The sequence below is a fragment of the Patella vulgata genome, chromosome 3, assembly GCF_932274485.2.
Source record: "Patella vulgata chromosome 3, xgPatVulg1.2, whole genome shotgun sequence".
Taxonomy (NCBI): Eukaryota; Metazoa; Mollusca; class Gastropoda; family Patellidae; genus Patella; species Patella vulgata.
In genome coordinates, this window is record NC_065881.2 from 39,654,883 (window position 1) to 39,799,061 (window position 144,179).

Consider the following 144,179-nt stretch of genomic DNA (forward strand, 5'->3'; position numbering starts at 1 on the left):
AATAGTTCGCATTAATATATAAATAAATATACATTTTGCATGCACTTACCTCCGTACCAATGAAGAAATGGGTGTATTGTGTTTGAACCGGTTTCAAATGTCAACGTAACTCACGTTAAGGAATTTTTATATAGGGTAAATGAAAAAGTGAAGAAATGTACGTAAGAAAACCTAAAGATTGCGAATATCGTCTCGTTTTCTGCTTGCATGCACCATATATATTTAAGCAAACGTGTGGCTGCGCAGTTGTATGAACAAACTAGCTACAGGTTGCTAATCTACGTTTATTTGTGTAATATTGTAATCCAGTCTACTCATTCCAGACATAAGGCCATTATGACACCAAACCCAATACCTATAGGACAATTATTTCATGTATTCATTGTGACAGTTACTCTTATAATAAAGGAAATATAAGTAAAATAAGTATTTTTTGGAGAGGTGAAGATTTGTCGGTGACATTTGTCCAAAAAGGTTTTGTCCAAATCTATTGTGTCTATTGAACTCAAACCAAATGACACCAAACCCAATACCTATAGGACAATTATTTCATGTATTCATTGTGACAGTTACTCTTATAATAAAGGAAATATAAGTAAAATAAGTATTTTTTGGAGAGGTGAAGATTTGTCGGTGACATTTGTCCAAAAAGGTTTTGTCCAAATCTATTGTGTCTATTGAACTCAAACCAAATGAAATATAGCGGGTGCAAAAGGGTTTCCTGTCCTCGAAGACCCAAAAATTCCAGGGTTTGGTATAATAACTAATTAACGGGGATGACAGTTTACACCAAACAATATTATTTTTTTTAATATATATAAAAGTCAATTTTAAAAAGGCATTAATAGAAGTTCCGTAAAAGAAGTTTCAAGAGAGAATAAACTGCATAAAATCGCATTATCGGTGAACCCTTAAACTTAAAACCCGGTAAAAAATAATTCAGTCTCACTTTCGGTTGTTTTATCCACAGGCTATAGTTATGTGTTCTAATAAAATTACGTCAATTCATTTAATTGCGATTCTTGAAGAAAGGGTCTCTAATCTGCGACTGGTAATTGACGTCATTAGAACTAGGGTTAGTTAGTCAACATTACTGAACCCCTGACATGAGTAGAGAACAGACTGTATAATATTTATAAAGCTGTATAATATTTTAATACGAAGGATATAGTCTGATTCAAGAGTTTTCATATTCCGTTCAAAGAAAGGTTGTCAGTTGCCCTGGCCATGGGCGTCACACATGGCGGGGGGGGTCCGCCCCCACCAAAATTGTTTTTCTGGGGGGAGGGGGGCTGAATATACTTGGACCCCCTCCCCCCAACATTTACATAGTAGGCCCTAACTCCTATTTATTTACAACAATTATTAGGATTAGTTAAGATTCTATTTGTATAAAACAATGTACAAATTAAAACACATACACTTATGTTTACTTTTTGAAATCCATTTATAATACACAAAATGTACAGAATACTTTAAATATCTATACAACTTTCTTGTAGATGTCAATGTGTATATGTATATAGTATTGTAGTTAACAAGGTGATTGTCAAATATGCATCCTCATAAACTAAAGTTATGTGATCAAGGTTTGTTTCATTTGGATCCTCCTCATAAAAATTCCCCTACTAAACTCTCTTTGTCGTGTTGTACATAACTCAAGCGTAACATTCAATATGTAAAATTCATGAAAAAAATATGAATACGGCACCCCCTGACTTAAACATGACAAACATTGTATTGGTGTGATGTTTTAGTTTAACCCCGTAAAATATGCCAAAACAGTGTTTACAGATGACTGAACAGATTTTCAACATTTTATATAATTTCATTTGCGGACTCCCCCAATATATATTTCACGGCTACGCCTCTGACCCTGGCAACGCTATGTTTTTAAAATAAAATGTATGTATCGCTTCAGGCAGTTGCAAACTTCATTTCCTGTCCCAGCTTTAAAAATATGATTCTCTCTTACCCCAGCCATAAGACGCACCTGCCTGCAAACTTTTTTCTTCTCGCAAGCTCTGTGAAATGTTTCCGTATTTACACCTTGTACGTCAATTAACTACTGAAATCGTATATCAATTGCCGGACAGCCAGGGTTCACAAACGTGTATGTCTGATCCATAATCCCTATTCAGGAAAAAAAATAACTTAATTCACAGTATTATTTTCAAAACAATTTATCAACCCTCTGTGAAATCGATCACCCGCGTTCATATTCATGATGGGCCTAATAAAGCAACAATTCCCACTCTGCTACATTGATTCAGGGTGGAAACATAAGGAATATAAATCGTTTATTATATTTTATTTTTCTGAATAACATATTTTTATATAAATTAGTTAAGAGTTTTATAAAGAGTTTGCTATTCTTGCTATAATAATTCAAAAATAGATGATAAAAAAAGAAAATGTTGAAAATTTCAGTGAAATTACTTTGTCCTGAACGGAATTGTCACTATTGGAAGTTTGGACTAGAAATAGGCATCAATTGCACCGTCTATGAGAATTGGCGATCGTTTGATTGACAGACGATAACTCCACTCACAATTCTCGATTATCAAGTAACATGCTCAATGGCTATGGTAGCCTCTCTTGGCAGGCCTTTCATCGCCAGTTTCCGGTAGTGACATCAGCGACTAACGGTAAACGTTAGCTTGGTACGCCATTTATTGATTTAATTTTAAATTGACGACTGTTTAAATCCAAACTGTATCCAAGCTATCCGTGGGTCTACAGAGTTGATTCTGGGCTTGTCGTGTAAATAAAGGTCTAAGTAATAATCTGAAGCCTAAATAAAGACTTGCAATAGGCAGATTTAGCTCTCGCATAATGTATGTTTAAAGCACGTGGCCCGGAAAAGATAGATAATGATGACAAAGTTCAAGCTCTACCCTTGTTTGCGTTATCAGATCTTTCAATATGGCGTCCCAAAGCTTAAAATGGCGATGTTCAAGTAATTTGGCCTAGACGTCGGGTGTTCGATCCCTGCATTGCCCGAGAAAATTCATCCAGATTTTCCGACGTGGTTCCCCCTTGTCAGTGATGCAGGACGGGGGACCTGACAAGGACAGCTGTCTAGTCGTTCGGGTGGGATGAATAACCGAGGTCCCGTGTACATATTGGCGTGCACGTAAAAGATCCCTTGACAGTTAGACTTCGATATAAGAGTAGGCCGTAGTGCCGCTGTCCGGGCAAAATTTCCCTCATAGCACACCGTATGGCGTATGCACGTCTTCATTAGCCCAGTTCGGAGCAGAACAGTAGGACGTTAAACCCCATTTCATTTCATTTCATTACCCTTTGTATCCATTCGTGACTGTGGTGGTGGGTATAGTCTAAAATTTTGGCCTCGGTATGCTGATCAAATGTTTTCTCTCTGAACTGGTTCATCGCCCCACCCCACCCCACCCTTAAGTGAAATGAAATGAAATGGAGTTTAACGTCCTACTTTTCTGCTCCTAACCTGGGCTAATGAAGACAGGCATACGCCATACAGTGTGCTATGAGGGAAATTTTGCCCGGACAGCGGCACTACGGCCTACTCTTATATCGAATTCCAACTGCCAAGGGATCTTTTACGTGCACGCCAATGTGTACACGGGACCTCGGTTTTTCGTACCATCCGAACGACTAGACAGCTTTCCTTGTCAGCCCCTCCGTCCTGCATCACTGACAAGGGAGAACCACGTCGGAAAATCTGGATGAACTTTCTCGGCCAATGCAGGGATCGAACATCCGACCTTCAGGCTAGCGAGCTAGCGTCTTACCCACTTAGCCACGTGATCCCCCCACCCTTAAGGATCGGAGATTATTTAGTAGGAATAAACAATTACAAGCAAACAGACTAAAGCACAATACTGTCATTGTCATCAATGGAAGAAATTACTCGTTGGTCCAATACTTCCTTTGTCGACGATCGCAATTCATTCGATCATTACAATCACTTATTAGTAATCAAATGCCGTTGTGGATAATTTCACTTTTCAGGCATTTCGTTTTTGTGCAATATTATTTTATGTTCAAATTAAAAGCGCGCATAAAAGCCATTAGTATTTTGGAGATCTTAGCCCATCGATAACAAAAATCTTTTTCATTTTTCATCGTTTGACAATACTGTTCCATCCAAAAGGTAAACCCGGTGGGCGTATATCGACATCACTCCTGTCACCAACGGCCCGCATCCCTTTTGGGATAAGAAGCAACGTGCAAATCAAAATTTAATTAAACACCTTGAAGCATAAAAAAAAATCACATAGAAAAAATCTTTGTAAAGCCAAGGGCTAACGCCTCTAAAATTAGATGGGAAATACAGAGGCGTTTACATTGAAGGGTGATTTAGTCTTCGGTACTTAGTGGTGTATTTGGGGCCCTAAAGGTTATAATCCGACCGCGGGTACATTAGTAAACAATCTTTGTTAACCCATTTGTTAACAGTTTGTTTTTACAAACTCCACATTTAGCCCTGGTTAGTGTTGTAACAAGATAGCGTATCGTGTGAATTTAATGTTCATATTTTTAGATCAAACTTCTTATATACGTGTGAAAAAATCTTGAAAATCCCACCCAATCATAATCTTACACAGAAGCTTCGGGCAATCGCCAAATAAAATTCAAGTACAATATACATTTGGTTATTATAGATAACAATTTTTTCTTTATTAATAAAATTGTTTCTTTACTGACATACAAACACAGTAACCTGTCTATTATATCTTTTGGGACAAAGCGAATTTAAAGAACGGCGTTTTCCCCCATTATGGGCCACCTTACTTAATGGATTTTTAGTAAGTAAATATTTGTTTTATTTTTTAACTTATGAATTACTCAAAGGGGTGACATCCGTCTCAAAAGTAGCCTACTGGCTTGTGAAAACATTTGACATCTGACATTAAATCGTAAAACGATTCTGATACAAAATAACATCTTATATAAGGTACAAAAAGCCTGATTGCTTACTTTATGTTAAAATTATTTTCTGAATTTGCTTTAAATACTACCCACCAAATTCTACCAACTCTCATTCATTTACATCATGGGGTCATTATATTGGTTGTCTGTTTACTTTGGTTTTCCATTTAAAGTGTATTTTAAAGTAGTGGTCATTTCGAATGCTGATTTTAGTATTCGAATACATTATTCTCAGGTCAAATATTTAGATTTCCAGAAATTATGAACCTTTCACGACAATATGTTTTCTTATAATATGTCGATTTATTCCTTTTGGTTACCAAATTTCTTCTTCAGTTCAGTCGTCCCATGCAAACATCTCAAATTTCCATATTAAAATGTTGTAGTGACAATTAGCGAACGCCAAAAGGCGCGAAGTCCATGAATAAGTTCGTGGTTCCCTGAAAAAACGTGGAACGCCGTGGATGCCCTTTCCTACCAATTCAGGTCCTGTACCCGCAAATTAACCTTTGACGCTGGATCCTCACCTGCAAAACATCTTCTTCCTATACACAAAGTATTACCTCAATCACTTGTTTCATGCGAACAAATGGGGAAAAACAAATGTATGGTTCCCGACAACAGAAATATGTTTACCGTTCAAAATTAATTGCGTATATCACAATTATTAACCAACATACGATGTGATCGTTTTGCCTGGAGATCGGGTAGTTGCTAGATTTTCCATTTCAGTCTCTGTTGTGATAAGCTGTTAAAATATATCTACATGTATGTGCATTGAGAACTTTGTTAATAATCGAACCCTTACAAATTCATCAGTGCAACAGAAGGAAACGGGACATAAAGTTTAAATTTGAAATAAGTACATACCTGTCAATCCGTGACACATTTTTCCAATCTGTTTTCCAACTGTCTGAGTTTGTTGTCAAAGTTACCGGCAACAGGGTGTGTGGTTGAGGATCGTGATCTTGTAAATCAACATTAAATTACCTTAAATAGAAAGGAACTCCTGAAAATTATGTGATTCGCGAGGAATTTTTAAAACACCTTGGGAGAAAGGTTATCTTTAATAACAGAATAACGAATGTCAAAACATCAAAACTAATATGAATACTAAAATATTTGACAGGTAATATTTTAAACATTATAATAGGCATATTTTAATCAAATAAGTTAACCTCTTCAAACCCATCATCTATCGGGTTTCGATTGATTCTAATCTGCATGGTAAAATTCACCATTCAATATTTATGTGTATACAAGGCAGATTTCGCCAGCAGACTGTGATGCATCAACTACCGTTATTTTATTTTTAGAGGTGGGGGCACGGGGGGAGGTTTTGTTTTCGATTAATGTTGGTGCAATAAAGTAGGACGTTAAATCCCATTCCATTCCATTTGTTTTATTGGGAGAGGGAGGGGGTCTGACGTTAAACCCCCATTTCATTTCATTTGTTTTCGATAAATTGTTCAGCTGAACATTTGACATATACAAATCGTTGCTTTAGGCGCTTGTAAATTCGTCGTTAATAAGTTTAGAAGGTGCGCTAATCAATAATAATCTTTATAACCTGTGCACGTAAATTGCTCATATATTTCATTTTCGGTGCAATTTTGCTACTTTTTTTTAAGAAATAAGAATATAAACAATGTACTGACCAGATTGTTGGCTGTGTGTTTGCATATCACAGTTTTATAACAGCATTACGTCAGTCACAATAACAATAACTTGAGTAAGTGCAAAGAGAGTAGCGTTGATTACATTAATCATTTCTAAAGAACATGTCAAAACGTTTCTTTTTATTCATTCAAGAAAAACTTTTACTTTTATCACTCACGCAATTTTGAGAAAATGGAGTTGCCCAAAATGAATGCATGATTTACGCACGTCACGTCTGTTATTTTCATTATCTCATGACCTAGCCACACAATTTGATATAGTTCTTGACATGAAGGTCAGGGCACAGTCACACCATCGTTTTTCAAACTTATCCCAATAAATGTCAGGATTGGCATATTATTTTCCAACACAGAATAGAGGTCCTTGGATACAGAAGTCCGAAATAAAATATATTACTTACAATACAATTTTGCATTGTCAGTGAACCTTTAACGCGCACACCCGCGTGTTATCATATTATAGGCTATATTATAGCACAGTAGTGGAGTTTGAGAATTGGCATTTTGTCTTCTTGTTTTATGTAGTCGCACTTTCATCGTTCTTGGTAGAGGGCTGGCTGAAAAGTTCTAAGCCTATCTGTGAAAGACCTGTACAAAGTCGATGGTTTCCATTTATTTTTCTACATAGTCCGAAGCCATCACATTTCCAGCAGAAGGAACTGACATGGCTTTTTGTGCGGCTGGCGATTCTGTGTGCTTCCATTGCCTAGACCGAATTTTTGATTCTGATTGAAAGTGACCAACTCCGGTCTCATCCATTGTTACAAATCCGGCCGAAAAAATACCCATCTTCCAGAAACTTTTGTCATCAGTGATAATGTGCTCAACCCTCTTATGAGAGATGCCCACACCACCGGCAATATGTCGAGTAGCCAATCGTCGATCAGTCATCACCATGGTATGCACCCAGGTAATGTTTTCTTGAAAGGCTGCTGTTGATCGCCTTCCAGGACGCGGGTCGCCGTCAAGGGTCTCTCTGCCGCTCTAAAATTCTGTGGAAAAGGAAGGGACATCATCCTCTAAAAGTGGAGACCATGCCGGCATGTATCTGCGTTGAGGTTTGTCCTTTTAGTTGCGGGTACTTGTCCATTTCTGATGTCCAATGGATAGGTTCTTATGTCTATGATTCATTCAATGATTGTACTTGTCGGCGGCTAATAATTCATATGTTCAGGGTTTTGTTTTGTTTTGTTGTTGGTTTTTTTTTTTTTGGGGGGGGGGGGGGTAAATGACGACGTGGGTTGCACAACATGGGATAATATTATTATAAGACACGCATGCTATATATATCCCTTGTCTACGTTTTGCATTACCTACTTGGTCGATTTCATTGAAATCATCGGGTGGTCTAGATTGTGGTTATTCAGTCCTAGTTGACACGAGTGGGTCTGGGGCACCATGAACAGGGTGGATGGGTTGTTAGGTCAGTTGCTTGAAGATGGCTGACTCCATAAGGATTTGGTAGATATGTTACGTAGGGGGTTTATTTGTCCTATTGGGTTCTAGAATGATAGGTATTTATTTATCAGTATTATTTGGTTACAGACATATAAAACGATCTAAACATCCAATACTTTAATTTAGAGGTGTAAATTATCACTTAGGATAAAATTATTCTTTAATAAACCGGAACATAAAGATACATATATGGTCATACAGTTGTCCAGGACTCAGCGATTCTCCGTGTCCCTCAACATCCAGTAAAAACAGAGCTGGATGAGCTACCTACCTTGGAAGAAATCATCAAATCTATTTAACAACTGAAGAGTGGCAATGTAGCTGGAGTTGATGGGATACCACCAGAGATCTCGAAACACTGTGGACCACCACTACTCGAGAAGCTCCACGAACTCTTTGTCTGTTGCTGGAAGCAGAGTATACTACCGCAAGATCTCCGTGATGCAGTCATTGTCACCTTGTACAAAAACAAAAGAGAAAAGTCGGGCTGCTCCGACTACCGGGGAATAACCCTACTCTCAATCGCGGGAGAAATCTTTGCACGGATGCTCCTGAACAGACTGGTGACCAACTCCCAGAGAGCCAGTGTGGCTACAGAGCCAACAGGGGCACTACAGACATGGTGTTCGTCCTCAGGCAACTCCCAAGAATAGTGCCGAGAGCAGAATAAAGGACTCTACGTAACATTTGTCGACTTAACTAAGGCGTTCGACACTGTGAGCAGACAGGGTGTGTGGAAAATCCTCAGCATGGTCATCCAGTTGCACGACTGTCAGCGTGGTCACGTCAGACTTAGCAATGACCTTTCAGAGCCCTTTACCATCGTCAACGGAGTAAAACAGGGTTGTGTCCTGGCATCGACTCTCTTCGCCGTCTTCTTCAGCATGATGCTGAAGCGGGCCACTGAGGACATTGACGACGAAGACGCTGTCTACATACGCTATTGCCTCGATAGCAGTCTTTTCAATCTCAGGCGATTACAGGCCCACACGAAGACCATGGAGCAAATGATCCATAACCCTCTGTTCGCCGGTGATGCTGCCCTCGTCACCCACACAGAAGGAGCCTTGCAGCGCTTGACATCCTGCTTCGCAGAGGCTACCCAGCTCTTTTGGCTTGGGGTAAGCTTGAAGGAGACGGAAGTACCGGAGGGCTCTGTCGTCGAAGTCCTGGAGCAGGCATGTCTCAACTACGCTGGGGGTGGGGGGCATGTCTTCAGGGTGGAGGACCGCCGGCTGCCTAAGATCGATCTGTATGGCGAGACAAAGGGACGCCGAAAAATAGATACAAAGACACGTTTAAAGAGGCACTCGGCGTCTGTCTCACTGAGCACTACCAGTGATCGAATCTTGCTGCACACCACGAGGTATGGCGATACACGACACACCAGACTGTCTCCGTCTTTGAAGATTCTTACAGGACTAGTCTGAAGAATAAGAACCGAGAAACACCAGCATCAAATCTAGACCTGAACTTCACCTGCAGCCGCTGTAGTCGGGATTGCCTGTTCCGAATGGGGCTAGTTAGCCATGTGCGTGCCTGCAGCCGATGTGGACCACCCCTTTGATCGTTCTTCGTTCGCGAAGCAAGGCCATGATGGTGACTGACAGGCTAGTTACTGCACTTATTATTAGTGAAGAACGCTAACTGGCGACTGCCGTCAATGTACAAATTTGTTATTCAGGAAAATCAGATACTAGGATTAAAGTAAATGCCGTAACTAAAACTGACATAGCGATACATGAATAAGACAAAACTATTAAACAATATAATAAATAAACAAAAACAATAGATGGAATTAACGTCGTTACTCAATGTCGGCTTGAAAAGAGGTGACTGGTTAACGACTTAGTAGCCAGTTAATCTTAAAGTGGTTTCATTAATCTTTTAGCGATTGACAGATTATCACACTATTACAATTTCCTTTGTTTTAGAAAAGGCGAATCCCCGCGTCTTAATAAACGATACGTATGATTGTTGAATGATGTAAAAAAGATAATATTTTAATATTGCATTCGTTAAAGAAGTTGAAGCAAGGACTTAAATAATTAAACAATTGAGCAAGAGAGAAACAATTTGAATAGAAAACACGAATACTGTCTATAGCCAAGATTATCACACTATTAAACTGTATTATTTGGTTAGCTAAAACCGGTTGAAATAAGATCTACAACTAAGCATAATTTACCCTTTTTCAAAAATATGAATGCATATATATATAGGGGTGAAACAATATTAGGGTATAGTCACGATACATGGCGAAATATTGTTTTTGACCTAATAGAACAAAACCAAAAATTTAAAAATATTTAATCGGGATCTTAAGATGAAACAAATCTTAGGGGTCATTGACGACAAATCATTGAATTAATATAAACATAACAGATTAAATAAACACAGCCTCGTTAACGCCCAGTTATAATCATTCTAACATTATTGTGAAAGTGCGTTTTTTTTATTAAAGTAATCATATAAAGAAAATGTTTGCGAACTTTGTAATGTGGATATCACGAATTTATGGATATCCTCATTTATGTAAATAAAAGGAGTGATGGTCACTATTCATTACCGAATCATTTGGGCAGACTTCGAGTTTTTCAGACAATTGAATAATGGTGTAGGCTACATAGATTCAATAGAGAGGATGCGTGTCTTTGTTACTATACATGTATGTTCAACCCATATCGATGATGGATAAGCCTTTTCACAGACGGGTGCGTATAGGGCAATCGTATGCATGGTTTTGTCAACAATACACCATTGAAATGTCGTCAAGGTGTGAAATATATAGCTATAGCCTACATGGCGTTGTCATCAGTGACGAGTGCCGGTGACGTCAAAAAGCAGACGATGGTTAAGCTTCCGGTACATATTTGCCTCAGACGCTCCTCTATATTCGTAATCAGACAAAGCAAATCAAAATTGAAAATGCATGGGTGTTACCTATTTTATAACCTAAATAGCTACTATTTCACTTTACATATCAGTGCTGTGTCAGCTGTTAGTGAGAGTAACATGTTAATAGACATCTAACACAATTCATTTACGGATAACTCATTCCTTAATAGTATATTATATTGTAAGTACTAAGCCTAAAATTATTTTCTGCGTGTTATATTTATTTTTTTATTTTATTTTTCAAAGTAAACCCTTGACTTCCAACTTTTCGGAATCCTTTATTTACAGATCTTCATCTGGGAAATGAAGTTCACAATATTTATATCTTAGCTATGGCAACAATGTTATAAAATGAAATGAAATGGGGTTTAACGTTCTACAGTTCTGCTCCTACTGGGCTAATGAAGACGGGAACAATGTTATAACATAGGCTATGTATTTATTTGATATAGGCTACCTATTCTTTTTTATTTATTTATTTATTTTATTTTATTTATAAGTCTATGTTTGAGTCTATTAGTTTTTATCAAACATGTTAATAATATATTATCTCAATGATCCTTACCAGCGAGCATCATACTTTTTATGCATTAGCCTACCTTAGAGTAGACTAGACATGCGTTACTTAATTTGCGTGATAAACCTCAATTATTGGGTATATATTCATGTCAGACGTTGTGTGTATTAACATCGTTTCATTTTATTATTCTTTAAAACGTGGGCTATATACCAATCTACTAACTTCTCAGTCCGGATTCCTTGCACATTCTTTCCTTTTACCTGGGCTGCAGTGTGCTTTATCTAACAATTGTCGTGGTGCAGGACAAAGGGCCTGACAAGGACAGGTGTCCAGTCGTTCGGATGGCACGAAAACCCGAGGTCCCGTGTACACATAAAAGATCCCGTGGCAGTTGGAATTCGACATGAGTAGGCCGTAGCGCCACTGTCCGGGCAAAATTTCGCTCATAGCACACTCTATGGCGTATGCCCGTCTTCATTAGCTCAGTCGGAGCAAAACAGTAGGACGTTAAGAAATTTCACTGAAGTGCTGGGTAGATATTTGTTTTAAAAGGTGTCTCCATGCGAGTCAATAATAGGAATACAAAACCTCTCCATAGCTCTTTTTCATAAGTTTGTCTTGATATAAGCATTACTCAAGGGTCGCGTTTGTGCTCAATACAATCAGTAATAAATGTTGATGGTCTGTTCGTATGTTTTTGTCTTTAAGTATCATCTCTCAAAGAACACACATACATTATTTCAAAACAGCCGCCTCTATCGATCGTTCAAAGAATTTCAGAAATTAAGTTGATACACGGACCTATAAATCCATGGTTGGGGCCTGTATTTGCCTGTTTGAAATGAATCTGTAACAAAGGGTGTAAAAAAGAATAGATAAAATAAATGGAAAGCTAGTCAATAATAGGCCATAGAAGGTGGTCTCCACAAAGTGACTTAAGAGCACAATTACTTTCTTGTGTACCACTGCCTTAAAAGACTTCAAATATTACAACATTTGATCACTCGTGGATTATGCTTCCAGTTAAAATCAAACAGTAAATGTTTCGGCGACACGTATTTACAAAAGCTGGATAATGTTGGAAAGTTTTGTTTCAACGCCCAACAGTAAAAATCCGCAAAATCTTAATGAAAATAGCTGTGAATGTGGCTATGTTTATTTAACGATTTTTTGGTTTACCACGCTTTGTACTGGTGATTATAAACAAACATACATTTTGAAAACGCAGTAGGAGTCAAGTTTGATCTCCCAACGCTTTGCCATTTTCACTGACCAAAACCGTTGGAATCTTGTTACCCTTGCGATTTTCAGAGGCATAGTATGATCATTATAACTGTATTTGTCTTGATATCCCCAAGCACAAGCGGTATCTGATTTTAAATAAAGCATCTTTATAATATGAAAGAAACTTTCCTGGATGTCGAGAATGTGTTAACGTTAAACAAGCTTTAAGACAAATTGTACCGTCTTCGACTGCCATGATGTCCATTCTTCATATCTAAAAATGTATTACCTACAGCGGACCTGTACCAGAATGCTAAACTATTAGAGGCTCGCGATGATGGTGTTGACATATTGATTGTTTGGTGTAGAAATCCGATGGATACATTTGATAGTTATATAGAATTAGATATCAACGTTTAAATAAACCTTGCCACCGATGACATTGTGGAAATCCATGTCGATTTTCTTGTTACATTTCCTTGTGTAGCTATGTTCTTGTAAAGATCATTGGAAAATTTCTTAAATCATTTGACAAGAGAGAGTGATAAGTTCAACACGTCTATGTAAAAGGTCTGTAATGATTTTGGTATATGATATTATTAGAATCTTTATTATCTGTTTATTCATAGTGGGTTTTTTTATTTTAAATACATCCTTTTATCATGTGCTGGTAGATTTAAATAATATTTTCTATTTAGAAAAATAATAAATTAAATAATTGTTTTTAACGTTTTTATTTTGACGTTTTTTACGTACGATTATAAGTTGCGTGAAATATAAACTGTTACGTCAGATGTTTTGTGTGTGACCTACAGGTTGACATATAACTGGGTGTATATGTCAAGATAAGTATTAAAACTGGCGATTTTATGATATAAGTTCAAAAAGGTAAAGTATGGTGTTCTAATTATGATATATTACCATTATGTTTTATAATTCTTGCATTTCTTATGTTTCTTAATAAGCATTTAATGGAAGAAAAAGTAAAAGTAAAATTTTAGTTTGTTGACATGTTGTCGACGAATTATGTTGGGCGGGTATTACTTTTCAATTCTTTATACGTCTATGGCAGTTTATCACTAGTTTAATTTCCTGAATTTAGTTCACATATTTTCGAGTATGCGTAAAAAAAAACCTGTGTTCGCCATGTTTCGGAAACAAATGACGTGTTGGGTTTTTTTTCTCTTTTAATTAAAATGTAAGGGCAACACCTAACAGTCTGTGTGAATCATTGTGTGTTTTCGTATTTCGTGCGTTCTTTTGCTGAAAACTAACAAGTACGATAACTAGTGTTAAGTTTCTCTTGTAACCTCTTCTATCATTTTATCACTTTGTTAGTCAAAAATAGGTCTTCAACCGTACTGACGATATTCACTGTGTTTTTATTCATAAAACACAATTTTAACCTAAATTTATAGCCCGTCGAGACTTAAACATGTATTCAAAAATTTTTCAATTTGAAACATTTTAAAATGCTAGATATTCTAACATATTTTCACAAAATTATGTATAGCTTGAATATTAAAATATACATATAAGTAATACTATTCTACTTTTGTTGAATTCTCATACTCTACTTAGGAACCTACCACAATATTTGAAGTATTTTCAATTGGACGCGTTAATGCTCTCTTTTGAGTGAGATGTATCACTTAGAAGAAAACGTGCAGATATCGTTCAGTGCCGATCATATATCCTTCAGAAAAACGCGGAAATATTAATCTTTTTTGAGTGAGATGTATCACTTAGAAGAATCGAAAACGTACAGATATCTTTCAGTGCCGATCCTATATCCTTCAGAGAAACATGAAATATTAATCTTATTTCAGCTTTGTGATATATTCTCCCATAATTTCTCAGAATTCGCCTCTTACATTTTAAGTTGACACCATGACTTTAAATTAATTGCAGGAGAACATATCTTTCGTTGCCGATCCTATCCTTCAGTCGGAACTCCCAATATAAAATGGTTTCTATATTTGGCCGCATAATAAATATATTAATCTTAGTATATAAGACAGCATTACGATTTTATGATTTCCTTTAAAGAGTGACAAGGAACTGTAACCAATATACCTATGATTTACAACCCGCCTATGTTCAGTTAGATCTATGAATGGATGTTACATTCAGGTAATTGTTACAAAAATAAAACAATATATTTCAAGTTTGACTCATTAGAAGTATATTAATTGCACCGGGAGATAGTGACATAACAAATAAATGTCATATCTCGAAATAACTGAAAACGTTATACACTATTGTCTAAATCATTATTCATTCATTCGTGTAAGAAAACATATTTTCGGGCCAAATTGATACGTTAGATCATCAATTTAGCCTAAGTGACATTCGGTGCACTTTTGGTTTTGCTTCTGCAATATCTATAAACAAAAATTAAAAATTAAGCACAATCGACACTAACGCGTGGTCCAACGGACGAATTCGTCAAAATCGAGTAGCGACAGCAAATGAAAAGTGATTAATGATTTCTATAAAAATAAAAAAAACCCATTAAACAATAGAATACACAGACACGAGTGGGATAAAAATGTCATATATTATGTTGTCAAATAGTCTAGAAGTTTATTTTAATCCCATCTATGGGGACTGTTTCCGTTTGATATGACAGCGTCTGTTTATAAATGATCAAAGGCATCAATATTTAAATGGAACGGCATAATTCGTAAATTTTGGTTATACATTAGTGTATAAATGCATTTATAGAGCACCTGAAATCGACGCCCTGTAAAGGTGACGCTATTACATTTTCGACAACACCAAAAGTCGTACATTAACAAACAACACATATTATGATCGCCAAAATTCAGCAAATTTAAGAGTGTTTGTTCAGGCAACTAAACCTCCAGCATGGATATTTTATTTACCAGACCATACATAAATACACACAATCAAACCCAAACACTGAACAAATATCAATCAGATACACGGAAATCTGGCATTGTGTTTATTCGTGCTACTGAGTCGCCAGAATGTACGTGAAAATTTCATTTAATAATGCCAGGTTCCCTCTATCACGATTTGTGCTGCGATTGGAATCATGGATTTAATCGTGGAATAATCGTGGTGATCCTATCAGGTCTTATCATATATTGGGGTCAGTCGTGGCATTCCTGTTGATCGTAAAGAAACGTATCCGAACGCATCTGCACGTAGCAGATCGTGGTGGCCAATGATCGCCGAGTCACGCCAAGGTTTTGCCATCTGACCTGGAAAAGTGTGAGAACGTGGTGGCGTCGCGAAGGTCGCGAAACAAGCGTGGTAACATCTCCATGAACGTAGTACACACGCCGTACACACGTGGCAAATACGCTGCGAAAATTGTAACAATTATAACGGCGACTTCATGGCGTCTTAACCACGATCCTCGCATGTCTGCCACAACCCCGCCAAACGTTCTTAGGGCGTTGTCGTGGCGATATTACGATGATTTCACCTCTGTTACGCGATTGCACCACGTCCACATGGGGCTCCCAGTGCGATCTTATGGGGCTCTCACTGCGTTTATAGAGTTCTTAATAAGACCATGGCGAGGTTACCAAGCTTGCATTACGCTCCTATGGCGACAATGCTTTTCATGTTCGACTTGTTATAAAAACAGGAGATTCAAAGTTCATACATCAGTGTGCATGTCGTCTTGAAATTTCCAAAAATCTGACCAGCTTATATAGTCGCCGTGATTACGTGACAGAAACGCACGTGCAGTCGCGATACACGTAGAAGACGTGTGGTAAGAACCTAGTCTCTAGGTTATCCATAACCTCCGAGTCTTCAACGTACGGAAGGTCTGGGACCGTTGTCAATATTTGACGAAAAGTACATTGCCCATGCGTAACCGGGAGTTTGTCTTTTTAATGTAATTGATTATCCTGTATCTTTGACCAAGTCGAGTAAGAGTTTTGCCCCTTCCCGCAATAAATCCCATAATTCTTGCATTAATATAAACAAACATGAATCGTGACGACGAATTATGATTAATTTTAAAAAAGCATATATTAAATGGCCCATGAAGAGAGAAATTTTACAATAAAAAAAATTAAGAGTGTTGGATATTGAACTTGCAATGCAATCAAATGGATTTTTTGAAATGGCATTCTTAAATTAATTTCATGGGCGTCAATAGCTTGTTTTGGGACTAGTTACCTCCCTTAGACTTTTGTCTATGATAACGTAAAAGACCAGATAATCTAGCCGATGACTAATTATTCTCAAGTGTTGACAACACATCCAGATTAATACTAGTAGAATATTTTTCTGGATGATAGAGATTAGTAAGAACCGCATTGGCGTGGTAAGAGCGCCGCGGCTTCGCCTATGATCGCCGTTGCCAAGCCAATACATATCAATAGAAACGCCATAAGCGTCGAGAAGTTGTGACAAGCGCGACGTGTGAAGGCGGTATAATCGAACAGGTCGCGGTAAAAGCGCGATTTTTTTTCAAGTTTGTAATTTTAGGGGGACTCTTTCTCGCGTTGTGTTCACGTTTGCCGGCGACCTTTTGCATTTTCTGGTCGCCGTACGGTCGCAGCAACGCAGTAAGAACGCCACCCCGATCTGACTGGGCCTTAAGGCATCGCACGACAGTGGGAACCTCGCATTAGCAAGAAAGATAGTAGTACGGAATGAAATACATAACTCAATTGGATTTAATACGGAATAAAATACATAACTCAATTGGATTTAATCATGTGGCTTAATCGCCAGCAGGACGAAAACTTCGGTTAATAGCTGAAGATTAGCACTCAAAGAAAAACATAACTTAAGGGGGTCTTTTCTCAAAAAATTATATGTGTTCAAGATTTCTTACAGCTGATCAGCTATATTATATAATTATGATTGACATAATGCTAATAATATATTATTCAAGATTGTAAGTATTCCATCTTAATGATATATGAATGTAAACATTGTTGTTAAATGGTTGCACGGATGACGCATCTTTCATCTATCAGATCTGTTTATGGGTTGTGTAAATATTGTTTTACGAATGCGTTCGATACCTTGGTGATCAGTATAAACTTTGAAAATTTAAACTTTTGTTTATAACTTATTATGTAGTGCATATGCATGGACCCCAATGATGTACCCTTATGTGATAAACTGCATGGCTTTCTTTTATTAAATTGTTTGTTGAGTAGAATGTAGGTCTTTCGTGTACGGAAAGGACATATCATCCCTTTCTTTGTTCGCACTGGTTTATAATTTATCAATGTATGTGCGTGCATGTTCTTAGCTCAATCATATTTGTGAATGCATTGTTTTCGTCCAGCTTTTTATAAATTATTTCAGTTATCTTCACGAAATGGAAAGGATGATTTCCCACACGAAATTTGATCAGCTTGCTTTTCAATATTTCTATTCTCATCGTTGAAATGTGGTGAATTTGAGGAATTATGATCAATATTTCACTGTTTTTGTTTAAATGAATGGTTACTTCTACAAGTATGCTTGAAATCGTCTCTGATTATTGACCGTCATGTCAATGATTGTTCCGGTAATGTTTATTACAATTTGTCAGTTGTATTGGCAGTATAAACACTGGAGTCAATCTGTCCCCCCAATAACACTTTCATACAATAGATTTCTATTTATATTTAGGTGGCCTTCGGGTGGATGTTATCATTCACTGTCATGTTTTTGGGTGTTTGATGATAAAATGTAACCGACTGTGATGTAAAGTTGTTTAACATGTAATTATTGAGTCTCCAAGCTGTGTTGATCCAGTTAATCCCTTGTTTTAATCCCCCGTTTACCTACATTTTTACATTAAAAAGTCAACATGACCGAGAATACGTTTTTACTTGTCAGTCAGATTGACATTTCGAATGCAGTTACGGGAATATTGATAAAGGGAGCGGGGTGCACCCTGGAAAAGAGGGATGCACAAAATAAAACCGGTCTCGACAAAAAGGGAAATACCCATATTCGTCCTTGCATTTTAGTCCGTGTTCGTCCTTGTCATTATTCACAATATAGATACATGCAATTTAATACAGTTGTTAATAAGTCATTTTAACGGTACAAGGTATTAACCTACAACAGGGGTGTAGTAGTGTAAACGTCCTTATAAGACACATATAGTTAAATACCCGCAAAATTTGTTTCGGTATGACCATAAATGATTGTTCTTTTTAGGAGGGGGGGGGGGTCATTTTTGTCTGGAACGTTGTTGGATGAAATTATAAAGACTTTGGGGACAATAGAACAGGCATTGGAGGTCACGTCAGAACAGATTTTGAAGGAATTTATTCTGTTTAGGAATGTTTTAGGAACTGGGTTTGCTATCTTGAACCATCATAATGGTTTACTAACACTAAGTAAATATCTATAGTGCTAGTAGTATCAACTTATACCAAGCCACGCCAGTAAGCTAATATATTATAGAATAGTATTTTAAATAATGAACTGGGTGGGGGGGGGCAACCCCTATAAAATCTTTTATGATATTAAAAAAAAAATAAGATTGTATCTGGATTATCAGTGACGCAATAAAACAATTCCTTCTAAATAATTCATGAATTAATTGGCAACTTTAGATAGATTAACGCCCTGCCCTTGGGTCGCACTGGATAACACCAGGCATAAAAAGTGAAATAGTTTTCTTCGGGATTTGCATACGCGTTATATTTGAACTAAATGGTCCGGTATATTGAAATACAACAATGGGGGTAGACTGAAATTTCTTATTCTACAACGTGGCGTTGACAAATTCGAAATATTAGTGCCAATGAAGCGGGTTGTCTCAGTACCCGGTTTGGCTCTGTTATTTGTGCATCAGTTATATATCTAATTGGTTCCTCGTTTCCATATATATTGTAGATCATTTTGTATAATAGCAGAGGATTGATTTATAATATCGCTTCATTTATTTCAACGCCTTTGGGGATCACTCTGCTAGAGAGAGTTTTAACAATCAAACTGTTTATTATTCATATTATTATTTTCCTGCAGCTAGTCCTACGGTAGCCGCAAAAGGTATTTTTTTTTAAAAAAAAATGTTTAAGTTTCAACACTTACTTCTTTGAACATATTTCATTAATTCGGAAAGCAGATATTTTTAATAACCCGAGATGGTATGCCTGGGTATTATTTTATTATGCGTCATAATAATTTGATAATTATTGTATTTTCTTACAACCGCTTTTATGTGTTGCATGTACACTAAGAATGAATTGCGGTAGGCTTGTGTATTTATTTCCGGCTATCTGAACATCTGCGGTTAACCTTGTTTATTTAATGCTCTAATTTATTTTTCAGCATGAAAACTGTTCAGAATATATTAATATATGTGTTCAATATCTAAAACGTTGTATATCTGTTATTGTCGTTTAACATTTTAGAAGGTCCTTTCTATATAATATCCATATGTTCTTAAGTCTGTTACGCACAGTAATACAATGTTACTAGATGATGACTGACAGCTGCGTCAGATGCATATAATACAGTTAGTAGACCCAGTAACTATAATACACGGTAATGCCATTAGTAGACCAATAACTATGATACATGATAATACCGACCCAATAACTATAATACATGATAGTACCATTAAGTAGACCCAATAACCATAATTCATGATAATACCATTAGTAGACTCATTAACTATGATAATACCAATGGCTAAATATAAAAATATGAAGAGGTCATGGCCCTGTGTGTAATACGGAAAGAAAATATCTTAAATATTCCGCTAATATACCTTTAATGTACTTTCAGAGGAAATAGATCAAAGTGATAACAAATTTGAAGATGAACAACTACACGACTATCCTGTTTAACATGACGACGTCGCAAACTACGACGGACCTAATTAACACTACGACAACATCTACAGAGGTTTTGCCCGAGGCTATGAACGACATTACTTTCGACAGCGGAGTAACTTCGGCTGAATTAGTCGTCATCGGTGCAGGCATAACAGTAGGAATATTAGCGGTTAGCGCCATCTTATTACGTTTAATCATGCCTTTAGTGAGAAAATCTTATCACAAGAATCGGATGCCGAGTAAAGAACCCATTGAAGACGACAAAAACAGGTTAGTAATTTATTACATCGCCTTATTTAACATACATTATGCAAATTTCTTTATTGCCTGAAATTTTATAGAATTTATTAATGAGACATTAATTAACTTATCCAGACCATAATTTAGCGGATTGGAATACATTTTGTGAAGGATGATTAAACGTAAAAATGGATAATCGAGACTTTGTTTTTTTATCGTACCGACTTTAGTGATGATGATCGAGGCTAGCCTAAAATTCAATTGCTAATATCTCGGTTCAAAGTGGAGCAATTTGGTCTGAAAATTTCAGCATATTCTATTTATGTTATCTTTTTAACTATTATAGCGAGAACTGCCAACTCTTTATATTACTTCGCAGAAACGAATCCTTATAGAAAACAAACTGTCAAAGTTTCCATTATGAAGACTAAAATAATATGTTTTCGAGATTTTCTCTTCAATTACCCGGAAGACATTTATTAAAACGACTCCAATGAAATTTGTTTTTCGTTTTTTTACATTTTCTAGGCGTTTTTGTTTTTTAAAAAAAAATCTTACATAAACCTTACAAATCCATCTCATTCGCCCACAGCCTGATTCAGTTCATCAGTGAATTCTTTAGTCTCTATAAAATTGAGTCTGAAATACTTTTAGAAAATGTAGCTTAACCTCATAGTTTTATTGCTCACGAGATTTATCATTTATCATTTATCAATAAATATGGTTAATTATTTTATACATTCATGATTTATAATTGGCAACAAGCTTTTTCATCAGATATAGAAAACGACCGAAAAAATTATATATAGTAACGTTTCCCTATATAACAATTTTGAAAGGCTATTGAACTTTGTGGTGTTTTTTTCTTTATTTTGTCGTTTGGTTTAGTGATACACGTGTCTGATAAAAATTTAAGCTTTAAGCTAAACACTCAGACACCAAATTAGCTTTCATAAATCATTGACAACTTTTTTTCTTTCCAGGCATTTATTTGCACCAAGTACACCCACCTCGATGATGTCAAGATCTTCTCGATCATCTAGTCGTACTGGTGAATGGTCGGATAGTGGTAGCGATAGGACCAAGACTACATATGCGTCAGAGGCTAATTTAATCCCCCAAAATTCTTCTTACGGCAATTTACGGGCGCAAAAACTGGTCTATCCCATGTATTTACCTGAATCAAAGTAAGTTCTTTATGATCATGACCGACGATCTATGCCTTTTGGGCACAAAATTCAATTCCATAACAAATGAAAAACATCGGTGCATTTGAACAAAAGATATAAATGTGTTGCATAAGGATCAGAACTACAATTTATAGATCGGTCAAGACTTTTTAGATTGGAAAAAATAAATAATGCCACTACCTTTAGGAAGGGGGTTTGGGCGGTCTAATATCATAAGATCTGCCACTGAGTCAAGTGGCGTGGGTTCAATCCCACGTGTAATATGGAATAGGGTCGCCTGCCCAACATAGTGGGTTTTCTCCGGTTTCCTTCAATATCTAAAAATAATTTTGAACCTATAATTATTCTAAAAATGACCTAGTTTGTGTCGAGTTGACGTTAACCCCCAATTGCCTATCTCTCCCACTTTATAGGACAATGTTAGTTGTTAGTTGTTTTCAAGAAACTAATCATACTTTTTGTCGATTGTTATCAGACTAGGTCGGGATGTGCTTGGAGCCATTATTTAAATATGTCTACATAAAATTATATTTCGGAGAAGATATTTAATTCAAGTCTTTACTGTGACTAAATATGCGCAACTTTTTTCAGTTCTGCTTCAATTGCTGATGCCGACAGATTGAACGACGATTTGATATCTGTTATATCAACTAATACGTAAGTTTTGCTAATATGTTTGGATATATACACGCACAATTATAATTACTATATACCTCTCTGATTTAGGTCAATATGTAGTATTGAATTGGTTGATCAGCACACCTAGAACTATCTACTTTGAGAATAGATCTCTGTCCTGAATGGCAGCTATAATTGGAAAATGAGTGTACTATTTTGTTATGCGAAATGTCTTGGGGGCCATGGTGGCTCAGTGAGTATGGTTCTGACTTATTAACGATGAGGTCATGGGTTCGATCCTGGTGTTGGAAGAGCAGATTCAGCCAGATGTTCCAGTCTGGTTTCCATTTGTCCGTGGTGCCGACAGGATGATTGGACGAAAAACCGTGATAGAAAGAAACCTTGTTAGTTGGGGAATAGGCGGAAACGCTGCTGTCCCTTACTGTATGGCGGATGTCGGTCTTCGTTATCCCCATTGGTGTTAAAGAGTAGGACGGTCTACTGTATATAGCCAAATCACGCGTCGACACGGACCATCAAAGATTTCTTAATAATCACCACGTAATGGATAGGCTATCGTATTATGATTGCTATTTGTTTATTATTTCAGTTTAGAAGCAGCTAACTTTGGAGACGCGTACAGACAAAACTGGGATCAAACCTTCGATCCTTATTTACAGAATGACTCAAGGTCAGTTGATATTACTATGTTTCTATAGCTTGCGATTGATATCTCCCTTCATTATAGAAAGTCTTTATAAATTTATAAAACCAAAATAGCGTGATTGCTTGAACAACGCGAATGTTCAAATCTATACAATATCTCAGTCATCCGATTGTCTAGAGAGTTGATTATGGGCTTGGCATGTGAATAAATGTCGAAATGATCATTTATATTATAACATCTGAAGCCAGAAAAGAAAACTGTAATAGCTATTTTAGCTATTTAAAAGTTGTTTGTCGTTACGTTTATCGTTAAGGCAACATCGTCTTGTGTATGCAATGAATTCTCCTCCTACTTCGCACCCGTTGTGTCATGTGAAACAAACATGACCTCTTTTGGTCGATTTTTTTATAGCCGGGTATTCCCTGACAATTGCAATGTTTTGAGAAGGATTTGAAGCAAAACTATCATAAATTAATTAGTTTGAATATGTTTTTAGTCCAAATATATCATCAAATCACCCAATTTGTACCCGGGAATGTATATTAACAGTAAGTAGAGTTATATGTATGTTACTTATTAAAATATACATACATATGACATGTAAGTAATTGATTATACCTGTATACATATATAGTTGATAAACTTGTCCATTTCTTCTTGTCAGTTTAAGCTACATTTCCCATCCATCAGAAAACCGTAAAATACCCGATAAAACTAATGAATGGTATGCCTCTGAAAGCCCCATGAGAAGAGACTGGTGAGTTAAATGTATTATTAACATTTATTATTGTTAATATGATAAAGGGTAGGCCTGTTATTCGACTCTCTTACATCTCAAAATAATTCCAACGGGTAAAAGCATGCAAGGTTCGTAACTTACATCACTGAAAAAACATGTTTCCGCCAAACCCGATAAATGAGCCCCTTATCCAGACCTGTGAGAGGGGCGAATGGTCTAACAGTCTAACGCGTGCGGTTTAGATCATTAGGTCTCTAAATTCGGCGAGTGGTGTGGTTTCATGCCCACACGTGTACGTGACAACTGCTTCAGACCACTACGCGCAGGCGAATTATTGAAATAAAATTGTACCAAATGACCTCGTTTGTTTGAGTGGACGTTATATCCCACCCTGTCTCGCTTCATGGATCCACAGCTGTAATTAATATTCTTGTCTATTAACAGTGTATTTTTTCTTCTAGGGAACGAAGTCAAATGAATGGTGAGATGTACAGACATGACATTATGCCAACTAAACTGACAAAATTATGAAATCAATAGAGAAACCTATAATCATTTTATTGAATGTCCCCATCATTCTCTTCTCCGGACCTCCATTGCAATCGTTCGACAAATCATGTGATATCATTGATTGCAATTATGCTCTTCGATTATTGAAGACTATTACTTCTGATAAGAAGTATTAAATATTTTCGCGTGTCTTGGATTATCATCCAGTAAGAGAGACGGTATTCCTGCCTTTGTAAATAATTCACAAATAATTCCCCTTAGTTAAATCCATATCCCGCTAAAGAGTAGTCAACCATCTGTGTTCATAAGAATTCCAAGCAGTCTATATGTGATGCTATGTTAGTATTTTCATTCCTTAAATCATTCTGCACAATTTTCAATCCTCAAATTAAATACAGACTTTAATCACATAAAGCTTACACTCTCACCAATGAACACACATGCAATATATACCCAATCCGACCCCTTTTGTCACCTAAATAAAAGCATAAAAGCGGTTTGGCTGTAATAAATCATTTCCAAAATGCCAATTTAGTGCTTGAACATATTATATATATATTGTCACCAAGTTTAAGTTATTATATATCCCCCCCCCCCAAATGCTTATATCCCAGTGCTCTGCTATGTGATATTGTTATAAAGTTCTTTATATAGTTATTATGTAAATAAACGATTTGTTAAAAATTTATACTCTCTTATTCTACTTTATTTAATTTTCAGTGATTCAAATTGACTTAATTCACTAAAACAATACATAAACCGGACACATTTCTTTCATTTTATTTTCGGTTATTTATACTTTATCGTGGTCCTGGGTGCGTTCAGTAATGCGACAACTGTTTCTGGTCAACTCTTCTTCATCCCACCAATCCAAACCCATGATACAGAAAATTCCGCAAAATTTTTTGAAAGGTTCTTATTACCCAAACATTTGATTGGTTATCAAATAATAGCCTTTCTCAAACGTGTCCTTAGATTCTAATAAAGTGTCCGACCTAGTAAATGGAATGAAAATTAAATCTCGAAACTGACAACAATAAAACTGACATTCACGTGATTGATAAAATGAATGTTAAGAAGAAAAATGTCTACAATTAATTATAAACTACTTGGATTAAAATTCATTCATTAAAGTCATTGCAAACTACTGTATGGTGAAAGTTAAATTACGGTATTACAAAGATATGATGAATTAAAAATTTGTCAACATTTTGTGGACCTCTTTTTAATTAAATGTTAAATAATCAATTTGAGTACATTGTGGATTAAGACGTAGAAAATGACACACAGTTCTAACTAACGTTCACACCATTCCCGTTATGACGTCAATAATGGAGTCTGGCAAGTACGTTTTAAGTCGGCAGATCACCTAAAAAAAATAAAAGAAAACAGGAATTGATCAAGAATTTGTTAAAACAGGTGTATTTATTCTATTGTATTAGCTGATTTCCCCACCTCAAAACGTTTAAATTGCAGGTGCTTTTTTTTTTATCTTCAACAGTTAGTTTTAACGTTTTGAAAATAAGAAATAAAGGATTAAATTCCGGATATTAGTCAAAAAGAGGAGGTGGGGCGGGTTTAACGTCCATTTAAGACAAGCGGGTTATGTCTAAACTATTATTATTAATATGGACAATACTAACGCATTGATTGGAGACCACAGACCCAAAGTGCCACGCTTTAGAGCTCCATAGCAAGATCCATCAAAATTACTAATGGGCTTTTGCTTTTGAAATGGTATCTCTCCCGCTGTGTGGTGTGAAATTGAGTTCCTATACATGTAACTTACAGATCTGGGATCCACAAGACCATTCGTACCGCCAACCAAATACCGTTCACGTGGGTTAGGATCAACCAATGCACTGGCCATAACATTAAGTAATGGTTGAAGGTGGGGGAAGCCGGTTGCTATGGAACCAACCATGGCATCTAAAACTGCGTCAATATCTTGTTGGCAGTATACTTTCTTTACACCTTTTACTACATCTGGTGAGTTTTCGAATTCAGTTTCCATTAGTTTTCTGTTCCTATTAATCTGTAAAAAATCATTAATTTCATCACATGAAGATAATACTAATAGTAATTACAGGAGGACCGCACCCCATGCAAACAAAACCCACACACCAGCTTACAAGACACACAAAGTAAACATACATTGCAATGAAAAACAAACGGACATGTCATATCAAGTGCGGTGCACAATTCCGGGCCTGTAAGGCTACAGACTTCACTCAAAATGAAACAAACTCACAATCAAAATAGAGAAAAACTTGGCAATGAATACAAGAAAGGAGAAATGATGCGACCGATCTCGAAGGTGGACGTCTGCTGAATGGTGTTTCTGCCAATTGACGTCACAGGGGCGATAATCCAGATCTAATTTCGGAAAACGATAAAATGATAAAAAATAAATAATTTATGAATAAAAATAAATAGGTAAAAATAAATAACTTGGGCATGGTGTAATAATCATTTACGTGTTTGGTAACCTACATGAAATGTGATCGACCCAGAGTTCCTGATCAACCATCATATTAGGTAAGTTCCAGTGATCATGTTAATTATCTTGGGGTAATCACAGTAATCGTAGGTTACATTGAAATGTACCCAGGTCAGTATAAACTGATACCCTGTGATACCATTTACTTTCAACAGCGGACATCAAAACTTACAACAGGTTGATGAAGAATTGCTGTAGCTTGACCAAAATGTCCCGGTTCTATGATGCTAACCATTACACCAAATCTAGACATTTCTAGACGAAGACTGTCAGAAAATGCTTCTACTCCTGCTTTAGACATACAGTAGACAGATGACATAGCGGGAAATCGTATAGCTCTTTCACTTGACATGTTCATGATACGACCTGTTAAATATAGTAAGATGGTCTGTGAAACAAATGAAACAGTTTCCAGTAAATTCTGAATTATTTGTATCACATGGGAATGATACATTGAAAGTGTAAGACATATTTCGTAGTAAATCTTACATGTTGACATGACTTATATCCAACCCTAACCCTATTGAGTATTTAGATAATTGATAAATAGTAAGTGTTTTGACGATGACTCCGCACATTTTTGCCAAGTCAGATATACGTATCACAGCAAAAATAATACGTGACCTACCTTTTGATTGTCGAAGTAAAGGGATGAAGGCTTTAGTGACACGAACTGTACCATACAGGTTTATATCACCAACCCGTTTATACTCGGAGATATTCAGTAGTTCTATTGGACCTTCTGTGGCTATTCCAGCATTATTTATTAAAGCCCACAGTACCAAACCTAGCAACACATCGAAGATGAAAATATTGAAGCCTATTAGTAAGTGCAGGAAAAACGCGCATAACATCCAAATAAATACCCAGAAGACAAATAAATTGGCGGGCAAAACAATAAAATACATAACACGCACATTTTAAATAATAAGTGATAAAAGTACTACCAAAGGTGGATGGGACAAGCCGTAAGCGTCCATTGCGCTGTGCAGTCCCTGCGGTTACACACATTTTACTTAAAATGAAAACCATCTCACAACAATGGAGGCAATTCATAAACACAAAACACTAAAAAGGAAACATTTACCAAACAATGTATTCTTTCAGGGTAAATCATCATCAAACTGATCCGGTGCATTCGATCACACTCTATTCTCGAAGGATATCGCGTTACTGTTACCTCTGAGGAACAGATTTGAAGCACAGTGGTAACTGAAAAAAGGGGCCATAACCTGTACAGGAAGTGACACATTTTCAGTAAATATTCCGTTATTTAGTTCAGTTACTTGCAATTGAACTTTTTTTTCTGGCTTCAAATGTTATAAATTATTATTTAGAAATTAATTCACACGACAAGACCATCATCTCTCTACATCATCGCATGGCTTAGATATTGAGTGGATTAAACGATGCACGTCATATTTATGGCTATTTCTTGTCAAACTTTGAACATTTATAACTTCTTTCAGAATAAAGTAATTTGACTGAAATATTTAATATATCCATTTTTCATAATCTATTTTTGAACTATTATATCAAGAACGACCCACCCTTTCTGTACATCTTGCATAAAGTAGCCTACAGATAAATAAGGGCAACTGATATGAGACATACCATTTTCTTTACATGTATTTTTCACATATTGCAGACTGTCTTCTACTTGTTCATCGTTAGTTACATCTAATTTAACTATATGAATTCTCTTAGACGACCTTGACCTTAGTATTTCAGCACCATTACCATCTGGATCCAAGCAACCAGCAAATACAACAAATCCTTGATCATTAGTTGTTAATGCTAGTTCGTGCCCAATACCTAGAAAAACAAAAACCTTGATCATTAGTTGTTAACTAATGAATACCTTGAAAAACGTATCCCTAATCATTAGTTTTTGGGGGATCACGTGGCTAAGTGGGTAAGGTGCTGGCTTGCTAGCCTGGAGGTCGGGTGTTCGATCCCTGCATTGGCCGAGAAAGTTCATCTCGATTTTCCGGCGTGGTTTCCCCTTGTCAGTGATGCAGAACGGAGGGCCTGACTTGGACAGCTGCCTAGTCGTTCGGATGGGACGAAAAACCGAGGTCCCGTGTACACATTGGCGTGCACGTAAATGATCCCTTGGCAGTTGGAATTCGATATAAGAGTAGGCCGTAGCGCCGCTGCCCGGGCAAAATTCCCCTCATAGCACACTGTATGGCGTATGCCCGTCTTCAATTAGCCCAGGTTAGGTGCAGAAGAGTAGGACGTTAAACTCCATTTCATTTCATTTCATTTCATTAGTTTTTGATGCTAGTCAATGTCCAATATCTGAAGAACAAAGCCTTGATCAATAGATGGTATGCTGGTTTGATTATTAATGATCATTAGTTGTTAAATGCTAGTTCGTGTACAATTCAGTGAGTAGCGGTGGATCGCTTAACTGAAGGTCCCGGTTCTATCCCGGTGTTGGCCGAGGAAGTGGTGCAGGACGGTCGGCCTGGCATGAAATGGAGTCTAGTCAAGGGCGGATCCAGGAATTTTTGCAGGAGGGGGTTTGCCAGGTTCCTGAGACAATGTATCCCCCCCCCCCCCGCATGGTCTCTATCGTCATTTTGGAGTATATACATACACATTGAGCTTTTTAAAGAGAGAAATTCAAAACCTCGTTTGACGTCAATTTTTATGAATTAATACAATGACATTGTGATTCAATTTCATGGATGCAAAGCATTAATTGTGATATCACATAATGTCTATATCATTATTTCGTGCTTTGAGTGCCCACCCTGTCCCACATCTGACGATAAAGGATAAAGCACACGACCGAGAAACTTTTCTCATAAAAAGTGTTGATTTACAAAAAAAATATGTAGCTGAGCAGTGTCGCCCCCCCCCCCCCTGGATCCGCCCCTGCTAGTACATGTAGTTCGAAGGCTGTGCACACCTTGGTATGCACGTAAAAGAACTCTTGACGGTTGGATGTCAATACTGCCCTCTGTTACACTGCATTTGATCAGATTAGATTTTAATTAATTTGGTGGGGGTGGGGGTATGTGTTCTTAAACCTAGGGCTTTTACATGGTTGTCTTCTTCCTTATGGGCACAAATCTTAAAATATTGGATTTCTTCGTGGGTCTATTATAAACAACGCTTTAAACATTTCTGGCAAACTGGATAGTAATAATTTTCGAGGACCTAACTCCAAAATAAGTGGATAATAAACGTATACTCGAACGTGTATATATACATTGGCTAGAGCAGTTAAGGGGAAATAATAAACAAAAGGGATTGAATTTCAACCGGTTCATGTCTGTATCAGTGATTCTCAACCAGTGTGTCGATATAATAGATAGTATATAAATATTGATATTCTTGTTGGGATTGTAAGTTTGTTTGTCTGCGGAATGGTACTTACCAGTATCGCATCCAGTTATAAATATAGCTTTTCCTGTCACATCTATTTTAACTTCTTTATTTCTTTTGTATATTGTATAATGATAAACACCATATAACACTATAGATAGCATAACCATACAAATCAGTTCATATATAAACATCCATACCATTACAATACCAGACCATATCATTAGTCTCTTATAGTATGACGATGGTATGATCGGTGGGGTTTCCATCATGATGATAAAACGCCACTGATAATAAAACATAATACCTAGATATATCAATCTTAAAGATAAAGGATTTAATGACAACTGCAACCGGTCGATCTCCCGTGAACACTTTGGTGTACACGTAAAAGACCCCTTGAAAGTTTAATTTCGATAAAGAGTAGGCAGGTAGGCCGCTGTTCGAGCAAAGTTTCCATCGGTGCAAAAAGGTAGGATGTTAAAGCCCACTGTATTGCGCCCGCTAGACCTCGTAAGGATGCATCTACTGATAGGTAGGGATAGAACAATTTTAACAGCACAGCGGGTTCAAAATCGCAGAAGAATTTAGGGGCTTACACCCAGCTCGTTTTTCGTGACTTTCCTACCTACGGTCCGATGGTTTGACGCTTCTTGCGGCAGCTACTATAAACCCAACTTATGCGTTGATACAAAATATGTTATAGCTGAACCGGTTACCCCTTCGTTTGAAATATAATTTTAACAGTATAATATATAGGAGCCTACTTACACACACGTTATACAGGTCAAATAAAATAATCACATGACATAACAGATACTCGCTTAGATTACCGACATACGATTATCTTGTCCGTTTATGGTTATGGTTACAGTCAATAAAGCAAACAATACAGTATGTCCTGTGATAATTCACCATCACCAACAAGCAGCAGAGTCATTTTGCTTTGGACCTCGAGTTTAACTTCCAGTACCAGTACATGTACCTTTTTTTGTCATAACTAGGTAAATACTGACTACTGTCAACATATAAACGTATAGCATGCTGGCGCAGAAGATTAGGACATTTCATTGGATGATATGACGGCGCTTAGCTTGTCCTTCTCTCTACACAATCATATGCCTTTAGCAGCACACACACGGCTCAAAATAAAGCAAGACAGGGAACAGACGAGTGTTATCGGGGTGCCATAGTTCACATGAGTCTCTCCTGATCAGGACAGAGAATTTCGCGCTCCCTTTTCCGCCCCTGTTATGATGGTCTTTCGGTTGGACTGACGTGATATAACCCTAGGTGGTAGCGGACGTAAATCCCTATTATATATGGGTGAAAATACTAATACCCCGTTGAAAATATTGTGTTTTTTTCTTTTTAGAACAATTGAACATGAAGCAAGTATTAAAACAACTTTAATACAATTCTTTAAATGATATCTAGAAGTACGGTTAAATGATTTTAAGGATAACTTAAATCTGTTATCAAAGTTTCAACTGTTAGAACGTTTACGGTAAAGTATATTCGAACTAAGTGGTTATAATGACGTCAGTCGTCTCCGTGTTCCACATTATGTTGACGTCGCCTAACGTGAGTATTAGCCTTGACAAATTGTGAAACAATTTAATAAACTTTGGAATTTATTTAATACCGTTCATCGATAGGCTATTACTTTTAACCTGGGACAGATCAATTCATAACATTTTAACCAATCCCAACCCTCCCACAGGTATCTCTATAGATGTGTTGTCTCTGCGTTTCATTTTATATTTTCAGGTTAATCCGATAATTGGTGTAAGATAATTCCATCGGCGTTCCAGTGCTTTACCAGGACAGTGGTTTTCAAGGCATACCCATGTCTATCAGTTACTAGTGCTACTCGTGGTTTCTGTATCCCAGATTCCAGCGGAATAAAAGATATCAATAAATGCATGGAATGGCATGCCATGGTAGACAATCTGTCAGTGGCCATTTTTAGTTGAATTAATATATTGTTTATTGTTTAATAAATGCCTGAAGAGCCGTTATCACGATGAAAAAGTTAGCATAAAAATGTAGTTTTATTTTGCCATCTTTAATTTCAATTATATATTACCAAAGAGCAGCTTTGTCTACAATCAGGCAATGTGTACAATGCCTGAAATAACCAGTCAATGCGTACATTGCCTAATGAGGCAAGTCATTGTGTAAATTGCCTAAAATTTCCAGGCATTGTGTACATTGCCTGATTAATTAGCCCAATTATTGTACACATTGACTGATTGTTGAAGAGCGATTATTGAGAAGACTAGATTACCACAGGTTTCGTTCTGTGATCACATAGGCTTCATTTCATATTATAAAAGATACTTTAATAAGTTCTTTGTCGGTTATCATTTGATTTAAAAAATGACTGATTTTAAAAATGACTTTGAAAATAAAATGACTTTGAAAGGAAAATGTACTTCATGATTAAATTGACTTTGATTAAAACATTAATATAACAGGATTGTCACTAGAGTTGTTGTTTTTAACTAAATAAATGACAAATATCATACACACTTTGAAGGATGAATTGACTTTATTTCACACAGTATGAAAATGCATGAATTTCTGATTTCCCGATAGAATACATGTGAAATACTGAAATACTCAGACAAATGGTAACATGTACATGTCAACTTGATTACAACCATGATATAAGTGGCCATGAAATATGTCAAAAAAAAATTCTTTTGACAATTGATGCCGTTGTGGCATCTGCTGTTACATAACAAACCCAACTTGTAACATTTACACTTATTTGTGGCACACTGTTTCCCACTTTTAGAACAGTAACACCTCGTATAACCTTGGTCTCCGCATTTTGATTCTGTTTGAACTGCTTGCCTAAGTCCAATTTCTTTCTCTGTGGATGTCTGGGTTTGCCATGCACCAAGACCAAGTCAGACCACATGAGCTTCAGTTCAGTGATCACGGAGGCAGTGAACTCAGATCCATTGTCACTTTGCAAAATCACAGGTGTACCAAGCAGCAGGAAGATATCTATGAGTTCATATGCAACTTCACATGCACGTTTAGAGGTGTGCGGACGAAAACACAGAATTTGGTAAAGTGGTCTTGGTATACCATGATCCACTTTTGTGATCCACTGGCCATTGACTGCATGTCCACAAGATCCACCTGTCCACGGGACAAGTAATCTTGTTACATTAGCATATTTCACTAATGCTTTCACCATTTTGTCTCTACCTCCATGACTAGTAGATATGTGGGCACGCTTAAGGATGTCAAACATCTCATCAATATGGGTGAAATAACCCACTGCAGATTCTGATTCTGGTTTTCTCTTTTTGATCAACTTCTCAATGTCTCCGCACTGCAAGATCTCATACCTCCCAAGAACGTAGTACTGCCGGAACGTCTTCTTCTCAGCTACTAGTGCAACCTTGACTTATTCTAACAAACTATAATACTCTTCTTTCGTCAACAATACTGACTTTGCATCCGACCGTCTTCTGTTCAGGAGATGCCTACGAAATGTGGACTCCATGGTGTGGACAATCAATTATTAGAGGAGTGGTGATTATAGTTAATCATATTAACCGACAAAGAACCTATTAAAGTATCTTTTATAATATGAAATGATGCCTATGTGATCACAGAACGAAACCTGTGGTAATCTAGTCTTCTCAATAATCGTTTTTCAACAATCAGTCAATGTGTACAATAATTGGGCTAATTAATCAGGCAATGTACACAATGCCTGGAAATTTTAGGCAATGTACACAATGACTGGCCTCATTAGGCAATGTACACATTGACTGGATATTTCAGGCATTCTACACATTGCCTGATTGTGGACATTGACTGTAAATGAGTTATTATCAGTAAATATTGAACTATCAGTAAAATTTCATGTTGATGGGTTATCAGTAAATATTAAACTATCAGTAAAGACTCAGATGTTAATCAGTTATTATCAGTAAATATCAAAGCTGCAATTTCATATTTTTAAGTTATATTTTTAAAATTTATTAAAATAAAGCCCTAAAATAGATGGTATCTATAAACAGTCCTACCTTGTTAAAGAATAATCCTATTAATCCTATAATTCACTATTGCCAGTTGAGAAATTGGCAAAAATATCATTTTCAACTTTAAATTCAAACGTTTGAAGATAGCTATTCCATGGGGGGAATAGAAAAACAAGGGAGGGAATTGTGTTATTATTTCCGGGGTCAAAGGATTTTTAAGAGGGAGAATAATACCTATAATCGTATAATAGTGAGTTGACAACCTATTGAGCAAAAGACATAGAAATAATTATATTTTGACTTTCTTAGAAAATATGAAATTATCGCTTTAAACTATCAGTAAATATTTAAGTAAAAAGAATGTATGTTAAACTATAGTGTATAGCTTATATATAGCTATTAGTAAAATATTGAATAGTAAGTAAAATTTGATCTATCAAGTTATAATTCACCAATTAAGCTGTGACCAATCATGCCAATAAACCTTTATTCCCCAATTTACTCGTTTGTCTTTGATAACTATTCATAACAAAATACAAAACAAGGTATATTTGGATATAGCTAATTCTCTATTAGTTAATAACGACGTTTCGTGACACATACAGGTCACGTTTTCAAGTTAATACACACTTTAATACACACATAATGATTGACTACAATATTTTATTCTTCTGCATTGTAGACTACTTATACCATTCCAGTTATTATGTCAAGAATGGAGTCGGGCAAAAATGGCTTCATTCTACAGATTATCTGAAAATAAAATCATATTATTTGTGTAGAATTGGTAAAATACCTGTAACACATAATTCTAATAATAACATTTAAACTATTTGTTGTAAACATCGAGGTTCCGGGTATGCGTCACTTAGGGGTTGGATAAAATTCCCCACCAATGCACTGCGTGGCGTATGTCTGTCTTAACTTATTTCGTGCAGAACAGTAGGGCGCTAAAACCCATTTCATTTCCCATCTGACTGACTATACACTTTCCTTGTCAGTCCAAAAGGCACCACCTCTGGCCGGACTTATAACAATAGTGATTTAGCTGATTATGATCGTTACAAATGCTGTAGCTAATTTGTGGACTTGGGGTGTCTAATGCCTTTACCTGCATAACTTAGCTTTATCAACTTACTGTTCTTGGATCATAGTAACCATTTGTACCAGCAACCAAATAGCGCTCTTCCGGATTTGGACCAATCAGTGAATTAGACATGACAGCTATTAAAGGTTGTACATGAGTTGAACTATTTGATACTGAGTCTACCATAGCATTTAATACAGAGTTAATATCATGTTGACAATATACTTCTTTTACACCTTTTAAACAGTTCGATGAGTTTTCATATTCGGTTTCCAATAGTTTTCTGTTCCTATCAATCTGTAAAAAGAGTGTAAAACGGTGTTGATTTTGGAAATAGGGCACAGGCGATTCTCAGGACGACAACTACTAAATTTTAATGAAAGCTATTTGTATTTGTCTAGCCAAAAATTATGAAGAGGCATTGACAATCTCATAAAGATATAATTGTAAATTATTTTGAATTATACCATAATTAAAATAACCTTCGACCCTCCAAATTACCCATAACGTACCCTAGACTCAACATGTTATCGACATGTCTGTCTCAAATTGAGCACACATCAGATTTGAACTTCAAATCAAGTCATGTAGAAAACTTTTTATCCAGCGAGGACGAAAAAGCGAGGTCCCGTGTACATATTGGCGTGCACGTAAAAGATCCCTTGGCAGTTGAAATTCGATATAAGAGTAGCGCACTGTATGGCGTATGCCCGTCTTCATTAGCTCAGTTTAGGAGTAGAACAGTAGGACGTTAAACCCCATTTCATTTCATTTCATTTTAACAAGTGGTGAATACTTACAACTGGCTTTTGAACTATAGAAGTAGCTATACCAAAATGTCCTGGTTCTATAATGCTAACCCTTACACCAAATCTAGACATTTCTAGACGAAGACTGTCAGAAAATGCTTCCACTCCTGTTTTAGACATACAGTAGACATATGATCCGTAAGGAAATCTTATACCCCGTTCACTGGATACGTTCATGATACGACCTGACAAAATCATAAAAAAAACGTAGAAAAGTTATCTACAAATAATATGCTATTCTAATAATATCCATGGCATTGAAAATGAATTTGCGTTTTTGACGGTACCTGAGACTATGCGGTATTAACTGGACGTGGGGTGAGCTTTCTGGAAATTGTGAGTGCATTTGCATCCAGGAAAAATACGCGGCTGAGTGTTATTTTCCCATTGTTTTACGTCCACTGGGGATTAGAATAATATAGACCGTTCTTGGTTCTGTGTTATTTGGACCACAAAATCCGACCCATCGGTAACTTTGCATTGTTTCCATGGATAAGCTTACCTTTTGATTGCCGAAGTAAGGGTAGGAAAGCTTTAGTAACACGAACTACACCATACAGGTTTATATCCCCGACTTGTTTATAAGCAGATATATTGAGTAATTCTATTAGACCATCAACTACTATGCCAGCATTGTTCACCAAACCCCATAATACCAGATCTACAGAAGTAAAATGGTAATCACTAATTTAAATAATCTTAAGAGATAAAGGAATAGTGTATCTGTTGAATATCAATTTAAAGAGTCCTCCTCTCCATATACACGTATGGTACAGAAATATAATTCACCCGTGAACAAATAATTTTGGTCCACATCATCGGAGTAACATGATTTACAGTAATAAAACGTGTTTTCTTTCAAACACGGTTGTGTCCTAGATAATGACCTCAATGGACGTAAAGGCGCCCAACACTTTCTATACAATACACATATCTATAAAGACATACCACTTTCTTTACATGTATTTTTCACATATTGCAGACTGTCTTCTACTTGTTCATCGTTAGTTACATCTAATTTAACTATATGAATTCTCTTAGACGACCTTGACCTTAGTATTTCAGCACCATTACCATCTGGATCCAAGCAACCAGCAAATACAACAAATCCTTGATCATTAGTTGTTAATGCCAGTTCATGTCCAATGCCTAGAAAAACAAAAACCTTGATCATTAGTTGTTAACTAATGAATACCTTGAAAAACGTATCCCTAATCATTTCGTTTTTGATGCTAGTCAATGTCCAATATCTGAAGAACAAAGCCTTGATCAATAGATGGTATGTTGGTTTGATTATCAAGTTTTAACTTCAGGTTGTTGGGGGTTTTTTTTACCAATATCTGAAATTTCAGGAATATGCCTCCTGTTTAATATACAGATTCCATGGGTCGTATGGAAAGTTCAACCCAAACAGTATCATCTGCATACTAAGCGAAATCATATAATTATCATTAAAAGATCATCCCACGGTTTTCAAATAAGCTGCATTAACTTAGGTATTTTCGTCCCGTTCTTAAAATGAAGCCAGGTGGAGTTGGGGCTAGAGGGGGAGGGGCTCCAATACTTTTGCCGCAAGTACTTCTTTCTCCAGGTTATATGCGGCTAGATACAACGACGCCTGATTTTAACATAGAAGTGAAACTTCAGAAGAAACTCCTGCTATGCCCTATACTGATCCCTTGGTTGAGAGACCCCAGTTGCGGGGTCACGTCAAGTTAACTGAACAGTCGATCTTTACTTCAACCCGATCTCACTTCCGTTGTATCTATGACAGATTAGGTAATTTTAAAAAAGATAGGTTGCCAGGCAACGAAACATACGCCCACAGCAGCTAAATCGTCCGGGCAGTCAACAAGAATTGTCGCATATTTTTACTTTTTTCGGTAATGAAACATGTATAATACACTAAAATCTGATTAAGAGCAAAAACTCATGAAGTAATTATCAGAAAACCATTATAATTTGTTTGTTTTTATAAAGTTCTGCCCCATGCTAACGTTTTGTATACAAAACTTTTAATATCATGGATTTAGCTGTTCAAGACATAAAAATTCATTGAAAATCAATACTTGTTCGTCTCAAGATCTTAAACTCTGTGTATCAATCTGAAGTCAATCGGATGATAACTTTAGCCTTTAGAGCGTCACAAAGTGATCAAGGGCCATAACTTTGGCAGTAATTATCGGAAATCGTTGAAAATCAATAGGTTTCTTCGTCTCATGACCTTAAACACTGTGTATAAATTTAAAGTCAATCGAATATTCACTTTGGCCTCTAGAGCGTCCACAAGATTTTTTGAAGTGATCAAGGGCCACAACTCTGGCAGTAATTATCGGAAATCGCTGATAATCAATAGGATTCTTCGTCTCATGACCGTAAACACTGTGCATAAATTAAAAGTCAATCGGATATTAACTTTGGCCTTTAGAGCGTCCACAAGATTTTTTGAAGTGATCAAGGGTCATAACTCTGGCAGTAATTATCGGAAATCGCTGAAAATCAATAGACTTCTTCGTCTCATGACCTTAAACACTGTGTATAAATTTTAGGTCAATCGGATAATCGGATATTAACTTTGGCCTCTAGAGCGTCCACAAGATTTTTCAAAGTGAGTAAGGGCCATAACTCTGGCAATAATTATCGGAAATCGCTGAAAATCAATAGGCTTCTTTGTCTCAAGACCTTAAACACTGTGTATAAATTTAAAGTCAATCAGATATTAACTTTGGCCTCTAGAGAGCCCACAAGCAATTGTGGACGCCGGACCGACGGGCGGACGGGGGCGACGACAATATACGACCACATTTCAATGGGGGCGTATAAAAACGACGGGATAGAGTCTTTCTCACACTCATTCCTTATGTCCCTTATCCATCAAATAATTCACTGCTATCACTTAAGATCAGTTGAAACAAGCGGTTGTCATGCAAGATACGCCCATATTTTGCAGGAAATGTATGGGGAAAAGGTAAACTCAATAGGGCTCATCTTCTCATTCAAGATCTTTTGATCCTTAACATATTTGTTGAGTTTCTCCAGAATTGGACAATATTGTAGCTCCGCTGGAGGGCCTACAAAATTCATAAATATTTCACATTTTGCATAAAGAGCAGGGGCCATAGCTTTAGAATGTAAGAGAGGGGGAGAAATGGGGTTTAACGTCCACTCGACACAAACTAGGTCATTTCGGGACTAACATATGGTTTTTAAATTTTATTTCAATAATTCGCTTGCGCGTAGGGGTCTTTAGCAGTGGGAGGAACCGGAGGACCCGGAGAAAACCCACGAGGCTGGACAGGCGACCCTACTCCTTGTCACGTACAACCGGGGATTCGAAACCACGCCAGTTGACTCAATGACAGGCTTTATGATACAGCGCGCACGTGCTAACCATTCGGCCACACACCCCCCCCCCCCCTTCAGAATGTAAGGTATGATGCTAACCAAAGTCGAACTCATCCAAGATTGATCCTTAACACATCACATCACATGAATTAGACAAAAATTGTCGCCTTGGGAAGGTCCACATTTTTCATTTATATTTCACATTTTGCGTAAAAGGCAGTGGGCCAATGCGCTCCAAACCTCAACTCGTCCAAAAACTAGTGATACTCGTTTTAATTTTCATCTAAATCGGAAAAAAATTGTGACCTCTAGATGGTCCACAATATGAGCATTACGCGCTTTTATTCTAATTGTGTAAAGGGGAGCGGTCATTTTTGGCCGACATTTTCGGTCGGATTTTCACGAAATTCGGACTCAACCATAATTATTATTTAACGGTGATATATTTAAACGGTTTTGAAAATAATATATTGGTGAACCCTACAGGGTCCACAAGCTGAAAACGTGATACATGTATTTCGTACAATCGGGTGTCATAATCCAGAAAGTTACGGTCCAATACGCGCCAATATCGAAATTTGCACGCAGCCGTAATTATGGTGTAACGGGGATATATATATTTGAATTTTTTTTACAAGGGTCCACAAGCTAAAACTGTATATACAGGAAGTGATGGTCCTATACGCGCCAATATCAAAAGAAACCAAAATCTTTCGGTTAATATAAACATACATTGTCAGTTTGATCAGGCTGACCCCCCCACCACCACCACCACCACTACCACCAACACCAAAAAAACCCACAACCCATTAAAATTTTATTAAATTCTACAAAGGTCCAGGACATAAACTTCAGTCCGTGTATGTACGATCATACCCCAAACTTTCATTTATCTTGGTCGCTTTGCATAAAAGTCATGTTCCTTCCAAAATATGCTCTAAATGGCCTCCGCGGCGTTGGGGGAAAACTTACATACTTCGCGCAAAATTGTCAATTACTCGAACACATTTTAAGAAATTTGTTGGACATTTGTAGGATTTAATAACATTTTCATGGGTCACCCTGTATAAAGATTGTGACCTCTAGAGTGTCCACAACTTTGGTATTATTATGCATATATTTGTCAAGCTCAGTATCGCATAAAACCACATTGACTGTGTTTGCATGGTAAGGGATTTAGAAAAGAAATAAAATCTCACTTAATTTGCTGAAGTATTTTATTAGCCGTAAAATGCTCAGAAAGCCTTTCTAGTGATCTAAACCCCAGGGAGCATCTGGAGCCGAAGGCGGTACCTGGACCCTCGCCTAATGTCCTATGATGGTAGCCCCCCCCCCCACCCCCCACCCTCCTATCAAGAATTTCTTCCGCCGGCCCTGAAAATGCTCTGTATAAAGATTTGAAAGGCTTTGAGTTGGCAACTAATACGTTTATTTTACTATTGACTTTACCCTTACTTACCAGTATCACATCCAGTTATAAATATAGCTTTTCCTGTCACATCTATTTTAACTTCTTTATTTCTTTTGTATATTGTATAATGATAAACACCATATAACACCATAGATAGCATAACCATACAAATCAGTTCATATATAAACATCCATACCATTAAAATACCAGCAGATGTGGCGACGCCTTTATAATAAAATGTGGGTATAACTGGCGGTCTCTCCATTCTTCGAAGCCGCCCTGCCTAATTCTGGTAATAGAAATAGTATGTTATTCGAATATATATTCCAGCTAAAACTTTGGATATTTTTCAGCTAAAACTATTAAATGAAGTTGGTCGGTGTTTGTTGTTTTTTGGGGTTGTTTTTTTTGTATTTTATCTTTTAATTTATTTTGTGTGTGGGGGGGGGGGGGGTATTTCTATATAAATTCTTTGATGGAAATGTAATTAGTCTAATGATCGAATAGCTTAAGTTCCGACAGCGTCCATCGCAATAATATCACAGAGTATTTTTACTCTGTGATAATATGAGTACCACCCCCTTCTACTGACCTTGACCTTGTAGATTGATCGCGTAAATTATTAATTCCCGTCCAAGTCCGGACTGTTTTATAAGCTTCGTCTTAGATCCCATATAAGGTATATTATGATAATTATGTTCTAATATGCTAAGTTCTTTTATGCATTTGTCTATTATGCAAAATGCAGAATGGAGAAGTGTAATGTGCAAAATAACTATTATACTGTATTTAGTATTATTAAAAAGTGTATTCTGTATTTTAACACTGTGACATTGGTATCGTGAAGCAATGTAAAACTAAAATACGTATTTTGAACTGCTGACATGCAGTTTGTACAGTGAACATTGAAATAATATTGGCAACGTTATCCTTCCATACCCTAATAATAATATTATTAAAATAATACATCCATGTTATAAAACATAGTCTATAAAGATACCCTTGAGAGATGAATATGGCTATGGCCCAGCTCTGAACGCCCTAGATGGGTTGTTCTTATCGCTCATTGTTTGTGTTGGTTATTTGTTTCATTTCAATCACAATTTAATAGTTGTATTTAACACGAGTACCCTGTATCGAAAGGGAGTGCACCATGTGCCATTATTCCATGTTTATTCATGGAATAATATTGTACCGACAATAATCTTCATATTGTAGGTAAACAATATTATTTCTATGAATCACTGTGAATACTTACATTCCATCTGGGTCATTAAAACATAATCACATGACTTACGACCCGGGGTTAACAATAGGTCAGACTGCAACAGCCGAGTGCAGATACGGAGGCGGGTGCAGGGGTGTGCCTCCTCCCCCCACACACCTCACCCCACCACCTTTTTGTTTTGGAATTTATTTTATTGAATATATACGAGCTCTAGGCCGGGCAATACAGCTGTAGTATCAAATTTCAAGTGAACTATGGGTATTCTATTATTCTATCCATAGAATTACAGTATAGGCTGCACAATAGGCACCTATTATGTTAGACGCCTTATGTTAGATGTTTGAACCGGCGCCTAGGCTTGTAGGCGAACAAATAAACCAGGCCTCTTTCAATCCGTTACCCGGGTATAAAAGGGTAGGTCCCAGGAAAATGGCGATATATAATGCAGCCTCTCGTACCATCAAGAGCTCGAGCTAATTTTGAACTAGTTCTTATTCCTATAGCGTAATGAGGTGGACAACCCCTTGCTTTGTGCTGATCCTGGTGCCGCGGTGTGGTAGACGATGTAGTCACGTCATCAGAAGACGATGGTCTCTTTCTAATCACAAATGCATCCATCGTCTTGTCTTCGTCGCTGTCGAATTCCCAATCTCAAAACGTTCAGAAATGTTCTGCCAGTTCTGCCAGTGCAAATGGCAACACTGGACACGAGTCGGATTATGCTAGGCCGGTACGACTACGCGAGACGAGAGGAGCCGCGAGTATGTGAGTGTGTAGACCAACACGCCTCACACACAGTAGTTATCGCACGTATGGTATCAAGGATTCAAGACAAGAGGATCAGGAGGTGATGATGACAGGCAGGCCTCGGTGGGCCATGCAACGAGCCTACGGCTCGCCTACCAATTTGAACACTCCTAAAAAATCATTATTGTCGGCGACATATTGGGGGGTGGGGGGCTAATTCGATTTGGGGGGGGGGGGGTAGCCACCCCATAGAAACCCCTTACGGGCCAACCCAGGACAATCTGATTAAAACACAGATCCTTTTTCGTTTCGTTTTTATAGTTCAAAATTTTGTTTTACTTGTCTTTACTTAGTGTAGGCCTGTAGGCCATCGAAAGTATAAAAAACGAAACGAAATATAGATCTGTATTTTAATCAGAAAGCTGCAAAGGATGACAGGTGTTTACACATCGATGATAAAAAAAAAACCAGAAAAAAAACAGACACACACACAACAACAAAAAAAATATACGCTACGGACAATTATATTGCAAATAGTGTTCAACGTACATACTTTTCACCAACGTTGGGTTAATACAGTATATATATATATATATATATATATATATATTGTACGAACGTTGGGAAATAAATCCACTTTGTCATGAGGTATTTCTCGGAAACGTTCGGCTGGGCGTTTATATATTATTTATATACCGAACTTACTAAGCTTCAAGGAAGTTTAAATGTACTTTTATATACTATACAATGTACCCTGAACGAAGCCTCATAGTCATTACCTATAATTACAGAAATCAAACGTGCTAATTGGTGCCGTGTCGCTGTCCGTGAAAACTATTGGTTTCTTTTATTTTATAAGAATCTGAATGTTTGTATTATGCCCATAATAATATTATACTGTAGATAAATCGTGGTGTAAATGCTTCGGTGGTGTATTAAAGGAGCTAAATCGCTATTATTTGGAACCTAAAAATTAACACAAAAGGATCGCAACGCATATATATATGTAATAATCATGAATGTATATGAACTGATTTATATAAGAGATTCCGCTCGGTCGTCGTGGGGATTCGATATAGGCCCTATATAGTGCTGCTATCCTGGCAAAATTTCCCCCATGCACACTGTATGACGTAGCCATGCCCGTCTTCATAAGCCCAGTCGGAGCAGAACAGTAGGACGTTAAACCCCATTTCATTTCATTTCGATACAGAAGACAGCCATCATCGATTTATTATATTTATACCCATTCGTCATACTTGTGTTGAATGAACATATGTACGTCACAGTATCAGACCAGTTTGAGGTAAATGTGTATTCTGAGATGATTATATCATACTGTTTGTCCTGTTCATGAATGGTAACCTAGATTAAAATTATCATTTGTCTTGTTTGTAAATATATATATTATTTGTCATATTGTTATAAATGTATGTACATGTTTATATTGTAATATTATGCTGTCCGCAATGGATGTTTCGATACAATAAAATCTTATCTTATCTTGTGGTAGTCTGGGGACTGGTTGTACGAGGCTACCATTCAGAGGCCTGATTGACCGAGATTTGCATTGACGTCAATGGAGATTAGAAACTAGAATGGTCTCCCTTACCACAATGGCTGCGGTTGTAAATAAAAATATTTGATTTTGTTTTGTAATTTTTATATTTATAGCTTGTTGGTGCAAAATATACCAATTATCAATGATATATAATTGCTGGTATTTTAAGAATGGATACAGCGTCCATTGTAGTTGGTACTTGTCTGATGAAATGTCCACAACCAGAAATAGAAATGTTAGTTCTCTGAATTTCCTTTAGATCTATTATTTATTATTAATATGTAACACTGTTAGTAACAGGCATTGCGGGAGTAGAGCGAAGCTGATGTTTTCAAATATAAAACCTTTATAATTAAGGTTCTCAAATGATACAAATAATGTTAAATAAATTTGTTTTTCCAAATTGATTTTAATTTAGATCCAAATTGTATGATTAATTTTGTTTAAAAAAAAAAAGTGTGAGAATTATTTTCTTTGACGTCAAAAATATGTGACGTCATTGATTAAACACGTCATAGAAATAGTTCTATGAGACCCGTAATCTCGCCAAGTAAGTTGCCATGCGCATTGCCAGTTTTGCCCAGTGTATCCAGTTCCAGTCTGAATATTTTTTTAATCAACAGTCTGTGGCTGACAGTTTTTAGTTACGCTCCTGTGTTACCAGAAAAGAGCTTTGCTAAGCACCGCGCTTCGCGCGATGCTTTTTAGAGCTTCACTCTATTATTAAATGTACTTTTGGGGTTTTTTTTGTAGATACTTTTCCACAAAAGTATTTATTGGGTGGTCATTTCCAATAAAAGTATGACAATTTAGGCATATATGGAAAGTGGAGAGACCCAATCTTACTAGGAAAATACTGGATTCCTTGAAAAACACCCATGCCATGGACTCATGAGATGAGTCATGGAGCACGCACAGGACAAAAATGAGAGGGTGTCACTAATTAGAAGTTTGACAATTAAGGGCTGTTTGCTCAAGTGATGTCAAAGGTTGCACGTGAAGATTATCTGATCTCTCAGCGATAGGGAGCGCTTGATGTGTATATGTATATTGTATGGGCTCTTCTCTCTACTATGTTACTGGTGAATGCTCTATACAACTAATATGAAAATAAGGCTTTGCCCCCATCTCGGTTCAAAGGCTACTTAGAAATCCTTACTGTTTAGTTTTCACCGTGATTCTTCTTTGATCGCCAAAAGGAATCATTTCTTGCCACGTCCGACACAAATTTATAAAAATCCAACACTATTTTCATGTAGAATTGTGCAATACAAAAACACAAACAACTTTCATTTAAATTGGCCCGCCCTTATCAAACTCACGCTCAGCCAATATACCAAATTTAGGAATGGAATTTTACCGTAAACGAAAAGCCTTATTTTCATATGACGTCATGTAATTGTATACTATCTCATTACCGGTATTAAATGCCTGATGATCCCCTTAGTGGGTGAAAGCACTAGCTAAGATGAAATTAGTTATTTTCTTTCTAAAAACCTCACTTTTCTATATATATATTAATCTTTTATGTCTATAATATAAGCTAGTCTTCAGTTGTATTTTTTCGTTGCCCATTGTAATTTGTTATTGCAAAACGTTGTCAAAATAGCTAAGAAAAATTCTGACACAATAGATCTTGACCCAATTTTCTCTTATTTGTTTAGGAGGGAGAGAGAAGGATTACTGCACCATTTCGAAATTGTTGAAGGCCAGGAACGTTTGAAAAGGTAAAACATATAACTGAACATGAAATCTAATGCCAAAAGAGAAATAATAACTGCAGTAAAACCAGGATTCACATGTTGATACAGGCTTTATGCCTTAACAGGAAACTCAAACTGCATGCACGCTTTCCCAGATTTTTTGATGCAAGAAATACTACTATCAAATGAAAAGTGTTTCTTAAGTGGCATTTTTTTAGTAATTTCCATCTCCAGGACCCAGCTTATTTAATTACTGTTGTACAACACTGAACAACAATAAAACTCACTGACAAGATCAAACAGTCCAATAAAACATGTTTATTCAGTATCATATTTGTACAAAACTTTTCTCGACAGTCATGTTGGGATAGTTTGACCTATTTATTTACATCCTACCCTCTCATTAAAATTTAGGAACCTGATTTAAACCAAAACGAAATGTATTTTTGTTACTTGTTGAATTATGTTAGGAGGTTCATATATCGGTAGCTTCAGTTACAATATTTCCATGTATTTATTATAATTTTGGAAGTGAAAATCAAACCTAAAAATGAGTTTTTGATTTGAAGGCCAAAATGTGTAATAGACAGAATGGTGAAGGAATACAAGAGGCCTGCAGCTGGTCAAGATGTGGCAGATCCAGAAACACTGAGACCAGTACCTGTTTTGCATCAAACAATAGACTATCTTTATAGGTAAATACATACACAGACATTACAATATGTACCTGTTTAACATCAAACAATCAAAACGATTGTACTATATATTGTATCAATGATGTATCCGAGATAACATAATGGTATAATGAATATATTAACAGAAATTTTGATACAAATGTGCTTTGTATTTTGTATTTATATAAACTGCCAACTATAGTTGAATTAATTAATAAATGATTCATCAAAACCATATTTGATATCAATTTTTTGTCCTCCACCTTTCGAAGAAAGCAGGGGACTATTAAAATGGGTTCGTCCGTCTGTCTGTCTGTCCGTCACACTTTTTGGGACACAATAAGTTTTCTTCTAATTGAGCTAGAATGTTCAAACTTGGTGTAGGTGTTTATTAGGTCAATACCTTGATGAGCATTTTCTGCATAGGGTAAGCAGAGATAAGCAATTTGATTGGTTGATGCTTTGGGACAGAAAACTTTAGTTCTTATTAAGTGAGAGTGAGGACTCTTGGCGTATAGCTTTATTACATCAATACCTTGACTAAGTGCGATAATGAACATTTTCTGCTGAGGGTAAGCAGAGCGATAAGCAATTTGATTGGGCGAGACTTTGGAACACAATAACTCTCCTTCTAATTGAGGTAGAATGTTCAAACTTGGTGTAGTTGTTCATTAGGTGAATGCCTTGATGATGATGCACATTGTCTGCTTAAGCGGAGATAAGCAGTCTGATTGGTTGATGCTTTGGGTCACGATAACTTTGGTTATATTAAAGTAAGAGCGATGAAACTCTGATTATAGATTCATTATATCATTACCTTGACTAAGTTCTATGGTGAGGATTTTCTGCTTAGGCTAAGGAGCTATAAGCAATTTGATTGGTCAAGACTTTGGAACATAACAACTCTGCTTTTAATTGAGGTAGAATGTTTAAACTTATGTAGATGTTCATCATTAGGTGAATGTCTTGACTGAGTTCAATGATTAACATTTCGAGCTGAAGCTAAGCAGAGCTAATCAATTTCATTGGTCGATGCTTTGGGACAAGATAATCTTGATTCTATCTGATAGAGAGTGATGAAACTTGGTGTATAGTTTGATTGCGTGATACTTTTGAAAAAAATAAATGTGCAATTAATTAATGTGTCATCTATTGATTTTGAGATTTCGGCAGGGGATGTCAGCCTCACTGTTGGCTTGTTATTTCAGCATTGTGACTAGACCTAATTCAGAATGGTATCATATTTATGACTATGTATTTGATAGATTACGGGCTGTAAGACAAGATATAGTTATACAAGATATACAAGGTTTAGATGCTATATCGTTACTAGAAAAAATCGTACGATTCTATGTTTTAGCTGTTTACAGGTAAGTGCAGGTATTACTGAAATGAAAATAGGTTGCCAGGAAACTAAACGTCACAGTTTAATCAGTTGCTCACTTTATTAACATCTAATGTTTTAAGAAAAAGCATGTACTGGGCCTGTGACAACTAATACCTTTGACCTAGCCAGTCAAATGTGTACATAATGAAAGAGTTTCAAAACGTTTTGTGAAATTTTTGATATCACAGGCTTTAATTGGTAAGTTTTGGACTTGACCAATCGAATCAGTATGTTATTCAACTTGGCCTTTAAAGAAATGTCTTACGTACAGAATGAGGTGGTGTAATCCACCATAAAATAAAATGTTGGTAGAATTAGAATGCTACTGTGCTACATGAACTTACCAGGATTCCTTCAGATGAGTTAGTAACAAATAGTATCAGGTGTTCCATACAACAGAAACATACCCTGCCTCACCCCTTGTGCATGATACTACTTGTTATAAGGCCAGATCTAGCCAGAGTTATGGATGCAACAATGCCCCAATGACTAGAAATAATTTGTTCTGCAATCTGTATTCATGTTTTATATATATTCCAGAATGGGAAATAAGATAACTCCATCGTTCGACCCAACAATAAATAACCAACATACACAGGAATGTTTAAAACGACTTTTATCATTATATACTGAAGTTGATGGTCCACATAGTAATCAGATAGAGTTTGAAAGTATTTATTTAATGTTTAATTTAGGAGATACATCAGCTCTTCTTCATTACTTGGATTTACCAACGTTGATAAGGTTAGTAAACTGTGTTATTTTATTTTCAAGAAGTATTTTGAAATATATTAGGTAACACAAATAAAATAAGTTGTTTCTCGGTTACCGCCCGCATGCAAAAATGGTTGTACAGGCAATTTTTTTTATTGGTCTTGATGAAAATAATAAAAAAAAATCGTAACTTTTGCCCGAACATCAATACGCAGGTCATAAAAAAATATGTATTAAACTGATTCAGATGGATCTAGATTATGGATATTAAAAGAATCTCCATTTTTATACGCCCACATTTTCATGTGGTTAAAAACAAAGTCTTGGGTATCACAAAACCATCTTTATAGAATCTAACGTTTCGTAAGTGTAAAAACTTACTTCTTCAGAGAGTACAAGCTACACAAATGATACAGTTGCAGTACAAGGTTAGTCATGGTAACTAGTGATGTCATAATGTTAATAGGCTAAATATAGATAAATGATGTATGGTTAAAAAAAAAGGGGTGTAGAATTAATTTGCAGGCATTTCATTTAAACCACTAGGCCATACAGTGTTTAATCTGTGGATGTGACTGGTGGTTTCAACAGTAGCACACGCTTTACATTTAGGTCTGTTACATGGTTTACATCCTCTATAAAAATCACTGTCAACTACAGGCATTTCAGGTGTTTTCAGTCTATTCACTTGTATCAATTGACCAATAGTCTTACATTTCTTCTGGTCATGAATCTTATGTCTGCACTGTGCTCGATAAAATCCCTCAGAACGACCAATTGACCAATAGTCTTACATTTCTTCTGGTCATGAATCTTATGTCTGCACTCATAGGCGTACGGGGAATTTTTTTACTGGGGGGGCGGTGGTGGTTGGTGCCCCAAAAATGTAGTTAGGTTCTTAGTATGTTACATAATAATCATAATATCTTTTTTGCGATGAATAAGTTCTTAATTTCTAAATCATCAATAAAAGAGAACTAAATTTTATTTACTTGTAATATATACAACTAAAAACAGTTGTTTATGTAACTGTAATTTGTGGCTAACTGTACTCCAAACAATAGAGGGTTCGAGTCTTAAGATTTCTATTTAATTGCCTAACTATAGACACTCTGAATTTAAATTCGCTGTTAAATTGGATGCATTCAAGAACACAATATTTTTCTATACAACTTTTACAAAGTACAATTGTGTGCCCAAATTTTCCCAGCCTATGTCTGCACTGTGCTGGATAAAATCCCTCAGAACGACAGAGCCAAACTCAATATTGCTGAATCACTTTGGATCCACAGATTAAACACTGCACCCCTTTTTTTAACCATACATCATTGATCTATATTTAGCCTATTAACATTATGACATCACTAGTTACCATGACTACCCTTGTAGTTGTACTGTGTAGTTGTACTCCCTGAAGTAATAAGTTTTTACACTTACAGATTCTATAAAGATGGGTTTGTGATACCCAAGACTTTGTTTTAACCACACCTACTACTGGTGTCACCGTATCAAGGTTATTTTGACTTGGATCCCATCTAAGTTTATGTTATTCAAATGGTTTTGGATTCTTCTCTCTTTATATTTATTTGGATTCACATTTTCATGTGCACGTATATTGACATCGCCCCTGTCCGTCCACAATTGTTTGTGGACAATCTACAGGTCTCAATTCTTATCCGATTTTTACGAAACTTGAAATATAGGTTTATCTCCAAAAGATCTTGGTTGCTTTCGATATTGGCATGTATCGGAATCGTAACTTCCTGAATTATTTATGGCCCATGATTGTACGAAAAATCGCGTTTTTAGCTTGTAGACCCTATAGAGGTAGGTATAGGCAACGGCTAAGACAAAGCGGTGGAATGTGTGACATTGTCGCTAATTAGTAGAAAACATGGTCATATTTCCATGATCGTCACTAAATAACTATCGTATCAATTTTGAAATAAATTACACCATTGCAATCGTCTTTTCTTTCTCTTTATCACTGATACACTATTTATATATTTATTGCAAGAGAAACAGTAAAAAGGGAATTTTAAATGACTCGTTTCAGCCGCAAAGGCCGTAATCCATGTCAACTTTGTTTTTTTGCAAAGCATGGGTTCTAGAGTTTCGTAAAGCGCTCGCTTGCAAATTCTCAATGAAAAATGTATTGGCTACCATATTCTAGCATGTCCGTAGAGCTTTTACCACATACCACATTGTCCGGCCGTTGGATGCCAAAAAAATCGAAAATTTTAAGTAGTTTATAAAACCTCAAATTTAGCAGCAAAATAAGCATAGAACCCATCAAAATAATACAGCAAAACTAGGTACAAAAATGTTCGTTATGATCTTTAGATTTTATATTTTTTCCGGTTTCTCCGGCACCTGTTGTTCCAAGGTAGCGCAAGCCAAGAGCATGCAAACTGCCGTACGCTAGTGACGTCATTGGTCAAATAGCTGTCGGTTTTTAACATTCCGGCCCCTCTAATTGCAGAAATATGTAAGTAAAATCATGATTTTATTGATAAACGTATTAAGAATAAGACTATATGTAAAGCATATCCGTAAACTATTCCCCATATATTTATATTTGGCGTGTTCTGACGATGTGTAATTTGAAAATATATCAAACGAACAAAGCACTTGGTAATAAAACACTGGTTTTAATTTTTTTTCACGGCTGAATTCAAGCATTCTGGCAACATAGTCAGCTAGATATATGAATACATATTCAGCGAAGCTAGGATTCTGAATTATCTATCGTCTTCATGAATTTAGAAAACGTCTTTTAACAGTAACGGGTAGTTTTCATTTTCGACCTGTGACTTCAGTTACTTTCTGTTTACTTTTCCACCAATCAGGTATGTATATTTTGTCACGTGACTAAGTCGACGAAATACCTGATTGGTGGAAAGGCTCATAAATATGTAAATTTTACAACAATATTTCTTTTCACACTTTGAATTGAATTTATAAATGTTTCTGTGATAAATTTAGTATGAATACAATAAAGACAGCATGGATTTTGAAATTATTTATTTTAGTTCTCAAATACACAAAAATATATTATCCATTTCTGTAAAGGTGATGTGATACGAGACGGGGCTAATGAAAACGGGCATTTTTCGGCTTTTTTGCTCCCGCGGAGCAAAACAGTGGCTGGGACCATTTTCTGTGTCTGATATCTTTCTTTAGGGCCTTTTCAAGGCTGTCAAAAGAATTAGAGTTACTATGGGGGCCATTGTCAGCTGATATGTGGAAGGAAAAACCTGCGGTACACTTAGAATTAATTTTATGGAGGGGTCAAATGGCTCCAGAAGCAGATTTTGTCATGGGCAGTGGCTAAAAAATGTCATTTTAAAGGGTCAACAGTTTCAACAGGAGTGAAGACACAGGCATTTCCTTGCATTTATTCCAACTAGGCAGTAGGTACTCTATGTTAAAGAAGTTACAGTTGTGTAAAAAGCTCACTTTTTGATATATGGGGGGTCAAAACCACTTATTTTTGCTATGTCCGAAGTTGGTGGGTACCCCAAATCCTGTAACTGGCCATATTTCACAAACTACTAGAGATAATCAGTTGAAATTTTCAGGATGTTTTTATCTTAGCAAAATGAAACTATTGATACCGCAATTATGTGTTTTTATTCACTTTATTGCTTGCTTGCCTATACCTAATAGAGGTCATAATTTTTATCCGATTTAAAAAAAACATTTTAGTATATACCGTTACACTCTAAGGATGGTTGAGTTTGAATTTCGTGAAAATCGGCCCAAAACTGACAGACAAAATGGCCGTCCCTCGTTCTCAAATAGAGTAAAAATATGGTATATCAAGGTATATCAAATTTTCTTCTGATTTTGATGGAACTTGAAATGTAAGTTTATAACCCAAAGATCTCGGTTCCTTTCAATATTCGTGCATATCGGACCGTAACTTCCTGAATTATGGCCCCCTCATTGTACGAAAAATCACGTTTTTAGCTTGTGGACCTTATAGCAGTCATAATTTTTATGCGATTTAAAAAAACGTATGAATATATTACCGTTACACCCTAAGGATGGTTAAGTTCAAATTTCGTAAAATCGGACCAAAACTGACAGACAAAATGGCCGCCCCTCGTAATCAGATAGCGTAAAAATATGGTATATCAATGTTGTGGACTCCCTAGAGGTTACAAGTTTCTTCTGATTTTGATGAAACTTGAAATGTAACTTTATAACCCAAAGATCTTGGTTCCTTTCGATATTCGCGCATATCAGATAGTAACTTCCTGAATTATGGCCCCTGATTGTACGAAAAATCGTGTTTCTAGCTTTTGTTCCCTCTAGATGTCACAATTGTTATCTGATTTAAAAAATGTTCAAATATATCTGATTCACCGTAATTTTGGTTGAGATTGAATTTCGTGAAAATCGGACCAAAACTGCTGGATGAAATGGCCGCCCCTCGTACACAATTAGTGTAAACATCTGGTATATCAAAGTTGTGGAGCCTCTAGAGGTCATAATTTTAATCTGATTTTGATGAAACTTGAAATACATGTTTATAACCCAAAGATCTTGGTTCCTTTCGATAATCGCGCATAACGGATCGTAACGTCCTGAATTATGACCCTTGAATATACAGAAAATCACGTTTTTAGCTTGCCGTCCATGTAGAGGTCCTCGGCAGGGATTGTGAATCGCTACGTCAAGGACGCTCCGTACGAATTCCAGGTAGATATTAAAATAAGAATTGGATCATACATTTTAGGGTTTTGCTGACCAGTTGTTAGTTAAATTTAAATAGTCATTCAATAATCCCCGGATAGAACACCGAATATCCCGAGAAACAGTCATAATAATATATTTCAGACAATCTCCAATACAGAATCCTGATGACACGTGACATGCATTGGTTGGAATTAGGTCAATATAAACCGGTGACGCTAGGTTTAGTTTTTTATAGCATTTACCGTTATGTTTTTTTTTATACACACCCACCCCTCGGTATAATTTTATGCAATAGCTTAATTTTATTTTGCACCAGCCCTCTGCTCCTACATTTTCAGCTGTCAGTTGCCTAAGAAACAAGACAATTATTTGGTTAGCCTTATGCAAAAAAAAGTGTTTGTGGTAAATATATTGCATTAAACATACATTATGCAAGAGCAAAATCGGCCTATTGTAGGTCTTTCTTTAGGCCTGAAATGTTATAAAAACTATTAATTAGACATTAATTAACTTATCCAGACCATAATCAGCTCTCGATGTCAAGGCTTGCCTGCGATATTTGTTGGATTACAGTCCGATTTGCTGCAAAACTTTCCTTCGTGATTAACGATTAAATGGATAATCAAGACTATTAGTTTTGTCTTATCGACTTCAGTAATGATGATCGAGGCTAAGCGGAACTTTCATCCACTTGGTTCTCGGTTCATAGTGGATCAATTTGACTGAAATTTTCAGCAAGTTGCCTTTACATTATGTAGTTTTTAACTATTATAGTGAGAACTGCCAACTCGTTATCTAATCTCCCATAATGTATCTTTAATAAAACAATGCTTGTATTAAAGGAGCTTAACCATGTTAATTTGGGTTAAAATAAAGTGCTGAATTGGGTTGATCTCATACATAAAATGTCCTTAATTTGATCATTTATTTTTGATCCAAATCAAAGTGATCATGGGTTTTAAAATAGTAATGGTGTCATTATTTATAACAATACAATGCTGTAAATAATATCATAAGAATTTATGTTTATAATAATATTTTCAACTTTAGGAATTATCACCATTTAAAGTTAGTATATTGTGCTAGTATCAACTATTTACTACAGAATTATGTGAAATGTTTACGACAAATAAAAAAACTAACCAATGTTTTATGTCTGTGTGCCGCACATCGACACCTGTGTAAAATCCAACAGTAAGTAGAACAATTTGATTTAGTTTTAGCTGTATTATTGTATGGTTAATCTGTCCCTTCAGCTAGTAATGTTTAAGGTTTGGGACATTGTGAAATCTAGAAAGTCTTGCATTATTGTTATCAATTTATTAAAGATGTACACCTCATATTTTATGTAATTTATGAATTTTTTAATTTCAGCTGTTTATAAACTGTTGCTAAACTTTATGCGTAAATAATTTGTGAAATAATAAGTCTTACAGTTTTTCATGAAATTGAAGAATCTTTATGAACTTAGTGAAAATTTCAGCTGTTTGAAAAGTTGAGAGTAAAGAACTTGTGAAATCAATAAATCTCATAGTTTTCTTATTTTGAAAACCTGCCACTCTAATTTTGAGACTGTATCATTAATTTATTTCAATTCTTTAGTTTTAATCTTGAGATTAATGATTCATAGTTTTATCATGGCTGTTTCATTTCTCTAGGCTACTAAATTGTCTCCTTTTTTGAGAATATTTCATAAACTTGATTTGAAGAACTAAATGATACACTTTGACGTAGATTTTTAGTAGATTTTTCCATGGACATTAAAAGAGCTAAACCTCTAGTTCAATATTATCCATAATATCCGAAATTAAAAACAGAAATGGGTCATTTCATGTCAAGTGGACCAAATTTCGGAAAGTTGGCAACATGACCCCCTCCCAAAACATTATAACCAGCGGCTGCCAGGCAGGATGCGCCCACCTTTTGCAAGAGATGGATAGAGAACAAGCTATACAAAAAGCGATTTTTCGTACAATCAGGGGCCATAATTACTGTGTGAACCTTGCTATTTTATAAACGGATTTCTTCGATTATGAACAAACTATTTAACTTTGGTTATTATAAACTTACCTGTGTGTTTGAAATCAACTCTGGTTAAATAAAATCCATTGCACAATTAAATATCCCAACGAATAAAAAAGTTCTCTCTTGAAAAATTGAACTCAAACAAACTTTTGACATAGGGCAATACAAAAATGGAAGCCGGTTACGTCACTCTTCGGGAGATATCATTTCTTATAAAGGGGTGTCAGCATGCTACATCGAAACATTTTACAGTACATTTACGACAATTCGTGGTATTAGCCTCGTCTTGGTATTGAGTTTGGGGGTTCGGCCCATATCTCTTTACACATATTTTATTACGGTACTTGCAAAGTTTATACATTTTCTTTTGAAATAATATAATTTTGTTTTAACTATTGGCCCTTTCTATACAGAATTTTTGCAGGAGGGGGTTTGCCAGGTTCCTGAGACAATGTATCTCCCCCCCCCCCCTCCCACGTGGTCTCTATCGTCATATTGGCGTATATACATACACATTGAGCTTTTCAAACAGAGAAATTCAACACCTCGTTTGACGTCAATTTTTATTATGAATAAATACAATGACATTGTGATTCAATTTCATGGATGCAAAGCATTAATTATGATATCACAAAATGTCTATATCATTATCTCGTGCTTTGAGTGCCCATCTTGTCCCACATCTGACGATAAAGGATAAAGCACACGGCCGAGAAAAAGTATTGATTTACAAAAAAATTATGTAGCTGAGCAGGGGGGGAGGGGGGCAACCCCCCCCCCCCTCTGGATCCGCCCCTGTGACTGTGGATATTTTCCCTAATTACGCTCCGGTCAAAACTGTTGAATTTGGAAGTAAATGTACGCTTCTTACAAGGTCTTATAGGTTTTTTGGCATTATACACCCACAGAATTGGCACCTTCAGGGCTGCCGCAACACGCTTGTATATATTGCTGAAATGGTTATCATTTCCTCGAAAGAATGATATTAAGTTAACGATGCACTCGGAAACTTCGGTCGTGAGCTTCATGTTGTTTCTTTAAATTATTTATAATACATGTATAAAGAAGATAGGGAAGGTTTAGTTTAAATACGACTTTATTTTTACGAGTATCCGTGCAATCATTGATATTTTCATTGTGAATAAAATTTGGTAGACTGGCCATCAATGGTTTCAATATATATCTTCTATGTAATTGCCTTTAGTTAAAAATTTTCGTCGCCCAAACTCAAGCGATCGAAACGATCGCGGTTTGTTTTCATAGCAACACGTGGTTGTCAAACTCGCTGTCAAAACTAAACGCCCCCACAACAATTTTAATGGTTTCGTCCAACACGTGACGAAAACCATGTTGTCTCCCACTTAGTAGAAAATATAAGTAAACACGTCAAATTTTTCAAGAGATAACTTTTTTATTCGTTGGGATATTTAATTGTGCAATGGATTTTATTTAACCAGAGTTTATTTCAAACACACAGGTAAGTTTATAATAACCAAAGTTAAATAGTTTGTTCATAATCATAGAAATCCGTTTATAAAATAGCAAGGTTCACACAGTAAGGAAGTTACGATCCAATATGCGCAAATATCGAAAGGAACCAAGATCTTTGGGTTATAAACTTACATTTCAAGTTTCGTCAAAATCAGAAGAAAATTGTGATCTCTAGAGGGTCCACAACCTTGATATACCACATTTTTACGCTATTTGAGAACGAGAGACAGCCATTTTGTGTGTCAGTTTTGGTCCGTTTTCACGAAATTCGAATCCAACCATCCTTAGGGTGTAAAGGTGATATATTCAAACGTTTTTTTAAATCAGATAATAATTGTGACCTCTAGAGGGTCCACAAGTTAAAAACGCGATTTTTCGTACAATCAGGGGCCATAATTCAGGAAGTTACAATCCGATATGCGCGAATATCGAAAGGAACCAAGATCTTTGGGTTATAAACTTACATTTCAAGTTTCAACAAAATTGGATAAAAATTGTGACCTCTATAAGGTCCACAAGCTAAAAAACGTGATTTTTCGTACAATCGGGGGCCATAATCCATGAAGTTTTGGTCCGATACATGCCAATATCAAAATCAACCAAGATCTTTTGGAGATAAACCTATATTTCAAGTTTCGTCAAAATCGGATAAGAATTGTGACCTGTAGAGTGTCCACAAACAATTGTGGACGGACAGGGACAGGGGCTACGGCAATATACGTCCACATGAAAAAGTGGGCGTATAAAAGCTAACAAATCCGAAATTCTACCTCTCTAAGTCAAAAACTTTCTGAGATATGGTCATTTGAAATTAGTGTGCTGAAACGGATCATAAATTCACAATTTTTTTCAGGTTTTCAGGTGCTTTAAACTCACATTTCTAATAGATTGAATGTATATCAGTTTATATATATTAGTATTATATTATTATACGTGTTGCGACCCAATTATGTCAATTTCTAGGTTCCAAATAAAAATTTTAAGAATTGAAAGTATATCTCTTTATGTACACTCCTTATTACATTAATACATGCCTTTAGACACATTTTCGTCAATTTTAAGGTTCCAAAGAAAAGCTATACAGCCTTTAATAGCATAAATTTCAGGTTTCATTTCTACCTAGTAATAGAATCATTAACTCTGGTTTCCTCTGTGTGATCTTTCATTTTCTCTGTTTTTTTATAGAAGTAGTTTGTATATAATGAGTGTGGCTTATGGCAGTAAAAACTGTAAATATCCAACATGTAGTCTGGAAGATTTACTGTGTTTTAACTCACAAGATGAAGTAGAAAATACACTTGAAAAATGTGGTTTACCAGTTAAAGATGGTAGTGTTTGTTTCCAGAAATCTCTCTTTAAACAAGAAGACAAGGTATTGCTACATTTGTATGGATTGAAAAATTAAGATGTTGATTTTCACTTCAATGTAATAAAATTGCTCTCACAAGGTTTATGCAAGGTTTCTGAAAGTGGAGGATAAAAGAGGACTTTTGTAAAATGTCATGTAAAGATGCCCTATCGATTACCATACTGTTGTGCTCATCTATTTAAACTATTATTTGAGTATAACTAATTTTTAATTTCAAATTTATAGTTTATATAAATTTCGGGACTAACAGATGGTTCAATTTTATTTTAATAATTCGCTTGCACGTAGGGGTCTTTAGAGGACCCAGACCCAGAGAAAACCCACTAGGTTGGACAGGTGACCCTACTCCTTGTCACGTACAACCGGGCAATCGAAACCACGGCATTTGACTAAATGACAGACCTTATGATACAGCGTGCACACGCTAACCATTCGGCCATCCAACGCCCCCTATTAAAATATATAACATACCATTAAATTAATGTAAAGATAAATATATACAGTTTGTTCACATTACTTTTTATACGCCCACATTTAAATGTGGTCGTATATTGTCGTCGCCCTCGTCCGTCCGTTGGTCCGGCGTCCACAATTGCTTGTGGACGCTCTAGAGGCTAAAGTTAATATCCGATTGACTTTAAATTTATAATCAGATTTTAGTGTATTATAAATGTTTCATTACCGAAAATTAAAAATATGCAACAACTCTTGTTGACTGCCCGGACGATTTAGCTGCTGTGGGAGTATGTTTCGTTGCCTGGCAAACCTATCTTTGTTTTAATTCAAAATTTACTTTACAGGTGTCATGGAAACCATGGCAACAATTGGAGAATTTATTGAATCGCTGTAATTTAACTGGTATCCTCCTTGGAAAATCAGACAGAATACCGCTACCAGATATATCAAATCTTTCTTTTAACGACAGATGATAGCACATTTGTATTTCATCTCATTATCACTTTAAATTATTTACAGATTTTTATACATTACATATTTTCATGATGATAAATAACCAAAAATGAAATGTCTTTCAACAGATCACATAATGAATTTATTTTATATCAAAATCCATATACTGGAATCATTAAATGTATTGACAGCCATTTTATTTTTATTTTAAAATTGATTTTTAATGGACACTACATTGAAATTTTAGTATTTTAGTGCTTAAATATTTTATGAATTATTTTATTCTGGGAATAGAATTTTTATAGTACTGTTATTTGATAAAGTTGTATTAGTATATCTGTATGATGATAATTTATGTATATATTGTGAATGCTTTATTCATCTATAGTGTATTAAATGTTATATAAACTCATCAAAAAAATGTACCTTTGTTTTTGAACCAGATGTGAGCTCAAAGCCCGATTCATCCATTGATGAGGGAGCCGTGATAGCTCAGTGAATAAAGTGCTGGCTTGTTTACCTGGAGGTATCATCGAGATTTTCTGGCACTGTTTGCCCTTATCAGTAGTGCAGGAACGAGGCCCTACCTGGAAAGGGACAGTATCTAGTCATTGCCATGCACATAAAAGAACCCTTGACAGGTGGTATTCAAAGTAAGAATAGGTGGCAGTAGCTCTGTATGGGCAAAACTTCCATCATAGCCCACTGTATGACATATGCCCATCTTCATTAGCCCAGTGGTGCAGAAAATTGATTGGTGAAAATATCAGTTATGTTGTAATAATTCACCTCCTAGTATTTGTTAATCACCCACAATAAATACAGCTATTTATTCTAGTTGCAATTGTCACTTATACACTTCTATGTTAACATAGCTCTGTCTAGACCCAATTTCAATGTTGCCTGACAATCTATAGGTTGTTGAAAATCTGTTAATCGGCTGTACCGGATATGGACAAAGTTGAGTATAAGTTCAAAAGTTTAATTAGATGACTGAGAGATTCAAAGTTAGATTTGAAAATATAAAAGTCATTCTCTAGGACTTTATTTGATCCACAATTGGGGCCCCATTTTAACACCTGGCCCGCCTTCGGTTATCGTGATTTCCTAACTATGTTTGAACTAACTGAATCCGAATTTCATTTAGTCCGGACCATAGTCCGAAAATACTGAACCATGCTATTGTGGTGTCGATGAAACCAAAGTGTAGAATATTTAAAAAGAATCTATTTTTGTTAAGTATATGATTTTAGGATGGCTTGGATGAATTTTAAATGGTTGCTACCTCTATGATCAGATATTTTTTGTCTCGTATGTTATGTCTGAATCTATGTAAGTCTAAAAATTACACATAATTTCAATACTTGCGCTATGCAAAAAGTAAAGTCAAATTACAAGGAATTTTGTCGCCTCTAAAATTAATTTAACTTCATGAAAGTATTATTTGTTTATTAAACTATATAATACGGAGAGATTTATAAGGTTATTGTCGAGGTCTAAAGCAGAGTAAAATGACATCACCATGTCCCTGGGGGCAGCCATCTTTGAACAGACGATGGTCCGGACCATCAGCGTTCGGTTTCTAGTTCCGACCTCTAGTTGTGAAAAAATTATAACCGAAGGTCACCTTGACTGTTGCATTAGATAGAGCCCCATTTATAACAAAGATAGGTTGCCAGGCAACAAAACATACGCCCACAGCAGCTAAATCGTCCGATCGGTCGACAAGGGTTGTCGCATATTTATTCCTTTGTAGGTAATAATCAGATCAGATTATAAATTTTGTCGTTTGAGGGTTTACAAGGTTCTACAAACTGAAACAAGGGTCTCAACTCTGGTAGTAATCTACAGAAATTGTTGAAATTTGACAGGCTTTTTCGTTTTACTAATTTAAATAATGCATATAAATTTCATACAGATCACATGATCACTTTTGTCATTCAAACGTTCACAATCGCCATAACTCTAGAAATTATTGACGGAAATTGCTGAAATTCAATAGACCTGTTTCACAAATTTAAATGATGCATAAAAATTTCATACATATCGGATGATAACATCCATCAATCGAGCATTAACAAGGTTTAACAAAGTAAAACAAGGGCAATAAATCTAGAAGTAATTATTGTAAATTGCTGAAATTTAAAAGGCTTTTTCGTTCACAAGGATCAATAAAGTGAAACAAGGGGCATAACTCTAGACGTAATAAACGGAAATTGCTGAAATTCAATAGGCTTCTTCGTTTTACTAATTTAAATAATGCATGTAAATGTCAGAAAGATCGGATGATAACTTTTGGAGTTAGTTACAGATCGGTTGATAACTTTTGTCGTTAGAGCGTCCACAAGGTGCAACAAAGTGAAACAAGGGCCATAACTCCAGACGAAATTAACGGAAGTTATTGAAATTAAATAGGCTTCTTCATCTCACTAATGCAAACAACATATATCAATTTCAAAACAATCAGATGATAAATGTAGTCTGTAGAGTGTTCACAAGAAATTGTGAACGACGGACGGACCGACGGCAATATACAACCACATTTCCATGTGGGCGTATAAAAAGGGTTCTGTGGGTAATTTTGACTTTGACTTGAACTTGGCAGAAAATGTTAATACAAATATAATAGGCTTTGAGGTTTGCTCTGAAATTTGACGAAAGTTTATGCATTGATACGATTGACTAGAGTTTGTAACTTGATCGACTTCTTGCAAAGTTTCCTCATATACCCTTTTATTGGGGACTGTATGTCTTTAAAAAGGACTGGCTGGGATTCGTGCCTTGATTGAACTTTGTAACTTATGTTCTAATACTAAAAAGTACTCTCCCAGTATATAACCCAGAAATCACCAAAACCAATCTATTTTTCAAAACTTTGCACTAAAACTGGACCCTACACTAATTAACTTGTCCTGGGTTAAACTGACCCTGTTAATCAGTCTTCATTTGACACAGAACACATTCGGGACTAACATATGGTTTAATTTTATTTCAATAATTCGCATGTGCGTAGGGGTCTATAGCAGTGGGAGGAAACCGGAGGACCTGGAGAAAACCCAAGAGGTTGGAAAGGCAACCCTTCTCCTTGTTACGTACAACCGGGGATTCAAAACCACGCCAGTTGACTCAATGACAGGCCTTATGATACAGCGCGCACATGCTAACCATTCGGCCATCCAACACCCACACACACACACACACACCCACACACCCACCCACCCACCCACCCATAAAATGCACCCATAACAAGATTTGAATTCCCATCTTCAAGAACTTATTTTTTTATTATTTGTCAGAAATATTTTGCCCACCTACAAGGATGTCTGGGCTTTGTAATAGTACAAATATCAATGTTGCTTGAGTTGTGTTATTTATCTTTGATGAACTATTTGGTAATATTCTTACTATATTTATTGTATAAAATATAAAAATGATCTCACAAACAGAACATTGATAACTTATAAAATATAAATACGTAAAAAAAAAAATAAAATACAACCCATACATGAAAAATATAAGTAATATTTATTTATACAAATATTATGTTAAAACAATTTGTGCACCTTTTATCTTTTATGAAATAATTACAAATTTAGTTTGAAATAATCAAAGTAAATCATTAATGAAAACCTAAAGTATACAAATGCATTGCATTATGTGTGATTTAAAGGGGCAATAACACTCTTGCTGGCTTGAAAGCTCCAGAAAATAAATAATATCTCTATCTAAGTACTAGATGTTTAAGTGTCCTACCTGTTGTGTAAATTATCCATTACATCCTATTTTACTTGTCCAGAGGGTTCGAAAATATTTTTAAATCGAAGTTTCATTTGAAAAGGTTTACGTTACACGTTTCAAACCATTATGTTGAATTTTTCAAAATTTTTAAATAAGGTGTGTTAAGATGAAATTTGTATCATCAATTAATTGAAATATTCTAAAATAGTACAATTTTTTGACCAGAATAAAGATTGGGACATATTATTCAGTTACAACAAGAGTGGTATTGAGCCTTTAATGGTTGAGAGCGAGACATTGAGTAATATATTGAAACGTCACTTGTGTTGTTTGGATATATTACACTACATCTTAAGGTCGAGACCATTAAACAACTTAAAATACAGACACTCCACATGCTTTGCAATGAAATATGTCACACTGGTCCGAAATTTTAACTAGTATAAATTATTTACGCTTGGCACATTGCCCATACCATTATTTGAAATAATGATACACCAACATCAAAGGATGAGGTCACATCTGTATTTTAAGATGTGATATTTTATTAATTGCTCAGAATTAAATTGTACAAAGTATTTAGTACATGTACATGTATTAGGCAATTTTAGAATTTTAACTTAAAAGATCAAAGCCATTTGACCAATGATAGCCTACCCTCCTACATCCTGGTCTAAAAATAATATTTTGAGGAGATTCTTACTACTGTCAGATGTGAAAAGTACTAATAATTATCATTTAGTCAATTAAAAACTCACTTTCAGGGAATATACGATTATCCACATCTAAATTATGAAGTAAGGTTACCTTTTTAGAGTATTCCTACCTAAGACTACACACCAGGAGCTACATAACCATTAATTGTGTTCAACCTCTAACTGTTACACAGTGTCAAACTGATATTCAGGATCATAAAAAAAAAACTGAACATTGCCTGTGCTCTTGAAATTAATATCAATAAATAAAATAACCTTATCTGTAGAGCACAATCTAAAATTGTATTTGTACATCCACTGGCAAAGACAATAAGTGCATAAATGAAAGTGTATTTGTCTTATACCAGGGATTCACTATTGACATTCTGATTTACCCAATACCACCGAATACTAACTAAATACTATTAAATACCACCACATACCTCATATCTCCATATGCTCACCCAATACTACAAAAAACAACCACATACTACCTTATTTATTATCCCAAACTGGCAGAATTCTTCAATTACTGCAATATCAATGAGTTAATTCCAACAAAAAGTGTAAACATTTGAAATATTTTTTTTTACAGTATCAGTGAATAAATAATTTATTTTCCTCTAACAAACATATTGTTATCCAAATAATTGTACTTCTACCTCATTTTTTGTAATATTGGCCCATTATTTTACAGAAATGGATGATTCTTGATAACATGGTTTAATATTTCTAAGTATTGGGTGATCAAGGGAGATAATTGGAATAGCGAGGCATTCAAAATCACATTTGTCATACAATTTTTTTGCATGTTTTCCACAAATTTATTTTATATAATTACATTATTATGTTAGTTTTTCACAATAAGCAGGTAGTATTTGGTAGTATTTAATTGGTATTAAGTGGTATTGGGTAAATCACAAGGTCTGTCACTGTCAAGTGACCCCTACCCTCAAGCGAATTAATTATTGAAATATTTAACCATATGTTAGTTCCAAAATGACGAGTGGATGTTAAACTCCATTTCTCTCTTAGCTCCTATAGCTTCAAAAACAGCCATGCATGCATACACACACCTACCATAAACAAAATCTAGCAACGGTCCTAATAATACCAGTGACAAATCCATTATTGTTTCTATGAAAGTGTAAATTTGAGCTTTTCATTCGTTGGGGTGATACTGCAGTATACATGTACTGAGGTTGTAGCTGATTAACATGAATGTCATATTCAGGTCCAGATATGCACTACAAATCTCCACTAATCAAATATCATGCATCCACTACAACCTAATAATACCAGTAACATCAACTTAATTTATTTTGTTACAGGGTTTTAAAATTAATCAACTATGGCAGTTATTATGGAATGTTAAATTGATACATTTATTATGAAATATGTTAACTCAATGAATATCTTTATTAGTTGTATTAGGTAAACGTATTGAAACCAGTCCACCAAAAGCTAATAAGGCTGCCACTAATAACATTGGTATAGCACAATGAACGTCAACTAGTTCACCAAATATAATATTTCCTAGAATAGCTCCAACACGTGCTAGTGCTTGCTGAATACCCATAGCTGTTGACCTAAAATAAAAGAAATAAGAAATATATTTGAGCAAAAGAACGCGTGAAATTACAAGTTTCTATTTTGATGGCATATTCTTGGGTTTATGGTAATATATTGAATGGGGTTTGTGTTTAAAAAAGAAAAGAAATAAACAAGCTAAGAAATGTCAACAAATATTCCGATTGGAATAGTGTACATGTAAGTAGCGTGCGAGTGCTATTATTTAGCAGATGTTGTCACTGGCTCGGTATCATGGAGCGACGGCAATACGATTAACGCTTGCCAGTCAAATATGTTTTGGAACTTGTGATATTTGTCTATACACATGTTTAAAGGCTATAGTTTAACCAGCGGCTGCCAGGCAGGATACACCCACATTTTCCAAGAGATGGATAGAGAACAAGCTAAAACAAATGCGAAATTTTGTACAATCAGGGGCGATAATCCAGAAATTTATGATCTGAAATGCGCAAATATCAAAAGGGACTGAGATCTTTGGGATATAAAGATATGATTTAAGTTTCATCAAAATCAGATAAAAATTGTGACATCTAGAGGGTCGACACCCTTCGTATTACACACTTTTACACAATTTGCGTACAAAGAGCAGCCATTTTGTCGGGAAGTTTCATTTCCATTTTCCCGAAATTCGAATTCAACCTTCATTATGGTACAATGGCGATATATTTAAACAGTTTTTAAAATCAGGAAAAAAATTGTGACCTCTAGAGAATCAGCAAGCTAAAAATGCAATTTTTGAACAATCGGGGGCCATAATCCAGGAAGTTACATTCGGATATTCGCGATTATCAAAAGGAACCATGATCTTAGTGTGTAACTGTGATATATTCACACGTTGTATAAAAATTGTGACCTCTACAGGAACCACAAGCTAAAAACGTGATATTTTGTACAATCAAGGGCCATAATTCAGGAAGTTTTGGTACGAATTTCACGAAATTCAAACTCAACCAAAATTATGGTGTAACAGTGATATATACGAACGTTTTTTTTAAATAGGATAATAATTGTGACCTCAAGGGACCACAAGATAAAAACGTGATTTTTCGTACAATCAGGGGCCATAATTCAGGAAGTTACGATCCGATATGCACGAATATTGAAAGGAACCAAGATCTTTAAGTTATAAACATGCATTTCAAGTTTCGTCAAAATCGAATCAAAATTGTGACCTCTAGAGGGTCCACAACTTTGATATACCAGATGTTTACACTATTTGCGTACGAGGGGCGGCCATTTTGTCCGGCAGTTTTGGTTCTATTTTCACGAAATTCGAACTCAACCAAAATTACGGTGTAATGGTGATATATTCAAACGTTTATTTAGCCCTTAATTGGTCATTGTCGACTATAATCACCACAAGTTTCATCAAAATCGGATCAAAACTGTGACCTTTAGAGGGTCCACAACTTTGATATGCCAGATGTTTACACTATATGTGTACGAGGGGTGACCAAAATTACGGTGTAACAGTGATATATTCGAACGATTTTTTAAATCGGATGATAAAAACATGATCTTTCGTACAATCAGGGGCCATAATTCAGGAAGTTACTATCCAATATGCGCCAATATTGACAGGAACCAAGATCTTTGGGTTATAAACATGCATCAAAATCGGATCAAAATTGTGACATCTAGAGGGTCCACTTTGATATACCAAATGTTTACACTATTAGCGTATAAGGGGCGGCCACTTTGTAACAGTGATATATTCAAACAGTTTTTTAACCCTTAACCGGTCATTGTCGACTATAATCATTTGAGTATTTAGTTTCATATTTAATTGATATCGCCACGCATGCGTGTCAGACAGGAAGTTGTCTTGTCAAGTGCATTGAGAAAAACATGTCTTTGTTCAACATTTTTTGACGAAAAACGTAATTTAACGATGTCGGGAAGGTTAAAGACGCTCGAGGTGGTTGAAACTATTCCGACTCAGATTATATCGATGACACCGATTCTGAAGACGATATTTCTGATGAAAAGGATTTAGAATGATTTGCAAATTATAGATCAACTTATCCCCTTCAACTTTTTTATTGGTGTCAAGAGTCTATCACTTATAATTATTCCGCAGTTGTCGATTGAAATAGGCATACAAAATATTTTACGTCGGCCTTTATTTAGCCTGACCACTTGACATCATGACGTCAAAATGACTTCGACCAGTTACGGTTTAAATCGGAATAAAATTGTGACCTCCATAGGGTCCACAAGCTAAAAAGACATGATTTTTCGTACAATCAGGGGACATAATTCAGGAAGTTACAGTCTGATATGCGCGGATATCGAAAGAAACCAAGATCTGGGTTATAAACTTACATTTCAAATTTCAACAAAATCAGATAAATATTGTGACCTCTATAGGGTCCACACGCTAAAAATGTGATTTTTCGTACAATCAGGGGCCATAATCCATGAAGTTATGGTCCGATACATGCCGATATCGAAAGGAACCGAGATCTTAGGGAGACAGACCTATATTTCAGGTTTCGTTGAAATCGGATAAAAAATTGTTGCCTGTAGACTGTTCACAAACAATATACGTCCACATGAAAATGTGGGCATATAAAAAGCATAAGAATTAGACATTCTTGTAAAAAAATTAACTATTTATTTAAAGTGACAAGCCTGTGAGGCAGCATATAATTTCTTACCTAACTTCTGTTGGAAAAGCTTCAGCTGAAAGAACATCAAGTGCATTCCAGCCTACTGTTGATACCATACCAAATAAACAAGACATAACTAAATTCTCTACTTTAGTTTGAACAAACCATATAAAAAATACACATATACCAGATATGACCATACTTGAAGCTAAAAATATACAAAAGAATAAAAACAATAAAATAGAATGAGAATACTTTCAGCAAAGATTCAATCTCCATCAATAAACATTACAGTTTTACTGTATTTGAGACAGATCAGTGTTAGTAACTAAGTAATGGCTAAATACTTACAGGGTTCGACCTCTCATAATCCCAATTGATTAAGAACTGTAGACTCCATTGCATTAACAAGGTTTTTGAAAATGGGGAAGTAATAACTGTAGCCTCTATTGCATTAACAGGTAAAGGCTAAAAGCTAAGGCCCATTGCAGATTTAGTCATAGGTTTGAGATGTGAATAGGGTTAGGGAACGGGTTAGGGCTAGATCATGGAGTGCTGAATATAGATAGTGTTCATCCTACCATCAACCCCAATGTGTCACCTTATTCATCTGTCCAGATCTCTAAAACTATATAAAGGATTTTCATTTACATTTTATTTAAATTAAGTGAATGAAGAAGTAAAATAAAACATACCTAATAATGTCTTTCTACCCAGTCTATCCATCATTATAATAGTAAATATATTAGCAGGCAGATTGGATAAAGCAGTCATGAAGCCTTCAAAAAATACCCAATCATTAGGTGTTCCACAATCTGAGGTACTATTATTATATGTTGCTGTAGTATTGATAACGCCTGGGTTACATGGTGTACCACCATATTTATCTATTCTGTTAAATAACTCAGGAAACCACATAAATAAGCCATAATATCTGTTCAAATATAACATAATTACAATAGTTCAAATTATTGCTCAATATAACTGCATACCAGTATTTACCTTCACCAAATCAACACTAATTCCTATTACTATAATAAATATGTGCATCTTTATAGCAATGCTAACACTGATTAAAGGAGAAGTCCCATATAAATTTTAGTAAATAAAACTGTTTAACTGAGGGCCAAACTCCGGGAAACATGTTCCTATATGAAACTGTCCGAAGATCTGTGATACTAATGAAAATGGGCATATGTCATACAGTGAACTAGGGGGAAAATTTTACTCCGACCGTGGTATTTTTTCCTACTCTTATTTTGATTTCAAACTGTTAAAGGAATTATCTTTAAAATGCTGACAATGGTATAAACGTGAACTCGGTTTTCCATCCCATTTGAATGACTAGATACTTTTCCTTGTCTGATCTTCCATCCTTCACCACTGAGGAAACCAGATTGGAAAATCCAAATGAACTTTCTTAGTCAATTGTATGTATGATATGATAATCATGCCAATCAGGAAATCACAATACCACAATAACCTAAGCAAGTATGGTTATCTTTGCACTTGACAATAGCAAGGAATACAGAGACTTATCACTAACCACATAGAATCTTAAAATCTGTGTGTCAATGAAAGAGTTGTAGTGGATTAGGTTAACAGTTTTTAAGAGTCTTCCACACAGAATTAATCTGTTTGATTCACTAAAATAAATCTAGTATGGATCCTTTAAATTGAATTAAATAACAGATCATCTAATACTCACCCAAACGAAAGAGTAAAATTTATGATTAAAAGTATAATTGTAGGTTTAACTAAACTGCCAGTAAATAAAGTTTTTGTGGATACCAGTAGCTGGAAGAAAGAAAAGATATTCTCTGAAGGGCAACCAGTAGTACCCCCATAGTAACTTTGCATGGATCTTTCAACATTTTTATAGAAACTGATATATAAGCAATAGTAAGTGTAAAAGGCCTTTTTCAAAAAACTGAAAATCTGACACCGTTAATAGAAGTTTTATTAACAACCTGGTTAAAGTTCACCACAGAATAATAGTAAAATTATAGTAAAATAATAGTAAAATTATATAAGTAAAATAATACTAAAATTATATGAATAAAATAATACCAAACTTATATGAGTAAAATAATATACTAAAATTATATGAGTAAAATGAGTTGCCTTACCTGTTTAATAGATTTTATATTTATACATTGGTACCACTTTGAATTATTAGTGTGTTTATTTTGTTCATGTCTATCTGACATACCCATACTATCAATATTATCTTTCTCGTTATCTGATAGTACTAGCGCTTGCACCTTTAATCACAAAATAAGAGCAATATCATATATTATTTCAAATCTACACAAGAAGCTTTCCTGTTAAACTTAAGTCTGAAATACTAGTAATTGTTCTTTTTTCCCTGATTTTTCTAGGATAGTGCCTGGCCTGTAACCCTTATACTTAACACAAGGTACAATTTTATGAATACACAATTACTGAGTTTAATACACGTACATATGGTGTTCTGGGGTGAGAGGGATTCAGAGTATATTAGAGTCCTGGTGTGATCTGCATTTGCCCCCTCATAAATCTTGTCTGGCCTCTGTTTGCTCCCCCCACCCCAATAATTTTGGAAAATAAAAAAAAATTACTTGTGATACGTTTCGGTAATCAATACCTTCTACGGTGATTAAATCCCACATCCCCACTCAGTCATAGACTTGCATGTTGTAGAGTCTGAGTGATTTCTTACCAAGCCCATCCTGCTGTAAACCTACTATAAACAATAACATGTGAACCACTTGAGAAGTGCTTTTTACGAACCTCAAAGTATTTGGGTATATAGGTTCAAAGCAGCGAGAATATGCATTCACTTGATACACTCACTCTGTTCGTTTGACATTTCCCTCTCTGTTCGGATAAGCTGGTGATTTGGCGACGAACAGTATCTGGTCAGCTCTATTTCTGAAATACTGCCTGGCTGCATTTCCGGCAGTCTATTTCACAAAATACTGTGGCGAAAATATTCATTCACTTTGATTCACTCACTCCGTCCGTTTGAAACTTTCCTCTCTGGTCGGATAAACTAGTGATTTGGCGACAGGCGGTATCTGGTAAGCTCTATTTGTCTCAACAATCAGTGCCTGAAATACTGCCAGACTGCATGTCCGGTAGTCTACTTTTCAAATTTTCGGGGGCTTTGTTGAGGTTCGCAAGTCCGTTCATTTGACACTTTCTTCTCTGGGGTCAGATAGACTAGTGATCAGGCAACAGACGATATCTGATCAGCTCTATTTTTCTCGACAATCGATGCCTAAATACTGTCAGACAGCATTTCCGGCAGTCTATTTTTCAAAACTTTCTGGGGGAGGTCCCCCATACCCTCCGTAAGAATTCCCTACTTTGGCGCTTGTGAGTGGGCTTCGTTGAGGTTCGGTCGTTTGACACTTTATCCCAACGATCAGTGCCTGAAATACTGCCGGGCTGCATTTCCGGCAGCTTGTTTTTCTAAAAATTTCTGGGGGCGGCCCCCCTACCCGTAGTTGAAGCTTGTGCCTTTGCCCCCTTAACCTTGGACTTTGCCCCAGCTTTGCCCCTCCAACCTCATCGAAACGTCGCTTAGTATTAAACTCAGTAATTGTGTATCCATAAAATTGTACCTTGTGTTAATATGTTCAATTACTAAATGCCAATCAAGAACAAATTATACTTACTTTGAATGGTTCTTTGTGTTTATTTGTGTGATGTACTTTCTGTAAAGTTCTAATAGCTTCTAATTCTTTACCTGTCTGTAAAATAAATTTAACTTGCCAGGAAATGAAGCATACTCCCACAGTTGCTATGTCATGCGAGTAGTAGAAAGGTTGTAATATATTTATTTTTTGTAGGTAATGGGAGCAATTAAAAGACACTAAAAACTGTAACACATAATTATTTGAAATAATTAAAATTTGATTGGCTTCTAGATCTTATTATTATTATAAAACGTGTACTGTAATCAGATGATAAATTGAGCTGTTCAAGTTATTATTGAAAATCAATAGGGTTCTTCATCTTATGAACAGAAGCACTGTGTATAACCTTCAAGTTAATCAGACAATAACTTTAGCATCTAGAACTTCAACAAAACCTTTCAAATTGATCCGCACAATTTTTGCATGAGGTGGACAGAAAACAAGCTGAAAAAAAGCAATTTTTTTGTACAATCAAGTGCCATAATCCAGGAAGTTACACGTGTAACTATCGACAGAAACCCAGATCTTTGGAATATAAACATCAAAATTGTATAAAAATTGTGACCTCTAGAGGGTCCACAGCCTTTGTATTACATACTTTTACACTATTTGTGTGAAATTAGAACTCATTAATGATGACATTTTTAAATCAGATAAAAATTGTGAACTATAGAGTGTCTACAAGGGGCCATAATACATGGAGCTATTGAGTGTCCATAAAAAAATTGTGGACGGATGGACAGGCGGACAGAAAGGGGCGATGACAATATCCGTCCATATGAAAATCACTAAGGCATTTTTTATATAAACAATATTTTATTCTCAGAAAAGGATTGAGGAACAGGCTAGGCATATATTATGTGCAAGTATTGACAGAAACCCAGATATTTGGAATATAAACATATATTTTAAGTTTCATCAAAATCAGATAAAAATTGTGACCTCTAGAAGTTTGTTTTATATACTTTTACAGTATTTGTGTACGTGGAGCGGCCATTTTGTCTGTCAGTTTTGGTCCAATTTGCATGAAATTCAAACTCAACCTTCAATATAGTTTAACGGTGATATATATAAACAGGGGCGATGACAGACGACCCTACTCCTTGTCATGTACAAGTGTGGGATCTAAATCACTCGACTTGACTCACTGACAGACATTTTGATCTGAAGCATCTGCATTAAAATATATCTTTTTACACATACTATTTGGTTCATTGTGTTTTAATTTGAATGTTTTCTCTGACAATATGTTTCTAATTTGTAACTTCTGTGTACTGAATTCAATTAACGTTTGTTCCGCACTGTCAAATATATGGAAAATAGAATTATATGTTAAATATTATTATTGACAGGACTAGCATCACATATGCAGATCATCATGTTAATTTATCTATCTTTACTCATGATCAATTATTATTATCTGCTTGAAAGAACAATTGTTAAACATAATTTATATATCTTATATTTAAGGTGAACCTGACAGAAGCATGTAATTAATGTATTTGTGTAGGTATAATAAAATATTATACTTTCACACATTCCTAATTTTATTCAGGTTAATGAACTAGGTTTGTTTTTCATAAACAATATTTTATATCATTTGAAATTGGATTGTGGAACAGGGTAGACCTATGTTGACTCTTCTGAGAAGTGGTATTAAGTGTCCCAGTTTAAACATCAGATTCTACATGTCTTATAATATTCTGTACATAATCAATAAATTATCTGTGAATGGTTGCACTGTAGTTATTATTTAGAATTCTAGTATCATATTATCATTGAACCTATACATTTTGGTTGTAATCAATTGAGTGGGTTAGGGAAAAGGGTCAAAATACTTTATTTCAACAAGTCTTGAAACACATCACCAGTGGCAAGCAGAGATAGGGGACAGAGGCAGGGGCGCCGCAACGGCAGGGCTATGGGTGCCAATGCCTCCTCCCCCCTGCCTCCAAAAGCCTGGGGCAATTGTCCCACTGCCCTTACTTTTTTGCTGACTGTCCTTAACCAGCTGCTGCCAGGCAGGATACACCCACATTTTGCATGAGATCGCTAGAGAACAAGCTAAAAACAAACAGGATGTTTTGTACAATCAGGGGCAATAATCCAGAAAGTTATGGTCTGAAATGCACAATATCAAAAGGGACTGAGATCTTTGGAATATAAAAATATGATTTAAGTTTCATCAGAATCGGATAACAATTGTGACCTCTAGAGGGTCAACAACCTTCGTATTGCATACTTTTACCCAATTTGAGTACGAGGGGCGGCGATTTTGTCTGTCAGTTTTGGTCCAATATTTACAAAATTCTAACTCAACTATCCTTAGGGTGTAATGGTGATATATTCAAACGTTTTTTAAATTGGATAAAAATTATGACCTCTATAGGGTCGACAAGCTGAAAACACGATTTTTCGTACAATCAGGGGCCATAATTCAGGAAGTTACGGTCCGATATGCGCGAATATCGAAAAGGAACCGAGATCTTTGGGTTATAAACTTACATTTCAAGTTTCAACAAAATCGGATAAAAATTGTGACCTCTATAGGGTCCACAATCTTGATATACCATGTAACGGTGATATACTAAAACGATTTTTTAAATCGGACAAAAATCATTACCTCTATAGGATCCACAAGCTAAAAATGCGATTTTTTGTACAATCAGGGGCCATAATTCAGGAAGTTACAGTCCGATCTGCGCGAATATCGAAAGGAACTGAGATCTTTGGACTATAAACTTACATTTCAAGTTTCAACAAAATCGGATAAAAATTGCGATCTCAATAGGATCCACAACCTTGATATACCATATTTTTACGCTATTTGAGAACGAGAGGCGGCCATTTTGTCTGTCAGTTTTGGGCCGATTTTCACAAACTCGGCCGTCCTTAGGGTGTAACGGTGATATACTAAGACGATCTTTGAAATCGGATAAAAATTATGACCTCTATTGGGTCCACAAGCTAAAAACGTGATTTTTCATACAATTAGGAGCCATTATTCAGGAAGTTACGGTCCGATATGCGTGAATATCGACAGGAACTGAGATCTTTGGGTTATAAACTTACATTTCAAGTTTCAACAAAATTGGATAAAAATTGTGACCTCTATAGGGTCCACAACCTTGATATACCATATTTTTACACTATTAGAGAATGAAGGGCGGCCATTTTGTCTGTCAGTTTTGGGCCGATTTTCACGAAATTCGAACTCGGCCGTCCTTAGGGTGTAACGGTGATATAATAATACGTTTTTTCAAATCGGATAAAAATTATGACCTCTATAGGGTCCACAAGCTAAAAACGCGATTTTTCTGTACAATCAGGGGCCATAATTCAGGAAGTTAAATGTCCGATATGCGCGAATATCGAAAGGGACCAAGGTATTTGGGCTATAAACTTACATTTCAAGTTTCATCAAAATAGGATTAAAATTGTGACCTCTATAGGGTCTGCAACCTTGTATACCATATTTTTACGCTATTTGAGAACAAAGGGCGGCCATTTTGTCTGTAAGTTTCAACAAAATCGGATAAAAATTGTGACTTCTATAGGGTCCACAAGCTAAAAACGTGATTTTTCATACGAATAGGGGCCATCCGATACATGCCAATATCGATAGCAACTGAGATCTTTTGGAGATAAACCTATATTTCAAGTTTCGTCAAAATCGGATAAGAATTGTGACCTGTAGAGTGTCCACAAACAAATTATGCACGGACAGGGGCGACGACAATATACGTCCACATGAAAATGTGAGCGTATAAAAATGTTTTTTGTACAAATGAGATTGTCTGACCATCCTTCTCGCAGCAGCGCAAAATATACCTCGGTTAGGTACATGTTACCATACTATGTCATGATAAGATTTTATATTTTTGAATATATCCGATGAAATTCTATAAAAACAGGATTCAGGTGATTTTGTTTGATATGCTACGTCGAAATCAGTTATTGATTCTAGTGATCTGTGTTGTATTTTGATCTGATAGGTTTTAACTGATAACCTGCCAGAAGACATCAGATTTCATTGTTTCTACACCAGATTTTCACAAATTTTCTTGGGGGAAGACCCCCGGACACCTCTTAACCCTGGTTTGAGATACACTCACCATCTGCTGCAACCCTCTTGCCCCCCTGTTTTTATATAATAAACGACGGGTTTAAGATGAAAACGTATCATGTATATTGAGTTAGTTGCTCGGTCCAAAGGTAGAAGATTTTAATGGCTTTTAACATAAAATTAAGCAGTTTTATTCTCCAAAATATAGTCCAGATCGACCCTTTATATAAGAATCCAGACGTAGGCTGGTCACCTGAAGGATGTAAATGTAATTATCATTTTTCATATAGTTGTTCGCATCGCCCCACTTTGCATGTCATTAAACATAAATTGTGTCTATTTCATTTTTTCAATGGATTTTAATTTAATTGCTTTTGCAATTTTTATACATACAAATGAGTGCCAATTACATAAAATTTCATGAGATATATTAAATATATCGTTTATTATATAAAAAAAAAAAGAACAGCATATTTGTAATTAATAATATTCAAAGGCCTAAAAAACAATTATTGAGTTCGCACCGCTTTGGACTTGGCTGATTTTCATTTTTCACATCTCTTTGTTGGAAATATTGTGTGAACATATGAAACTGCAACAAAGAATGTAACAAACTCTTTTATGCAAGGAATGTCATTTCTAGTCGACTTTGCCTTGTGTTTTTTTCTCTACATAATTGCTTGAAAGTGTCACCAAATAATGTTATGCTGTCCTCGATACGCTCGATGAAACTTTGGTTTGGCTGAACCCCACCCCCAACTCTTTTGAAAAATCATGTATCCAACCTTGTGAACAGCCTCGTTCTGGTCAAAATACCTCGTTCCAAAAACATGGCAATTTAAAAAAAAAATACATTTTGGAACTCCAGACAAACGTGGCATTTCGTTTTTACTACGTTACAACTTGGCAAAATTGTGGCAAAAATTTTATTAGCACGTTTTTGCTGCGTTTGGACAAAAATGTCGAACGAGGCATTCTGAGGTTTATAGTGTTGATGATAGCTGCTAGGAATATCAGGGTGAGTTCTACTCAATTTCACTCAACACCCTCTTGTATAACCCCCTAGTTTCTGCACGTCATAGACTGACCTAGGTGTTCATTTCCTTCCCAAATATGGAATAAGCACCCCCATTCTCCCCAAACCAGGGGGAGAACATTACCTTATTTGGTCTATCAACCACATGTCATAAACAGATAGAGACACATGGACAGAAGCTCCAGAACTAGACCCGCCAAGTTTGTTAACTAATTCACCCAATGCCAACTTAAAGATTGAAATTCATAGTCAACGATTCGCACTATAGGTGCTATACAATCAAGGAATTGGTTCAGGGCATCACAAACCTTTGCATGCAACTGAGCATCACCCAATCTATAGCTACCTACCTACAAAATTTGCTTGAAATCCTAAAAGAATTCCAACACTCCTAAATTAAATTCAGAAAGACTGCATCATAATTGAAGCCCCTATGGTACAAACAAACTACTATAACAAAGAGGAATAATATTGGAAGATATTACTGAAAGTTTTGAAAATCAATAGTTTTCTTCCTTTCAAAAGAATAGACAACATAAATATAAGAAAGTGAGGTTAATAATTGCAGTATCAAGTTATAACAAGATTTCATGACATAGCAACTTCAATTTGGTTGTGATTATCAAAAAACGTTGAAAACCAGAAGTCTTCTCCATTTTAATGGGATAGACAATCAATTTCAATAAGATATGGATTATTTTATCTTCCGGAGTGGTGCCTAGAAAAATGTTACTGACAGGAGTGACAGCAATATAAAGAATATAAAGAAAAACTCTAATATCAAAATCAAATATTTTATTGCTTAATGCTGTTTATTTATTTCATATATTAACTAACCAAATGAGAAGCAGCAGCATAGGTTTCAAAAAGCATAAGCATACCCTGCCGCATGCACAATACATACCACTACCTATAGCTAATGGGAGTGGAGGATTGGGTCTGGATTTTGGACTTAGGTGTTCTAGAAAAGCATGCCTTGCATTTAAAATTTATCTTTTAAAAAAGTTTGAGATGCAAACCTCATAAAATTTGCTTTCCAACAGAGCGAAACGATGGTATCGATACTATATATTTTAATGTTGATAAATGAACTTACCCGAAGAAGAAATTTGGGACTCTCTGGCATGAGAACAAACATAGCTGCTGATGACAGACTAGGTATGGTACATAATGCAATAAATATTCTCCAACTGTTATATTTAAATGTAGGAGAGAAATAGCCTAATCCTTCATGTGGTATAACTAACCAAGCTAACCCTGTAAAATATATATTACAATGATGTACATTTACACAGAGCTAGATCAACACAACTCAGTTGGGCTTTAAAGACGTCCATGACTACAATTTAACAAATTGTATAAGTTACATAATATCACATTCAAAATAAACTTGGAATCACCAAATTAGAGCAAAATCAAAGTGCTGAACTAAATAGATTGAGCAATGTACTTTGCACGAATTATCTAATTTGACACTACCCATATAGAGCCGGAAATAATCACAAATGATATTTAAAACATATTAATCACAGCAATGGATAATCTAATGTATGATTTCCCCCCAATCATTTCCCTTTTTTTAAATATCAGTGTGGTTTTAAGGTTCATGTACATCTATATCCTTGTCATCACATGGTGCTTTTCAGGTCTTTGATGTTAAATATGTCTGTTAATTGTTTGAACTCTTCTAATCATTAGTAATAAGAATGGTTTCACATTGTACATATATATAGACCCTCAAGTTTACTGAATGTCATTGTGCTTGATAACGATTAGAGAAAACTCATCGAAACATTGTGCTTGTGTATAATAAACCAATGATTGTTGTCCCATATAACTGTGTCAGTTTTGTAATGGATAATCTGATCTGTCTCAAATTTTGCACATGATCAAAATTTGATTACATCAAATAAATTATAAACTTGAGCCCAATCTCTGTTTAATTTCAAGCAATTCACATGTACTTTAACATCATTAAATGGATCTAGAAAGATTTTGTTAATTTCTTCATCAAATAACATATTTCTACCCCATCTTCATTAGCCCAGTTGGTGCAGAAAAGTAGGGCCTTACCCCATTTGTTTCATTTCATATTCCTACCTGCCGCTAGAATATTACCACCCATCCAGAATGTAGCCAGCAGACTTATCATAGAGCCTCTTTTATTTTTAGGTTGAAACTCGACAAAATAAGTAAATATAACAGGTATACTACCACCAACACTGTCAAAAAATAAAAGTCATATAACCTTATGAAAATTTTAAAAAAGGGCTAAGTTAACCCAATAATTTATCAGTGAATTCTGCCTTCACAGGAAGGATGGATATTACAGTGAATGCAAAACACACCTATCAGATTGAAGTATAATAATTAAATGTGCACACATGGCATTGATATTAGTACTCTGGCTAGAGTCTTACTATGAAGATATATTCGTGAGATCAACCACTTATAGTGCTGTAGGCTAATTAAATATGTACAGATGACATTGATATTTGAATTTTTTTGGGAAAATACAAATCCAAATTTTAGTAGACTAATGTGGTTTTTTCCAGCTCTCACAAACCAGAATATTTATTGTCTGGGTTATTTCAGTATGAGCTGGCCACGATTGATAAATATAAGACTGTACTTACCCAATACCACTGATAAATCTTAATATAAGAAACAACCAGAAGACTTGTGATGTACTAGATAACAAACCACCTAATCCATTAACAGTCAACGACCACATTAATACAGATCTTCTTCCTAAATTATCAGCTAACGAACCCCAAAAATACCCTCCTACCATCATACCTTCAAATAAACAATAACAATACAGGGTTACAAAGACAGCTACCATATTTACAGATGAAAGACAGAGGTGACGGCAATTTAAAAACACATAAAAATGTGGGCTTATAAATGAATTAGCTTATAAATAAAGCTGTAGAGAATATAATGATTTGCGTGGGTTTATCAAGACACAATTAGGAGATAATAATTGTGTCTTGATAAACCTACGCAAATCATTATAGTAGGAGATAATTGTGTCTTTATAAACCCACACAAATCATTATATTCTCTACAGCTTTATTTATAAGCTAATTCATTTATAAGCCCACCACATTTCTATGTGGTTTTATATTGCCGTCACGTTAACCTGGTTAACCCTTCCTCTTGCATGATGTTCGAGTATAAAGTACACCGTAAATTACTGGAATTTACAAAGTTGGCAGATCGGAAGTCTTTGATTACAATATTTCTTCTTAGTTAATATTAATTTGGAAATGTCACATAGTTAGACTTTGAATGATTTTAACTATTTGAAAGTTTATAATGAATATTTACCCACAAATACAATAGCATTCAGCCATCCTTTATCAGATGAAGTAAGATTGAGATCACATGTTGCTGATGGTAGTAGAAATGATACAGATAAGACCTCTACAGCATCACTAGATACAGCCCAACCACATAATAACACCAATAATACTTGAAACTTTCCATAACCTAAATATGATAATTCATATATCCTGTTACTACTATTCAAGTATACATACTGATAGTTTGCCGGGCAACAAAACATATCTCTTTTCCATCCTCCCTCTCTTTTCACTCCCCAATTAGGAAACAAGCCAACATCTACATCAAGTTTAAACATTCTACCTCATTTAAAAGCTGAGTTGTTATGTTCCAAAGTCTTCAATAATCAAATTGCTTATCGCTTCTTAGTCTGAGCAAAAATTCTCATCATCGAACTTAGTCAAGGTAATGATATAATGAATCTATACTCAGAGTTTCATCACTCTCACTTAATTAAAACTAAAGTTTATCATGCCCAAAAAGCATCAACCAAACAAACTGCTCATCTCTGCTTACCGAAAGCAGACAATGTTCATCATCGAACTCCATCAAGGCATTCACCCAATGAACGCCTACCCCAAGTTTGAACATTCTCGCTCAATAAGAAGGAGAGTTATTGTGTTCCAAATTCTCGACCAATCAAATTGCTTATCTCTCTGCTTACCCTCAGTAGAAAATGTTCATCATCGATCTTAGTCATGGTATTGATGAAATAAAGCTATACACTAAGTGTCCTCACTCTCACTTAATTATTGTGTCCCAAGGCATCAACCAATCAAATTGCTTATCTCTGCTTACCCTAAGCAGAAAGTTCTCATCTTCGAACTCCATGAAGGCATTCACCTAATAAAGACCTACGCCACGCCATGTGTGAACATTCTAACTCAATTAGAATAAGAGTAAGTGTGTTACAAAGTCTTGACCAATCAAATTGCTTATCACTCTCCTTATCCTGAGCAGAAAATGCTCATTATCGAACTTAGTCAAGGTATTGATGTAATGAAACTATACACCAAGTTTCATCACTCTCACTTAATAAGAAATAAAGTTATTGTGCCCCAAAGCATCAACCAATCAATGAACAGACAGACAGACAGACAGACAGATGGACGAACCCATTTTAATAGTCCCCTGCTTTCTTCGAAAGGCGGGAGACAATAACTAGAAATGGTATAGAATAAAATACCTGTCTGAACTATAGCCTCCTCATATGTATAAATATCACCTGCACGACTTTCACTTCTTTTACGTTCTGCAGAAGAAAAAAAACCTACATTAATATATTTTTTTTAAAAAGTGAGTGTCTACCCCGATACATGTAATTATACATATGAGCCGTATATAACAAAATGAAATGGGGTTTAACATCCCACTTTTCTGTATCAATTGGGCTAATGATAGCAAACATATACGTTACGCAGTGTGCTACGAAGGAATTTTTGTCCGAATTGCCTACTCAGTACACTGTGCCTTGCTACTGTTTCTCACAAGGTGAAACCTGGAAATTCCTGAGGAACTTTCTTGGCCAATAACAGGAGTAAGCCCAAAACCGCCTCTTTAGCATGCAAATTTTATATAATGAACAGTAAAAAAAATAGTGCACAAATACAAGCTAATATAAGTGCAACTAAAGATACATGTAGGGCTACTGCTAGGCAATATGTGAAATTATGAACATCGCAATAGCGCATAAACAAGGATAATAATTCTGACAGTAATCCCTGAAAACCATTAGGTTTACCAGTTATATCGAACTGTGTAAAAAAAAAACAGATAAAAGCTTTGTGGACAATAGACTTGGGCGACAACAAAAAACATATAATATTGTTAGCTATTTACGGTACCAATATTCTCAATACCGAAAATTTAGATATTGCGATATATGTCACTGTATCAACTTGAGGACCATTGAACAAACCTCCCATCGGTCCATTAGTTGAATAACGGATGGGCAGAGCAAAGCACAGTGCTGACCCCTAAGAAGTCATGTTTGTGTCTTGTTGATATTCGAGTCATAGCAAATAAGCAATGGTTGAAATTTGATGTGCGATCACAAGAAGTTTACTGTAGGCATACTAGGACTAAGTGTACAAATGTGTTGATATAAATTATTTTCATACGTATTGATGATGGATTTTGGGTTAATTTGGGTGGATTTATGTAAATCATGCTACCCAATAAAATGATCATCATGGGTAGCACGATTTACCCAAATCGACCATTATTTCAACTTATAAGACAATAATTTATGTTATATCCTTGCCATCTGTGCCAATATTATATGTTGTTCTGTAATAAAGTAGTCTTGTGTTATATATCAAGCCCATGTACTTACATAGAAGTCCATAATTGTGGCCCATCTAGACATAACAATTTATATCGATATTCTTTATGCCAAATTGTCATTTTTAATTTATAATCATAACGTTTTTGTGTCAAAGTTTGAAAGTTGTACCCAAATTCACCATTATTTTAACTTTTATCACAAAAAAAATTTTATATCGATATTTGTTAGTATACCATTCTTTATGCTAAATTGTCATTTTTAATTTAAAATCGTAACGTTTTTGTGTCAAATTTCCCCCTCAAAATGCAATTTTCAAGCAAGTTTGGAAGTTGTAAGCAAGGGACATAACTGGTGCATTGCACGAAATCGCTTGCTTGGGAATTCCATTTTAAATTTAAGGGACATTTTTGAAACAAAAACGTTATGATTAAATTAAAATGCCAATTTGGCATAAAGAACAGAATATTATCAAATATAGATATAAACTATTATTATATGAGTTGAAATAATGGTGGATTTGGGCAGATTTGGGTAAATCGTGCTATCAAACGATCATTGCAAATTTCAGGTTGATCACTAGCATAAGGAGCATTAAGTCGCTAACTCAATATCATCCACAATATCAAACAAGACTTATTCGTCAATTTAATCAACATTGATGTCCAATATTTATGATAAAATGAACATTTTAAAATTGGCACACAAATCGCGTGCCAGAATTAATGCTTTCGACTGTTATTTGTAATGAAAAGCTAGATGATCGAGGCTAAACATACCAAACAGGAGAATACTACCAGTGTAGACTGGAATAACCAGATGCCAAAGACTCACATTCAATTCGGACTCCTAGCGTCTTTCACCGAACTTAAAGGGACTATCCTGAATTGAACAGAGTCTCAAAAATAAAAGTCTGAGTACGTATGAAATTTAAGCGCCAAAATATAAAGGAATGGTGTATTTACCTTGTCTCAAAATTTCAGCTTGAAATATTGAGGCATTTGGACGTGAACGTCAAAGCTGCTTATCCGGACACGTATTACCCTTTTAAGATTTTGGGTCAATTCTTTCGTTGGGTGACCTGATAATCGATTCCTGTTCCTTTAGAGGTTTATACAGTGAATGACCCATGTGCTGTACTTGATAACGAAAGGTAAATTTCACCTACACATTATTCTTATAAAATAAATGTCTGGTTTTATCCAGACACCGCAGAATACAGCTTGGGGCACCGGTCCCCACTTCCAGATTAAGACTGACGGGTTTAAGTTGTTTGAAAACGTATCAAATATATTGAGTTAGTTGCTCGGCCCTAAGGTAGAGGATTTTAAGGGATTTTAACACAAAAGTATCCAGTTTTATTCTCCGAAATAATATCGGGATCGGCCCTTTAACTGATTAGAAATTACAGTAAAAATAGAAACGATTGAATGCAAATATCAGTTTATATACATTCATATATTATTATATGCGTTGCGACCCATATTAATATTTGTGTCCATTTATATAGGTGCCAAAGAATAGCGATTTAGCTCCTGAACTGACGTTTATGAACTCAACATTATAATTATAAAACTATACACCATGAATAAGTTGCTGGTCTCCATCTTCATGGAGTCCATCCGAATCGTTTTCTTCTAACAGCCATTTTGTTTCATTTTCTGGGTCGTTGTCTGCCATGGTAATTCAGCATCATATGATATTATCTTTATTCTAATAAATATCGGCTTACATTTTTACATAACTCTAACTGATGTGTTTACGTATTTGGACGGAAGCGACATGATGACGATAAGTTTGTTGTGATAGGCATACTATAAATAGTAACGTAGCTGGGCCCGACGCAGCTAGCGTTATAAAAATATATCTGTTGATAATTTTTTTTTTTTTTTTAAAGAGATATTTTATTCACTATAAATGAATGGGAGATTGGGGATCAGCCCAAATACCTATGTCAGACCCCAAACATGTAAAAACATGTCTTCAGTGTAGGATACAAATGCATCTGGAAATTAGCCAGATAGAATGATGTAAGCGACCATGATTTGATTTTATTTCGGATAAGAAACAAAATATTGAATTTAAGTCAATGTTAAATGAAAATCAAAAGGCAGGCTACACGAAGTTATGCATTTAATTTAGAACAAATCATATTAATTGATTTAATCACACTGATCAACAATGAATATTCGCTAGGCCGCTACAATCACTGATAAGATGACATCAATGCGACTTAATGAATGAGCCTCAAATATTAACTTTTTTCCACCGACAAATTAAATTCTAAAACATTTTTTTTTATGTATTAGAAAAATAAATAAAGACGTTTGACGTATTTGTAGGTAAAAATTATTTCCTATTTTAATTTAGTGTAATGGGTATTAAAAAATGAGTAAAAAAGACAGCATTCTGCCCGAAGCAGGAATGTCTTATGTAAACAATGCACGCGCCAATGAGCCAATGATTGACGACGCGTGCTGTGACGCCACGTGTTGAATGCAGTCATCTTTTACAGAGATTATTAGAAGACTTTTGTAATCCATGTGTTGGGATTGCAACATGATGATGTAAGCGACCGTACACCTGTTGGTCTCAGACTGGTAATTATTTGCCCATTGACTTCAATGTTAATTAAAATGGCTGTAACGTCACAGTCTGTTGCTTTTTGCTCAACATTCCGTTGGTTCCAATCTTTATAGGCACAATGGGGACCACATTTGGCAATATCCTCGTCATAATTTTGTAGGGGTTGACCGTTTATTTTTTTTTGCTAAGGGGATTTGATGTTGACTGGGGTGAAAATCTCACTTCCGACACATTAATGATTGCTCTGCAGAAAGACACTTTACTCCCCCCACCCCCTATCCACTGTAATATCATCAGTATTACCCAAAACTGCAATGAAATTGCAAATATGATCCCTTTTCTGCAATTGTAGACCAAAAAGTGAACCCAAAAATGCAGGAAGAGGGGAGAAAAAATTTTGGGAAAAAATTGTCTATTTACTAGTCTGAGTCCTGTTACAATAACGAGGTTCAATATTGAGAACTGAAAATTATGGTGGCTGATAGTGGCCATGTTAAATCTCGCCCTTTTCATAGCGCGACAACACGACATCACGACAGTATTGACGCAATCATACGACACTTAACTCTGTCGTATCATCGTGTTATTTTTATCGTAACGTCGAGATGTCGACTTATTGTCCTAGTCTCTTTCTACAAGTCACAAAAATACAGCTGTACTCATTACATCAGATACATATACATATACATAAGACTCGTCAAAAGAGATAACAGGAAAACGTTGATTCGTTTTCTAAAAAAAAAATGAAACATTTTGCGCCCAAAATTGAATTATATTTGGTATTACATTCAAAAAATCTAGAATCATAATAGCAGGACAAAAGTGAGTCAGCTATGTTAATTCCTTGAATAAGAAGTGGTGTCGGTAGGTATCGAACAAGTATGCATTGCCTCGTGTACGACACCCACCAATACTTATAGATTACTGAAGCGATAGTTTAGAAGCGATTTCAGAAGATTTCCAATTTATTTTATTAGAGTGGGAAGGGGATTATATAAAACCTCAAATCAGACCACATAAAATCACCGCATTGGTGTAGCACGCCATCCCAATAAGTGCAGGGGAGGTTTTTTATGAGGTGAAGAAAGCGATTTGCAGCTGTTATTGACCTTATCGCATATTCATCCGTTTGGCATCACTAATGGGATCGGGGCCTAGATGATTAAAAATAGGCCCAGTATTGCCTTCAGCTATGAACACACTCCGAAAGTCCCCTACGCACCCCCCCCCCCCCCTCTTATTTTGTTTAACAAATAATTTCGGAATCAATAAAATGGTAGGTCCCTATCAATGATGTTTGACACGACTGGAAATTAATGTGTCTAAAATTGATTAAACAACATAGGGTAGTAAATATTACATTTTGAATCCGTATCAATGATACATTTAGGGTAGTAAATATTACATTTTGAATCCGTATCAATGATACATTTACTCAAAATGTTCCTTCCAATGGATCACCATTTAACTTGAAAACAAGGGAAGCAGCCGATCGAAGAAAAAAGGATTTTAAAAAACAAGTTTCAATATGATAGTAGTGGTTCGGTCATGCATTTACATCTGTGGGTGTCATCCTTTCTTTGAAAGTAATGATTGTGCCAGATTTGAACAAAGTCCATCTAGATTCGCGGCCTGTAGGTAAAGTGTTGACAGATAAAACGTAAAAAAAAACCCAGACCTATAAAAATATATTTTCTAAAACTATTTTAATTTTGAAATTATATTATTTTCACATGTGCTAAGTGTTTTAGTGAATAGTTATAGAAAGGGTCTTGTAGATTAAGACTATAGCGCATGTGCACTGTGCAGTTTTAAACTTCCGAGACGACAAGTCGACAAGTCGATGATACGACAGTTTCGCTTTTTGTCGTGCCGTCGTATCATCGACTTGTCGTGGCGATAAGTCGATGATACGACGGCACGACAAAATCGGGTCGATGACACGACAAAATCACGCGATCTTACGACAGTTTGTTCTGTCGTAAGATCGCGTGATTTTGTCGTAAGATCGTGTGATTTTGTCGTGTCGTCGTATCATCGACTTATCGCCACGACAAGTCGATGATACGACGGCACGACAAAATCACACGATCTTACGATAAAATCGGGCGATCTTACGACAGAACAAACTGTCGTAAGATCGTCTGATTTTGTCGTATCATCGACCTTATTTTGTCGTGCTGTCGTATCATCGACTTATCGCCACGACAAGTCGACAAGTCGATGATACGACAAAACCAAACTGTCGTATCATCGACTTGTCGACTTGTCGTCTCGGAAGTTTAAAACTGCACATGCGCTATAGTCTTTATCTACAAGACCCTTCTATAAATATTCGCTAAAACACTTAGCACATGTGAAAACAATATAATTTCAAAGTTAAAAGAGTTTAAGAAAATATATTTTTATAGGTCTGGGGTTTTTGTTTTTTTTTGTTTTTTTTACATTTGATCTGTCAACACTCTACCTACAGGCCGCGAATCTAGATGGAATTTGTTCAAATTTGGCACAATCATTACTTTCAAAGAAAGGATGGCACTCTCGGAGGTAAATGCATGACCGAATCACTACTGCCACATTGAAACCTGTTTCTTTTTTTAAAAAAATCTGTTTTCTTCGATCGACTGTTTCCCTTGTTTCAAGTTAAATGATGATCTATTGGAAAGAACGTATTGAGTAAATCTACGCTATCACTAAGACGGATTCAATATGTAATATTTCTCATTACTACCTATGTTGTTTAATCAATGCTATACATGTTATTTTTCAGTCGTATCAAACATCATTGATATCATTTTATTGATTCTGAAATTATTTGTAAAACAAAATAAGAGACGTGGGGGGGGGGGGCGTATGAGGCTTTCATAGTGTGTAATCATCTAGGCCTCGATCCATTGTTTTTGGTGCTTGATATTTTGCGGGGGAGTCGCAGTGTCTAGGCAGGTAAGACGTTGGTTCGGTAACCCGAAAGCTGGGTGTTCGATCCCTTCATTGGACGAGAAAGTTCATCCAGATTTTACGACGAGGTCTTGTCAGTTGTGCTTGACAGAGGGCCTGGCACGTAAAATATCCCTTGGTAGTTGGAATTCGATATAATGGTAGGCCATAGTGCGCTGTCCTGGCAAAATTTCGCTCATAGTATGGCGTATGCACGTCTTCAATATGACAGTACTGGTTCGGTCATGTATTTACACCCGAGAGTATCATCCTTTCAGAGGATCGCGTGGCTACGTGGGCAAGACGCTGGCTAGCTAGCCTGGAGGTCGGGTGTTCGATCCCACACTGATCAGAAGTGAATATTCGCTAGGCCTCTGATAAGAATGACATCGATGCGACTTAATGAGTCCCCAATATTAACATTATTCCTCCGACAAATTTAATTCTAAAAAAATTTTTTTTATGTATTAGAAAAATAAATAAAGACATTTGAAGTATTTGTAGGTAAAAAATATTTCCTATGTAGCGTAAATGGGTATTAAAATGAGTAAAAGGCATAATTCTACCCGAAGCAGTTACGTCTTATATAAACAATGCACGCGCCATTGGTCCAATGATTGACACCGCGTGACGTGATTGCATGTGTTGAAAACAGTCATCTTTTACAGAGATATTAGACGACTTTTTTCACAGATTGGTTCGATCCCTGCATTGGCCGACAAAATTCCCCCTTGTCAGTGATGCAGGACGGAGGGCCTGACAATGACAACTGTCTAGTCGTTCGGATGGGACGAAACACCGAGGTCCCGTGGACACATTGGCGTGCACGTAAAAGATCCCTTGGCAGTTGGATTTCGATATAAGAGCGGGCCGTAGCGCCGCTTCCCGGGCAATATTCCCTCATAGCACACTGTCTTTGAAAGTAATGATTATGCCAAATTTGAACATCTAGTTCCGCAGTCTGTAGTTATACCAGAGGGTTGACAGATAACACCTTAAAAAAAACAGATCTATGAAAATATATTTTCTAAACCTTTTTTAATTTTGAAATTATATTGTTTTCACGTGTGATAAGTGTTTTAGCGAATAGTTGTAGAAAGGGTCTTGTAGATGAAGACTATGACGCATGTGCAGTTTTAAACTTCCGAGACGACAAGTCGACAAGTCGATGATACGACAGTTTGGTTTTGTCGTATCATCGACTTGTCGACTTGTCGTGTCGGAAGTTTGAAACTGCACATGCGCTATAGTCTTAATCTACAAGACCCTTTCTGTAACTACATGTGTTCGCCGAAACACTTAGCACACGCGAAAACAATATTATTTCAAAATTAAAAGAGTTTTAGAAATATATTTTTATAGGTCTGGTTTTTTCTTTGGGTTTTTTTACGTTTGATCTGTCAACACTCTACCTATAGGCCGCGAATGTAAACTGACTTTGTTCAAATTTGGCACAATCATTACTTTCAAAGAAAGCATGACACTCTCGAATGTAAATGCATGACCGAATCACTACTGTCATATTGAAATGTGTGTGTTTTTAAATCTTTTTCTTCGATCGCTGCTTTCCTTGTTTCATGTTAAATGATGATCCATTGGAAGGGACATATTGAGTAAATGTACGTTATCACTGATACGGATTCAATATGTAATAATATTTCTCATGTTTAATCAATTTTTGACATATTATTTTCCAGTTGCATCAAACATCATTGATACCATTTTATTGATTCTGGAATTATTTGTAAAACTAAATAAGAGACGTGGGGGGGGGGGGGGGGGTATGAGGCTTTTAGAGTGTGTTCATAGTTGAAGATATTACTGGGCCTATTTTTACTCATCTAGGCCCCATTCCCATTAGTGGTGTCAAACGGATGCAAGCCTATATGCGATAAGGTCAATAACGGCTGCGAATCGTTTTCTCCACCTCATAAAAAAACTCCTGCATCTATTTGGGTGACGGGGGGGGGGGGGTATGAGGCTTTTAGAGTGTGTTCATAGTTGAAGATATTACTGGGCCTATTTTTACTAATCTAGGCCTCAATCCCATTAGTGATGTCAATGGGAGAGAGAGAGAGAGAGAGAGAGAGAGGGAGGGTTTAACGTCCACTCGACACAAATTAGGTCATTTCGGGACTAACATATGGTTTAATTTTATTTCAATAAATCGTTTGCGCGTAGGGGTCTTTAGCAGTGGGAGGAAACCGGAGGACCCGGAGAAAACCCACGAGGTTTGACAGGCGACCCTACACCTTGTCACGTACAACCGGGGATTCAAAACCACGCCAGTTGACTCAATGACAGGCTGCGAATCGTTTTCTCCACCTCATTCAAAAAAACTCCTGCAACTATTGGGGCGACGTGCTGCACTATGATAATGCTGTGATTTTAAAGAATGTGACCCGATTTGGTTTTTTTACAATCCCCTTCCCACCCTCTCTTCTGAAATCACTTTTAAACTATAGCTCCAGTCATCTATAAATATTGGTGGGTGTCGTACACATGGCAATGAATGCTTACTTGTTCGATACCTCCCGACACCACTTTTTCTTCAAGGAATTAACTTAGCTAACTCACTTTGGTCCTGCTATTGTAATTCTAGATTTTTTTAATATAATACCAAATATAATTCACTAGTGGACACAAAATGTTTCATTATTTTGAGAAAACAAATAATTAATCAACGTTTTCCTACTATCTCTTTTATATTTATCAAATCTACTACTTAGGCCTATATATGATGTAATGAGTACAGCTGTATTTTTGTGACTTGTAGAAAGAGACTAGGACAATAAGTCGACATCTCGACGTTACGATAAAAATAACACGATGATACGACAGAATTTAGTGTCGTATGATTGCGTCAATACTGTCGTGATGTCGTGTTGTCGCGTTATGAAAAGGGCGAGATTTAAAATGGCCACTATCAGCCACCATAGAAAATAGCCAAATTTTCCATATTTAATTCACGTACCAACTCTCAAGTTCACGTCAGTAATACTGAATAAATTACTATCTTGTTTATTCGATGAAACGTTCGTGTTTCATCAGTCGATGATCAAAAATATTAGCATTTTTCTACTATTGCCAGTATCAGAAAATGCTGCAGCCAAAATAAACTGATCCGGCACCATGGCATTACTTCATTTTTACTCAATTTGTAGTTTTTTGTCCATCACATAACTAGGGCCCATATAGTCACGTAACTTGCAAAATATATATTTAAAACGTATTGTTCATTTTTAAACTATATTTTCGAGTCGCGGTGGACGCTTAATCCCTATTTAACCCATATAAAATAAAATTTATAGAATATTATAACAATGTAAACAATAAGAAACACATAAAAATACAAAACAAAACACTTGTGGCGCATAAACTAAAGTAGTTGAATATTATGCATCCATAAAAATATAGCAATAATCATTTCTATGGCAAGCGGATGAGTAGGCATCGCAGTTTTGAACTCTTTACTATTTACCGACTGCAGATATTCTGGAATGTTATTATTACTGAATGTTCTTCTTGAATTCCAATTGTCAGGGGTTATTTTACGCGCATGTTAATGTGTACACTGGGCCTCGGTTTTCATCCTATCCGAACTACTAGACACCGTTCCATGTCAGGTCCTCCGTTCTCAAGGAGAGTTTGCGATTTGTTTGCAGAATTTAGTCTTTTATAGTACTATTTCGCGGCAACTTCCTACATCGTACCATTAGTCATGATTGATCTGTAGTCGACCAAAACATGCTCATTAAAATACATGTATACCAAAGTTTTAATTACCTGGTACATTTTTGTATCTAGATATTGGACTATTCAAACTATGGACGTCAATTTTCGGTTTAATATTTTTGTGGATTATCTAATGTACGGACCCTTAATATTTAGCAAGACTTCTGATGAGAAAAAAATAGGTAGAAAAGTAAAGACAATGTCTTATTAATTTCCTGACAAATTGTCTTTAGTAGCCTAAAATTCTCTGTATTTACAAGAATGTAATTTTATACTCTACCGGTCACTGCATCTGCCATATTCAAACAAATGCTATACAAGGTCATATAATCGTTATTGATAGTGTATCTCATTTTTATATAGTTGACTGACCCGGGAAGGTCAGCGTTGGTGGCGGCAACGTGGGTTGGGGTTAGAGGGGACGGCGTCGGAACTATATTCATCCCCAAAACTCGAGTGAAATATACTGTGAAATGAGTTATCTGGGAATTTATATAAAAAAGATATAGTTCATAAATTATAGTCGGAAAATATATCTCAGTCGGCGCAGTTCTGCGGGCCTCCCTAATTTGCATGACTGATCCCTTTAGGCCAATATAATTCAACTACAGTATTGAGTTTAATAACTATCGACTTAATTTGTCTTTTTGGGGTTAATTAATATTTTATTTCAATTGGATGAAACTGATCAGGGAACAGCCTGTATCACACTAGATAAGAAAGCTCATCTCTCAACCTTCCGGGGGATCACGTGTCTAAGTGGGTAAGACGCTGGCTCGCTAGACTGGAGGTCGGGTGTTCGATCCCTGCATTGGCCGAGAAAGTTCATCCAGATTTTCCGGCGTGGTTCCCCCTTGTCAGTGATGCAGGACGGAGGGCCTGACAAGGACAGCTGTCTAGTCCTTCGGATGATACGAAAAACCGAGGTCCCGTGTATACATTGGAATGCACGTAAAAGATCCCTTGGCAGTTGGAATTCGATATAACAGTAGGCGATAGTGCCGCTGCCCGGGCAAAATTTCCTTCATAGCCCAGCATAGGAGCAGAACAGTAGGTCGTTAAAACCCATTTCATTTCATTTCATTTCTCAACCTTCCGTCAGTATTTCTCAACGTTTTTACCTACGTTATCGTGGCTAGTATCAGACCCCTTCTCATACAAAAAATGAATCTGTCATTCGTCTGGTGACTTTGTCATTCATCCGGTGAATCTGTGCCATTCACCTGGGGATTTGTCATCCACCTGGTCATTCGTATGGTGAACATCTGTCATTCTCTAGATCTTTGTTACTCACTTTGTCATTCCTCCGGTCGGTGGATTATGTCATGCAGTGTCATTCGTCCGGTGAATCTGTGTCATTCTCTGCCATTCGCCTGGTGATTTCTGTCATCCACTTTGTCAGTCGCCTGGTGAACCTACATATAGGGGGCGGGGGATTTGCCCGAAAATTTTCTTTGTCTTCCCAATTTTTAGAATGAATCGATCTGAAACTAAAACGAGTTTTGCACATAGCTTCACTTACGTATTGTAGTATTCAAAAAGTAAACCACGAGCGATTTCATTTGTCAATTATATGATAGATGGTCTAATTCTCTAATGTTTGTGCCCGAAGAACGGAAATACATTGCCCAAAAATGAACGGTTCACCGGATCCGCGAATAGTGTTTGTGTGTGTGTGTGGGGGGGGGGGGGCTGCTGTTACGTCTATGACCTCTATCATTAGGCCGGCGAACCCGTTTCATACTCTGTCACTCGTCTTGTGAACCTGTGACATTCACTTTGTACCTCTGGCATTCAGCCGACAAATTTCTTGCCATCCACTTTGTCATTCGTCTGGTGAATCTGACATCCTCCTTGTTATTCGTCCGTTGAACGTGTTTATCCACTTGTCTTTCGTCCTGTAAACCTATTTCATCCACTTTGTCATTCGTCCGTCTGGCGAATTATCATTCACTCTGTAAATAGTCCGGTGTAATTCCCTGTCATTCGTCTGGGGATTTCTGTCATTCACGTTTTCATATGTCCCGGAACACGATTCATTCCCCTTGCCATCCGCGTGGTGAAAGCTCTCTGTCATTCACTTTGTCATTCGACTGAATCCCTGTCGAACCCATTTCCTCCTCTGTCATTCGTTCGTTGAACACGTGTGGCAAACCTCTGTCATTCGTCCGGTGAATCACTGCCAATATTTTTGTCATTCGTCTGTATAATCTGTCTTTGACTTTGTCATTCGTTTGGTGAACTCTTGTCATTCGGCTGATAAACCAGCCATTCCCTTGACATTCTTATTGTTATTCATCTGTCATTCGTGTGTTAAACCTCTGTCATTTTTATACGTCCACGTGAAACTCTGTCACTCTCTTTGTCATTGGTCTGGGGAACCTCTGTCATTTTGTTTGTCATTCGTGTGGTGAACCTGTGTGATTGAGTTCGTCATTCGTCTGGTGAACCTGTCATTCTGTTTGTCATTCGTGTGGTGAACCTCTGTCATTTTGTTTGTCATTCGTCTGGTGAACCTCTGTCATTCGTCTGGTGTACCTCTGTCATTCGTCTGGTGCACCTGTCAAAATGTGTGACCCGGAGAATGACGCAGCTTCACTGGACGAATGACGGAGGTTGGTCAGACGAATAACAAAGTCAATGACAGTGGTTCAGCAGACGAATGACAGATAATGACACACGTTCACAAGACGAATGACAAAGAGAATGACACGGGTTTACCGGACGAATGTCACAGCTTCACCAGACGAATGACAAAGAATACAACCGATTCGCAGGACGAATGGCAAAGTGAATGACAGAATTCACTGGACGGACGAATGACAAAGTGTGTGATACAGAAAATAACACAGGTTCATCAGACGAATGACACAGAATGACAGAGGTCCATCCGATGAGTGACACAGAATAACACAGGTTCACCAGACGAATGACAAAGTGAATGACAGAAATTATCTCAGACGAATGACAAAATGTATGTCACTGCAGTTTACTGGACGAGCGTACACTAAATAGGAAATAATTTTTACCTGCAAATACTTCAAACGTCTTTATTTATTTTTCTAATGCATAAATAAATGTTTAAGAATTTAATTTGTCGGACGAATAACAAAGAGAATGACAAAGATTCACCAGATGAATGACAGAATAAGACAGATTAGCCGGACGAATGACAAAATGAATGACAGAATTCGCCGGACGGACGAAAAAGGTGAGTGAACACGTCTCATGTCATTCTCTTTGTCATTCGTCTGTTATTCAATTTGTCAGTCTTCTGGTGAAAAAGGCATTATCTTTGGCATTCAATAAACAAAACTATTAACTATACTATTTCATAGAATTAAATAAAGCTATGGAATCTTACTTGACATAATTTTTATGCAAGAAAATAATAAATAATATCTAGATTCGGTTTATCGTTCCAGTGACTTGTTACTAGATTGATTTATCCTAAATATAAATTTTACTGGTGGATCGATGGCGGAGGCCACGGTGTCACCACTAATAAAGAAAAAATAAGTCGATAGTTATTAAACTCAGTACTGTAGTTGAATTATATTGGCCTAAAGGGAGCAGTTATTGCTTAGAAATTCCTTGTCATTCGCTTGTCATTCGTCATGCAGTTCTGCGCCTTGACCAACGAAACATGGAAAGTATCCGTTGATTTTCCAAGCCAGGTTCTCACTTGTCAGGACCCATTAATAAAATGGTATACATAGAGCAACATACTTGGATTGTAGTTGGAATTCTCATATGGTGGGAACACCATGATTCCCTTTCGTAGCCTATACATGGAAGCAACTTTAGGATAACACGAACCAATTGTATTCTGAGAAATGATGTTATAGACCAATTTCAACAACTAAACCCAAAATATATATAACCCTGTAACTTGACCCTGTAACAATAAGAGTGTACAAATCAGCTACACAGTGTTAGTTTTTATATCTGTAAAATCTCGAGCAAATCAACCCATATGAACCCCTTATAAGTAGCTCACAATTTACGGTTGTTTACATTTGATATGATTGTCTCGTTAAAAATAGTTTAGTTGTGATGGCCAGGAGAGCCGATTTTTCAGATCATTGACCCACCCAAACACATTTCTAGCCAATTTTACTATCACCAGTTATTTAATCTTGTTATCTTGCCATATTTAATCTTGTTATGGGCTAGCTATAAAGTCAGTTCATGTTCATGGTTACGGTAGTCTCTATCATTCAGACAAATATTCTGCGAATATTAGTCTTGATAGGTTGTCAACGTGTGAGAATAACTAGGTAATTGGCTAGAATATCCAGCCTTTTTACATTATCGTGAACCAAATCTAGGGGAGGTAACTAGCCCTAAAACAAGATGTTGACGCCCATGAAATTAATTTAAAAATTGCCATTTCAGAAAATGCATTTGCATTGCCAATATCTAACACGCTTAGTTTTTTATTCTAAAATTTCTCGCTTCGTGGACCATATGTCTTTTATTGATCCTAATCCGTAGTCACGATTCGTGTTTGTTTATAATAATGCATGAATTTTGGGATTTATTTCGGGAAGGAGCGCAACTTTTACTTGACCTGGCGAAATTTCCTGGATAATCAATAATCAACCACATAAAAACAAACTACAGGTTGCGCATGGGCAATGGAAGGTTTCAGCTAATGTTGACAACTGGCACAGACCCTCCGTACTTTGAAGACTAGAAGGTTCTGGGTGACCGAGACTAGGGTTACGGTGGTGTTAGCCCAGTGAAGCATTGGTGTAACGCTTTGCTAAATCAACCCCAACCCTCAATTGTATTTAAAATCAACCCGACTGGGGTGTTGAGATTGTGGGAAAAATGTATGCATCAAAATGAACACTATAGTTGGTCCAGGCATTTTAACTCAATTCCGCATTATCCCAGGCAGGTGCTGCAATAGAAATGCTTTGCTAAATCAACCCCAACCCCCAATTGTATGACTGGGGTGTTGAGATTGTGGGAAAAATGTATGCATCAAAATGAACACTAGTTGGTCCAGGCATTTTAACTCAATTCCGCATAATCCCGGGCAGGTGCTGCAATAGAAATGCCGAACACGGTTTATGGTCGGTCTAGACGTACATATATTATCACCCCCTCCCCCCCCCCCCCAAATAAAAGTCCCAGTCCGAAATCCGTGTCCAAATGTGTCAAATTGCCAAAATCAAAACCGAGCTTGGTATCAAAATATACGTCTTAGAGGTAGCTGAATCCGTTTCCATGCAAATTTTGGTGATTAATATATTGGGGAATAATTAAAGATGGTGGTCAGTTTTGGCGGGAAAATTCGCATTTTACAAAATGATCAAATTTGTATCAAACTATAGCCTACATTTTTGAGGTAGCTGCTTCCATTCCACCCCTACATCTAATACGATGACATTCATCAAGTATCAACTAAATTTTATTTGGACTCTCTGGCCTACCATGCTGGCCTCACTAACAGCTCACTGCGAAAGCAGTTCACTGCGGACGCAGCGTAGTGGGTCGTGCCTGAGTTTGGTCACCAGCCTCGAAAATTGAGCCAAGATAGCCAAACCTATTTAATCAGATTGGTGTGGTTTATTGTGAAGTGTATAAATACTAGCTTTAAGTACATATATTTTTTCTTAGTCATTTTTTTGTGCTCTTTAATTTTCATTTTACTGCATTTCAAACTAATATTTATATTGAACATATTTTTCTTATCATTTTAATCAATTTTCATGTCACTGCATTTCAAATTAATCTTTATATTGAAAGAAAATATTGTTACCATTTTCATTAATTTTCATATCCCTGCATATCAAATTAATCTTTATATTGTAACATAATTTTCTTATCTATATAATTTTCTCATCACGTTGCGAATTTATTTCACAAAATGATTCAAACGATGAGACACCGATGGATCCCGATATGCAGCGAGCCGATAAGGGGCCCATACACGTTCAATAATTCCGTCAATATTATTGACAATATTGAACGTGTGTGGGCTATATTGATGTAAAATATTGTCAATAACCATCATTGCGTCAATATATTGACGGATCAAAACCATTTTGATTTTTATTGATGGTTCATCAATATATTGACTGACGGTCAATTTATTGAATGACAATATTGATCGTGTGTGGAGAATCTGTCAATAATTGCGTCAATATTTTCATTCTATCGTTTTTTTCGCGTTTCTTCTTCGTCAACTGTCATGAGTAGCGCAACAGTGACCGCTGCATCCATTTTGAAAAATGACCAAAAAATGATGAAATTATTGATGGGAATATTGAATCGTGTGTGGGCAATTCCCGTCAATATTATTGAGTCAATATTATTGAGTCAATATATCGAGTCAATATGTTGGGTCAATAATATTGATGGTTTTATTGAACGTGTATGGGCCCCTTTAAACGCTGTTTTCTTCTAAAATTTGTTACCACAACTCTTGGTGTGAAGGCTTTTAAATTTAGTTTTTGGACTTAAAGATACATTCCCACGAAAGTATTTATAGGGTAGTTATTTCCAACAAAAGTATAGGGGAAGTAGAGACACCCAATCTTACAAGAAATATACTGGATTCCCTGAAAAACCAATCAGGCTAACGATTGTGAGAGGATAATCCAAGACTTTTCTTAGGCTTCGATATTCATGGTAAATGGACAGCGACTATCAACAAAGACAAGTTCAAATATTTATGTGTTGTTTAGCTCACAACGCGGCTCGCTGGGCGTATGTTTCGTTAACTGGCTACTTAGGCCTATTGTTTTAATACCAGTTTGGGCGTAAAAACTTATAGACAATTTGAGCGTCGGACTATACGCCTGTAACTTCAATGATTCCCTATAATTGCTTTGAGAAAATACTTGTCTGTATAACAGTTATAGTTATCTGAACACTTGGAATTTATATGTATTGATTTTGTTAATGTTATGAAGAAGCCTATCAGTTGTGACAAATTGATTCACGACTTATTACCCTTATCACTTATTGTCATGTAAATTTTATTTTGCAATAGAACAATAACAATATGACTACTTTTATGAATTGCTATATACATGCATGACTAAGCTTATTTGGGCGCCGCTGTTGATATTTTCAGATGATAACATACATATTGAATAAAGTAGGCTAGCTGTAAATTTTAAATCAATAGTTATGTTAAACAATGTAGCAATGACATTTTGAATGACAAGTTGATACGCTATGCTGTATAACAGAAAACAGCAAAACTTAAGCGTAAGACAGAAAAAGGACAGGGTATTCAGTTGATAAGACACGTGCCGGATATAAGAATGGCAATAGATGGTAAGATTTATATTTCCCTCATTTTAGCATAAATTGTCAGTAACAAAGACCTTGATAATGGCATTTTAGTGTAATATTCACCTGTAATTTATCCATTATTATATGTTGATCATTTGGGTCACAGATAATCTCACATAATAATAATCATGTCTTTTTTATATAAAATATCAAAACACAAATCGAAATGATAAATCAACGGGAGCCTACTCTACTGAATGTTAGTATGTTTGACATTTAAAAATACCAGTATTTGATATTTATTAGTCACCGAATATCATTCATGAACGAGAAGCAGAAGATAACATCAGAATGACTTACCAAATATACACAGAAGTAAAAAAGGTGGATATTTTACTGTAACACAATAAATAATTTAAACCCTCTGCTTACGGCAAAACCACATTCCGCCAATGTCTCTGACAGATTTCAGAATTCGCGATTTTCGTTATCATTACGTAGTTTTATTTATTTGTGACATTGTGTATTATCTCGTATTTGCATAATCAAGATGATAAAGACATTGTAAAGCAAGATGGAGAATATGTATATGAAGCTGTTATTAATACCATTGGTAAGTTACTGCTGGAAGTAAGCATACAATTAGTTTAAAGTTTTCTACCCATAGATGTGTCGACACATGAAGACAAAAATAAATCTAAAATTAGGAAACAAACCGACTTCTGCTCAGCCATTCGAAACAAACCCGTAATTAATTGGTACTAAACCAAAGAGGTTTAATTCCTTAAAGCAGATGTCCATTTTTCAGCAAGGAAATATTAAATGACCTTTATTTCTTGATTATCTGTATTAACACCTTTTGATTTGTAATGGCACTACAGAGAGCGCGATGAAACGGGGAAATTTGTAGTCGCCTTCTTAACAGTGCAGGTTTGGATCTGATCAGATGGGGTAGTAAACTTGGCCCATGATCAGATGGTAGAATGGTGTCGGACAAGGTATAAAGTAAAAAAAAAAGATAGCCACGCAAGATAACCCAAACAGCCACTATGTCTCAAAGGAAAGGGAAACTTGGGCGTTGACCAAATTTGATTGATAATTGAAAACGCCATGTAAAAATAAATGTAGTTAGTATAGTGTCATTTCATTACTGTACAAAATGAGGCTGCACATTAATTTGGAAACACTGCACGCTTATTTTATACACAACTGTCAGAACAGATGGCGAGGGAATATACCTTTGTTCAGTTGAGTCCAGTTTCTAATTATTAAAGCAAACAGATCTGTAGACTGAATCTTCATGTTAGTTACGCAACAAAATCCACCTGTTGATCAAACAACAGACAATAGATTTAAGTGTAATGAAAGGGGACTTGACAATTAATAATTGATTTCTTTTTTCAAAAGGCTTCCGAAAAAAAATCGACCATGACAGCCAACCTCCATAAAGTTGAATTTACACATCGGTTGCAATATTTATATTCCGTGAATGTAATTTCCATGGATTTGGTTCTTCATTATAGGTTACGGAAAATTCAGCGTTTTTCTCTTTTTGTTCTGCTGTTTGGCTGCAATGGCTGATGCCATAGAAATACTGTCACTGTCGATGGTAATGTCGACTGCTGTGTGTGACCTTAACCTCACAACTTTTATTAAAGGTTGGATCGATGCATCTGTTTTCATAGGTAACTGTTGTATTAATACAAATATTTGCATGTTTTACAATAAATATTCTTTCCATTAACAAGATCGATTTTGTACTTCATTGAAAACGGAAGAGATAATTAAGTAAATACTCTGGGTAATTTTGTCCTGCCACCGGGGAGTAACTCACCTCTCAAACCCTTCGGGCGAGCGGTTAAATTCATCTTCCTCGCTCAATATATGAACAGCAACTTTTTGATAAGTCAAATATTTAATGCAGTAGAACATATTTGCTTATCAAGTTAACATTAGGAAACATCAAGTCCAGCCCAATTCGAAACGATAGCCAACGCCCTAGTCACACTTACACTCGTACACCAAACCAGGAAGAACAGAATAAAAGTGAAAACGTATAGACAACGACATAAAAAAAAACATAAACACGTATTATGATGAGCAACTATTATAATTATTAGTAGACATATATATGTACTATATAATGTGGTCTTATTTATATTGATGCACAAAACATATTAATTAGTATAATGAATCAGTTTCATCAACTCGGTGATAAAAGGCATACGTCGTCAGCAGGTGACAGTGATATTTAGTAGAGTTCGGTCTTTTGAATAACCCCGCATCCACAATCAATCAGGTGAGTCTTGTTCTTCCCTACCCGAGGTTTGCACTTGATTAATTATGTTCTCTTTCATAACCGATCAACTCTTTGCAAGAGTTTGAAGTTCACTCTCGATCTTGAATAAAACGGCCACTATCTATAGGTGGTTCTATAATTTCAACATAATACATGGCTCTATGCAAAGAAATGAAATGAAATGAAATGAAATGGGGTTTAACGTCCTACTGTTCTGCTCCTAACCTGGGCTAATGAAGACGGGCATACACCATACAGTGTGCTATGAGGGAAATTTTGCCCGGGCAGCGGCGCTACGGCCTACTGTTTTATCGAATTCCAACTGCCAAGGGATCTTTTACGTGCACGCCAATGTGTACACGGGACCTCGGTTTTTCGTCCCACCCGAACGACTAGACAGCTGTCCTTGTCAGGCCCTCCATCCTGCATCACTGACAAGGGGGAAACCACGCCGGAAAATCTGAATGAACTTTCTCGGCCAATGCAGGGATCGAACACCCAACCTCCAGGAAAGCGAGCCAGCGTCTTATCCACTTAGTCACATGATATCCCTCTATGCAAAGATCTGGAACAGGATTTTCACTAGTATGGTGAGCACTATTAGGACATTTTACTTGTTCGTCTTGGATCCATGGTCTAGACTGTGGACTTCTGGAGGTTCTCCGGTCTAAGTAACAGTACTGAGTGTAGTAGTTCATACTCCCGCAAACCCATATCCGAGACCTGTGGGACTATCTGAAGAAATAAAATACAAACTTTCAGTTTTCAAGTGGAGTTGGCCATAAGTCTATAAATTCCCATACTCCTTGCAGTATATCGTTTCATTAGACCTAATCCCACTCAAGCACCGCCATACTCACCGCAAATTTCTGTCCCAAATTATAATTAGTGCAACAGTCAGATCAACAACCAATACATTACAACGTAACAAAATCAATCGGTATTAACCAACTCTAAATTATGTTGAAGTGTCTGGTCATGACAAACATGGATACATATTATCGAATACTTAAAATAATTGGTACAAACATAAACGTTTATAGAATTCATATCGGAGAGTTGACTTGAGTCAAAGAATTTTAGTTCCAATAGACAGTTTCAGCAACAGCCAAATTTACCGATGCGAGTATAGATGTTTGCTCCCGATGCATCCAAGGCCAGGGTAAAACAATTCTTGAAATTAGCACTAACAAAAACTGAGATTTTTTTAAGAGGTCACCCCCGTTAAGCGGGAGTCATAAACATTCCATTTCATTTTACTGTACTCCGGAAAGATTTGATTAGACGATGAAAATGGACACACTGCGTCAAAAACACAGGCCACTGATAAATTCCACACCTTGTAAGTGTCTGGATAGTACGGTGGCTGATTTAGGCGCGTGAGGTACCAAGTCGAGCGTTCGAGATACTAAGTCGAGCGCTCGAGATAATTAAGTCGAGCACTCCAGATAATGAAGTCGAGTGCTCCAGATAATTAAGTTAAACATACGTTATGCACGAGCTAAACCTACCTATTGCAGGTCTTTCTTTAGCCCTGTAATGTTATATAAATTATTAATTAGACATTAATTAACTTATCCAGACTATAATCAACTCTCGATGTCATCGCTAGCCTGCGATATTTACTGGATTATGATCCGATCTGCTGCTTAACGCTCATTCATTCATTTAGAAATTATGATCGAGGCTAGGTCCAACATTCAATCGCTAAATTCTCGGTTCAGAGTGGATCAATTTGACTGAAATTTACATTATCAAGTTTTTAATTATTATATAATATACGGTGGCTGGTAAAGGACATCTCAATCGATCGACTTAGTATCTCGAGCGAGATCAACTTTCTATAACGAGACTAAACTGTGTTTTATTGTACGAAAGTTCGCGGTAACCAGGCGCGTGTCCAGAGGGTGGGGGGGGGGTCCGAAGGATCTAGACCCCTGCTGTTCGCGAATAAAATATTTTTTGTTTCTCCTACATTCATCCAAATAACATTGAACAAACGAACGAGTGAAGCATTGTGATTCCTATCCAATCCTATATTATCTGTATTCGCCTAAATATTGTCTCAGACCTTCTGATTTTATAAAATCTCAGATAACTCTTAGACCTCGCCCTAAACTGCTCAAATTCCTTGACATGCGCCTGTGGTGATTGGGTGAGACGATTGAGTGAAGGCTAGGAGGTGCGTCGTTTCCTGCAGCTTCCGACTACTCTTCTCGGCAACATCGTTGCACACCGCTGGTTTGAGGTTCAAGGATAGTGCCCGAGACGTGTCCCTACTTAGCACGAGTCGATCGATCGAAATATTACGTCGATCGATCGTGATAATTTCGATGTCCTTTCCTACCCACTGTATGGATTAGACCCGTTCGATCGTATTGTCCCGCGCACCCGACTTAATTATCTCGCGTGCACGACTTAAGTAACTCGAGCAAGATGTTGTTGAGTTACTGAAATGTGGCAATCATTTCCGAACAGCCAGTATTTTGAATCGAATTAGTATATTTTGGTTTACACAATTAAGGGTGATCATGGTTGAACCGACTCCCATTTATTAAGGGTTAGGGTTAGGATCTGGATGTCCAATTAAACACCAAAATAACATGAAAATATATATATTTACAGGAATGTTTTTTGGGGGTTTAATATGGGGGCCTATTGGTGATATCACTGGTAGAAGAACAGCTTTATTAGCATCTCTTATGGTTAACTGGGTGTTTGCCTTGACGTCCAGTTTTGTTTTCGGCTATAGAGAATTTCTGGCTCTTCGAATTTTAAGTGGCTGTGGGTAAGTGCTTTATAAGTTTTTAAATGGCCTCATTTAATTTGTACTTACATTTTCGTCCTCTAGCTGTATTGGTTTGCCTGGTTTCAGTCTACTCTTTCGCATGGACATTTTACAGACTAAAGTTTGCTGATTTGCAGACCCTTCTTATGTTTATAAGAAAGAGCCTCGTCGAAGTTTCTGGATTCATCTTCTCCTAATCTTTTAGTTCGGGAAAAAAACTAACAGGCCCGACGAAGCAAAATACATACTGAAAAGGGGGAGGGGCTAGCTAAAGTGAGAATCCGGGGGCTTCCCGTAGAGCATATTTTAGTTTCTCCTACACTCATCAAAATAACATCGAGTCAACAATGTGGGCAGCATGATTATGGCCTCACTCCGCTTTAATACACCTAAATGGGCAGAAATATAATCTCAGAGCTTCAGTTTTTATATAATTCTCGGGTAATCCACCCCGGAACCCCCTCCGGTTAATTTTCGGAACATACACCTGAAACCCTTGTGTAAATGTATATGTTTAAAAGAATAACTTTTATTAACAGTATCGGTGGCAGTGTTCCTGTTATATTTAGTTATTTTGCCGAATTTCAACAAAAGAGTCATCGAGGTACTATGTTAAGTGTCCTAACTTTATTGTGGATGAGTGGTAATGTTGTCGAATCTGGTTAGTATTGGAATGTAATACAGGTTATCTGTTGTTAAAGTTGGTACATAAACAGCACTATTGTACACACAAAACACTCATGTTTATCACTGCAAACTGATAACTTTGTCATTATAAGTAAAATTCTTACCATTATGCCAATCTCAAAATAGTGGGTTGACGAGCTGCTAAAGTTAAACCCCATTCCATTGCAAGATTATACATTTTATTGTTTCGTCCATCTGAGACAGTAGATAGAAGATATATTTTTGAAACTATTTCACAAAAATTTGGTACAATACTCACTGAGATATCACTAATACAAGTGGAAATGCAAATTTTCTAACAATAAATGTAGATAGCAGTCTTGTACCCACACAGCTTATAAATACACTAACCAGATGATAAGATTTAGTATCAAAATAACAAGATAAACTTTTCGAACCATTCAGCCAAAATTTGTATGAAATTCACTGAGATTGCACTAAATGGGGCCAACATTTATGAATTTTCGGAATGCTCCCGAACTACTCTTGCAATCCTGCACTACAAAAGCTCGCTTCATCCCTGATTACGTTATTCACTTCACAACCTATATGTACTTTTCAGGATTAGCTTGGATAATTCTTCCAGACCAAGTGGGATTTACAACATCTGTGATTGACTATAGAGGATGGAGATTGTTTATATGTCTGTGTGCTGTTCCAAGTTTCGTCTCTTTTATAGCATTTATATTTATGCCAGAAAGCCCCAAGTATCTTCTACAGGTATATATGCACCATGTTAATGCACGTTGATGACCTTGGCTATCATTAATAATAATAATAATAATAATAATAATAATAATCATTTTGTATAGCACTGAGTGCTCCAGCTAACAGCTGCTCCGCGGCGCTTTTCACAATTAAAATATTACATATAATATAAAACAAATAGTTCTAAAACATTAAAATGTCAACATGTTCATAGTTTAAAAGCACGTTTAAAAAGTTCGGTTTTAAGATTTTTTTTAAAAACAGCAACGTTAGTAGAGTCTTTTACATGTCTAGGTAATTCATTCCACACGTTAGCAGAGGCGTAAACAAAAGCCCGTTCACCAGTTTTAGTTTTTACTGTAGGAACATGAAGTAAGTTTTTATCAGCAGAGCGTAGGTTCCTGCTTGGTTTATACGGGGTTAAAAGTTCATTAAGATATCGTGGGGAACAGTTATTATTTAGACAATTAAAAGTTAGAAGACCGATCTTCAAATTAATTCGTTGATAAACTGGTAGCCAATGAAGATTTTGGAGTACTGGAGTAATGTGTTCAGATTGTTTAGTTAGAGAAACGATACGTGCAGCTTTGTTCTGAATTTTCTGGAGTCTGTTTATATCTGATGCTGGTAATTGGTATAGAAGCGAATTGCAGTAATCTAGTTTGGAGAGAACGAAAGCGTTAGTTAACATTTTAGCGATATTTGACGTTATAAATGGTCGAAGTTTACCAATGTTGTAAAGATGAAGATTTAATGATTTGCAGGTAGTAGAGATGTGACTTTTCATTTCAAGATCGTGATCAAAGTAAACTCCAAGATTTTTAACTGATTGAGAGGATGTTATTGTTGAATCACCGATTTTAACGGATTGAGAAAGAGATTTTCTGCTGATTAAGATGACCTCTGTCTTATCATCATTTAATTTTAGGAAATTAAGATTCATCCAATTTTTTATGTCATCTATACAAGCCTCAAGTTTACAGATTTCGGTGGAGTCACTCGGTGGTTTCAAAGCAAGATACAGTTGTGTGTCGTCAGCATAAAGATGAAAGTTAATTCCATGTTTTCGGATGATATCGCCAATTGGTGTTGTGTAGGCAGTGAATAAAAGGGGACCAAGAACCGACCCCTGCGGAACTCCAAAGCGTAGGGTTTTGGGAGACGATGTTGCTTTCTCAATGACTACATACTGTGACCTGTCAGTTAAATAAGAGCGTATCCATTTTAGACATAGTTCATCGACGCCAAAACGTGTTTGTAACCGGTTTAATAGAATATCATGATCAATAGTATCAAAGGCGGCACTTAAGTCTAGTAACACTAATACGACAGACTGTTTATTATCTATGTTAGTAACAATATCGTTATATACTCTCAGCAGTGCTGTTTCAGTGCTGTGACCCTTCTTATATGCTGATTGAAATTGTTCGTCAAGATTGTTAATAACAAAATGGTGTTTTAGTCTCGTGGATATAACTTTCTCAATTAGTTTTGATATGTATGACAGATTAGACACAGGTCGAAAGTTCTTTAAGTTATTCGGGTCTAGATTTGGTTTCTTCAGTAGCGGTTTAACATGGGCGATTTTTGTGAACTGGCTTACATTACCATGCATAATTGATGTGTTAACAATATGTGTAATTATTGGTAAGAGTTCATTTATATACAGTTTAAGTAACCATGTTGGTATTGGATCAAGGTTGCATGAAGAAGACGAAGATTTACTTATCAAATCCTTGAGTTCTGTATTAGAAGCAGATAGGCTTGCATGCTTATCTCTAGTTAATATACAGTGAAATTCCACCTTCTGTGATATCAGTTTATCACAGGCTTTGTTTCAATAAAGAATTTGACTTGTATACAAACCGTCAGAAATTGTTGTCCATCTGCTAACTAAACATACATGTATCGGTGGAATGATCGTATATCTGTGTCCGTGGAGCATCAAATTTTAACTTTGGATTTATATGCCACAAAATCACAGCATTATTATGCCACTGATCATTATACCATTTGTTACAGCAAGGTAAGGAAGATGAAGCAATACAAATTTTACAGAAAATATACAAAATGAACAACGGAAAAGAATTATTCGTAAGTATTTGTCTGTTTCGGAAATTATTAATTGTATTATCATCTGTTACCTGAAACATTATCACATTATATTTGAATGGAACATTTTCTATCTTTGCATGTTTTTATACACCTATGTTGTGAGTGTACATTGTCATCACTTATTGTGAACTCTATAGTCTTCAAAAAACAATCACCAGAACACACAATTGGTGCACGACACTTCTGTTCTCTTTTCGCGTCGCATGGGTGCGAACAGTACAACAAATAAAAGAACCACATCCGTCTTATCATTTGCATGCTTAATTCCTAAATAGCTCCAAAATAGTGTTTTATCTCCCTAAATTTTATAAATATTTTGGGTCAGCCTCATAATCCACCCCTTTACTTTATCAAAGACCTATTTTGTATAATGTTGCATATTCTATATTATACCTAAGGAGATAAAGAAACTAATTATTGGTGATACAGAAAAAGATCAACTTATTAATAATACAACAGACACCATACCAAACAAGAGTTCAAATGTTTGTCTATTTTCAAGGTTTTTCAGCACAATAAAAGCCGTGAGTAAAACAGAGTGAATTGATATGTTTTTTTTCTTCAAATTCTATGTTTTTGAGTTGTGGTTATTATTGAGTGTAATGAATCTGTGATCGCAAATAATAGATGTCTTGCAAATATTAACATTTAAAAATCTAATGATATGGGGTTTTTTCTGTGGGTATAAATTTTGTTTCTGTGGTGCACCGATAAATGATTCCTTGCCTTGTATGCCACCATCTATCATTTATATGTCATTATTATTTTTAAACAGATTTTTAGAAAGTTGGCCTCATTATTTAACAGACACTATGCATTAAAAACTATACTTCTGTCAATAATATCTAGTACATTTTCATTCGGGTATGTATGACCATCTAGATGTTACATTTATCTTTTAAAATTCAGTTGTAACCGTTTATTGGAATATTAATAATTTTGCAACTGAGTCGATCCCAGCTTTGATGTTACATTTATCTTTTAAAATTCAGTTGTAACCGTTTATTGGAATATTAATAATTTTGCAACTGAGTCGATCCCAGCTTTGACACAAATTTTCCCTGCGTACATGCAGAAGACTTGCATTGTCTCAGAAATATCTAATCTCCGATAGTTAGGAGCGTTTCCACTTAAAATTTGAAGCTAGCTTGGACAACTGTCTCTAAGCGGGCAATGTCCGCTGGCAGTCCCTATCCCTTCTTATATGTAGCTACAAATTGTATAATACCGCTCATCTCCACCTCTGGTCTAGGCTATTTTGGAATCCTTATCGACTATTTTTCACCGTGATTCATCTTTGTTTGCCAAAGGAATAATTTCTTGCCACGGCTGACACACATTTATAATAATTCAACACTATTTTCAAGTAGAATATTGCGATTAAAACATACACAAAATACGTTTGAACTGATCAGCCATTACGAAACTCGAACATGCGCAGACCGTATTCGCTAAATTCTACTTGAAAATAGTGTGTTAAATTTTTATAAATTTGTGTCCGATATCTTGAGAAATGATTCCTTTTGCGAAAAATAAAGAATCACTGTGAAAAGTAGAAGGTAAGAGTTCCAAAATAGCCTGAGAATAGAGGTGTGATAGAGCGGTATTTTACCGTATTTTCATATTGCTGCTATATAGGGAGGGCTAGGAATTGTCAGCGGACATCGTCCGGTCAGAGACAGTTCCTAAAGGAACTAGCTTGGACCCTGCTTCATTTTCGCACATAGAAAATTGAGGAATTGTTGCCCATTGTGGAAACGCACTTGTATAGGTATTAGAATATACATGTATTATAATAAATTAGTTCTGTTCTAATTTTATGTCATATGCCAATATTAAAAAGAGCTGACGACCTAATTTACTTCTTAAGAAAAGAAATAATATGTTATTTTAAAAGTATACTTAAATAACATTTCTATTGTATAGTGATTTATTTACCTTTTTAAATATAACCCGACATGGTAACTTAAAACGCTTTAGCCCGTAGACGTTAATTACAATTTATAAGGTCAATTTAAAGTGTAAAACAAAGAATACTGCATGGAGACAGGTGATTAAAGAAATATATAAGACAATATGAAATAGATATAAATGGGGGGTAATTAAGGTGGATTAAGATCCATTAAGATATTGTTTACTGAATTGAGTAATACTGTGCGGATTAGCACAACGTATTAAACATTTACTATCGGGTCGTAATTCACCCTACTACAAAATTATACAGACTAGATATCAACAACATTAGGGCATGTTCGATGTAGATTTCATGCAGGGCAACCTGTTGTATCACATTCTTGAGACAAAAAATTACTCAGATTTTGACTCCCATTCCCATCCGTTCACTAAGTTTTGTTGACTTCATTCGAACTGAGTTTGATCAGAATCTATTTAGTGTATTATTATTGGAAATCGTCAAAATGTCTACACACTTCCAATAACAACACAGTTTTATTTTTCAGTTATTACGGAATGTTTATGTGGTTTCCTGAGTTATTTTCAAGATCTGAAAATAGTGTGGGCTCTGTTTGTAGCTACAAACAAACAACTAATGTGACCGACAGTTCAATTATAGATGATCCTGATTGTTCTGGACCACCTAATATTGTTTATATACAAACATTTATTATCATGACTGCTTCATTGGTTGGCTCTATATTACCAATCATTTTATTAGACAAAATTGGTCGTAATATTCTACTTCGTAAGTTTTTCTTACATTGTGAATTTATTTTATGGTGTATTGACTCTTAAAAACATATAATTTAAATCCGATCTTCAAATATAAAACAAAGAATCTTTCCACCCATTATTAATTTGTTTCTAAATTATATTCTAAAATCTAAATGTATGAAATTGATGGCCATAAATATTACTGCCGAGGCTAAATAGACGCGTGTGTACAGACAACTTTACGCTCATTTTCAATAGAAGGCTTGATCTCGCTTTAACTACGTAGGTCTACATCTTATCATCTTATCCAGATGTTGTAAAACTCGCAGTCGTTGCTTAGGGAACATGCTTTACGCTATGCTTTCGTGCTTTTTGTCGGGTTTTATTCCAACAAGTATATCTGCAATTTAATTTTAGCTCTTGGAAAAGTTTACAAATGTTTACATCAGGTCATTATTGAAAAAAAAAATATAGAAGTTACTTAACTCTACAAACAGTTCGGTTTTATTTTGATGAGGTGGTCAAAACCCGTAAGTATGTGTGCTAACAAAACTTGTACCTACTTGTCTCAGTGTTGAATCTCAAATGACAAAGAGATACTGATTTGTTTAATATTATGGGTGTGGATACAACTAGGGAAATCCCCTCCTGGTTATTTTATATGGACACATTGCGGGATTTACTTGGTGAGATACATACAATGCTTGAACATCACCCTCGGGAGCAGGGAATAAGCTAGACAAGACACTGAGTCAGCTTTCAAATGATTTTGCTCTAAATGCCTCACGTATTGTGTACACGTGGGATCTTAGCTTAACAACATGTCTTCATTAAAATGTAAAGAAGCTGCTTCAGACATATTATAATGAATAAAACTGATAATTAATTCTGTGTGAAAAACTCATTACCGTAATATATTATCTGGAGTGTTCATGCTCAACCTAAATAATCTTTCTTTACAATTTAGGAGTTATGTTGACAATTTTCGGTTCATCCATCTTTTTCTTGTGGTTAGCAAGAAGTACAAACAGTATTCTTATTATTAGCTGTGTGTTTACGTTCTGCTCTACGGCAATCTGGTGTATTCTGGATATTCTGCCCTTGGAAATGTATCCAACAGAATTAAGGTAAGCTCTCTCATTGCGTCTATGCCAATTCATTCATAACCATATGATAAAGGAATTATTAAACCTCTTAACTCAATATTATCCATAATCTTCGACATTAAAAACACGAATTAGAATTAATATTGGTCCATTTCAATCAATATTGATGTTGTTCTCTTACCGTGAAAATATGGGCTCCTGATATCCAATATTTAAGAGATAGCGAACATTTTAAAATCAGTAAGCAGCGTCGTTTTCTCTATACATGTAGTCTCAAGCACCATATGTAATGTGGCTCCTTGGTGACGGTATAAAGCATAATCACTTGTTAGTAGTAGTAATGGTGGCTGAATGAAGAAAATAATATATGTGAATTGAAATTAAATATTTCATGTGGGGTTCTCCATAAATAGTATTGATAGATGTCACAGAGTTTGTAAAACCTTGACGGAAATCAAATATTCAACCTCCCTGGCTGACTTAAATATGCCACATGCCTCCCTTGGGCTTGACACAATTTAGTACATTAAATTTGCATTTCTTGGTCATTTTTGGGGCCAATGTATCATCTCAATTTCATTTTAAAACACAGTTATGTGCAGCACACTAATTTTATAGTGTAACTCTCTGCTATTAAATTACATCTTTTTATATCTAATTTGCAACAAAATTTTGAGATTAACCACCATATTAGTTAGAATTACCTCCCTTCATGGAACTGATTTTATTATACCACTTTTCTGTTGCACGAGGACCCAAAGCTACCCAGCCCGCCCCAGCCTGCAAGTATTGTCTTTGGGCACGGTACCTGTTAAGATCCACAATTATTTATTATATTTCCATGAAATTTAATATCAACACCTAATATAAACTTCATAGCCTTGTGCTTATGGGGCGCCGTTTGTAAAATAATTTTATAGCAAAAAACATTAGATTTAACTACGAATATATATAATTAGATAAATATTAGAACAAAAATGGCATATATGTAAATATAAAAAAAATATTGTAGCTAAAAGTCGAGTATTTGGTCTATGAAAAACATTAAATGTTATATCTTGATTTCACATCGCTTAGTTATATATATATAGCTAAATGTGCTGTTTTTCGTAGGTATAAATGCTAAATACTAAATCACTGAAAAATCTAAAGTTAAATATTTAGCTAAATATATAAACATTTAGCTAAACATTTAGCTAAATATATAAACATTTAACTAAATAATAAAAAACATTAAACTAAATATATATATTTAGTTAAATATATAAACAGTTAACTAAATATATAAATATCATGCTAAATATATATGTTTAGCTAAATGTATAAATATTTAACTAAATATATATTTGTGGTCCCGCCAATATTTCTATTATCGTAAGCGACACAAAAAACTGCGCATAAAATGATGACGTGTGCCCGACACGTGAGCCTTGGCACAATAGGCCTACTATCAATTAGAAATGGAAGCTGACCACGAACTTGTAACCCGAATCACGGCCGCGGTACTCCGTGCCGTTCGCACAGATCAAGGCAATGAGGACGTCCTCTACGTCATCGTTTAGTGTGAAGTCGCTTACAATAATAATTATTTTACAAACGGCGTGGTACGGCTGCGCTTTGTAAATTTAACTATATGTTTAGCTAAATATATAATTATTTAGCTTAATATATAATTATTTAGTTAAATGTATAAATATTTAGCTAAATATATATTATGTTCAATATTGAGTTTTTGTTGTATTTTTAGTTTAAATATTAAAAGTGAAAAATTTGCACAAAAGTCAAGATTTAACTTTATATATAAATTTAAATTAAATCTAGTGTTTTTTGCTATATAAAAAGCTAAATAATTAATTTACAAACGTGTGCTTGGTTATCCAATGGTTGGTAGTTCTGGCTTTAACGTGTTATCAGTTTTGAGAAACTCACAGATCCCTCCCCCAATTACAAGAAGAATTGTTAGTTGTGTGCATGAGAAGTGGCATTGGGTGTTCTAAATATAATAAGCATACCTTGTTGCCTGTACAAGCACAACCCCTGACGCAGGTACACATGTATAAAACAAATCATTCTAGGCCTAATCTATAGAAATGAGGTTTAATTTTCTACTTCTCTGCATGGACTGGGCTAATGAACACATGAGGGAAATTTTGCCCAGACTGCGTCAATGGTTATTTTGGGGGCGTGCTAATCATTACAAGTGGGGGGGGGGGGGTGTACGTCTATTTATCTAAGTTGGAAGATTAATAGTTTGTTTATTTTTTTTTTCTATTTTACCTTTCAGATCAACTGCTATGGGGGCTATACTGGCTTTTGTTCGATTGTTCGCTACACTAGCTAATGTGACATTTGGCACATTAATGGACAGTAACTGTTCTGTTATTATATTGCTAACATCAGGACTTGCACTTATTGGTGGACTAGCATCTTTAAAACTAACAGATATGACAAAAAAAGATATAAATTAAATAGTATGCCCTACCTCCTGCTAGACATTTCCTATTAACGCTATATTATTTTTCTATAGTTTAGTTTTTCTGCCTCCTATAGCATCACTGAAATCAGATGCAATTAGAGGGTTTGCAGGCCTAACTAACTCAAGAATATTTCTGCATTTAGTATAATTTTTGTACAGTTTTAATTTTAACCTTTAGTACTGATTTTGACATTATTATTATTTAAAAAGTAGATAAATGCTATTTTTGAAGATTGGAAACTTACTTCAGTTACCGGTACATTGAATGAAGATGTCATAATGCTCATTGGAAAATGCTGATAAAGAACTTCAACCACAGTACTGTGAAATACGTTCCCAGAAAAGTATTTATCTGGTGGTTATTTCCAATAAAAGTGTGGCATTTTCGTATATATGGAAAGTAAAAATATCCAATCTTACTAGAAAATACTGGATTCCCCGAAAAACACTCATGGAGCGCATACAGGACACACATGTAAGGGTTTCCCAAATCGACAGCCCTACGATTAGGAATGCCTGCTCGCGTGACGTCAAAGGTTGAGCGCTTGATGTACATGTTGATAAATTTTATGAAGAGTTAGACGTACAACACTTTTGGAGATAAAAATTACGGAAAAAGACGTGGACAGTGGATAATCCGAGAATTTAATTATGCAATGTGTATGCAATGAATTCTCCTCCGACTTCGCACCCGTTGCTAGGTAGTTCGTCAGCGAAGTCACGTGACACAAACATAACCTCTTTTAATATTTTTTTTTTTTTTTTATAGCGGGGATATTCCATCGCGTAAACATTGTTTTGAGAAGGATTTGAAGCAAAATTTGGATAGATTAATTAGTTTGAATATGTTTTTAGTTCAAATACATCACAAAATCACACATCTTGTACACGGGAACGTATCTTTAAGGGTAGGTGGGGAAAGGATAAAAGTGTCGGGCAAAACACTCAACACACACCATAGTTCAGCTCTATGAGACCTAGGTTCAGAGCTGAACTACATACACCACAGCGTTTTCATATCCCCTATGTATTGTCTGTCTATTGTGCATAATAATTCTTTATCACCTTCAACGTAATATTTATTTATGCGTTCACTAATAAATTATTTATGGCTCAAACAAACATGCCTTGTTATTACAGTATGCATATGGAAATAGATTTATGAACTCCAGTGGTTTGTTACCAAGTTGCGCACATATAGACGACAGAACTTCCTGGACAATCTATCTGGCTGTATAATTTACTACAGACCAATGAATGATTATAGTTAGTTATGGAAAATCACTTGAACAATTACCATGACTTTATGTAATACACAACATAATTCTTATTCAGATATGATTTATCCTAGTATAGATGCATATATTTCTGTGGATTATGTTCACCAATAGGTAAGTCATGGTGAACATATCATTTACTAGTTAAAAGATACATTCTCAAGAAAGTATTTATCGGGTGGTTATTTCCAATAAAATTATGTCTAAGTTGGTATAAATGGAAAATAGAGACTCCCAATCTTACTAGAAAAATACCAGATTCCCTTAAAAACACCCACGAGGCAAGCAATAGGTATGGCAAATGGACAGTAAGTAACAACATTCTGAAAATGGGCCCTCCCTCAACCAAGTTACATGACAAATATGGCTTCTAAAAATAGATTTTTTTTATATCTTGGGGTATTTCCTTGTGAATAAAATGTTTTGAGAGGGATTTGATGCAGATTTTTAATAGATTAATTAGTTTGAATATGTTTTTAGTCCAAATATATCATCAAATCACGCAGGAAGGCATCTTTAAAGGTAGATTATAGTCCTATAAAAGGTTAACAAAGAAAGTAATAACAAATGGTAATGTTCCTATCCACTGATATCGGTTTGGTTGAACACTTTGCCAAAACCATATTCTTTAAAATAAACAAATTCTCAAGTAGCATCACAAAAAGCTTTATTCTGGAAGCGCAAATATCGCTGTTACTTTAGCATAGTAGTATTAGAAGATAGATTATATATGTGTACAGGGGGATGTAAATCCACCCAAAGCACTTAACAATGACAGTAACATATACATAGAGGTTGCACAATACATTAACTAGAGAATATATTAACTATAAAAAGCAATAGCCTTAGAGACATCAATTAAATGTAAAATCATATATGTATGTAAATATTATATATATATAAGTCTAAAACGCCTGGCATTTTTTCTACATTAACAAAATACTATGGAATAAGCACTATTGTTCTGAACAATATGAGACAAATAATATAATTGAAATTGTATGGCTAAATGATGTGGTCTGATTAAACTTGCGGTACAGCTAGATTCAAGAATATTACAGAAAATGTTAAAATGATAAAATGAAAGGTAGTATTATTCTTTGAGAAAAATTATTACCATATAAATATCTTTTATGAGTCTCTGCACCTGAATAACATTTTTTCAATATTATAATAAAATATCTAATATTTGTTAAGATATTCATTGATTCAAAGAATTCAATCCATAGACTTTACTTTCTGTCAATAGGGAAGAATCTTTCTTTTGAAAATTTTTAAAAATACATAGTTTTTAATAATGCAGTGGTTAATCAAGTAAACTTCATATTTGCTAATAAACTTAATTAAAACAATTTTTCCTCTTAGAGGTCTAAACAAAATAAAACAAGAAAATTATAGAGAGCGGACTAAACATACTGATACTGTAAATATACTGTATAAATTAAAAGGTATTCAATAGATAACAATTGCCATTATACATGAATACTAATTCTAATAAATACAAAATTATTTATTTTAGTTTTTACATTAGCATTAATTATGTATTGTTTAATGGTCGAGAGCGAGACATTAAGTAATATATTGTAACAACAAGAGGGCCGCAGGCCCGAGTGTTTTTACAATATATTACGCAATATCTTAAGCTTGCGACCATTAAATGAATTAAAATACAGACACTCCGCACGTGCTTTTACAGTGAAATACATCACGCAAGTCCAATATTTTACTAAATAATGTATGATTGGCAAGTTGCACGTACGATTATTTGAAATAAAGGTATGCCAACATCAAAGGGTGATGTCACATCTGTATTTTAATTGATGTTAGTTTTCAATAAATAGTAACAGACATTATAATAGACATGTAAACTGATATTATACGAGTAAGTACTAAATTATAAATGTCAATATGTTTGCCAGTCTTTTAATTACTGCGAGCATCAGACATAAAGGTCAAAAACTCATTCATGGCTTTAAAGTGACCTTCCTTTATAAATCTCAGTCAGAAATGATTGAATTAAAGATAGGTTGCCAGGCAACAAAACATACGCCCTCAGCAGCTAAATCGTCCGGGCAGTCAACAAGAGTTGTCGCATATTTTTACTTTTTTCGGTACTTAAACATTTATAATACATTAAAATCTGATTAAGAGTAACAACTCATTAAGTAATTATCAGAAAATCATTAGAATTTGTTTGGTTTTTATAAAGTTCTGCCCCATGCTAACGTTAAGTATATGAAAAATTTAATATCATGGATTTAGCTGTTCAATTCATCAAAATTCATTGAAAATCAATATACTTTTTCGTCTAAAGACCTTAAACTCTGTGTATCAATCTGAAGTCAAACGGATAATAACTTTAGCCTCTAGACAGTCATAAGATTTTTCAAAGTGATCAAGGGCCATAACTTTGACAGTAATTATCAGAAATCTTTGAAAATCAATAGGATTCTTTGTCTCATGACCTTAAACACTGTATAAATTTGAAGTCAATCGAATATTATCTTTCGCTTCTAGAGTATTCACAAGACATTTTGAAGTGATCAAGGGCCATAACTCTGGCAGTAATTATCGGAAATTGCTGAAAATCAATAGGCTTCTGCGTCTCATGACCTTAAACACTGTGTATAAATTTAAAGTCAATCCGATATTAACTTTAGCCTCTAGAGCATCCACAAGATATTTTGAAGTGATCAAGGGCCATAACTCTGGCAGTAATTATCAGAAATCGCTGGAAATCAATAGGCTTCTTCGTCTCATGAGCTTAAACACTGTGTATAAATTTAAAGACAATCAGATATTAACTGTAGCCTCTAGAGCGTTCACAAGATCGTCCATAAATCGGGCAGTAGTTATCAGAAATCGATGAAAAGCAATAGGCTTCTTCATTTCATGACCATAAACACTGTGTATAAATTTAGAGTCAATCGGATATTAACTATAGCCTCCAGAGCGTGCACAAGCAATTGTGGACGCGGGACGGACAGATGGAGGCAGGGAGACAACAATATACGACCAAATTTCAATGTGGGCTAAAAAAATTGCAAATTTTCATCATTATTAAGAACTGTTCTTAGCAGTAATGTAATCCATGCCTTATCATTGACATTTGTCTGAACTATGCCCTTACATTGGCCTTACAACATTTTATAACTTTGGACTATAATGTGTAACTATATATTTCCAACATAAATTAATTTAAAACATGACACAATAATATGGAATACAATATACTTGGATGTTTATTTCAAGCCATGTTTCAACAAGGGTTTTCTCAATAAAGCAAGTAATTTAAACAGAAAAGCCTCTTAAATCATATTTTAATAAGTCTAGCCTATGGCTGTAAGTAGCATATGTACCATCTTTTACAACATCATGATAATAAAACTTTCCTGAATCTATCCTATGTAATATACATCTATTCAGAATCTAAGGCTGTGCTCACATGGAAAATAGTTTGGTGAAAATTCCTAGGGCAGGACACCACCACAGTGTAATATCTTGGACAAATTAATCTTTATTTTTCTTAACTGTCTGAATTGTTCCAAAGCATTTCTGCCAGTTCAGAGTCATAATGATTAGGCCCAGATTTTGTCTGTTCTTACAAAAATTCTAAAACAAATAAAACCAGGCCTTATCATTGACATTACCCTAACCATCAAAATTGCCTGGAAAGCTGATAGGGAAAGAAAAATGACATTTTGAACTAAAGGAAATCTGTAGCCCACTAGCATTTCACAAACTATTTGGCAGTATGTGAACAAAAATTATTAACTGCACTTTATTATAAGAGGTTCAGGATAATGTTTGTGAACACAGCTTAAATCATTGAAAAAGATTCACTACACACCTCACATATAAATCTTTAAAAGATAAGCTGTATTCATATATCAATTATAACTCATTGCATATCTATTCTTTGTTATCTACAGATATAAGAGCATATTATGTATATATACACACCTAGTCTTTGCAATTCTCTTATCACAACAGGATTTTCATTATATCACTCTGAGTATAAAAATAGCCTCTAATAAAGACAGAGAACAAGGGTAACAAATCTATTCTACAAGAAAGCAGCGATTTTTTTAGTGTGCAATGCTTAAATAATATTGCACATAAGGGAGTATATATAACTGTATATTCTTTGATCGGACGGGCTTGTCACACCATACTTTTACTACATATACAAATATTAATCTATATAAGCACTGATCTGCACAGCAAAGTCACCAGGTTGCACAAAAAAAAAGTTTTAAGGATCATCACCATTTTCAACAAATATAATCATTTTAACATCCTTAGTGTTTGAAACAATTTGACAATCATATAATTTGGCCCCATATATCAACTTCAGACTTTGGTGGTATCATTTATATAATAAACAACATTTAATTCTTTTATAGTATTAAAGAAAAAAAAATCTTTTAAAACAAAATTACTATAATTATACATACATGTAAATGCTTTTATAAAGCCACAATGAAAGCACAATAAAATTCTATGATGCATATCTATATATTTATCTATCTATAGAATTACAAAAAATACAAATATATAATAAGAAATGCAATTAATAAAAAAGGTCAAAATTTCTTTGGTCAGTCATGTTTTGTGACATGTCATTAATTTGGTAATAAGATTAAATTTGGCTTGAAAAGTTACAAGGAATACATGTATGTAACTTGATGTGGTTGTAAGGGTAATGATCAGGGGTTTCTTGTGTATAAAGATGCCCTATTAATCACAATTCATAGTCTACAGGCAACTATTGAATTATGATGCCTGCTATAGTGCATGAAAAACTTTTTCTGAACATGAGAATCTTTTTGAAATCTAATTTTGAATAGGTATTAGAGAATCCAAAACATGTACAGGCCAATTTCTCTATTCAGAAAGACAAAATAAATTGGATTCTATATGATTCATCAATAAAAAATTTCATTCTTGTGAATCACAGGTTTGTCACAAGTTAACATAGTCATAAATCTAATAATTCAAGTTTTTGGTACACATCATTATATTAAAATCAAAACACGATTTATAATTAATATGTACTGTTTCCAAAACAGTCAAGATTATAAACTCAAATTCAAATCGGTATCTAAATAAATTGCATTATAATAATGTATATGATGTGTAATGTGGTTCAGTACAGTTGATAGTATTGATACCCACTTATTCATAAGGTTTAAAAGCATGTAATATCATGTTCAGGTTTAAACAGCTGAAATAAATGTCATGGAAGCTACCTATGCACATGTAGTTCAAACATCTATATTAATGTTCATTATATTTTACAGTCAACTATACATGCAATAATAAAACTGATATGTTCGGTGGTATTTAAAAACAAATTAACGAAGTCTAATGATTTTCAAAGCAAGGTCTGGTTCCAGAAAAGCTTTTACATATTTGCTATCCATTTTTAATTTATTAGCAGTACTGGTACAAACATAAACATAAATGTATAGGATTACGGTATTTTAAACCAAGGAATTCTAAAGCACTGAAACTAATATTTCAGATTTTACTTTACTGCTCGAATGTCAAACTATGTTCTCAGATTATATTTCAAAGGTACTTTAGCCTAGTGCAAATAGCGTCATTTTACTCTTTTAAACACAATAACATTTGTCTATTCAAAATTCAGTTTTTGTTACTAGTCTGCACACATTGCTTTGGTCATATCAAAAGAAAATACTTGTGTTTGTAGATACATTCACCTCACATAAAACATCGCTCAGTTTTATTTCTAAAAACTAAAAATTCTAAACATAAATTTTTATGTTTAAAATTATGTTTAATTTTATTCTAAACATAAATTTTTATGTTTAAAATTATGTTTAATTTTATTTTAAAAAATAAACATTTATTTTAAAAAATAAACATTTATTTTAAAAAATAAACATTTATTTTAATTCTAAATAATTTTACAACAGTAGTCTATAGTAATCAAACATAGCTGTTAAATTATAATAATACTTTGTTTAGTTTTATATTCATTCTAGCACAATTTTCTTTCCATAGTACCCTACATGCACTGTATATGTATTAATCAAATCTTTCTTGGAACCAGACTGATCATTTTGTATATTAAAAATTCAACACCTGACTAAGCATTGATTGTGGTTTACTAAATACATATTCAAGCATGCCTATAACAATGATTACAAGGGTTTCTTTTCCATTGCACCATACAAGCTATAGTAATTACACTATGTAATAATAATAAAAAAAACTACTTATCACCTACAATATAAACTGTAACATTAAAAATGTTGCTAAATTTTCATAATACTTTTTAAATATTTTTGGAGCAACATGATGTAGAATACATTTGATTTCTATTGAGTCAACTAGACTGAGCAGTAGTACCGTACCTTATACAACATTCACTTTTGAACAGTAGACAATGATAATATATAAGTAATGTTTATTTATATATAGGTATAACATGATGATAATAACATAATGGCAAGGAGAAAAAACACTTCAACTTGGGATGACATAATGAAAAAAATCTATAGATTTTCAATCTATAAGTGTATAATACATGTACATTAGAATATATATATATTTATAATTCAGCTTTTGAGCTAACAATTTAAAATTGTTTCTTTTCTTTGCTTGAAATTAATAATAACTAATTACAAGAATATATGAAAAATAAAATTTAAAGGAAAAAAGACACAGGCAGTCTAACTGACCCGTGTTATATCAATGGTAACAAATTGTGTTTTATCTTCTTTCTAACATTTAGGGCATACTTTATTTAATAATCGGTGTACACTAGGTACACGGAACATAAATCAAGTGACTAGAGTATTGCTCCGAACACTTCCCACTTACTCCATCGCCCAAGGTTGGTGCAGAGCGAGCAGGACTTATATCCAAGATGGCTGACATCGAAAACATTTACTCAATGGGAAATTTATTTTTTCATATTTTCAAAGGAATTAAGTTGGTTATTGGGAAAATTCAGTATAATTTGTTTTCTATTGTAACAGATGTATCGTTATTGTTGGTATTTGATTAAAACCTCACCCATAATTTGACCTCTTTTTTTTTTAGTGTTTTACGCGATGTGACATTTTTTCGAATACTAAAACAACAAAGGGAGACATTTTTGAAGATTTAATGGACGAAACGTTATCGCGTAACATATCAACCATTTTGATAATATCACTTCCAATCTAGAAATTAATGTGCCATGTACTTGATTTGGTATTGTTCTGGAGCAATACTGGTGTAATAAACTATAACTAAATCAAGCAGGCCCTTAATAAACTGACATCTATATTTGAAAAACTGATTCTTTTAAACAATATCCCCCTCACTTTAAACAACTGACTATTTATTTGTTCGAACATCAAACTGATTAGCTTTTTTATAGTTTGGTTTACAATACTCTGCCGACACCTATTCCGAACTGGACCACAGTGAATCTTAATCTGTCGCCAAGATCACTGGAAGGTATGAAATAGAGAAGCTTCTGTAATTAAGATGGGGTACACATATGAATAGTCATTTAAACCAGCTTTTGATGATAGACTGTATCTATGACTTCTCTCTCATAACAATCTCCATTTAACTAGCTACACATTCCCATGCATACTCATGAATACATGGTGCCCTAAAAACAAATTTTTTTTTATGTGTGTCAGAACTTATGTATTAACAATGACAATATGGAGGAGTTTGCACCTACTCATGGCCTACTGAAAACTGGAAAGTCGATTGGAATACATATCAAATTCAACCTGAAAGCAATATTCTGTCTAAGACTTTTTTGTTAACAGTTTCTAAATATATTCTATCGGTTAACATTCTATATTTGCATCAAAAAGTATGCTCAAATGAATCCATTTATTAAAATACTGCTAGTGCTAAAAGATGATATTTTAGATTTGGTTACATATTGCAGATTAAACACCTACTGAATATAACATAACAATTGAACATCTCTTATAAACACAGTAGCACATTAAGATGGTTCTCCTGCATTTACTATGTAATACCAGACGAAGCAATACAATTAAATCATTTAACTGCAAATTGGATAGTTTGGAAAATTTGAGACTTAATCTGTTTCCAAATGTAATAAACACTTATTACAATCAGAATTCTTCGCAAGCTGAAAAGAATTTTATTTTTTTGCAGTAACATTATCCCAAAATGATCTAAATTTAAGGTTGCAATAAATTACTGATTTACCAAATAATATCTAGCTGTTTAAAAGAAGACTGAAACAAATAGACCTTTTTGCTGTAAACTGAATTAGACTCACATATGAACAATAAATATAGATGTCAGTTTATAGAAGTCAAGCAGATTAATCCTGTAAGAATAATAGATTGAAAGAGACAGTATGGAATACATGTCTCTTTTTTTCTTTAAGGGAAGAGATATCTAAAATATTTGTCCAAATGATGAAAACTACTAGACTGTTTGAATATTATCACAAATAAGCTCTAAGACTTACAGCTAAAACTCTCGAGGAATATAGATATACATCATAGCTGCATAAAACAATCATCTTTTTGAAGTTTCATTTCATTTTCAAGGCACATCAAAATGATCAAACCACCAACCACACTTCCATCAACTCCTATCAGTAAGACACATCATTTAGAATATCATACAAGACCATTCTTTTATCTGTATGACCACTTCATTAAAGATATATTCCTTCTATGATGATAAGGTCATCAATTGAACACCGATAAACTAAGTTTTACCTGACAATAAAGATAGGATGCCGTGCAACAGAACATACACCCACCACAAACATAGTCATTGTAGCCAAAATTGTTCTTTTTCCATTAAGTGCTGTATAAAAACAAACTTGTCGAATCACCAGGTTTATACACCATGCCAAATTAGATAATGTATTCCTTACAATCTGTCCATTGGATATAGATCAAAAACAAGCTTTTGTAAAATTATAAAGGGGTATAACTCATACTATCAATAGAGAAAATGATGGACATAACCAAATATGAAGATCAGGTGAAAATTGTGATCAACCATTGATGGAGTATTTACTATATTTCATGACATAATCAAAGGACAACATTTGTGACAGATACTCATAAATATCAAAAGCTTTCTTTCAAAAGACTAGACAAATATTTGTAGAGCACAAAAGAATAGAAAGTTGTATATACAATAAAAAAAACTGTTGACAACAGACCATCCAATTGCAAATCAAGTCCACATTTTTCAAGTGGACCATGAAGAAATGGTTTTTGAATAGTTTAACATTTTCTTTAATGGACTGTAAAATTAAGGAATATATCTTCAATTTAATACCATAGTCTACCAATATTTAGACAAATCACAATTACCATCTTGTAGACAATTTCAATATAACAAACCCCTGTCATTAAATAGAATTCTGAAGAGACTGGAGCTCAGTTATTGTCATGGGAATCTCTCTAATAGTTTGAAACCTTATTCCATATCATTCATACTATTCATGAGAGAAATCAAAATACAAATACTGTTTCTGTTATATCAAGTCCCATTGTCCTTACAACAAGAGATGCCACAAATGCTCTAAATAAATGTTTCCTCATAAATACTTACTTTAAAACATTAACACATTGATACTGGCCTATTATGAAACGTTGTTTGCTATATTTAACTAAATGTTCAAAAAAATAATTTGTGAACAAAAATAGTTTTTTTGACTGTCCTTGTAATCTCTTAAAAGCATAACACCTTTAGTAAATCTGAATAATTCTTGTATGTTAAACCTGTCATATTATTTAGCAACATATGTCAACCTGAGCCTTTTTTGTAAATTTATGTCAATGCAAAGTACATGTACATGAAAAATTGTCTGGATCCTCATTGGTCCACAGGGGTCAAGAGCAACGTAATCTTCTAATTATTCTATGTTTAAATAGGCAAAATTATGTCAATTGTTGTAAATTACCTTTTCAATAAACAGACTTCACTAAATTTAATTCAATGTCGAGTTTATGACTTTCTTTGTAAAAGAATATTGACATAGTAAGAGGGAGGGTTCATTTGGGCTCCATCTATCCATTCCAATCTACAATGTACCAGTACATTAAAATTTTGTGGAGAGAAAATGAGAATTTACCAAGTAATAAGTTGCTACAATTGACCATTTTCAAATAATATTTTCATTTGTACATCATAAAATTTTTACTTATTGTTTTCACATTTCCATAATTTTCTCAAGTCAATATTGGACCATTGAGCTTTTTTACCAAAATTATTGTTGGACAGACCAATAAGCAATAAGCATCAGATTAATCAGACTACTAACGTGTACAGTATACCAATCAGAACTATGTGCTAATATCAGCCTTAAATGTGAGTTTCCCTTTTGATTTAAGTCAAATGATCAATATGCCCATCTAGCCTGTTCACTATGGAAGACCAAACACCTCAAACCAAACAGTTTGATGAATTTCGAGAAATGTTTTTGAAGAAATGTTTTTGTAGAAGTTTTTGGAGAAATGTTTTACAAGATTTGTATTTGGAGATTTGTATTTGGAAATTTGTTGTTCAAGATTTGTTTTTCATTGTATGTAAATGTAGATTATTTTTTTTAATTGACTAAAATAAATTTTATCTTTATATTAAAATACAATAAAGTTAAACAGAAATACATTTTACAAATCTGATATGACAAACGTGTGATTTGTTAAACAAATATTGATTTTAAGCTACATCTGTTAGTTTTAGTGTACAAATGTCAAAACACGACAACCGATGATGAAATAAGAATTAAGGTCTATGAATTAAGAACTAAAAATTAAGAATACTGAATAAGAGCTGTTTGGTCTTCCATAGTTGACCTCGGCAGGATTTGACACCTATAAAAACAGTCCCTTAGCCATCCATGATTCTGTGCAGTCCCATTCACCCTCTATCATCAGTCATAGAGTAACCTGAGGTCTGCTTTAAGAGTGTCTCATAGTGAAAATCAGTCAATCAACATTTACTTTTTCTTTATACACATATCTGACTTTGTTCAAGATGAAAATATGCATCGCTGTAATGTAACACTTTCCTGTTTAGAAGAAAGATAAATTAAATAAAGATTGATCTGTCCTCAAAGCACATGTTGGGTGAACATAACATCGAATTATAAAAATTTGACATTTTCCAGCCATATCACTTCAAATGTGCATCAGGGAATACAGATGTCATGGAAAAAGGTCAACCATTGCATACATTGGATTTCACTGCTTTATAAATCTGATGTATATATGTCGAAAATTTGAAAGGCCAAATAAATCTTGAATTTTCATAATTAGTTCATGAGTTGATGTCATTAACTGGATACAAACACACCATGTACAAACACGGTACAGATTTCATTTTATATACCATCTGCAAAAGCAGTGAACAGCATAGATTTTTTTTTAATGATATGAATTGGTGTTTGAGGATTGTTAACAAGTACATTTCCTTTACATCTTGTAAGTTTTGAACCGATTATAATATCATCAAAGTTTATATTCGTTATAAAATCACTCCATTACTTAAACAAGCATTATGTAAGAGTTAAATCTGCCTATTGAAGGTATTTCTTTGGGCCTTAAATGTTATGTTATATAAATTATTAATTAGACATTTATTAACATGACAAGACCATAATCAACTCCTGATGCCATGGGATGGCTCTGATTTTAAGTAGATTAGAACGCTTCAGCCATTTAATGATTTAATTTAAAAATGGAGAAGCGTGGCTAAGACTCGAGCCACCAGTATTGTGGTTACAATCAATACACACATCTTGTCAAAACTACAACCATTGATAACTTCGCTCAAAATAAAGTAATTTGAATGAAATTTTCAACATATTCATTATCTATTTTTGAAATATTATAGCGAGAACGGCCAGCTTTTTATCTAAATCTTACATAATGCCCCTTTAATCCCACTCATTCCCTATTTAAAAATAATCACTCTTCCTTCCTTAGGCCTCTAAAACACTTCCAAATGCACACTGTATAACTACAATATTTACATAATAATCACAATCATGTTGTATAATAATATAATATTATTAATTGGCAGTATGATAATTATCATCATACCTTGTTTTAATTTGATTTTTTGATGGAATACTTAAGTGATGAATGATTTTTTTTTTTATAAATGTGACCACAAAAAAATAAAATAACAACATACAAATGATAAACAAGTATAAACAATGGCAATTAAATTTTTAAAAAACAAAGAGTTCTAGAATATATGATATCATTAAGCTATATAACAACTCATCAATGACAATTTTAAAGACAATTGCTGAAAGCCATGAGTATTGTCTGCGACTACAACTAACTGCTTAAAGCATAACAATATACAAGAGCAAAAAATATCTTTGGCCATACATTATCCATATAGGATTACATTTTTATACACTGTGCCACTAAGTGACAAAAGATGAATTAATAACCCTTTTCCTCTTCGTTTTCTTGTTCTTAAAGATGACAAAGAAAATAAGATAACAAATGATTAAATATGGGAATAACTAATAATCTCTATGGCTTAATAATCATGATTACTTTCATTATTCCATATACATATTCAAATAATTTGATTTAAGTTTGAGGAACAAATTTCTGAATTATCATCTTTTTTTATTATTATAAATTTTAGTACATTTTAATCAATATCCAATCAAACTAAACAAAAGAAAATTAAATGATTGTTTCTGTAATTTCTCACTTCACACATATAAATCCTTGTTTTCAAGACTTATTTCTAATACTGTTTGATGCCTTTCTCTATCAAGACCACACCCACGATATAAATGATCTAAAATGTTGATGAATGTCAGAAAAATGTCCTTTTGATGTTTCAAACAAAACAATTAAAGTATACAATCATTTTATATATTGATATATATTGATTAAATTCAATCGATGCCTTATGTGAACATAAGTTGTAATGTTACATACATAGTATATAGTATTATATAGATATAAGTATGATATTAAAAATATCAAGCCATATGACATAATAATAAATGATGACTCACTGTACCTTAATTGAGCTAAATGTACCATTTAAAAAATTTATATATTACTAACTACCTACAATAAACATAAGTGAGCACTTTCTTCTTAAAGTAGGTGAATATTTATTGTTTCATTTCACCTTTTGTCTAAAATATTGTAAAAAATAAACTAGAGATTAAACTAATGGATGATAGTTTGTATAACAACTAATAGATCGGATACAATCTCCAAACATACCATTTGTTTCCATAATAAGACTGGTGTTTGATGTACCCTACTTATTAGGCATTATGATACCAACATGTATTATTGCTGACACTGTAACAAATAATTTGTTAAAACACAGTCCCATTAACCTGGAACCTGGTCGTCAATGACAAATATTTTAAATTATACAAATGATCTTAATTTAATTATATGCAGAGAAAATATCTGAAATGCTTTAAAGGTTGAATTGGTCTAAATAGCTTAAATGTATTTGTCAGTATAAATGTAATGAAATGAAAGAGAGTTTAATGGCACAGGGCTATGGAGGTTGTTTCCATGCCCAAAATGTATCAAAGTTCCTTAAAACTTATATTATACTCCTTAAAACTACCAGTAATTACGTGGAGATTGTATCTGATTTAATAGAAAACATTCTAATGGATGAAACTTTTGATTAATTTATGTTGTCTTTGGTTCTTATATAAATTTATAAACAGTTATTAATTAACATGATAATCATTGAGAACAAAAGGGTAAATCTAAATAAACGATGTTTGGACCCAAAATATTAGGGGCCACTATATTACATTAAAATCAATGTTTACAAAAAATATTAAAGAAAGAAAATACTGGGACACAATATATCTTTTTTGAAAAATTGAACATTTGAAATATAAAATAATGTAAGCTATATGTATGTTATCAATCATAACTTTACATACATACAAATTGTAAGTACAATACTCATGAACATATTCATGCAAATACATGCACAGTTAACAAAATAATTCCTTGACTTCTAATATGAATAACAGGATTATATTTTGGTTAATTTGCTGAGGAATTTATTTCATATACTAGTTTACTAAAGTATGCATTTAAAAAAACAACATGCGGGCTAAACATTTAACTAAATATGATAGCCTATGTGTGAAACAATATTAAAGTATCCGAAAATAGAATGCTAGGTATTGTGTATCCATAGAATTATTGATTTACATATAACATATAGATTAACATGGTGAAGTATGACATTAAATGCCACCTAATGTCATATAAAAAAATCACCTCATATATATATATATATATATATATATATATATATATATATATATATATATATATATATATATTGCACTACAATTTGATTCGGGGGAAAATAATTTCCAAATTGCTTACATTTTAAATATTCATTTGATTTCATGTTCCACATTTATGTATCATTTTTCAAATGCATACTTTGTGGTACATATATATGATTTATCTGTTTTTAGAACTTATCAAAAGGTGTATTTCTCAAGCTTATAATGCATAACAATTTTATCATTTTAATCAAAATTATTTTCAACAATATTTGTTGTAAATACATTTTACTTCAACAACAACATACACAATGAATATCATCTTTTAAAAATGTGTTCTTTAATAAATTGTTAAATGCCATTTAATTGTTTGATTTGCAATTTAAAATGTTCATCCATTCAAGAAAGATGTAACTAATACATACAATAACAGGTTAGAACATACAAAAAAATAATGATTCAAGATCTAGATTATATCTAGCATGAAATAATAAAAAAAAATATTTGAAAAAATTGTTGTTTTATTAATGTACTAAATAAAGAGTATTGATATAATAATGTAAAGAAAACAACAAAACAAAATAATCATGCAACAATATCATGAAATCACAACTATAATAGAATAATAATAACATAAAGAATCAAAGTCTCTATTTTAATACAAAGACATTTTTGATATGGTATTAAATGAAACTTGGTTCACAATAACATAAGAAAAAAAAAACATACTCTATGACTAAACCATTAAATGCACTAACAATCAAGTGCAGTTCAGGTACCAACCCACTTAGCACTTTTATCAAGTTTTAAAGCATTATATTTTGCATGTCAAATGTAAAAGATTGTGTTATATTTGTCACTTAATATGACTGGTCAAATGGCAGTTAAAATCGACCCTGTCTTTACAAGAAATCTTACATATAACACATTTAAATGGATCGGTGTCATGCGAATGAAAGCCATTGTGTAATAAGTAGAGTGTACAATCTTCGAATATAATATGACAATGCTCACATTTATACACTTTACCCTTCATCAATAGATAAGATACTAAAGCTTGATCTTCAGCATCATTCTGGTCCTTTGGTAAAACTGGTATTGAGGAGGTCGATTGTGGCATCTCTTGTTCACTGCTAGCACTGCTACTGTATCGTCTCATGGGATGCCTTTGTTTTCTTGAGCTGGACGAGGGCATCATACGTGTATTGAGATTCAAGCGTTCGATAGATGTCTTGTTCTGTTCGTCTGTTTGATTTTCTGCTCCATCTGGTGACTGTGAGCCTGTGTCACTTGTATCGCTTGAACGCGTCTGTAACTCATTTGAAACATTAGCCTCCCTGTCATGGTCCCCACCATCTCTTCCTTCATCCACTTCTTCTTCAACTTCTCCCATATCCCCATCTGCTTCTCCGCCATTTAAGATTGGTGAAACAAGTTGTGATTCTGTGTGAATTTTTCTCATCTGACTAGTTGTGCTAACAACATCGTTGCGTTCAATAATTGGAGAGCTGAGCTCGGGAGACTTGAGATGTGAAGAGAGAGCCATACTAGTGAAGAACTGTTGTCGAACTCCCAAGAAATCAGCTTCTGGCAAGGACAGTGTTGGAGTTGAGTATAGGCTTAAGGGTGCTGGAAAGCTGGATGCAAACGAAGATACAGCTGGGGAGCGAAATGGCAATATTGATGAGAAAGGAGGCAGTTGCCCTTGACTGTGGAACATATGTGGTGGAGATATATAGGAAGTAGATTCAATAGAAGAGGGTCGCATGTCATAACCATTCTGTCTTTCTTCTTCTTTTTCATCCAGTTCCCGAGGACTTCCCCCATTGGAGCTAGTCATTGAATCTTCATACATCATGGATTCTGGTAAGTTTGGATGACTAGCCATATGATGTTGCAGCTCCTGCCATTTGGTGAATGTTGCGTAGCATACATGACATCTTTGAATGGAATCTGTCAAGTGTCGTCTTTCATGCATTCGATAACTTCCACTCTGAGCAAATGTTCTGCCACATACTTTACAAATGTAAGGCTTCTCTCCTGTATGAATCCTCTCGTGCGTGCGTAGCGTACCAATCTGAGTAAAACTCTTTCCACAAGATCCACACGAATATGGTCTCTCACCAGTATGAATACGCTTATGTGTACTCAAACTACTCTGACTAGAAAATACCTTCCCACATATCTTACAGATTACTGGTGGCATCATATCTATGTGCATTCTGTGCTGAAAATGGTTCAATGGTGAGTGAATCATTGGTGGTTTTGTATCATAGGGTTTGTTCTCTTTGGGAGATACAGGTGACTTGGGCTGACTGATATGTACACGCTCATGTTTTTTCCAGTTACTGGGATCACTGAACCTTTTACCACAGACACCGCAAGCGAAAGGTTTTTCACCTGTGTGTAGTCGCTCATGTGCTTTAATATAACCAGCTTGAGAAAATGTTTTACCACAATACCTACATGCTAGTTTACTACCACAGTTCAAATTGTTCATATTAACTCCTAACACTTTATCATCATTATTATTAGAATGTAAAATATGTCGTATACCACTGCCTTCTTCCTCTTTCTTTAAGTTGGTCGGTGACTGCAAGATTGGTGTATCTTGTCCATAGGATTCTGCCATAATGTTAGCATCACTCATGTCTTCAGAGCATCGGGAAAGGGTTGCAGGAAGGGAGGGAAGGCATGGGTATCTGGAAAGACAGAACAAGAATAAGGTATGACTTTAAAAGTTATCCAATCAATAAACCTATATTATTTCATGAGAGGTCATTGAAACTAAAGACATTTCCTTGATATGAAGCCATAAACAAAACGGTCAAATAAAAGAAGTGAGAACATTAATAGCATCATGACCTCATAGCACACATAAAAAATAAAACCTGAAACTTCATTTACGTCATACAATACAATATAAGAATGCAAACTCATTTATATAGTGCTTTCACAAAATGTATTACAGAACTTTATAAAAAAAAAAATATTACAAACAATGTATTTGATAATCAAACCCAAAAGATTATCCATAAAACATTTTGTGACAACCTGTACACCGATTAAAACATTTTCAAAGCTGATCATTTACATCTATTCCTTGTGCAATCAAATATCTTAACTAAGTGCAATATTTTAAGTATAACAGTGAAATTTGGACAAATCAATATTCCAAATAACACCCAGTCCAGTAAGTTAGTCCTTTTCTTTATATCTGCTAAATGTATGTCTGATCTGCGGCGGCGAGAGGTCATGACAAATTTTCTAGAACAAAGACTAGATATGGCACAAAATCTAATCCTTGATAAATATTTTATTTTCTCTATAATCACATCTGTGTTTGACTATTGTTACTAAAATTATACATATTTACTTTCAACATCTCTAAGTAAACATAATAGCTAGAAAACGTCTCTTATTTGTTCAAGTAGAGTGATACCCATTGAGAAAATAAATATATACATACACTAAGTATGAAATAAAAAACAAAATGGAACACATTTAAGAATTCTTAAACTACTTATGATGATGATGATGATGATGTTCAAAACATTGATGGTTAAGGTAATAATTATATTCAGTAAAACTAGAAATTAATGTGTCCTAGAAATAATGCCACCCTAAGGAGATTGAAATAAATGTGTATCGAATTAATGTACAGTAACTGTACCATACATTGTCAGCTAAATGGTTTTATAGTTTTAGAAATAGCAGTTGCAAACAAAAGGTTACTGTAAGATAATTTCATCATTATAATGTTACCATTTTATTAGTTACTTTTGATTCATTTAATATTTTCAAGTTGATCCTTCACTTATAGTGCTTTATCTTGATCTGATATAAAACCAATATTCATATAGTAATTAATGCAACTGGTGGTAGGGGTTACCTTTAACATGTAATTTAAATTGCTTGCTCTCTTAAATTTCTTGTTTTTCAGCAAATATTAAATTAGAAAAAAATTTATGGAAAATATATGTTATAACCAGAAAAATATAACTAGAGGAAATTCTTCTTGGAGCATCCATTACTCGTACAATCTTGGTTGGTAACATAATGTACATTTTCTATTTGTGCAGTAAACAAAACTTATTGCTTTAAACAGACTTATGGCATAGTCTTCTTACATACAGTCCCAACAACATAAACGATTTGCGAGAACAGTTTATTCCTTTGTAATATGGAAATTACTCAACCCTAAAAAATTCATAGATATTAATATGTCTTGCACATCACCAGTTATTGTATATTCATTAGCAAAACATATTCATTTATCATTTATTAAACATACATTATGCAAGAGCTAAATCTGATTATTGCAAGTCTTTATTTAGGCTTCAGATGTCATAAAAATTATAAATTAGATCTTTATTTACACAACAAGCACAAAATCAACTCTGTAGACCCACGGATGGCATGGATTCGGCTTGGATTTAATCATGTTTTCATTGAAAACACAACACAGTTTATATGGAAATACAATCACTGGTTTATAAGTATAGCACGACGTTTCGACAAGTATTCTCTTATCGTTATCATTTTGTGCTTGATAACGATAAGAGAATACTTGTCGAAACGTCGTGCTATACTTATAAACCAGTGATTGTATTTCCATATAAACTGTGTTGTGTTTTTAATGTGTTCAATCGCTAAATGCCACTCAAGGATTATATGTTTTCATTGATTGATTAAATTTTTAAATGGCGTCGTAAGCCCCATTGGATCACTGTTTATTATTTGAAATTTGTCTGCTTCGGGAGTCACGTAGGCCTACCGGTTACAGTGCAAGAGTACACGCAGGATAACAAGAAGTCAGCTATAATTATACCTCATTGATTTGGTCCATTCCTTTCAGACTTTCGCTTCTTATCTATATATTAAAAGTCTTATTTTTAATTTGTAGTAAAAATAAATGTGATACGAATTGAATTGCAACCCATTCTCAAACCGAATAGACTAACGGTACCACAGCCATTGAAAACGTTACTTGATATTCGAGATTATGTAGGTGGAGTTAACGCCTGTCAATCAAACAATCGGCCATTCTCGGAGAAGGTGAAGAGAGAGTTGACTGAAATTTTCAATATATTCTTCTTTCATCATCTATTTTTGAACTGTTATAGCAAGAATGGCCAACTCTCTATTAAAATCTCCCATAATGTATCTTTAAGCAACAGTCTATTGTATATGCCTTTCTTCATAACTTGTGTGCTTATTTCATACTATGTGTAATATAGTAATATTACAAATGGTACATTTATGGCTTATTCATTTATTGTGCATTCCCTCTGTTATACATATATACTCTTACCCAAACATCAATTCCCCATTATCAAAAGGGGCATTGACATACTTGTATCTAAAAGGCATGTGGAGCATTTATAAGATTTTGTTCGCAGGAAGTAGTAACTCAGATTTTAAATTTTAATAGAGTTGCACCCAATGATTCCCTAACCCCAGCAAGTTTCATAAAAAATTCACCAAAAATCCTAAATAATCAGTTACATCAATATTAATGTTCACTAATTGGATTTGGAGGAAACAATATTGGATTTTTGTTTTTCACTATGAAAGTAAATGAAATGGGGTTTAGCCTCATACTTTTCTGCTCCAACTGGGCTAATGATGACAGGAATACGAGAGGAAATTTTTCCTACTCATCAAATTCTGTATTTCATCAAACTATAAACTGAAATCTATTTGTAATTTACTTTAACACTAGTACTGTTTTCAAGAATAAATATATAAAAATAAGAATATGCACATAATATTTATCACGGAGGAACAATCAATTAAATTTATCAGAAAGGTTACACTAAAAAATCAGGAAAATTCAGATATCCTTATCTAGCTCGAAATTATAAACAAGTTATCATTATGTAATTTATTTTTTCTCAAAAAATCCTACTACCCAGATGTTAAATATTTATTACAGACATGTTTAATGTTGAGTACATTTCTAAATGTACATTACAAAAATAGGATGATTTATTCAGAGAATACAGAAAGTCTATATTCTACATTTTCTGTGTTCTGCAATTGATCTGCCAATAAAGAGCTAGTCTGTTGTTTCACAGATCATTCAGTCACAATTTATACCTATAAACACAGAGAGAGAGAGAGAGAGAGAGAGAGTGATCGAATGAAATGTTGTTTTATGTGATTTATGTCCACTGGGCACTAACCAGATCATTTTGGGATTAACATAATAAGAGGAAACCAGATACTAAGATAAAATCAACCAGGTTAAACAGGAAATCTGACTGTTTGTCTGATAGCAACCTATAATCAAACCCATGACTTGCATAGATAACAGGCATGATGGACTTCTCTGTTAAAATCTCTCATGTGTGAATTAAGAGAAAATTTTGTCAAATAGGGTCCTACACCACCTCTATCAGGCTATTAACTTTAATTTATCCACATTCTTTGAAGTATATAAGCTACCTATAACAGATATTTGAAATATTTAATATGGTTATGTCTGAAGAACATATTTATCTACCCACATTGTTTAAGATACTTTATGCGAGATTTAGAGAAAAGGAAAGAGCAGGTCGCTCTGGCTATAATAGTTAAAAATACATGATGAAAAATGAATATATTGACTTCAGTTTTGACAAAAAATATATTTCATATATCTTAATATTTTCATATTTCTCATTTTTTATTTTCCTTCACATTCTTAATAATCTTAAATTGTGAATTCTGGAGAGAGAGAGAGAGAGAAATGGGGTTTACCGTCCACTCGACACAAACTAGGTCATTTCGGGACTAACATATGGTTTAATTTTATTTCAATAATTCGCTTGCGCGTAGGGGTCTTTAGCAGTGGGAGGAAACCAGAGGACCCTGAGAAAACCCACGAGGCTGGACAGGCGACCCCACTCCTGTTAATTCTGGAAGTTGTACAATTCTTAAATATATATTTTAAACAAGGTTTATGTACACCCATTGTATCATTTTCTCAAATGCTTCATTCATTCAATAATACCAAATAATCTCATGTTATTTTGACAATATGGCTTCTCCACACGGATTACGTTGTCTTCAGTTTGTTCCCTCTGTGTATAGGGCCTACATACTCACTATTCAATCAAACGGTCCCCATTATATCATGTTTTCGTTGTACATAGTTTATTACTACCCAATCCTTATGGCTTATCCCCCCTTTGATGGTTTTTAAATGATTATCTCTAGTTGTACATTAATGTTTAGCTTTGTTCCATATTTTGTATATATACCTTCACTGTACTATAATGGCTGTTATTCTTTGCTTGATAAAGACGAGAGAACCCTTGTCAAAACGTCGCTAGAAAAAAATCTTTCAAGTAACTTGTATTCCATATAATTGTGTCATGTGTTAACCTGTTAAGTGCGTAGGTCGTTATATAACGTCCTGGACAACTGCCACTCACTGAGTGTAGGACGTAATTTAACGTCTTGGAGGTATTTTCCCCAACCTATTCTTAGAACATAGTTCGTCACATGGGTGAATTCCCCCACGATCGCAGCATGTGTAGGATGTTATATTACGTCCTGGACAACTGCCACTCACTGTGTGTAGGGCGTAATATAACGCCTTGGAGGTATTTTCCCCAATCTATTCTTAGAAGATAGTGCATAGTTCTTCGTCACAATTACACAATAGGGGGTTGTTAACGTTTTAAAAACGTCACGCTTAACGGGTTAATTCACTTGTGCGTTGGGCTCTGTAGCAGTGGGACCGGAAGACCCATACAAAACCCATGAGGTTGGACAGGCAACCCTACTCCTTGTCATGTACAAGTTGGGAATTGAAATGATATGCCACTTGAGTTAATGACAGACCTTATAATCTAACACGCAGAGTTAAACCATTCAGCCACCCCCCGCCCCCTCCCAAGAGTTCATTTTGTAGATTGTCAGGTACCATTTCAACAATCACAAACAAAGTCTCCATTGTCAGTCATTTTATCCACATCCCCACCCATATTAGTGTTTAACACAGATATAGGGATCATTGTCTAATCCACTCAATATCTAAGCCATCCTATGGTCTAAAGAGTTGATTATGGACTTTTCATGTGAATAAATGTCTAAATAATAATTTATATAAAATTTGAAGCCAAAAAATAACCAGCAATTATTTATCTCCCATATAATGTATCTTTAAAATCCAGACTACCTCTGTGATCTGTGTGATATGTATATGAAGCCATCGGATGTCAGCCATTTATCCACTTTTACTCTTTTAACAGAAATATTAGCCAAATCCAAAGGCATGGAGTTTCAAATACAGATACATTGTAGGTAGGTTTAAATCAAAATAAATCAGAATATAAGTGTTAAACATTATGACACATTACAAAACTAACCCCCCTATATATGAGACAACAATCACTGGTTTATTATACACAAGCACAATGTTTCGATAAGTATCCTCTTATCTTTATCATGCACAAAGTCCTATTAAACCACATCAATATCTATCGGTTTGTTATGACTAAAAAAAATGATCATATATACACTGTACTAAGTTATCTCTGGACAAACAACATGCATTTACCTGAACTTCGTCTAGAACACAGAATTTAATTGTCTGTGACAGACACATCATACCATACATTTTACTGTCATCTCCTACGTATATTTATTCCAATTGCATTAGATCAATAAAATCCTTCTAACCATTATTTATATAATATGTATTCAATACAAATTACTGATAATAATAGTGATGACAACACAGAACATAAAACCCCTCTAGTTTAATATATAAATGACATTAAATCTACACAATTACCGAATAATAAGTGTTCAACATTGGTTTGGACAAAACTCTTGATAAATATCACAGACATGAATTTTGATACTGTTTTTGTTTAAGCTTTAAAACACAATACCACAACATAAAAGGAAAAATAACTCTGCAATTTGCAATGGACATGAAATGGGGTTTATGAGGGAAATTGTTTTGCTCAGACAGCAGAACCACAGCCAACTCAAATTCCATGTCAAAGGTTCTTTTATGAGCATGCCAATCCGTAAACGACTAGATGCTGTTCCTTGTCAGGCCTCTGTCCTGCACAACTGACAAAGGGAAACCATGCCAGAAAATCCTGAGGAACTTGCTTGGCCTACACTTGGGTCAAAATCTGGACCTCCAGGTTAGTGAGCCAGCACTTATTCACTGAGCTACTACAACATGAATATTGTGCTTGCCAAATCTATAGCAGATATTTTGTGATACCATATATACATGTATGTCAACCTAGTCAGTGAGAATTATCAATGCTCTATATGAAAAGAATTCTGAACATACAAAGATTGGTTGCCACAAAGTAAAACAATGACCAGACATCAAAACAATGACCACAGCAGCAAAGTCCTCCTACATGTGGTTTTAATGAAAATGTAAGAATTTTAATGTTTTTATCAATGTTATCCATATTGCCCTTACATACTGAACATTGATTAACACATCTAATCCCTATTTAAATATAAATATATCACAGGCAAAATATTAATACTTTTGTGGACACTCTTGTAATCTAAAGATAGGTTGCCAGACAAAGAAACATACACCTATATTTAATCTTTTGTAGGTAATTGGAGCATTTGCAAGACACTGATATCAATTTCATACAGATCAGATGATAACTTTTGTTGTCAGAGCTTTGACAAGGTTTCAAGAAAGTGAAACAAGGGCCAGAGCAGAAATTGATGAAATTCAATAGGCTTCTTCGTTTTACTAATTTAAATAATGCATATAAATTTCATACAGATCAGACGTTAACTTTTGTTGATAGAGCTGAAATTCGATAGGTTTCTTCATTTTACTAATTTAAATAATGCATATAAATTTAATACATATCAGATGATAACTTTTAGTCATTAAATCGTTCACAAGGTTAAAAAAAAAGTGAAACAAAGATCACAACTCCAGTAATTAACGGAAATTGTTGAAATTTAATAGGCTTCAGTCAGATTGAAGTCTCTACTTAGACTAAGCAGAAAATGTTCATCACTGTACTTAGGCAAGGTATTGATGTAATGAAACTATACACAAAGTTTCACCAATCTCACTCTTTTAGAATCAAAGTTAGCGAGCTCCAAAGTCTCAAGCAACCAATCAGCAGTGAAATCATCCGAGCAGTCAATAAGGGTTTTTGCATATTTAATCTTTATCTTTTTGAAAAGTATCGAGAAATCAAACTGATTATCTATACTTAGTCTTAAGCAGAAAATGTTCACGATCAAACTCAGTCAAGGTTTTGAAATCCCTGGTAGTGAAACTCTATACTAAGTTTCATCACTTTCCATAAGTTCGAATCAAAGTTATCTTGTCCCACAGCATCGACCAATGAAATTGCTTAGCTTTAGAATCTACACCCAAGTTAGGCCAGCAGCAGGTCGACAAACCTGGAAGTATAGTCCACCTAATGTTTTTTTGATGGATAATATATCTTCAGTATTTGTAGATTCAGAATCCCTGGCACATTTATGGAAATTTTAATTTTCAAGATGAACCCCGTGTGGCATTTTCTGGTTATTTATATAGTGGGGTAACATTTGTGACAGATTCTCTTGGACTTCAGTTTGAGGGGGGTTTCTATAAGAATTCGACCCGCTGAATCCAATGAACTTGGGTATTCCTCCTAAAAGTGACGGCTAATTCTGCTACTGGGCCAAATTCCAAATGGGGCCTCATTTTGGCTGAAAACTCATAATGTTCCCTAAAAAGGTGTGTAATATATTGAAATATAGGTTTTCGATGGATTATATATCTCCAATATACAGTAGAATCTATATTAAGCAGCCACTCAAGGGAATTTTCATGACTTAACAGGAGTGACCTCTTAATAAAATCTCAGTGTTTGTTAGTGCTGACATTAAGTAAATTTTACGTTTGGGTGCATTATTGGGAGCAAACATCAATACTTGCATCGGTAAATTTGGCCGTTGCTGAAACTTGCTTAGAACGAAAATTCTTTGACTCAAATCTCTGATATATCTTCTGTAATTCTGTAAACGTGTCATTTTGTACCAACATTGATACTGCTGTTTACCATTGTGATGTATTTGATAATACAGACCGACCTACGGACAAACCCATTTTAATAAATATCTGAAGATTCTAGAATTCCAATTAATTCATCAGCTCACTAATTTAGACAAATTCAGTGAGATCAAATGGTAACTTTTCTAAAAAATGTTCACTAAATTCTACAAAGTGAGCAAGGACAATAATTTTAGAAGTAATGGCTTTTAATTCTTTACATCCTAAAAACACAATATTATGTGATTTTTCAATAAAAACATGTTAATCTGGTAGATTGTTTTTATCAAACCTTTCAGTAAATCAGAGAGGTCTGTTTGTCCTTCATTATGGCCAAATACTTGTTCCAGTTATCATTCCTTGTGTCAGATATTTTAAGATTGGGATTATTTTTGATTGTAACACCGGTCGACTTTCAGGGAATGTAGCTCGCCGACGTGTGTTCTCTAATTATGGGAAATGAATACAGATTCTAGGAATGGATCTTAACACTTTATTCAGGAACAAATAACAGCAACAATTAAACAACTTATAATTTCCTATAAATCGGACCTCCAACTAGTATATAGGTTCCCTAAGCTGGTCTCTCCAACTAATTAATCATCTTACTTACATTTGTCTATTTATATAAATTAGTTACTAAGAAAGTGTTGACATAAAGATATAATTATGGAAGAATTAAGACTTAAACATGCATTATGCAAGAGCAAAATCTGCTTATTACAAGTCTTTCTTTAGGCCTGAAATGTTATCTAAATTATCAATTAGACATTAATTAACTTATCCAGACCATAATAAACTCTCGATGTCAAGGCTAGCCTTCGATGTTGACTGGATTAGATTCCTATATGCCGCCAACGGCCATTGAAAATTAAATCAAACCAGCGGCTGCCAGGCAGGATACGCCCACATTTTCGAGAGGTGGATAGAGAACAAGCTAAAAAGAAAGTGATTTTTCGTACAATCAGGGGCCATAATTCAGGAAGTTACGGTCCGATATGCGCGAACATCGAAAGGAACTGAGATCTTTGGGTTATAAATATATATTTCAAGTTTCAACAAAATAGGATAAAAAATTGTGACCTCTTTAGGGTCCACAACATTGAAATGCCATATTTTTACGCTATTTGAGAAAGAAGGGCGGCCATTTTGCCTGTCAGTTTTGGGTCGATTTTCACAAAATTCGAACTCAGTCGTCCTTAGGGTGTAACGGTGATAAAATAATACGTTTTTTTAAATCGGATAAAAATTATGACCTCTATAGGGTCCACAAGCTGAAAACGCAATTTTTTGTACAATCAGGGGCCATAATTCAGGTAGTTACCGTCCGATTTTTCTTACAATCAGAGGCCATAATTCACGAAGTTACGTTCCGATAAGCGCGAATATCGAAAGGAACCGAGATCTTTGGGTTATAAACTTACATTTCAAGTTTTATCAAAATAGGATTAAAATTGTGACGTCTATAGGGTCCACAACCTTGATATACCATATTTTTACGCTACATGAGAACGAAGGGCGGCCATTTTGTCTATCAGTTTTGGGCCGATTTTCACGAGAATCGAACTCAGCCGTCCTTAGTGTGTAACGGTGATATAATATTATGTTTTTTTAAATCAGATAAAAATTATGACCTCTATAGGTTCCACAAGCTAAAAACACAATTTTTCGTACAATCAGGGGCCATAATTCAGGAAGTTACGGTCCAATATGCGCGAATATCGAAAGGAACCACGATCCTTGGGTAATAAACTTACATTACAAGTTTCAACAACATCGGATAAAAATTGTGACCACTATAGGGTCCACAACCTTGATATACCATATTTTTATGCTATTTGAGAACGAGGGGCGGCCATTTTGTCTTTCAGTTTTGGGCCGATTTTCACGAAATTCGAACTCAGCCGTCCTTAGGGTGTAACGGTGATATAATAATACGTTTTTTTAAATCAGATAAAAATTATGACCTCTATAGGGTCCACAAGCTAAAAACGCAATATTTTGTACAATCAAGGGCCATAATTCAGGTAGTTACCGGCCGAAATGCACGAATATCGAAAGGAAACTAGATCTTTGGGTTATAAACTTACATTTCAAGTTTCAACAAAATCGGATAAAAATTGTGACCTCTATAGGGTCCACAATTTTGATATACCATATTTTTACGCTATTTGAGAACGAACGGCGGCCATTTTGTCCGTCAGTTTTGTGCCGATTTTCACGAAATTTGAACTCAGCCGTCCTTAGGGTCTAACGGTGATATAATAATACGTTTTTTTAAATCGGATAAAAATTATGACCTCTATATGGTCCAGAAGCTAAAAACGCGATTTTTCGTACAATCAGGGGCCATAATTCAGGAAGTTACGTTCCGATATGCGCGAATATCGAAAGGAACCGAGATCTTTGGGTTATAATCATACATTTCAAGTTTAAACTAAATCAGATAAAAATTGTGACCTCTACAGTGTTCACAAGCTAAAAACGTGATTTTTCGTACAATCAGGGGCCATAATCCATGAAGTTAATGTCCGATACATGCAAATATCGAAAGGAACTGAGATCTTAGGGTGATAAACCTATATTTCAAGTTTCATTGAAATCGGATAAAAATTGTGACCTGTAGACTGTTCACAAACAATTGTGGACAGACGTCCGGACGGATGAACGGACAGGGGCGACGACAATATACGTCCACATGAAAATGTGGGCGTATAAAAAAGTGGATAATCGAGACTATGATGTTTATATTAATGATTTTAGTAATGATGACCGAGACTATGCAAAAATTTCACCCGCTTCTTTCTCGGCTCATAGTGGATCAATTTGACTGAAATATTCAGCAAATTACCTTTACACTATCTAGTTTTTAACTATTATAGCGAGAACTGCCATCTCTTTATCTTATCTCCCATAATGTATCTTTAAGGCATTTAAAACAATAGTTAGAAGAAACTTAACAGATCAACCACTTTAATTGCCAGCCTGTCATAATTTGACTGACAGGTTAATTGCTGTCTACCTAGTAGTTATTAGCACCCTTTCCTCGGTGTATCGATGAAGATCAGGACAGTTTTGGTCGAGGGGCCCAGCCGGGCGGCCCCTGATCAAAACTGTCCTGCTCTTCACCGATACACCGAGGAAAGGTGCTAATAAGTCACTTACATCGCATTTCTATCGAGTATTGAGAAGCGAAATGCAAAACATTGTATTTTTTATCGAGTCGTGTCAAGCGAAATGTGACAAATACTTTCTGATCTTTCATTTATCCCTTTCTGTGCCTCACGATACATTTCGTGGTAGACTGATTTCGCAGTGGAGAAACGACCTGATTAGTATTTACACGTGCGTCTTGCTGCGTTACAATGAGCGTAAAACAGTCACATGTTTTTTTAGACTGCACTCCGTATTGAAAGACGAAGTTGTTTTGATGAAGTCGGCGAACATAGAGCCAACCACATCGTCAAAACAACTTGTTCCTGGCATAGAAGGACTGAAATTATATTAAACGTTATGTAAAGGACACTGCACAACGTGGGTCAATCCTGGTGAAGTGTGCATCGGCGGACTTATGACGTTCTAGGCGTTTGTTTTCATCCTGCTTATTTTCAATGCTTGTATAAAAGTGTTTGTCGGAAATGAACAGTACTCTTTCTGGAAAGTATACTGTTCATTTCTGA

At 35.0% G+C, this 144,179-nt stretch overlaps 6 protein-coding genes and 2 long non-coding RNA genes across 17 annotated transcripts in view; 3 read left to right on the forward strand and 5 right to left on the reverse strand.

Annotated features, from left to right (window-relative positions):
• Positions 1 to 4,716: 4,716 nt before the first annotated feature.
• LOC126815334 (uncharacterized) lies at positions 4,717 to 6,677 on the reverse strand. The gene is made up of 3 exons (XR_007677875.1): positions 6,573 to 6,677; positions 5,785 to 5,904; positions 4,717 to 5,441 (listed from the first exon to the last, which is right to left on the reverse strand). It is a non-coding gene; the product is annotated as an uncharacterized LOC126815334 (long non-coding RNA).
• Positions 6,678 to 11,016: 4,339 nt separating this feature from the next.
• On the forward strand, positions 11,017 to 25,132 carry LOC126815332 (uncharacterized). Of its 5 annotated transcripts, XR_007677867.1 has the most exons (8): positions 11,116 to 11,130; positions 12,178 to 13,263; positions 20,431 to 20,750; positions 21,704 to 21,907; positions 22,502 to 22,567; positions 23,139 to 23,219; positions 23,860 to 23,952; positions 24,396 to 25,132. It is a non-coding gene; the product is annotated as an uncharacterized LOC126815332 (long non-coding RNA). The 5 variants fall into 5 exon arrangements; XR_007677869.2 differs by lacking the exon at positions 12,178 to 13,263 and having other exon boundaries at positions 11,017 to 11,130; XR_007677868.2 differs by lacking the exons at positions 11,116 to 11,130; positions 12,178 to 13,263 and adding an exon at positions 13,421 to 13,581.
• On the reverse strand, positions 24,828 to 31,175 carry LOC130010355 (D-beta-hydroxybutyrate dehydrogenase, mitochondrial-like). Of its 2 annotated transcripts, XM_056099332.1 has the most exons (7): positions 31,055 to 31,175; positions 30,336 to 30,570; positions 28,559 to 28,759; positions 27,573 to 27,731; positions 27,117 to 27,310; positions 26,234 to 26,479; positions 24,828 to 25,813 (listed from the first exon to the last, which is right to left on the reverse strand). In XM_056099332.1, the coding sequence occupies exons 2-7, from the start codon at positions 30,553 to 30,555 to the stop codon at positions 25,748 to 25,750; spliced, it is 1,086 nt and encodes a 361-aa protein (XP_055955307.1). In that variant the 5' UTR covers positions 30,556 to 30,570; positions 31,055 to 31,175; the 3' UTR covers positions 24,828 to 25,747. The 2 variants fall into 2 exon arrangements, with proteins under 2 accessions (XP_055955307.1, XP_050396859.1); XM_050540902.2 differs by having other exon boundaries at positions 30,336 to 31,109.
• Positions 31,176 to 34,843: 3,668 nt separating this feature from the next.
• Positions 34,844 to 42,327, reverse strand: LOC126815325 (D-beta-hydroxybutyrate dehydrogenase, mitochondrial). Its single transcript, XM_050540905.1, has 7 exons — positions 42,204 to 42,327; positions 40,994 to 41,234; positions 37,138 to 37,338; positions 36,692 to 36,850; positions 36,181 to 36,374; positions 35,432 to 35,677; positions 34,844 to 35,046 (listed from the first exon to the last, which is right to left on the reverse strand). The coding sequence occupies exons 2-7, from the start codon at positions 41,208 to 41,210 to the stop codon at positions 34,981 to 34,983; spliced, it is 1,083 nt and encodes a 360-aa protein (XP_050396862.1). The 5' UTR covers positions 41,211 to 41,234; positions 42,204 to 42,327; the 3' UTR covers positions 34,844 to 34,980.
• LOC126815327 (SAC3 domain-containing protein 1) lies at positions 41,606 to 59,783 on the forward strand. Of its 4 annotated transcripts, XM_050540908.2 has the most exons (9): positions 41,606 to 41,624; positions 44,595 to 44,716; positions 46,146 to 46,208; positions 46,754 to 46,879; positions 48,067 to 48,228; positions 48,786 to 48,989; positions 54,714 to 54,857; positions 58,365 to 58,551; positions 59,349 to 59,778. In XM_050540908.2, exons 2-9 carry the CDS (start codon positions 44,652 to 44,654, stop codon positions 59,475 to 59,477), a joined length of 1,080 nt encoding a protein of 359 aa, XP_050396865.1. In that variant the 5' UTR covers positions 41,606 to 41,624; positions 44,595 to 44,651; the 3' UTR covers positions 59,478 to 59,778. The 4 variants fall into 4 exon arrangements, with proteins under 4 accessions (XP_050396865.1, XP_050396867.1, XP_050396866.1 ...); XM_050540907.2 differs by lacking the exon at positions 41,606 to 41,624 and having other exon boundaries at positions 44,493 to 44,716; XM_050540910.2 differs by lacking the exons at positions 41,606 to 41,624; positions 58,365 to 58,551; positions 59,349 to 59,778 and adding an exon at positions 51,346 to 51,447 and having other exon boundaries at positions 44,489 to 44,716; positions 54,714 to 54,853.
• Positions 59,784 to 62,965: 3,182 nt separating this feature from the next.
• Positions 62,966 to 84,329, reverse strand: LOC126815238 (synaptic vesicle glycoprotein 2C). 2 transcript variants are annotated; one of them, XM_056099639.1, is made up of 12 exons: positions 84,096 to 84,329; positions 81,415 to 81,480; positions 80,214 to 80,375; positions 79,517 to 79,679; positions 78,981 to 79,102; positions 77,977 to 78,137; positions 71,758 to 71,832; positions 70,225 to 70,359; positions 69,804 to 69,892; positions 68,791 to 69,029; positions 68,144 to 68,303; positions 62,966 to 65,479 (listed from the first exon to the last, which is right to left on the reverse strand). In XM_056099639.1, the coding sequence occupies exons 1-12, from the start codon at positions 84,190 to 84,192 to the stop codon at positions 65,296 to 65,298; spliced, it is 1,653 nt and encodes a 550-aa protein (XP_055955614.1). In that variant the 5' UTR covers positions 84,193 to 84,329; the 3' UTR covers positions 62,966 to 65,295. The 2 variants fall into 2 exon arrangements, with proteins under 2 accessions (XP_055955614.1, XP_055955615.1); XM_056099640.1 differs by lacking the exon at positions 84,096 to 84,329 and adding an exon at positions 83,478 to 84,061.
• Positions 84,330 to 98,942: 14,613 nt separating this feature from the next.
• On the forward strand, positions 98,943 to 114,998 carry LOC126814545 (synaptic vesicle glycoprotein 2C). Its single transcript, XM_050539773.2, has 12 exons — positions 98,943 to 99,069; positions 99,578 to 99,640; positions 100,551 to 100,712; positions 103,952 to 104,114; positions 104,654 to 104,775; positions 105,364 to 105,521; positions 107,532 to 107,603; positions 108,023 to 108,148; positions 108,400 to 108,488; positions 110,084 to 110,325; positions 111,262 to 111,421; positions 113,685 to 114,998. Exons 1-12 carry the CDS (start codon positions 99,057 to 99,059, stop codon positions 113,866 to 113,868), a joined length of 1,554 nt encoding a protein of 517 aa, XP_050395730.1. The 5' UTR covers positions 98,943 to 99,056; the 3' UTR covers positions 113,869 to 114,998.
• A 15,075-nt stretch (positions 114,999 to 130,073) lies between these two features.
• The window catches only part of LOC126814541 (zinc finger protein Helios), a 37,870-nt gene continuing 23,764 nt past the window's right edge, over positions 130,074 to 144,179 (reverse strand). Inside the window, exon 2 of the mRNA XM_050539765.2 lies at positions 130,074 to 132,157. Within this exon, the coding sequence (XP_050395722.1) occupies positions 130,312 to 132,105 (1,794 nt within the window). The 5' untranslated portion in view covers positions 132,106 to 132,157 and the 3' untranslated portion in view covers positions 130,074 to 130,311. The remainder of the gene's footprint in view (positions 132,158 to 144,179) is intronic.

What these genes read in the sequence shown, in the direction of transcription:
- LOC126815325 (XM_050540905.1), bottom strand. Translation starts at nt 41,210, where the DNA reads ATGGAGAGACCGCCAGTTATACCCACATTTTATTATAAAGGCGTCGCC. An exon ending in TATAACTGGATGTGATACTG is followed by an intron (nt 37,339 to 40,993) that starts GTAAGTAAGGGT and finishes TTGTTTTTCTAG; the next exon opens with GCATTGGACATGAACTGGCA. An exon ending in GTTACTATGATCCAAGAACA is followed by an intron (nt 35,047 to 35,431) that starts GTAAGTTGATAA and finishes TTTTATTTTCAG; the next exon opens with ATAATCTGTAGAATGAAGCC.
- LOC126815238 (XM_056099639.1), bottom strand. Translation starts at nt 84,192, where the DNA reads ATGGCAGACAACGACCCAGAAAATGAAACAAAATGGCTGTTAGAAGAA. An exon ending in AACACAAAGAACCATTCAAA is followed by an intron (nt 70,360 to 71,757) that starts GTAAGTATAATT and finishes TTGTGATTAAAG; the next exon opens with GTGCAAGCGCTAGTACTATC. An exon ending in GGGTAGAAAGACATTATTAG is followed by an intron (nt 68,304 to 68,790) that starts GTATGTTTTATT and finishes GTATATTTTTAG; the next exon opens with CTTCAAGTATGGTCATATCT.
- LOC126814545 (XM_050539773.2), top strand. An exon ending in GCCCCAAGTATCTTCTACAG is followed by an intron (nt 105,522 to 107,531) that starts GTATATATGCAC and finishes CATTTGTTACAG; the next exon opens with CAAGGTAAGGAAGATGAAGC. An exon ending in TTTTCAGCACAATAAAAGCC is followed by an intron (nt 108,149 to 108,399) that starts GTGAGTAAAACA and finishes ATTTTTAAACAG; the next exon opens with ATTTTTAGAAAGTTGGCCTC.
- LOC130010355 (XM_050540902.2), bottom strand. Translation starts at nt 30,585, where the DNA reads ATGTTTTATTATCAGTGGCGTTTTATCATCATGATGGAAACCCCACCG. An exon ending in TATAACTGGATGCGATACTG is followed by an intron (nt 28,760 to 30,335) that starts GTAAGTACCATT and finishes TTGTTTTTCTAG; the next exon opens with GTATTGGGCACGAACTAGCA. An exon ending in CAATTCTTCATCAACCTGTT is followed by an intron (nt 26,480 to 27,116) that starts GTAAGTTTTGAT and finishes GATTTTTTACAG; the next exon opens with ATTAATAGGAACAGAAAACT.
- LOC126815327 (XM_050540908.2), top strand. Translation starts at nt 44,652, where the DNA reads ATGGATACAGCGTCCATTGTAGTTGGTACTTGTCTGATGAAATGTCCA. An exon ending in CCACAACCAGAAATAGAAAT is followed by an intron (nt 44,717 to 46,145) that starts GTTAGTTCTCTG and finishes TTATTTGTTTAG; the next exon opens with GAGGGAGAGAGAAGGATTAC. An exon ending in GATTTACCAACGTTGATAAG is followed by an intron (nt 48,990 to 54,713) that starts GTTAGTAAACTG and finishes TTTCAACTTTAG; the next exon opens with GAATTATCACCATTTAAAGT.